The 144179-nt window shown below is 40.5% G+C and overlaps 1 protein-coding gene, 1 non-coding gene and 1 pseudogene across 6 annotated transcripts; 2 read left to right on the top strand and 1 right to left on the bottom strand.

The window, feature by feature from the left end:
• Positions 1-12359: 12359 nt before the first annotated feature.
• LOC148803133 (small nucleolar RNA R71) lies at positions 12360-12466 on the bottom strand. The gene has a single exon (XR_016081628.1). It is a non-coding gene; the product is annotated as a small nucleolar RNA R71 (small nucleolar RNA).
• A 43273-nt stretch (positions 12467-55739) lies between these two features.
• On the top strand, positions 55740-127078 carry TH1 (thiamine biosynthesis protein). Of its 5 annotated transcripts, none has more exons than XM_010248005.3 (10): positions 55744-56033; positions 56136-56468; positions 56605-56679; positions 62447-62587; positions 62668-62747; positions 81244-81378; positions 92309-92373; positions 92514-92641; positions 104825-105078; positions 126381-127078. In XM_010248005.3, exons 1-10 carry the CDS (start codon positions 55992-55994, stop codon positions 126910-126912), a joined length of 1785 nt encoding a protein of 594 aa, XP_010246307.1. In that variant the 5' UTR covers positions 55744-55991; the 3' UTR covers positions 126913-127078. The 5 variants fall into 5 exon arrangements, with proteins under 5 accessions (XP_088752584.1, XP_010246307.1, XP_010246309.1 ...); XM_010248006.3 differs by having other exon boundaries at positions 55760-56033; positions 62512-62587; positions 62672-62747; XM_088896458.1 differs by lacking the exon at positions 81244-81378 and having other exon boundaries at positions 55740-56033.
• Positions 108729-115375, top strand: LOC148803132 (uncharacterized; annotated as a pseudogene).
• Positions 127079-144179: the final 17101 nt, after the last annotated feature.

The following is a 144179-nucleotide window of genomic DNA, read 5'->3' as shown; positions in this document are numbered from 1 at the left end:
CCTTGGCAACCCCAAGAAGGCCTTGGAAACCCCAAGTGCAATGACATATTCCTTGGCAACCCCAAGTGCGATGACATATTCTCTGGAAACCCTAGGAAGGCCTTGGCAACCCCAACTGTGATGACATATCCCCTGGCAACCCCAAGAAGGCCTTGGCAGCCCCGAGTGCGATGACATATCCCCTGGCAACCCCAGGAAGGCCTTGGTAGCCCCGAGTGCGATAACATATCCCCTAGAAACCGTAATAGCGATGACATACCATGGCAGCCCAAGGTGCGATGACACACCCTGGCAACAGGGAGCCCTTGGCAATCCAAAGTATGATAACATATCCTAGCAATCCCAAATACTATTGTAGGTACATAGTGCTCGATCAGTCTCCAAGAGCACAATAAACACTAGATAGATACCATATTGGCGCTTGTAATTGGCATGTAGCCAATCTTTCCTATCTGATGAACCTATAGTGCATTGCAGGTCTGCGAAGAACCTATAGTGCATCACAGGTCTATGATGAACTCATGCTTCATCACACACCCGGCCTTGCAATAAATCCGTAATCACCGTGAGGTCCCGGTTCGTTAAGAATCGGGACTGAATCTTACCTACACACGTAACTTTGAAGTAATGAATGTAATAAGGCACCGCGTTGGTCTAATAAGATGTCATCTTCCAAACAGTGTGTCATTAATGCCACATCAATTAACTAAGGCACATAAGGGCAGTAGCATACGTGGGTTATGAGGATCTCTGAGTGAAAGGAAAGCCAATCCTCGGAAAGATTCCCATAGGGAGACATGGCAACACCCTAGCAATGCACCTTAATGATTGACAACAAATCTAATATTCTCTTTCCTAGTAGAAAACAGACACCTTTACCTCCTTCCTTTTAGGATCTTGGAAGCTTCCACCATAAATAGAGAATCCTTCTCATAACAAAGGTCACTCGCTCAATCCTTGATTACCCTTTGTTAGACAGTTGTATGCCCTTAGCTCCAACCAAAATGATGTACATTATGAATTTATTATAAATGCATAAAGTGCATATTTGATTCATGTTCCTATGGTGTGTTTCTGTGTAAAACCCTTAAATTGGACACTTATGAGACTCGTGTTAGTTTAGAATGTTCATAGCCATTGGATAAGTCTAGGGAGATTTATCCTGCCAAGGCTGACAATGGTGTGCTACCAATTATTGGGGTGGCCTGTCTTAGCCGCCAAGGTGAGACCCAAGGCATATGCAGTGTAGGATTAATTGAATCTTTGAATCGGACCAGATTTCCAGTATTGCCCTGGACCTTGGATATTGATGGGCAAAATTGGAAAGTTACACCTGACCCCTAGACTCGATTATGATACTGCACTAGGTGTTGGATTGGGCTGCCTTTGATATGCCAATCAGTGAGATCCTTAGCGGGGGTAAAAACCTGGGAATGTTGGGACAGTCCGAGAATTCATCTGAGTGGGTGATCATAGTGACAAGACCATCCCCTTTGTCAGACAAAGGTAATGATCGGGGGTGCACTCTCTCTGATGGAAACCAAGACTACCGGCAGCCGATTTCAATCGTTGAGATTTGTTTTGCAAAATATATTTTATATGAGATATAAAAGTATATATATTATGGTTTCCAAATGTTTGCAAAAGGTTTTAATTCCCGGGATCCATGTGAGTAGAGAGTGCAGCACTGTTCCTTGCAGCCGAGGGACAGGTCCTCTCTTGTCGGGCAATGTTTGATCATTATGTGCTGAGAGGTTAAGTGTAAGACAATTGAGGGTAATACCTGATGGGCTAATCTTGCATCTGCCCACAGTCCCTGGGTCTTACAAGGTGGCTAGGCCCAGGGACCACTTAGGGTAAGTGTTGGGCCCATAGAGCCCAAGTGATGGGTTTCAGGGGGTGCACTATCCATAACAGTGTATTCGGCCAGGCCTTGTAACAAAGGCTGGGCTGAATCCATGTGGCTGATGTGTAGATCAATGTTTGGGTCCCACGCGATACAAGGAAGCCCAACTAGGCAGCAGTTTGGAAGGCTAAGTGAGCACATAACCTTAATGGGCCTAAAGCCCATTTTGAATTGGGCTGATTCGATCAGTTAAATAAGGGACGAATTCTGGGATTGGATTAGCAGATAGGATAGGGTCTTAACCCTATCCACTCAAAGAGTCCAGATCTGAATGTGATTCAGATTTGAAAACCTCCTAATGAGATTAGGAGAAGGTTGATCTAATCTGCAAATAAGATAAGGATTTACCCTTATCACTTAAAGGGAATTCTGATCCAAATATGATTTGGATCAGCAACTCCTAATAGGATTAGGAGCTGATCCCATTAAGGTTATAAAAGGAGGAGGGGGCGGCAGCCTTTAAAATACACAAGTTCATCACCTGTCTTCAGAGCTAAAATCACAAAAGAGAGAATTCAGCACATCTGTGAAAATTCTCTCTTGCCGCCTCCTTCCTGCCGCCGCCTCACCTGTCAGTTCGATCTCTAGTTCAGTGGGAGAAGTCAAGATTGGATCTTGACATTAGTTCCTTGTGAAGGGACTGATAGGAAGTTGTGCTCACGTGCCATCCTGCTAATTCTTGCGAAGGATTAGGTTCTTTGGAAGAACACTATTGATTTTGCTCCATCCTGCACTGCGCCATCTTCAGTGGGAGCAATCTTTGGATCCTTCCTTGGGCGTGAACACTTTCGTTGGGAGATATTATTTCTCTGTATCAGGTATATCCCTCTCCTACTACTTTTGTTCAGATCTGGTTCAGTTTTTGGTTTAAGATTGATCCTTGAAAAATATGATTTTTCTAAAATAGGGAATACGATTCCCAATAGGATGGAGAGAAATTTTTGAAATTCGCCCATTCTATTCCACAAGATTTGGGTGTCCATACAATGGATATCTCATGCCTTCAGTGGTATCAGAGCTAGGTTCAAGTCTTGAACCGAATTGGACCAAATCTGAACCTGCGCAAATGGGCAGAAGGCGTTCTACTCGATTTGCGCAGATATGAGGTTTTTCTAGAAAATTTGTTTCCAGATAATGGGCGATTAATCTGAAATTAAATTTTATAAATCTAATTATTATTTAGAACTGCTCATTATGATTTTCTTGATTTATGGACTGTTTGTACACTTGGAGATCGAAATCTTGATTGGCGCAGGGAGCCTGGGATTTTGCAGTTTCTTGTTTATTTTATTACATTTGGTCTGTAAAATAATTTTTTTATATTTCTAGACTTAATGTATAGGCATTCGATCTAATGTAATTATAATAGAAATTTGGTTTTCTATTTATTTTTATTTTGGATCGAAGATGGCGGCGCAAGGAAGGAGATTTCGTAGATGGGAGAATCGCTATCTGCGATTTGCAGTTTATGAAACTGCAAACTGTGATCTAACCTCTGTTTTGTAGGATGGATTGTGCAAGCAGCCCTATTTGACTAATTCTTGAATTTTCTTTTATCAGTATTTAATTTCAGATTAATTTCTTGAATTAAATCTTTAATTAAAGATTAAACCCTAGACCCATTCGAACCAAAATTGGTCCAAACTGGTTGGACCAAATTTAGGGTTCGATCAAGGCTGAATGTCAGCCCTAATTCTCCCACTAATGGGCCTAAGGATTGATAATTAATTGAATATTTAATTCGGCCCAACCTGTAAAGGCCTAGTTTTAATTTGTTAAAACTGCTAAAAGCCCACTTCGTAGATAAAGCTATATGGACCAAATTGATCAACCCTAATTTCGGCCCATATACCTAGATAATATTAATGGTTAATATTATGGGCTTTAAAATGGGATTTATAGATATTAATTGATTGGATCAATTCTTCCCTGCATGTGATGTATGGATGTGCGATGTGCTACGTTCATGGACCATAAGTGCTTGGCCCATGCTGATTCGATAGTGGCTCTTGCGCACACCATGGCTGAATGCACATCATTGCCATGGTGTCTCTACTGGTCATTGGATGACCTCCCTCTATGGTGGGCCCCACACCTCCTGAAGAGGATACATGCAGAACCCTAGCCGATTTGGGCCCACCGGAATCTGACTTTATGAAAGTCAGTGGGAGCCACTTTGGTTTGACCTAAATCAAACTAGGGCGTAATCATTCGTTCCCTCCAACGAATATGAGTGTATGTGATAGGGAGATTCATATGATGAACTCTCTAAAGGCCTTCCATCATTAGCATGAGGATGGGTCCTTTAGTAATGAGGAAATGCACCAGAAAATGGGCTATCCATTTGTTGTTGGGCTTGTCCGAATGTTTCATAAGACGATAGGGGCGTCATAGACCGATGTGGGAGGGGCTTCACCAGAAAATGGGAACTCTCTCATGGTACCTTGGCGTTCACGAATATGATGGGTGAGCACTCACTGGACAAAAAGGTTTACCTGAAAATGGCTATGAACCTTGTCTGACAGAGGCCAAAGGGAAAACTCGTATGATGAGTGGATATGATCCTTCATAGAAAGGTGGTGGGGTTTTGCAGCTGAAACAGTTGGCTCCATGCACCCTATGTGGTTTCCCACATTTCCATAGACAAGTCGTTGTCTCTGTCACTGAGATGGGAGGGAAATCTCAGAGGTGAACAAATGGGAATGGAACATAGATTAAAAACCATATCTATGTAAAGAACATGAATCAAATTTGGTTGTGGACTAATATTTGTTGTTTTACCAGAAAATGGCAAACAGACAATTTGCAAAGCTTCTTGACGACAACAAGCTTAAGGGCCCAAACTATGCCGATTGGTACCATAACCTCATGCTGGTCCTAACATCTGAAAATTTGGATTAGGTAGTTAAAAATCCTGCCCCGGAGTGTCCGAGCGACAGGGCTTCTAAGGCCAGAAGGAGGGAATTCCAAAATTGGGAGGATAAAAACTCCCTAGCCTGCTGCTATGTCATTGCATCTCTTGACAATCCAATACAGAGGCAGTTCGATCAGATCGAACTAGCCAAGGACATATTGGATAGTTTGAAGACAATGTACGAAGAGCAAAATCGTTCTACTCGGCAGAAGGTCTTGAAACAGGCATGACCACTCAAATGTACAAAGGGCAACAAGTTCACAACCATTGTCTTCGGATGATGGGATATATCAACGAGCTTGAAGCCCTTGGATTCGGGCTAGATCTATGACTACGCTTGCTGAAGCTAGCAAATCGGGCAAAAAAAAGAGGAAGGCAAAGAAGCCTCAGAAGAAAGCTGCCAAACCCAAGAAGCAGAAGAAGGACAGAGCATCGGATGCGTGTCACTTCTGCAAACAGACCGGCCACTAGAAGAGGAATTGTCCTCAGTACCTGGAATCCAAAAAAGGTAATTTCGAATCTTGTGTCATAGAAACCAATTTATTAGTGGCTTCTGCGTCCTGGTGTATTGACTCTAGGGCTTCAACTCATGCGTGTAACTCACTGCAAGGGTTCAAGGTAAGCAGAAGGTTGAATGATGGTGAAGTGACGCTCTTCTTGGGGACTTCTGCAAGTGTTGCAGCTACGGCGATAGGAGTTGTAGAGTTATTTTTTAGAGAATAATCCATTGTACTTAAAGATTGTCTTTTTGTGCAAAATTTAAGAAGAAATTTGATTTCTGTCTCAAAACTGTGTGCGGATGGATATTTTGTCTTTTTCAGTAATACGATTACTATTAAAAGAAACAATAGATTCATCGCATACGGGGAACTGGAGAATGGTCTCTATGTTCTACATCCTTCTCTAGAAACTAACATAACTGAAACTATGTTGGCTGATATCCCCAAGAAAAGAGTGCGTGATACAGTTAAACCCACGTGTCTGTGGCATTACCGACTTGGCCATATCGGTATTGACCGAATCACAAGACTGGTAAAGGGTGGTCCTTTGGATTTTCTTGAAGGGATGAGAGATCCATCGTATGGACGCCCAAATCTTGCGGAATAAGGTGGGCGAATTTCAAAAAAATTCTCTCCCTTTCAACTGGGAATCGAATTCCCTATTTAGAAAATCATATTTTCAAGGATCAATCTTGAACCATAAACTGAACCAAATCTGAACAAAAGCAGTGGGAGAGAATTATACCTGATACGGAGAAGTAATGTTCTTCTCCAAGAACCTATTCCTTCGCAAGAAATAGTAGGATGGCACGTGAGCACAACTTCCTATCAGTCCTTTCACAAAGAACTGATATCAAGATCAAATCTTGACTTCTCCCTCAACTGGAGATCGAACTGGCAAGGTAGGTGGCAAGAAGGAGGCGGCAAGAAAGAATTCTGCAAGGTTGCTTAATTCTTTCTTCTGTGTTTTCAGCTCTGAAGAGGATGTGAGTATATCTCTTAAAGGCTGCCACCCCTTCCTTCTTTTGTAGCCCTAAAGGATCAGCTCCTAATCCAATTAGGAGTTGCTGATCCAAATCATAATTGGATCTGACATCCCTTTAGGTGATAAGGATAAACCCTTATCTTATCTGCAGATTAGATCAGCCTTTTCCTAATCTCATTAGGAGGTTTCTAGATCCGAATCACATTCAGATCTGGACTCTCTGAGTGGATAGGGTTAAGACCCTATCCTATCTGCTAATCCATCTCAGAATTCGCCCCATATTTAACTCATTAAATTAGCCCAGTTCAAAATGGGTTTAAGGCCCATTAAGGTTATGTGCTCACTTAGTCTTCCTATCTGCTGCCCAGTTGGGGTTCCTTGTATGGCGTGGGACCCAAGCATTGATCTACACATCAGCTACATGGGTTCGGCCCAGCCTTTGTTACAAGGCCTGGCTGAATACACTGTTATGGATAGTGCACCCCCTGAAACCCATCAAATGTGCTCTATGGGCCCAACACTTACCCTAAGTGGTCCCTGGGCCAAGCCACCTTGTAACACCCAGGGACTGTGGGCAGATGCAAGATTAGCCCATCAAGCATTATCCTCAATGGTCTTACACTCAACCTCTCAGCCCATAATGATCAAACACTGCCCAACAAGAGAGGATATCTCCCTTGGCTACAAGGAACAGTGTTGCACTCTCTGCTTATATGGATCCCGAGAATTAAAACCTTTTGCAAACATTTTAGAAACCATAATATATATATTTTTATATCTCATATAAAATATACTTTGCAAAACAAATCTCAATGATTGAAATCGGCTGTCGGCAGTCTTGGTTTCCATCAGTGAGAGTGCATCCCCGATCATTACCTTTGTCCGACAAAGGGGCTGATCCTGTCACTATGATCACCCACTCAGATGAATTCCCAAACTGTCCAAACATACCCAGGTTTTGACCCCCGCTAAGGATCTCACTGATTGGTACATCAAAGACAGCCCAATCCGACACCTAGTGCAGTATCATAATCGAGTCTAGGGGTCGGGTGTAACTTTCTAGTTTTGCCCATTAATCTCCAAGGTCCAGGGCAATATTGGAAATCTGGTCTAGTTCAAAGATTCAATTAATCCTGCACTGCATGTGCCTAGGGTCTCACCCTGGCAGCTGAGACAGGCCACCCCAACCGACTTGGTGGCACAACAGTGTCAGCCTTATCAGGATAGGTCTCCCCAGACTGACCCACTGGCTGTGAACATTCTAAACTAACACGAGTCTCACTAAGTGTCCAGTTTAAGGGTATTACATAAAAACATACCAAGGGAACATGAATCAAATATGTACTTTTATTCATTTACAATAAACTCATAATGTACATCATTCTGATTGAAGCTAAGGGCATAAAAAACTGTTTAACATTTCTAACTGTAGAAGATCTTCCCACTTGTGAGCCTTGCTTTCAGGGTAAGATGACAAAGAGGCCATTTAACGGTAAGCCTGAAAGATGTATAGGCACGCTTGACCTTATACATACTGATGTATGTAGTCCCCTGAGTGTTAGGACCCATAACCAGCACGTGTACTTTATTACATTTACCGATGATTATTCTCGGTATGGTTACGTGTACCTAATGAGTCATAAGTCTGAATCCTTTGAAAAGTTCAAAGAGTTCAGACAAGAGGTCGAGAAACAATTAGAGTTACCTACATCCTTTTGGAGATACGCATTAGAGACGGCGATATACATGCTGAACCGGGTTCCAACCAAATCAGTTCCGAAGACTCCCTATGAGCTTTGGATAGGAAAGAAACCAAGTGTACGACACTTGAAGGTTTGAGGTTATCCGGCACACGTTAAAAGAACGAGTCCGGACAAATTGGAATCCAAGACCAGCCATTGCCTATTTGTAGGCTACCCAAAAGGCTCTATAGGTTACCTATTCTATGACCCAAGTGAGCAGAAGGTGTTCTGCAGTCGAAATGCACAGTTCTTGGAAAGTGATTACATCCTGGACAATCATCGTTAGAAAATTGTTCTTGATGAGGAGAGTTCGGATGTAGTGGGAGGTGTACCACAAATTCCAGACGGTGACCAACCTAGAAGATCTACCCGGGTATCCAGGCAACCAGTCCGTTTTGGTTATGACCAGGATAGTTACCTAGTGGAAGCCATGACTAGTGAGGAGGATCCTATCCACTCAGAGAGTCCAGATCTGAATGTGATTCAGATATGAAAACCTCCTAATGAGATTAGGAGGAGGCTGATCTAATATACAGATAAGATAAGAGTTTACCCTTATCACTTAAAGGGAATTCTGATCCAAATATGATTTGGATCAGCAACTCCTAATAGGATTAGGTGCTAATCCCTTTAAGGTTATAAAAGGAGGAGGGGGCGGCAGCCTTTAAAATACACAAGTTCATCACATGTTTTCAGAGCTGAAATCACAGAAGAGAGAATTCAGCACATCTGTGAAAATTCTCTCTTGTCGCCTCCTTCCTACCGCCGCCTCACCTGTCAGTTCAATCTCCAGTTCAGTGGAAGAAGTCAAGATTAGATCTTGACATCAGTTCCTTGTGAAGGGACTATTAGGAAGTTGTGCTCACGTGCCATCCTGCTAATTCTTGCGAAGGATTAGGTTCTTTGGAAGAACACTGTTGATTCAGCTCCATCCTGCACTGCGCCATATTCAGTGGGAGTAGTCTTTGGATCCTTTCTTGGGCGTGAACACCTTCGTTGGGAGATATTATTTCTTCGTATCAGGTATATCCCTCTCCTACTACTTTTGTTCAGATCTGGTTCAGTTTATGGTTCAAGATTGATCCTTGAAAAATATGATTTTTCTAAAATAGGGAATACGATTCCCAGTAGGATGGAGAGAAATTTTTGAAATTTGCCCATTCTATTCCACAAGATTCGGGCATCCATATGATGGATATCTCATCCCTTCACCCTTATCATTGACTTTCCAGCTAACCCCATCACCATTCCCTCTTGCCCTAGCCTCCTGATTGATTCCTGGTCCTCGGCCTTTCTTTGTCTTCCAAAGAGACCATCTCCCTAGCCATCACCTTACCTATAGTAGAATCTCTGGTTCCGTCTTTGATCACAAAGAATGGTTGCCTGTATAATCAACCTCACACCCATCTCTGAAGAGCATGACAACCTCCACGAGAATACCAACCCAGGGGTGGAAAACCAATTTGAAATGGATCCAACCAATCAAGTTGACATCAAAATACTCTCGAACAAGGTGTATGAGTTTGAGGCCTGTTTTGAAGCTCGATTCGAAAAAATCGAGCAGATGCAAGAAGAAATGAGGAATGCCCTTTAGATCCTCCTCTAATGATCGGCCCAAGCTGAGCACTCTCCCTTCATCCCAGCCGCCGCTCCCGTTGGCATCCCTACCAGCTGTCACCCCTCCAATCCAATCCACGACATCCCGGAGCAGCCCAACAAAACCAACCCCACACCTGTGCAGATAGGCCAACAACCAATCAACCAACCTTGGACCTTCCCCCAAGCGGATCTGGTTGTAGAGACTCCACTCAGCCAAAACAAGTTGGGGGAGTATGTTCAAGGACTAGTGGTGGAAAGTTGCAACCGAGCACAAGATTCTACCATCTTGTAGAAAACCTACTATGACCGGATCCTATACAAACCTTACCCCACCGGATGCATCCCTCCGTAGTAGTGGCTACAATATGATGGCCAAAAAGGCAGCCCATAAGAGCACATAAGCATATTTGAAGACATCCTCAAATCCTTCGCTCTGGATGGGGATCTCAAAGTCTGGGAGTTTTCAAGGTCTTTGACTGGCACGGCGTACACCCGGTTTGATGAGAGTAGAATTTATCATATTTTTATCCCCAATTATTCTATCTTTTATACTAAATTAGCATCTAATTGGACTCATATCTCTTGTATTTTAGTCCAGGGTATGAAAGAAGGCATCAAGAGCAAAGAAAGACAAATCGGATGATTTTTCAAAGTTTTGACATCGTTCAGTGATCTGGGCCTAAGTCGCGTTTCTGAACTCCGAATGGGCTGATTCAAGATCCACTGGAAAGATAAGAGAAAAATCCACAACTTTCATGTTTTGGGCTTTCGCAGATTCAGCCTGCATCGAAGTCAATTCTGGGCCCGAAGTCGTGTCAAATTCACGGGAAGGCCCAATCCGCAGCTGAAGCCCAACTCGCAAAAAAGCCTGGCTGAAGCCCAATTCGCAGAGGAGGTCTATTACGAATCCAAGAACAAGAAACTAAGAAAAATCCTTCTAGATTTAAATTCTTGATGTAATTTTAGAGTGATAAAAGGATTGAATTCAAGAGATAAAGAGATAGGATTAGAATTAGGATAGGACTTTCTATTTCTTGTAAAGATCAACTTCAAGAGAAAGTAGGAGACCACCCCCTCCCCTTTAATCTATATAAAGGAGGGGGCGGACCAGCTTTAGGTATCACTTGATCACTGAATCATTCAATCATTCAACTTCTGATTTGAATCAAGAAGCAAGGAGCAATCAGTCAAGAAGGATTCAAGAAAGGTTCAAGAATTCAAGAAACTTCAAGAAGAGGAGATCTCAGCACCATGGGCGAATTCAAGAGTTCTTTCTTCCCCTTTGTTTGTTTTAATTCTTCCATCATGAACTGGTTTGTTTTTTTCTAGGGCTATGGAAAGCCTAACCATGTTAATGAATATATTTTTATCTTCTTGATTCATCCAAGATTGTGATTTCTATATAATCTATGAATTATTGTGCTTAATGCAATTAAGAGCTTGGCCACCTCTTAATTGATTTGGGTTATGTGAATGAATTGAGAGAGGAATTCACATAATTGATAGAATAATTCATAGTGTGAATTGAATGGTATATAGAGATATATATACATGATTCATCTAAATTTAATGGTTTTCTTGGACTTAATGCACTTCCATCTTGAGAGCTCTACTCGAGAGATCGAAGGGTTACCTGATGGGCGTAGGTTTAGTATATCTCGAGAGAGAATATTAAATAAATTTGTGAAAATCTCAGCTTATGGGAATAACAATTAGTCTTGGATAATTGGACCCAACAATATTCATTGCATTGGTTAGGTGGACCAAAAGTCCTAGCGATTCCATCATTTGCATATTCGATTAGTGATCACCCTTGTTTTTATTTTCTTTTTCCAGTTTTATTTTCAGTAGTTCTTGCTTCCTAAAATCTGAATTTCGATTGTCCAAATAATTAGGGAAGACTGTGATTCTAATACTTATTTTGTTAAATCCCCGTGGGAACGATATTATTATACTACTTGATAACTAGTGCACTTGCTAGAGTTATATATTCATAGCTATCAAGTTTTTGGCACCGTTGTCGGGGATTTAATCCTAAAATAATATTAGAATTTGTTAACCTTGATTAATTTGGACCTTTTATTTCTGTTTTTTTTATTATTCTATTTTCCTTTTACTTCTTTTTATTTCTGTTATTATTTTTATTTTTATTTGTTTGTTCGAATTTTTGTTGGTTCAGATTTACTAGTGCATGACACGCACTAGACAGGAAGGGTTAGCTGAATTCGATCCAGAAATTGAAAGAACCCTTCACTTGTTGCAAAGGGCCAACAAAGGAAAATCAAGAGAAGATGTTGTTATTTGCGAACCAGCCATAGAGATAGAAGGAGAGATGGCAGAAGAAAATCGCACCCTCTTAGATTATGCTTGTCCAAACATTGATGGGGCGACATCCAGCATTTGCAAGCCCACCATCCATGCAAACAATTTTGAAATAAAGCCTGCAATAATTCAAATGATCCAAACAAGCATTCAGTTTAGTGGGTTACCAAGTGATGACCCTAATGCACACATTGTTAACTTCCTTGAAATATGTAATACATTTAAACGCAATGGAGTTATTGATGATGCTATTAGGCTAAGATTATTTTCTTTTTCATTGCGTGATAGAGCTAAAGATTGGCTCAACTCACTCCCTGTAGGAAGCATCACCACTTGGAATGATTTAACCCAGAAATTTTTGGCTAAATATTTCCCACCCTCCAAAACAGCAAAATTAATTAATGATATTACTACTTTTGCTCAATTTGAGAGGGAGTCCCTATATGAAGCATGGGAAAGATTTAAAGAGATGCTTAGGAGGTGTCCTCACCATGGGATACCAATTTGGTGACAAATACAAACCTTTTATAATGGTATTACCCCCCCTAATCAGTCCATTATTGATGCAGCCGCAAGTGGTACAATCATGAGAAAAACTTCAGAGGAAGCATATGACTTAGTGGAGGAGATGGCAACAAACAGCTACCAGTGGAGCAATGATCGAACCAATCAGAGGGGAGTACACCACATTGATTCCTTTGCATCCTTATCTGCGCAAATAGCCAATTTAAATAAAAGACTGGATAATTTTAGTATTGCAGCCGTTAATACAACATCTAGCATCTCATGCGATTTATGTGGACAAATAGGACATGCCAATTCTGATTGTCAATTAAATAGTCCTTTTATTTCCCATGAGAATGCTAATTTTATCTCTCATGCTGGCAGGACAAATTATAACCCATATTCAAATACATACAACCCAGGGTGGAGGAGTCATCCCAACTTCTCTTGGAGAAACAATCATCAAAAGGCACCCATGGGATTCCAACCACAACCGCCCCCACAAGAAAAAAAGAGTAATTTGGAAGAGATGATTTCTAAGTTCATCAATGCTACTGAAACAAGATTCCAAAGCCATGAAGCATCGATTAAGAACTTAGAAGTTCAAATGGGGCAGGTTGTGAGCATGTTATCAGAGAGGAAAGAAGGACGGCTGCCCAGCAACACAGAAAAGAATCCTAGAGAGCATGTGAACGCCATAGCCTTAAGAAGCGGGAAGACATTCGGCGAAGCCCCAGAAAATGACAAGAAAGCTGAAATGGCCGATTTACAAAAGGAGAATGAGGGAAGCACCCCTAAACTGAATTTACATGAAATTAAACTTCCTATCCCCTACCCTGGAAGAGTCTTGAAGGCTAAATTAGATAGACAATTTGAGAAATTTTTTGAAGTGTTTAAAAAGATCCATATTAACCTTCCTCTTCTTGATGTATTGTCACAGATGCCGAGGTATGCCAAATTCCAGAAAGAGGTGATGTCTAATAAAAGAAAGTGGGAGGATGGTGAGATGGTAAAACTAAACAAAGAATGTTCAGCAATTCTTCAAAAGAAATTGCCCCCAAAGCTTAAGGATCTAGGGAATTTTCTATAACTTGGACTGCATGAACTAACATCTACAACTATTATCCTGTAATTAGCTGATAGAAGCATTAAATATCCTAGGGTAATAGTAGAAGATGTTTTGGTCAAAGTAGGCAATTTTATTATTCCTACCGATTTCATTGTGTTGGATATGGAGGAAGATAGGACAATGCCTCTGATTTTAGGGAGACCTTTTCTTGCTACTGGTGATGCTTTAATTGAAGTGCGAAAAGGTCTACATACCCTTAGAATCAATGGTGAAGAAGTGGTGTTCAATGTATTTAAAACCATGGAACATCCCAACACAATTGAACATGAAATTTATGCAATCGATAGCATTGATGTTGGTGCAGCTGAAATAGATACATCAAAATCATAAGACATGCTGAAAGTTGCACTTAACAATAGTCCTAATTAATTGCAACAAGCAGAGCAAAAGTTTGTACTGAAATCAGAATTGCGAAATTTGACTTCTGAGCCACATTCTTTTGAAATTACAATTCATAATGCATCTTTACCTCCATCTCACACAAAACCCCTCCCATCTATTGTGCAGGTCCACATTCCAGGTTTAAACCCACCTATGAAGGATGAAAGGGGGAAACATCGGAAGTTAAAAACCAAGTGGGGTGGACCCTTTAAAGGGGCTAAAGTATTCACTCATGGAGCGATTGAAATACATAATGATGATGGGAATATATTCAAGGTAAATGGACAGCGGTTGAAGCATTACATCGAAAGAGAACAACCCACCCACCATGGGTTCGTTCTCTCCTTGAAACCGCCGTGAAGGAAAGGTGAAAGTCAAGCTCACGACTTAAAACGAGCACTTGTGGGAGGAAACCCATTAAGTTCAGTTACTTGTTTGTTCAGTTTTTTTTCTTCTTTCTTATGTGTTTTTCTCTTTTTCGTATCTCACATCTACAGGATCTCAACGAGGCATTCAGGGAAGTCCTCTTAAATCTCTCTCCTTGTTCTTATCATGCATATTCAATACATTGAGGACAATGTATATCTTAAGTATGGGGGAGGAGTAAGGGGTTGATAAATTTTTTCGAATTCTAGCATGCTTTGATCATCACTTTTTAACCTTTCCTTTTGAAATTTCTGCTCCTTAGAGACTTGTTTTTGAATGATTGCAAACCACCTTGAATCATGTGCTTAGGTAGGATAGACAAGAAAGGATGCAGGCAAATCTAGCTGAAATTTTTGGCTATGGAAGGTATCTCAGTAGTTTGAATGATCAACGGGCAAGATGCAATACAGAGTTGACCCTTGTGAGCATTTGGTTTCTAACAAACAAACAGGGGTTGATTATTCTAGAACTTGTTTTGTTAGGCATGTTGAGACCACGATAAACCTCGTGTTTTCCTGAATTAGTTGACCAAACCCAGCATTCGATCAACACTTATCATTAACCGACTAGGTACGATAGTGTTCCATATCAATTAATGATAGCAATAACCTTTGTGAAAACAGTTAAACCAAAATAACAATAATTGATCTAGCTGCAGTTATCGAATCTTGTTCAGTTAATTTCCCTTAGGTTAAAACATACCCATACATTGGTCAAAGGTTGTCACGAACAATTGACCCATGTAGGATAATAACCTAATTGCTACTTGTATCACTATTCATGACAATTACGGATCATCGAACTATGGATAGCAGTAGGAAGATCAACATTAATTAATTTGTTAGACTAATTAACATTAACATCCATAAGAACATGCACAAGAATCAACGAATACTTAAATTAAAAGCAAGAATTTAAATTAAACACAGAACCTCACGATGACACAATTGAATCGAAAATCCCCCTTGAATCAGAAAAGAAAAGCTTAGCCGCTCATGGTTGTCGACTCCTTCTTGCTCTACTTTCCAGATGGCTGGACTGATCTTCTGAATTGATTGAATGCTTCAGTGATTGAGTGATGGAAGCTAGTCCCCCCCCCCTTTATATAGCTTTAGGAGGAGGGCTGTTTTCCAACTCCCATTAGGAGATTATCCTCAAAATTAGAAAGTCCTAATTAGATCTAATCCTATCCTATCCTATCTAGTAATCTTAACCTCTTATCTTCCTAGGATTACAATTGGAATTTAAATCTGATAGGACTCTTCATTCAGCTGTGAATTTTCTCCAATTCGGGCCCCATTTTGACCTCGATGCAGACCGAATATATCCAAACCCAAAACATGATAGTTGTGGAGTTCTCCCTTCTCTTTCTAGTGCATCTTGAATCATCTGAATCGGAGTCAGGAGTTGACAGTTATGCCCCGATTACTGAATGGTGCCAAAATTGTGCAAAATCATCCGATTAGCCTTGTTTTCCTCCATTTGCCTTCTTGCTTGCCCTGAATCGAAATACAAGAGTAATAAGTCCAATTAAGTGCTAATTTAATGTAAAAGAATGAATGTTTGGGGATAAAAATATGATACTTTTTATTCCCATCAAATCCCCCCACACTTAATCCTTGCCCGTCCTCGGGCAAGACAAAACTGAAGCAAAAACAATCTAACTACCTACTGATTTTTAAACCTCTCTCTCTCAACATGATGCTTGGCCTCTCGCATGCTTCAATCCAGACTTAATAATATTTTCATTTTCCACTTCCTTATCCTCTTTAACTTGTCAAAGAGTAATCTCAACTCACCATTCCTCATGAACCCAAGTTAAATCAACAGTCAAGAAAAACAAGCATTCCATCGTCTGAACATTCTTGGACTAAAATAGGCACTCATTGTTTTAACAATCAAATGCAGCCAGATTCAAATATCTCTCTTTGTTTTTGAGGTATCATTAGTTTTCAGGGTCAAAACAAGGTATGTAATCACCATAAGCTTGCTTATGTATCACATCTCCACCACTAAACATGAGTTCAATGCATCAAAAATTGAAATGGAGTGCTAGGGGTGAGTGCATTTTATGCTCCATCTCACCCCTTTCTTTTGTTTCTAAATGTGAGTGCATCTTATGCTCCATCTCACATTTGTCTTTCGCTTCTAAATGTGAGTGCATTTTATGCTCCACCTCACATTTGTCACAATTTTTTTTTTTTGCACAAGAATCGACATCACCATTTCCATTCCGATCCATGAACTCATTGACGTGGTCTCAACATGACTACAGAGCAAGTTCTAGAATAATCAAACTATGTTTGACAGGCTTTTGACAGGCCTTTAGGCATAAGGGTTACATTTGTAATCTTGCTTATTCCAAAATAATGAGGTGCCTTATGTAGTCAAAAAAATTCAGTTAGTCATGCTTGCATCCTGTCTTGTCTATTCAACCTAAGCACATAATTTATGATAGTTTGAAATTATTCAAAGATAAGTTTCTAGGGAGCAGAAACTTCAAAAAGCAAGGTTAAAAAGTGATGATCGAAGAATGCTAGAGTTACCCCAGAAATTATCAAATTCCCCTAATCCCCCCACACTTAAGGTATACATTGTCCCCAATGTATATGACTGTGCGTACGATAAAAAGATTTAAGGGAACTTCCCTGAATGCCTTGTTGAGATCCTTCCGATGTGAAATCAGCTGCTAAACACGACCATGTTCCTAAAATTGAAAATAATAAAAGTAACTGAACAAAAATAACTAAACACAATGGGTTGCCTCCCATAAGCGCAATTGTTTAACGTCGTTATGCTCGACGTCCTTCCTTGCTTTCTTAATTCGATGAATAATGAGGAAGATCCAACGATATGTCTTCTAAGAAGGAGATGATTGCATCCTCATGGAACAACTTTAATCTATGCCCATTCACTCTGAAAACCTTATTTGTATCAAGACTTTTGATCTCCACTGCACCATAAGGAACACATTAGTAACAACAAATGGACCCATCCACCTAGAACGCAACTTACCTGGCATGAGTTGGAGTCGAGAATTATATAATAACACCTTTTGACCAACCACAAACTGTTTCCTTAAGAGCAAATTATCATGGAACAACTTGGTCTTCTCTTTGTAGATTCTCGAATTCTCATATGCTTCTAACCGCAACTCCTCCAATTCTTGTATATGGAGCTTTCTTGCCTTGCCAGCTTCTTCTATGTCTATATTGCAACGTTTGATCACTCAATATGCCTTATGTTCGATTTCAACTGGTAAATGACACGATTTTCCAAAAACTAACCTATAGGGAGACATCCCTATTGGTGTTTTATATGCGGTCCGGTATGCCCAAAGTGCGTCATCTAGACGTAGGCTCCAATCCTTTTTGCCCGAGCTCACTGTCTTTTCTAAAATGGACTTGACTTCTCGATTGGAAACCTCAGCTTGTCCATTTGTCTGGGGGTGATAGGCAGTGGCGACTCGGTGATGCACATCATACTTTTTCAGCAAGGCTTCAATGGCTTTATTGCAGAAGTGGGTCCCTTGATCACTTATGATGGCTCGAGGAATACCAAACCTACTGAAAATGTTAGATTTGATAAAACCTACAATACACTTAGAATCATCAGTTTTGGTGGCTTTTGCTTCCACCCATTTTGAGACATAATCAACTGCCAGAAGTATGTAAACAAAACCACAAGAGGAAGGAAAGGGTCCCATAAAATCAATACCCCAAACATCAAAAATTTCACAAATAAGAATGGGGGTTTGGGGCATCTCATTTCTATGAGACAATGCACCTGTTCATTGGCATCTTTCACAATTTTTACAGAACAAGTATGCATCTTTAAATAAAGTTGCCCAATACAACCCACTATCTAAGATCTTCCTAGTAGTTCTTTTTGGCCCAAAATGACCGCCATAAGCATAATTATGACAAAAATTCAAAATCGACATATGTTCACTTTCAGGGACACATCTCCTAATCACTTGATCAGAGCAAAATTTCCACAAATAAGGTTCATCCCAAACATAATATTTTGCCTCATACCTGATTTTATCCTTCATCGACTTGCTAAGATAACTAGGCAAAATTCTAGTAACTAAGTAATTCACGATATCAGCATACCAAAGGACCATACCTTTTATTTGGAACAGTTGCTCATCAGGAAAAAGCTCAGAGATGGGTAAGGAGTCTTCATCTTTTACCAACTTGCTTAGATGGTCCGCCACCAAATTTTCAACTCCCCTTCGATCCTTGATTTTTAAATCAAGTTCTTGGAGCAAAAGTATCCACCGTATCAGCCCCGGCTTTGACTCCATTTTCACCAATAAGTATTTCAAAGCTGCATGATCAGAAAATACAATCACTTTAGAGCCAAGCAAATATGATCAAAATTTATCTAAAGCAAAAACAATTGCTAATAGCTCTTTTTCGGTGGTTGTGTAATTGCATTGTGCAGCATTCAGCGACCTCGAAGCATAGTAAATGACATGGCTCTTCCCATCAATCCATTGACCTAGAACAGCTCCTACCGCATAGTTTCTTGCATCGCTCATAATTTCAAAGGGCAAGTTCCATCCGGTGGTTGAATAACGGGTGCAATCGTCAGCAAATTCTTGAGTTTATCAAATGCTTCCTTACATTCATCCCCAAAGTTGAAAGGCACATCTTTTTGAAGCAATTTGGACAATGGCAGGGCAATTTTTGAAAAGTCCTTGACAAACCTACGATAAAAACCTGCATGTCCAAGAAAAGCTCACAAAGGTTGATTTAATTGTGAGCTTACCTTACCCTACAAATGTTAGGGACCTCTATGCCTCTTGTAGAGATAACATGTCCCAACACAATGCCTTCCTTTACCATAAAGTGGCATTTTTCATAATTCAAAACCAAATTAGTTTCAACACATCTATCCACAAAATTTTACTCAAATTATCTAAACAATCATCAAACGAATCACCATGGACAGTAAAATCATCCATGAACACTTCAATGCACTACTCAATAAAGTCAGAAAATATACTAATCATGCACCTTTGAAAAGTACCTGGAGCGTTGCACAGACCAAAAGGCATCCGTCTGTAAGCGAAAGTGCCGAATGGGCAAGTAAAAGTCGTTTTCTCTTGGTCTTCTTGAGCAATAACAATTTGATAATAACCTGAAAATCCATCAAGAAAACAAAAGAATGCCTTGTCGGCTAACCTTTCTAACATTTGATCTATGAAGGGCAAGGGGAAATGGTCTTTTCTAGTGGCTAAATTAAGTTTCCGAAAGTCAATCACCATACGCCAGCTATTTTGTACTCTCATTGGGACCAGTTCGTTATTTTGATTTCTTACCACAGTGATCCTAGTTTTCTTGGGTACAACATGTATTGGACTCACCCACTTACTATCCGAAATCGGATAGATTATCCATTCATCTAGTAACTTGAGCACTTCCTTCTTTACCACTTCTTTCATTGCCAGGTTGAGCTTCCTTTGTGATTCTCTGATTGGCTTGGCACCATCTTCTAAGAGAATTCAGTGCATGCAGATTGAGGAGCTGACCCCTTTTATATCGGCTAAGGTCCAAGCAATCGCCGCCTTGTGCTCTTTCAGAACCTCGATGAGCCGTGCCTCTTGATCATCCGTCAACCCTTTTGCAATGATTACTGGAAATGTTTCTTTGTCTCCCAAGTAGGCATACTTAAGGTGATCTGGCAAGGTCTTCAGCTCTAACTTCGGAGCCTGCAAAACAGAAGGCATGATGGAATGTTAGAATTTGTTACCTTTTGTTCTACTATCAGCTTTGAAGCTTCACAGGATGTATCTAATTCTTCCTCCATATCCAATTGTGCACCTAATTCGAGTTCCGCATTCATATCCTCTTCCCCAAAAATTTCCTACACAATTGAGTCAACAATGTCAACTAAACAAATCGAATGACATTCATTGCGGTACTTCATTGCTTCAAAAATATTAAATTTAAGAATCTCGCCGTCAAACTCGACGGAGAGGGTACCCTCATCCACATCTATTTTGGTTTTGGCCGTTTTCATAAATGGCCTGCCTAATAGAAGTGGGGCTGAACTTGTGATAGTATCTTCCTCCATCTTCAAGATGTAAAAGTCGGTTGGAAATATAAGGTCATTAACCTACACCAAAACATCCTCAACAATCCCTTCAGGGTAAGCGTTAAAACGGTCAACTAACTAAATAACAACCCCAGTTTCTTTCAATGGACCAAAATTCAAAGCACAATAAATTGAGTATGGAATGACATTGATGGATGCACCTAAATCTAGCATGGCACGCTCAATTCTTTTATTGCCAATCACGCAAGGTAAAGTAAACATACCTGGATCAGCATGCTTTTCCAGTAGGGTCCTCTTGATGACAGCTGACACGTTCTCCCCAACCTTTACCTTCTCATCTCCTCTCAGCTTCCTTTTGTTAGTGCACAACTCCTTCAGAAATTTTGCGTATTTGGGGATTTGTTTGATGGCATCTAACAAGGGAATATTTATTTCCACCTTCCTAAAGGTCTCCAAGATTTCTTGCTCGTACTCTTCTTTCTTAGATTTTTCCAACCTACTAGGAAATGGTGGCACAATGGCAATAGAAATCTTAGGTAGAGGGGGGTCGGGTTTTACCTTATGGGAGTTCTCATGTGATACTCGTTCCTCCTCTTCTTTCTGATCTTTATCCTCTTTCATTGGTGAAGTAGGCTGCAGCTGTAATTCCTTCCCACTTCTCAGCACCACTGCACTCGCATTCTCCTTGGGATTGACTACCGTCTGTGGTGGTAGCTTTCCAAAGTTCTATGCCTCTAACTTGCTAATAGAAGTAGCAAGTTGATTGATTTGGTTCCCTAAGTTCTGGATGCTGGCCCTTGTTTCCTGTTGGAATTGCTGAGTGTTAGTCGCAAGAGCCTTAACGATCTCATCTAAAGACATACCTGAACTTGAGGGTTGATTTTGAGCTTGGGTATGTGCTGGAATTGAAGGTTGTCTGTTGAAAGCTTGGGGCTAGAATCTTTGTGGTCCTCATTGATTTCCATAGCTCAGATTGGGATGATCCCTCCACCCAGGATAGTAATAGTTGGAATAGGGATCACACTTGCATTGAGGTTGGCCCAGAAATCCTCCTACGGCACTGACTTGCTACATCAAACCATCTTGTAATGATGGGCACATATCCGTAGGATGCCCAGGAATCGAGCATATGCCACAAACCCTTGCCATTGGTAGTTGCCCAATAGCCAATTGACAAACCAAAGCAGTTAGATCAGATATTTGACTTTCCAAATTAGAATGGCTTACCTCATTAACACCTCTGATAGCACCATCTGTTCTTGCTCCAAATTGTTGGGAATTTTCGGCCATGTTGGAAATCAATTCCTTAGCCTCTTCGGGTGTTTTATTGACCAAGGCTCCTCCACTAGCTGCATCTACCATACTTCTATCCATAGGTTGGAGTCCTTCATAGAAGTATTGGATTAATAGCTGTTCAGGTATTTGGTGGTGTGGGCAGCTAGCACAGAGTTGTTTAAACCTTTCCCAATACTCGTATAGTGTCCCACCACTAAACTGCCGAACCCCACAAATCTCCTTTCTAATATTTGCAGCTCATGATGTAGGGAAATATTTATCTAAAAACATCCTATTCATCTCATCCCATGTATGTATTGAACCAGGAGGAAGAATATATAACAAGTCCTTTGCTTTATCTCGTAAAGTAAAAGGAAAAGCTATAAGTTTTACTTGATCCTCAATCATGCCCCGTGGTTTCATGCTCGAATAGATGACATGGAACTCTTTAAGATGCTTATGAGGGTCCTCACCTGGAAAGCCATTAAAAACAGGAAGCAATTGAATCAAACCCGATTTAAGTTCAAAAGATACCTTGAGAGTGGGATAGATTATGCATAAAGGTTGTTGATTCATGATTGGCGCAGCCAACTCTCTTAGCGTTCTTTCTCTATCAGCCATCCTTTCTTCCTCTTCAAAAATGGGTCGATCACAAGTTGCCAAATCAATATCAAAATTCACCCTTGGAGGTGAACGGTCCTTCCTTTGTTTCGCCTCCTTTCCCAATCGACGGGTGGTTTTCTCAATTTCAGGGTTATATTCTAGTTCACCTTGGTGAGAAACATGAGTCATAAAACAAAGGAGGTTAACACAAACAAAAGGTACAAAGCTAAGAAATTAAAATAGCTCCTCGGCAACGGCACCAAAATTTTGATGGGTTGTCGAAGCCCTCAAAATTAATGCTAGTCCCACCCTACAATAAATTTGTAGTAACAGTGGTACCAGGTCGAATCCCACAGGGAGCTAGTAATTTCTTAGCCGAATACGCAATTTAAAGAGTGGGAAATTCGAATGATTAAATTTCTAAAATAACAATTAAAGCAAAATAGCAAATAACAATTAACAAAGAAAATTCAGTCTTACCGAATTCTGATCCAAGGGTTCGGATTGAGTCAATTGGTCATTGATCATAGGTAAACTTCAGCAGTCTTGCAATTCAAGTATTTAACCTTAAGATTTATTAGTATAGCCATAATAAACCTCGTGTTTTCCTGAATTAGTTGACTAAACCCAGCATTCGATCAACACATATCATTAACCGACTAGGTACGATAGTGTTCCATATCAATTAATGATAGCAATAACCTTTGTGAAAACAGTTAAACCAAAATAACAATAATTGATCTAGCTGCAGTTATCAAATCTTGTTCAGTTGATTCCCCTTAGGTTAAAACATACCCATACATTGGTCAAAGGTTGTCACGAACAATTGACCCATGTAGGATAATAACCTAATTGCTACTTGTATCACTATTCATGACAATTACGGATCATCGAACTATGGATAGAAGTAGGAAGATCAACATTAATTAATTTGTCAGACTAATTAACATTAACATCCATAAGAACATGCACAAGAATCAACGAATACTTGAATTAAAAGCAAGAATTTAAATTAAACATAGAACCTCACGATGACACAATTGAATCGAAAATCCCCCTTGAATCAGAAAAGAAAAGCTTAGCCGCTCATGGTTGTCGACTCCTTCTTGCTCTGCTTTCCAGATGGCTGGACCGATCTTCTGAATTGATTGAGTGCTTCAGTGATTGAGTGATGGAAGCTAGTCTCCCCCTTTATATAGCTTTAGGAGGAGGGTTGTTTTCCAACTCCCATTAGGAGATTATCCTCAAAATTAGAAAGTCCTAATTAGATCTAATCCTATCCTATCCTATCTAGTAATCTTTATCTCTTATCTTCCTAGGATTATAATTGGAATTTAAATCTGATAGGACTCTTCATTCTTGAATTCGAGTTGGACTTTTTTAATAACTTGGGCCGCTACAAGGCTTTCCTGCGAATTGGGCTTCAGCTACGAATTTTCTCCGACTTCGGGCCCGATTTTGACCTCGATGCAGACCGAATATGTCCAAACCCAAAACTTGAGAGTTGTGGAGTTCTCCCATCTCTTTCTAGTGCATCTTGAATCATCCTAATCGGAATCCGGAGTTGAGAGTTATGCCCCGATTACTTAACAGTGCCGAAACTGTGCAAAATCATCCAATTAGCCTTGTTTTCCTCCAGTTGCGTTCTTGCTTGCCCTGAATTGAAATACAAGAGTAATGAGTCCAATTAAGTGTTAATTTAATGTAAAATAGAGAATATTTGGGGATAAAAATATGATACTTTTTATTCTCATCAGGAATCCTATTCCTTGATTTAGAAAAGCTGCATTTTTCAAGGTTTTCTCTTGAAACAAACCGGACCAAATCCGAAACCAAGATTAGGGAGAGGAATACCTGATATGGAATCCACACAAGAAGCTCCTCCCAATGTATGTGTTCACGCCCAAAGAGGTTACCAAAACCCGCCTCCACTAAGGATGACACAGCTTGTGGTGAGGCACGATCAGCAAGGTGGTTCTTCAGCAAGAATCATGCAAGGGGCTGGTGAGCATGACTTTCAATTGTTTCTTCTAGTAAGAAACAATATCAAGAACTATTCTTGATCAGATCCAAAGATGAAAATCGAACTAGGTAGGGGCAGCAAGAACTAAAGGAGAATTCTGTAGATTGTTGAGTGTATTAAACTAGTGAATTTGCCCCCCTATTTGTAGCCTTCTTTGGATCAGCTTCATAATCCAATTACGAAAGAGTTTCTTGATCCAAATCTGATATTTGGATTTGGACTCTCAAATGGATAAGACTTGCCTTATCCTTTAGTTAATCCTAATTAGATTATAAACCGGAATATGCCCCATTTAATTAACTCACTTAAGCCCAGTTCGAAATGGGCTTTAGGCCCATTTAGTCACTTAGCTCACTTTCCCTTTAAATGCTCGCCAGTTTGGTTCTCATTGTATAGTGTGGGACCCAACCATTGATCTCCACAAAAGTCATATGGGTTCAGCCCAACATTGTTATAAGGCCTGGCCGAATTCACTGCTGAAGACAATGAACCCCTGAGTCCATCAACATGGGCTCTTAGCGTTGTGTCCGGAAGTGTATCGTTAACCACTTCAGAACACCAATTTTAATATTTATAATTTCTTTTCCGATTCTCAAACAATTACAAATGCAGTAAATGGTGAGAGCGGGTCGTATCCACAGAGAAGTGAGGGAAAATTGTTATTTACTTTGATCCGGGAAAGAAAACACAATTGGGAGTTGTAGAAATGTAGAAAATAACTAACTAAATTGGAATAAAATAGAATTCAAACATTTCTAAAAATTAAAAGTGCAAAAAAATAAATAAATGAAAGAAATGAAATAAAGAATCTGTAATCCGATCAGAGGTAGTAGTCTCCGGATCTCTCCTTTGACCCTCAAACTTCTCGAGCTAGGCCTTTCGTCTTACATGGCCAAATTCCATATCTACAGACAAGCAAACGAAAATTAAACTGAATGAAATAAAATTGCAGAAATAAAGAAATGGAACTGGAAATGAAAGAACGGAAATTAAAACTAAAGCTAATGGTTGGAATCCAAATCCAGAGGTGGCAATAGTGGCTTAGGCGAACTGCAAGCAGGAACCCCTCCTCTTGCTTGGGCGTCCTCCTCTTCCTTTACCCTTGAACTTCTCAAGATCAGCCTTCAGTCTTACCTGGGGGCAGAATCCAACCCTCTCTTAGGAGCCCTTGGGTCCCTTTATAGAGAAAGGTGGATACAACTAAGATTAGAGAGAATGAGGGGACTGGCAGTTGGGTTTTAGCAAAGATATGGGCGCCCTAAGGTTTCTAATGAAGGGTTAGGATGGTTCTGGGTTTATCCTAAGGCAAAGAAGAAAAAAAAGAGGGCGCCCAATATTATGTAGGGCTGAGATTTCAGCACCCAGAAATGGACGGTGCGGATTCAGGCGCCTAGGGTTGAAAGGTGGGGATTAAATGGAGTAGGTGGTGCCCTAGAGTGGATGGCTGAGATAGAGAATGGAATGGAGGGCTGAGATCTAGTGGTTAGAGGCTGAATGGTGAGGATTAGAAGTTAGGTGGCACCCTAGTGTTTAAAAGCTACAAAGAGAGTGCCCTAGAATGAATGGTGGAGATTAGAAGAGATAGAGGGTGGAGATTAAATAGCTAAGGGCGGATAGGGTTTGCTAAGGATGAAAAGAATGGGTTAAAAGGCACCCTAGGATTTGATAAGGAGAGGGGAGCATGCTAATACAGTAGGAGGGGCGCCATTCTGGGTTTAGCAAATAGGAGATGCCCTCTTGTTCTTAGTTTTTCATAAAATATCCCCTCTCTCAATTGGACTTCACACCAGCTTCCCAAAAACTACAATTCAGCCATGAAACCTAACAGTTATGCATAGAATTTGCATAGAGACCCTCAGAGGTCACAACATTGAAATTAACTAGGAAAATGACACAATTTGACTACTCTAAGGCCAAAAATACCCTTGAAATGATGCCCTCAAGGCATCAAAATGCTGAGTTATCACACCCCCCAACTTAACTATTGCTAGTCCCTTACCAATGCAATCTTAAAATTACACTAAGCATATACATCATTCCCATTGCAAGATTATCCCTGACAAAATTAGCCAAGTATCTTGATTCTAGAATTCTCAAACTTTGTATAGATCAGTATTGGCCTTAAGAGGTAAAACTGTCCTACTTTGAATATCGCAGAAACTTGGCTTAAAAATCTTATTTACCCTTCCATTTGTAGATTGTCTTGATAAGTTGAGATTGATTTTTGAAATTAGGTGGGTATTCTTCTTACCATTTTTGACAATGGATTTCTACCCCTAAACTTGATATACACACTTATTTTTATTGTTACCTTCCACCATTTTACACGAACCTCGACACTTGCCTTAGGTGAAAAGACCTAGTTAGTAAGTGTTAGGTAAGTGTCTTCGGCATTCCCTTTTCCGTTTAACGCGAATCTTGACACTTGACTTGGGTGTAGAGACCCGGTTACTAAGTCTAGGGTGTCCATTGACCTTTTATTCTTTTTTTTTTTTTGCAAACACTGTTCAATGTAGTCCACTATTTCTAAAATTTGAAGAATTTTTGTGTTTGATTTCTAAATCTCTCTTCATATCTTGGCAAGGCAAACTTGGGAGTATTTTCCAATTTCTAAATGGTTTCGACAATATTCAAATAAGACAAATTTTCACTCCTATCACTTGCTACCAATTTCTACAAAATTCAATATTCTTTTATTAGTTTCCACAACTTTTTCTGTTTGGGAATCTCTTTTAATGGAAAGAAATTTTAAATTTTCCAGTGAAATTTTAATTCTACATATTTAAAGGTTTACTTCTCAATTTTTTTACAAAAAATTTTCTCTCTTTTCTCACCCCCTTAAATGCCATTGTCCCCAATGGCATGACTAGATTGATGCAAAAAGGACTTGGGCCAAAGGAAACAATTAATAGGTTTTCCTGAGGGTTCAAGGTCTACCAACTAGTCTCGAATCAAGAAAATAACAACTCTAATCCTAACAGCAGAAACACTAAAAATTACGTTGGGTTGCCTTCCAACCAGCACTAAGTTTACCCTCTTCAGCCAGACACATTCATTCATTTCTTCCATCCAGACTCTCAGACTCACTTTATTCTTTATACAAATAGAGCTCAGATTGGGCTAACCAAGGGGTAGACAAGCTATCCAAAAGATTGTCCACTATATCCACATTGCACTCATTTTCCCCTAGGTTTGGATACTTAGAGGCACTAAAAACATTCAGTTGGATTTTCTTCTCCTCGAATGAAATGTCTATTTTTCCCAATTTACATTTAATTTTGGCATTGGCCAATGCTAGAAACAGTCGTCCTAGGATTATCGGCTTATGGTTCAGTTCCTCGGTTGGGGTCATGTCTAGGACAATAAAGTCTACAGGGAAATAACAATTCTCTATCCTAACAAAGATGTCCTCAATAACACCTCTAGGAGTCTTGACCAACTGATTAGCGAGTTGCAGAATTACCAGGGTAGGCTTTAACTTGTCGATCCTAAACCTTTCATAGATGATGGACGGAAGCAGATTGACACTAGCCCCAAGATCCAATAGGTCCAAATCAAAAGTGATTCCAGAGATGACACAGCTTATGAGAGGAGCACCCGGGTCTTTCATCTTCTAGGGTAGTTGGTTTAGGAGGACCACATTAACATCCGTCAAGAGTAGCACTTTTTGTGGAGCCGACCATGGCTCCCTCTTTTGAGTGCATAGCTCTTTTAGAAACTTGGCGTAGGCTAGGACATGTTGAATTGCATCGAGGAGAGGGATGTTAATATGGACCTATTTGAAGAGTTCCTTGATTTCCTCATTGTGAATCTCTTTCTTTTTCCACAACAGCCTGGCTTTGAGTGCGGTTGGAAAGGGGACCACAGGTTGGTTCACAAAAGGTTCTTCTTCTAAAGTTTTCTTTCCTACTTTTCTCCTCCCCTCCCCCCAACTTAGTGTCTTCCTACTCCTTTTCTTCTTCTTCAATTTTCTTCTTCTCATACAAGTCTTCTAAAATTCTTCCACTCCTTAGGGTTGTAACAACTTTAGCATTTTCAAACTGGAGGTGCTTAGGAGGTGGTTGAATTTGTGGAGGAAAACCTGGTGGTTGATTCCTAGGGTTTGCAACCGGTTGACTTGGTAACTGCCCCACTTCTCTCCTCGCATTTGTTTTGGCCAACTGTCCTATTTGGATTTCTAACCTAGCAATGGACTGCTGTTGATTTAGGATCAGCTGCTGAAGTTGCATGAATTGATCATCTACTAAACGGGATTGCGGAGGTTGTGGGTAACCCTAATACGATTGGGCCGGTTGGTTCTTAGGGTATACCTACTGGAATTGACTTTGTACTCTTGGCCTATGAAACTGCTGGGCCATAGAGTTACACGGATGATGATATTACTGGGACTGTGGATTGAGTTGATGTGTCCTCCAAGAAAAGTTAGGGTGATTTCTCCACCCAGGGTTGTAAGTATTTGAATATGGATCATTGTTGGTCCTTGAGAAACTCTGGGCTGCCTGAACTTGTTCTTGGATAAAGGACGGAAACTGGGTTTCCGTGGGACAGTCATCAACCTGGTGGGCCGGGCTGGCACAAATGGAGCACACTTTGGGATAGGGTGTAGATGAACCTGCGATAGAAACTTGCATGTCCAAGAAAGGAACGAACTTCCCTAACATTTGTAGGGTAGGGTAAGCTTACAATTAAATCAATCTTGGCCTTGTCGACCTCTATTCCCCTAGCTGAAATAACATGTCCTAGCACAATGCCTTCCTTTACCATAAAGTGGCATTTTTCATAATTCAAGACAAGATTTGTCTCTACACATCGATTCAGAATTTTACTTAAATTAATTAAGCAATCATCAAACGAATCACCATAAACAGTAAAATCATCCATGAACACTTCAATGCACTTCTCAATAAAATCAGAAAATATACTTATCATGCATCTTTGAAAAGTGTCTGGAGCGTTACACAAACCAAAGGGCATTCGTCTGTAAGCAAAAGTACCAAAGGGGCAAGTGAAGGTTCTTTTCTCTTGGTCCTCCTAGGCAATAACAATCTGATTTTATCATGAGAATCCATTGAGAAAACAAAAGAAGGCCTTACCTGCTAATCTTTCTAACATCTGATCGATGAAGGGTAAGGGAAAGTGGTCCTTTCGAGTGGCCAAATTGAGTTTTCGAAAATCAATTACCATACGCCAGCCACTTTGTACCCTCATTGGGATTAGTTCATTATTTTGATTTTTTACCACAGTTATCCCAATTTTCTTGGGTACAACATGTATAGGACTTACCCATTTACTATCTGAAATTGGGTAAATTATCCCTTCATCTAACAGCTTAAGTACCTCTTTCATCACTACCTCTTTAATTACCGGGTTGAGTTTTCTTTGTGGTTCTCTAACTGGTTTGGCGCCATCCTCCAAAAGGATCCTATGCATGCAAATTGAGGGGCTGACCCCCTTTATGTCAGCTAAGGTCCAACCAATCGCCACCTTATGTTCCTTTAGGACTTTGATGAGCCGCTCCTCTTGTTCTTCGGTCAACCCTTTCGCAATGATCACGGGTAGTGTTTCTTTTTCACCCAAGTATGCATACTTGAGATGATCAGGTAAAGTCTTTAGTTCCAACTCCGGAGCCTGCAAAATAGAAGGCAACAATTTCTTATGAGAAAATGTCGATGGAATATCAGAATTGCTTACCTTTTGTTTCAGCATCGGTTCCGGACTGTCATAGGATGCATCGGACTCCTCCTCCCTGTCCAATTGTGCACTGAATTCTAGTTCATCATCCATGTCCTCCTCTCTAAAAACTTCCTGCACAATAGAATCAATGGTATCAATAGAGCAGATCGAATGGCATCCACTTGGATATTTTATAGCTTCAAAAATGTTAAATTTGACAATCTCTCTATCGAACTCGACGGAGAGGGTACCCTCGTCCACATCTATTTTGGTCTTGGCCGTTTTCATGAATGGCCTGCCTAATAGAAGTGGGGCTGAACTTGTGATCGTGTCCTCCTCCATCTTCAAGATGTAAAAATCGGCTGGAAAAATTAAATCATTAACCTGCACCAACACATCCTCAACAATCCCATCTGGGTAGGCATTAGAACGATCAGCTAGCTGAATAACAACCCTAGTTTCCTTTAAGGGACCTAATCTCAACGCACAGTAAATCGAGTATGGCATGACATTGATAGATGCATTTAAATCTAGCATGGCACGCTCGATTCGTTTATTTCCAATCACACAAGGTAAGGTGAACATACCTGGATCAGCACGTTTTTCTGGCAAGGTCCTCTTGATGACAGCTGAAACGTTTTCTCCAACCCTTACCTTCTCATCGATTCACAGCCTCCTCTTGTTAGTGCACAATTCTTTTAGAAACTTTGCATATTTTGGGATTTGTTTTATAGCATCTAACAAAGGGATATTGATCTCCACCTTCCTGAAGGTTTCTAATACTTCTTGCTCATATTCCCCTTTCTTGGACTTTTCCAACCTACTAGGAAAAGGTGGTATAACAGCATTAGTAACCTTAGGGAGAGGGGGGTCGGATATTACTTCAATGGGGCCTTCGTTTGAACCTTGTCTCTTTTATCTGCCTTTGTAGGTGAGATAGGTTGGGGCTGCAACTCCTTCCCGCTTCTCAACACTACTGCACTTGCATTTTCCTTGGGGTTGACTACCATCTGTGATGGTAGTTTCCCGGAGTTCTGCGCCTCCAACTTGCTAATGGAAGTAGCAAGTTAGCTGATTTGGTTTCCCAAATTCTGGATGTTGGCTCTTGTTTCCTGCTGAAATTGCTGAGTGTTAGTAGCTAGAGCCTTAACTATTTCATCTAACGACATACCTGAATTTGAGGGTTGGCCTTGCACTGTGATAGGTGCTGAAAATTGGGGCTGTCGATTGAAAACTTGGGGCTGATATCTCTGCTGTCCACCTGGGTTTCTATAGCTTAGATTTGGATGATCCCTCCACCCTGGATTGTAGTAATTGGAGAAGGGATCAAATTTGCGTTGAGGCTGGCCCGGAAATCCTCCTACGGCAATAACTTGCTACATCGGTCCATCTTGTAGTGATGGCCACATATCCGTAGGATGTCCAAGGATCGAACAGACACCACACACCATAGTTGTTTGTAATTGTCCTGTAGCCAGTTGTCTAACCAAAGCAGTTAAATCTGAAATTTGATTTTCTAAGTTAACATGACTTACCTCATTAACACGCCTAGTAGTGCCATCTGTTCTTGCGCCGAACTGTTGTGAATTTTCGGCCATGTTGGAAATTAATTCCATGGCCGCTTCGGGTGTTTTATTTACCAAGGCTCCTCCACTAGCTGCATCTACCATACTTCTATCCATGGATTGGAGCCCTTCATAGAAATATTGGATCAAAAGTTGTTCGGGTATTTGGTGGTGTAGACAGCTAGCAACAAGTTGTTTAAATATTTCCCAATATTCATATAGCGTCTCACCATCGACTTGCCAAACTCCACAAATTTTTTTCCTAATGTTTATAGCTTGGGATGCAGGAAAATATTTATCTAAAAATATTCTGTTCATCTCATCCCATGTACGGACCAAACCGGGAGGAAGAATATATAACCAATCCTTTGCTTTATCTTGTAAAGTAAATGAAAAAACTATAAGTTTTACCTGGTCCTCGATCATACCCTGTGGTTTCATGCTCGAACAGACAACATGGAATTCCTTTAGATGTTTATGAGGGTCCTCACCTGGAAAACCATGAAAGATAGGAAGTAATTGAATTAAACCAGATTTGAGTTCGAAGGCTACCTCATGAGTGGGATATGTTATGCATAGGGGTTGTTGGTTCATGATCGGTGCAGCCAACTCCCTTAGTGTTCTCTCTCTATCAGCCATCCTTTCTTCCTCTTCGAAGAGGGGTTGATCACAAGTTGGTAGATCAAAATCTGAATTCACCCTTTTAGGTGAACGGTCCTTCCTTTGCTTCGCCTCCTTCCTTAAACGACGGATAGTCTTCTCAATTTTGGGGTTGTATTCTAGTTCACCTCTTTGAGAAGCATGAATCATAAAACAAAGAAGGTTAACACAAATAGAAGGTAACAAGCTAAGAAATTAAAGTAGCTCCCCGGCAATGGCGCCAAAATTTTGACGGGTTGTCGACGCCCTCAAAATTAGTGCTAGTCCCACAATAAATTTTTTTTGCAGTAAAAGTAGTACTAGGTCGAATCCCACAGGTAGCTAAATAATTTCTTAGCCGAATGAATAATATAACTGAGTGGGAAAATTAAATAACTAAAATTAAAAGAACAAGAAAGTAATAGCAATATCAAAACAAGAGAAAACAGTCTTACCGAATTCTGGTTCATGGGTTCGGGTTAGTCAATTGGCCATCGATCATGGGTAGACCTTGGCAGTCTTTCAACTCAAGCATTTAACCTTAGATTTATTAGGATAGCCATAATAAACCTTGTGTTTTCCTAAATCAGCTGACCAAACCCAGCATTCGATCAACACTTATCACTAATCAACTGGGTACGATAGCGCTCCATATTAACTAGTGATAGCATTAGGCTTTGTGAAAACAGTTAAACCAAAATAACAATAATTGAGATAGCTGCAATTATCGAATCTTGTTTCATTGATTCCCTTTAGGTTAAAACATGTCAGTACATTGGTCAAAAGTAGTCACGAACAATTGACCTAGAAAGATATTAACCTAATTGCTACTTGTACCACTATTCGTGACAATTACGGATCACCGAACTATGGATAGCAGTAGGAAAATCAACATTAATTAATTTGTCAGACTAATTAACATTAACATCCAATGAGAATATGCACAAGAACCAATGAATACTTGAATTAAAAGCAAGAAAATAAATTAAATACAGAACCTCACAATGACACAATCGAATCTCCCCCCTTGAACCAAAATAGAAAAGCTTAGCTGCTCATGATTTGCGAAACCTCCATGCTTTGCTTCTCAGTAGGCCGAACTAATCTTCTTGGTAGCTTGATGCTTGCTTGATGATTTCTTGAATTGTTGAGTGATGCTCAAAGCTGGTCCGCCCCCCCCCCCCCCCCCCCCCCCCCTTTATATAGCTTTAGGAGGAGGGGCTCTCTCCAACTCCTTCTAGGAGATTAACCTCAAATTAGAAAGTCCTAATCTGTTTTGAACTAATCCTATTCTATCTCTTATCTAGTGATCTAATTCAATCTTCTTATCTTGATAGAATTACATTCAAGAATTTAAATCTAATAAGACTCTCTTTCTGGAGGTTTCATTCGAAACTGAGGCTCTTGGCTCTTGATTTCGAGTTGGGCTGCTTTAAGAACTTGGGCTGCTACAAGGCTCTTCTATGAGTTGGGCTTCAGCTGTGAAATGGGCATGGCTGCAAACTTGCTCTGACTTTGGGCCCCGTTTCGTATTCGATGCGGACCGAATCTGTCAAAACCCAAAACATAAAAGTTATGGGCCTTTCTTTCATCTTTCTGATGCCTCTCGATTTGTCCAATTCGGAGTCCGGAATTGAGAGTTATGTGCAGATTACTGACTATTGCCGAAACTGTGCAAAATCCTCCGAATTGCCCTGTTTTCTTCCAATTGCCATCTTTCTTGCCCTGAATCAAAATACAAGAGTAATGAGTCCATTTAAGTGCTAAATTGATGTAAAAGATTGAACATTAGGGGATAAAAATATGGTACTTTTTAGTCTCATCAAGGATGAAGGGTTATATTGGGTTGGAGTGAAGTACTCCTTCAACTTTCTGGGTTGGGCATTGTTGATTCCAGCCATTTGGATGCGTTGTTGGTGATGGAAGTATATCTATATTTCGGGTATGGGTTTTACAGTTTCTCTCCTTAAAGATCTCCTTCCCAACATACAACTCAGAAGTCTCTTTTTCTTTTTGTTGAATTTTGAAATTTAAATTTTGAATTTAATTTCAAATTTGGATTTTGAAATTAAAATTCTAAAATTTAAACTCAAGTTTTGAAATTCTCTCTTTTTTTATGTTTTTATTTTATTTTTTTTATTTTCTCTTTTTTTTTGAAATTTGAAATTTAAATTCAAATTCAAATTTTAATTTTTTTAATTTTTTTAATTTTTAAAAAAAATGCAAGCGAATCAACCACATGACCTAGGGCCGACCTAGGGTTTCCTAAACTAATGGTTCAACCAATGTGAATCCTCTTAGGTTCACTTGGAATTACACCACTTCCTTTGGTTATCCAAGTAAGAGCTGGGGATGTGGGAGGCTCCCCTTGCTCTCGTAAGGACCTAATTAAGTAACCACAAAACCCCTTAGGCGTAGCCGTTTAACCTCTTTCCTTAGACACCAACCGCCGGTTATGGAAAGTAATCACAAGTTTCTTTAAGATTTAGCACACTTTTGAACCAAATGTGAGGCTCCCTAAAGGATCTTGCTATCCAAATTTTAAATTAGGGTTTAGGGTGGACCGCACGTGAAAGGATGGTGGTTTTTGGGCCAAGGAAGGGGGATGAAATCCCCACCTTATCTTATTTAAGCTGGATTGCCCTTAAATGGATTAATGAAAAAGAAACAAAATAAACAAAAAAAATGCCACTAATTACAATGCATGAACAATTATTTCAAATATGCAATTCAACAATTAAACATAAAATAATAAAGCAAACTAATTAAGCAAAAGGAACAATTAAAATAATAAAAAGAAACCCTAACACATTCACAACTAACAATGATAATTTCAGCAAAAAAAAATCCTAAATGATGCATGCTCTAGCATATCAAACCCTAAATGTTGGAATGCAAATGCAAAACTTTTTAAAATATTAATTAATTTTTTTTATTTTTATTATATATATGTATATTTTGAAAATCGAAATTTGAAATTTAAATTCAAATTCAAATTCAGATTCGAATTAAAATATAAATAAAAATTCAAACTTGTAATTTAAACTCAAATTCAAAAATTTGAACAATTTCCTATTTAACCGTTAATTATTCAATTAAATAACTAATTAAAGGGGAACTAAATAAAGTAACAAATAATTATTGAAAATAGAAAATAAAAAATTAATTATGCTAAAAATAAATTAACAACTACCAAAATAAATTTTAACAAGAAAAAAAATAGCTACTCAAAAGATGAAACCGAAGATACAAAAAAAGAAAGATTATGCAGCAATAAAAAAATAAAATAAAATAACTGAACAATTTTTTTTATTTGAAAAAAAAAAGCAAACAGACCTAATAAAACAGAAATTCGAACACAAAATTAAAATAAAGAAAAAAAAATAGATCTAGAAACAAAATGAAAGAAAAATAATACTAAAAAAATATAAATCGGATCTAAAAACAATTAATTAAAAATTCAAAAATCACTATCGTACCAAAAAAAGAGTTCGAAGTAAAAATAAAAAAAAAAATCAAAAATAAAATGGGACGACTACACCTATGCATGTCGTTAACCACTTTGGAACTAATTTTAATATTGATAAATTTTTTTCCAATTCTCAAACAATCACAAATAGTGAATGGTGTGAACAGGTCGTATCCATAGGGAAGCGAGGGAAAAATCGTTATTTACTTAGATTCGGGAAAGAAAACACAATAGGGAGTTGCAGAAAATAGAAATTAATTAATTAAACTGGAATAAAATAGAATTCGAACATTGTTGAAAATTAAAAGTGTAGAAAAAAAAATAAATGAAAGAAACGAAATAAAGAATATGTAATACGACCAGAGGTAGCAGTCTCCGTATCTCTCCTTTAACCCTCGAACTTCTCGAGCTAGGCCTTCCGCCTTACCTGGCCGAATTCTAGATCTGCAGACAAGTAAACAAAAATTAAACTGAATGAAAGAAAATTGTAGAAAGAAAGAAACGGAACTAGAAATGAAACAACGGAAATTAAAACTAAAGCTAATGGTTGGGATCCGAATCTAGAGGTGGCCGTAGTGACTTAGGCGAACTGCAAGCAGGAACCCCTCCTCTTGTCTAGGCATCCTCCTCTTCCTTTACCCTTGAATATCTCAAGATCAGCCTTCTGTCTTACTTGGGAGCAAAATCTAACCCTTTCTCAAGAGCCCTTCGGTTCTTTTTATAGAGAAGGGTGGATACAACTGGGATTAGAGAGAATGAGGGGGCAGTAGCTGGGTTTTAGCAAAGATATGGGCACCCTAGGGTTTCTAATGAAGGGTTAGGATGGTTCTAGGTTGATCCCAAGGCTGAGAAGAAAAGAAGAGGGTGCCTAATATTATGAAGGGCTGAGATTTGGGCACCCAGAAATGAATGGTGAGGATTCAGGCGCCTAAGGTTGAAAGGTGGGGATTAAAAGGAGTGGATGGTGCCCTAGAGTGGATGGTTGAGGTAGATGATGGAACGGAGGGCTGAGATCTAGTGGTTAGGAGCTGAATGGTGAGGATTAGAAGTTAGGTGGCACCTAAGTGTTTAAAAGGTGCCCTAGGGTTTGCTAAGGAGAGGGGAGCATGCTAATACAGTAAGAGGGACGTCATTCTGTGTTTAGCAGATCGGAGACGCCCTCCTGTTCTCAATTTTTCACAAAAACACCCCTTCTCTCAGCTGGACTTCACACCAGCTTCCCAAAAACTGCAATTCATCCATGAAACCTTCCCAATTTTGCACATAATTTGCACAGAGATCCTCAAAGGTCACAACATTGAAATTAACTGGGAAAATGACACAATTTGACAACTCTAAGGCCAAATACCTCTGAAATGATGCCCTTAAGGCATTAAAATGTAGAGTTATCACTTAGCAGGCCCAACATTTACACTAAATGGTCCATGGGTCCAGCCACCTTATGAAGGCCCAAGGACTATGGACTTATGTGAGATTAGCCCATCAGGTTTATTATCCTTAAATAGTCTTACACTTAACCTCTTAGCCCATTATGATCAAACATTGCCCGACAAGAGAGGACCTCCCCCTCAGCTGCAAGGTACAGTTTTGCACTCTCTACTCCATTTTGCCCATCTATCTCTAAGGTCCAGGGCAATACTGGAATTTGGTCCGGTTCAGGGTTTCAAGAAAACCCACACTGCATGTGCCTCAGGTCTCACCCTGGCAGCTGAGACAAGCCATCCCAACCCACTTAGTGGCACATCAGTATTAGCCTTGGCAGGATAAATCTCCCCAAATCTATCCAATGGCTATGAAGATTCTAAACTAACGCGAGTCTCATAAGTGTCTAGTTTAAGGGTATTACATAGAAACACACCAATATAACTTGAATCAAATATGTACTTTATTCATTTACAATAAATGTCATAATGTACATCAACCTGATTGGAGCTAAGGGCATACACTATCTAATAGGAAGTAATTATGATAATGAATAAGTTAGTCAAAGATAGAGTGGTAAATCTGCCACCACCACCAGCAAGAGTAGACCCAAAGAAGGATAGGTGCAGCGGAGGGTGGTGCAACATTCATCAGTCACTGCACCATGATTTGATGAACTATTTTTCATTGAGAAGATTATTCATACAAAAGGTAAATTTGGACTAGTTTGTGAAAAGGGACCCAGTGCGAGTGGAAACTGAGCCCCTCCCAGCCCATACCCAAGGGGGGAAGTGTCAATGTAGGAGTAGCAAGCCAGTACTAGTCTGACGCGCTGATGGAGGGACTTGAGCAAAGCCAGGAGCTCCAGCAGTTCTTCAATAAACAGGGGCAAACACATCGATAAGAAAATTGGTTGTCAGAGCATTGGCAGAAGTCCTAAGGCACCCACTAAAGCCCTATCAGCCTGATCGCAGTAGTGTAGAGTTTACAGTAGAGGACATGTTAGCTGTCGACCCCCATCACAACTAGCCCTTGTATGTTTCAGCTAGAGTGGGGGAATTTGAGATGAGAAGGTCAATGATCGACCCTGGAAGTTCTGTTAACCTGATCTCCATCTATAAATTGAAACTAATGAACATACAAAAGGAAACCATCAAAGGATTACCGATGGAGGTAACACTTCAATGGAAACGCATCTGTCCCAGAAGGATCCGTTGAGCTGAAAGTAGTGATCGGGCCATTCTCTATCACACAAGAATTTCAGGTAATCTCGGGGAAGACCACTTACCATGGCTTAATGGAACGACCTCTGATACATGGCCTGGATCTCGTTCCCTCAACATATCACCAATGCATCAAAGCCAAATACAAGGGACATGTGATTAGAATCCCCGCTACCAGAGTTCCCTTCGACAAGCCAGAGGAAGGGGAGACAAGGATAGCAAAGGTAAAAAGGATGAAGCTACTAGACTTCGCACAAAGCAAGCCTCCGACAGTTACAGAAAAGAAAAAGAGAACCAGATGCATACGGGTGACCAAAAACAACGGGAAGAGCTATTAGACCATCATCGCAGACTACGATGATGATGAACCACCAACAAGTAAGAAAGCCATTCCCGAGAACTACTTCATCGGATCATTTCCGCAAAATGATGTTGTCGTAATTTCCTCATTGAACAATAAATTGCAGCCCAAACATGAATTAAAGAAGCTAGAAAAAGTCACCCTAGAATATTGCTATGAACTTCAAACACCTCTCAAGTGCTTGACGGATTCCATCGACATAGTGGAAGAACCCTTAAAGGAAATAAACCTGGCAGTAGAAGGAACAAAGAAGAAACCGCTAAACATATCAACCAAGTTAGGACCCAAAGATAAAGAAAAGGTCATCGCACTGCTGAAAGAATTTCAAGACGTCTTTGCTTGGTCGTACGACTAGATGCTAGGCCTAGACCTAGACCTTGTTAAGCATTCACCATGCATAGATCCCAAGTTCAGGTCAATAAAGCAGCCGCAAAGGATTTTTAGACCAGAAGTGACTTTGAAGATTAAAGAAGTCGAGCGGCTCTTGAAAGTAGGGTTCATCAAACCCATAGCACACCCTCGGTGGCTGGCCAACATAGTGCCCGTGAAGAAGAAGAGTGGGCAGCTCAGGTGCTGTGTCGATTTTAGAGGCCTAAATAAGGCCTGCCCCAAGGATGAGTTTCCCCTACCTAACATGGAGGTGTCGATAGACTCGACAGTAGGAAACAAACTCTCCTCCTTCCTAGATGCTTATAGTAGGTACAACCAAATTTTCATGGACACTGTAGATACACCCCATACAGCCTTTAGGACACCAATAGGGAACTTCCACTACAAGATTATGCTTTTTGTCTTGAAGAATGCCAGGGCCACATATCAGAGGGCCATGGCAAGTGTCTTTTGTGATATGTTACATAAAGAAATCGAGTGTTATGTGGACAATATAGTGGTCAAAGCAAGGAGGTGGGAATACCACCCCGTGGTGCGGACGAAAGTGTTCAGTCGGTGCAAAAAGACCTTGGCACTCCCAAGTGTGATGAAACAACATGGCGAATCAAGGAAGGTTGTAGCAACCCGAGAAAGACTCTAGCAACCCCGAATATAATGAAACGTTCCACGGTAACACCAGGAATGGTAGTATACAACACAAAACTTAGTATTGCCAAATGCGATGACAACAACCCAACGACAATAGGCACACCCGAAATTGCGATGAGAAATTTTTATAAAAATAAAAATTTATATATAATTTCTTTATTTGATATTTAAAAAATTAAGAATTATATTATTTTATTATATATATTATTTTCTATATATGTATATATATTTTCCAGTCTTGTGAGCCTCACGAGCCGAGCTCTATTAGGCTTGAGCTCAACTCGTTTCTTAATCGAGCCTATGAATTGGGCTCAAGCTCAACTTGAAGCTCGGTTGAAACTGAGCCGAACCGAGCTCGAGTAGCTCGTAAAGAGCTTGACTCATTGCCACCCCTAATGGCAACACTAGTGGAAGAGGAGTGACATCATATAACCAGCCTCCTCTCTGCTAGGGAGGTCCATTTAGCAGTCCACGAATTGAAGAAGTCTAGCACTAGGGAGTAACCGATCAAACAAAGGGTTCTCTAGTATAAAATTCACCTAGGCTGAATAGTTCACTGGCAATCTGGAAGCATCCGTCTTTGGTTCATGACACCTAAAGGGGATACTGGCATAGGAGGCCAAAAACCCCTCTCACCATTAGCCATTTTTGCAGACTCATACTCCGATAGTAACTCATTCGTGTCAACATTCCTGAAAAAATCCCAAAAAGGGTACTTGGACTGAAAGAACTTATTTTTCCCATGGGGAGCCATTACTGACAAAATAGAGGTATCGAAGAAAATAAAGGAGAAGAGGAAACAGAAAGAGAAAATGAATGCACACAATGGCAATAACATCACCAAAACAAGAAGGCAAAGGCAAACACAACAAGGGGTCGAACGACATCCTCTTATAGAAGCATGACACCGGCTTGGCAGCCCAAACAACATCATGGTCGACTAAATGGAATGATTATAAGTCACCCATCATCGCTCAACTGAAAAGATTGGCTACTACAATTACACCATTGCCCTTAAAAAAGGGCGGGACACCCGATAGTAGACCTGGCAATTGGGTTGGTGGGTCGGGTTCGGGTTGGGTCAAGACACTTCAGGTTGATTTCGGGTCGGGTTATCAAATTCTAGACCCTAACCCTAAATATTCATGTTAGGGTTGACCCATGGGTCAATTTGGGCCGTATATAAAATAAAAAACTTGAACATTTAACAATTTAGGCTCAGTTTGGAAGCAATACAAATGCAAATATGTATAGCGTAAATACATACAAAATAATACAAAATATAAGGTTTTGCACACTACATATTTGCATGTGTACTCCTTCCAAACTCAACCTTAAAGAGTAAACAATAAAGAGTAAAGACTAAATAGAAAAAATTAAAAAGTGGAAACTTCTAACAATGCATAAATAGTCCCAATTAGACTTGACAATCAGGTCAACGAGTTGACCCATGACCCAACCTAGTTTTTTCTAGGCCGAATCAGGTCGGGTCATTCTCACATTCAGGTAGCTAAATATGAGACCCTAAGCTTGTTTTTTTGGGTTGGGTTGGGTTAGGTTTGCAGGTTGGGTCAACTTTTTGCCAGGTCTACCCGACAGGGTATTTTAAATCAATGCCACACCACCAAGCTGCCAACTCAATTAGATAACCTCCAATCTAGAACCACAAATGACCCATTGCACATAAATGCAAATCCATAGTTATACATGAAGCATGATGAAGATCATGCCACACATATAACTGCCAACCACACTGCCATCGCACAACATAAGAAGAGGAAGAGACATGCCACTCCCTAATGAAACCTTCCAGAAACCAAAGCACTGCGAGTTGGGCATTATCACTAACACATAGGGGGGATAAAAACCTAGCCCAAACAACCAAAATACCTAAAATGTTCCCCAATAGAAAATGCACTGCCAAAAGACAAGGGGCTGAAAATCAAACCATAGCCAAAACTGTCTTTGACAAAGCACTTCTTATTAAGAAACAGGGGGGATAAAAAATAAAATTATAGCCAGTTAGGAACTATCTTTTGAAAAACTACTTCCTATCGAGAAGCAGGGGGGCTGAGACTTCGCCAAATAGTCAAAACACCAAAATGCTCCTCGATAGAAAGCACCCTGTCAAAAGACAAGGGATGTGTGTACCAAAGCAAGTGACCCCTACTTAATCATCATAACCAATACCAAATCTTAAAAATGGAAACCAACAACCAAGCGAAAGGCGGACTCGAAACAACCGCCCTCATACGCCGCCCAAATAGCACCAAGATATATCAAAGACAAGAATGCTTATTGATAAGCTCATACTTACCAATAAGCAGGGGGGCTAATAATCTATCCAAATTAAAATATATATATATATATGCATACAATTCGCCATGCACCTTAGCTAGGAATAAGAACAATTAGTCGACCCAACCAAGCGAGTGTACACTCCAATCCAAGAAACCTAGTTACTGGAAACCATAAGGAGCCACAAAAATAAGAAACCTTGGTACCCACGGTTCTCCACACCAATTCACAAAAACAAATCCCCCACCCTATTATAAACCTCCAAAGCGAATCTAACGACACAAATGCTTATCAACAAGCTCCCACTTACCAATAAGAAGGAGAGCAAATTTTAGGTACATGTTGATCACCACAACCGCAATAGCATAGAAGGTGCAAAACCAATGCTATAGAGATACCCATGATGAGTTCACAACCTAACACAAATTTGTGATAAGCTCAAAGCCTACATAGACCTACAATGAGCTCAAAGCCTATATGAGGCTTGCGATGTGCTCAAAGTCACCATGGACCTGCAAAAGACTATAAGTTGTGGTATCGAAGATGGACCCGAAGTCACTAGGGATCTACGATAAGCACAAAGCCATCACAAGCCTGCAACAAGCTCAAAGCCATTGCAAACCTACGATGAGCTTAGAGCCATCACGAACCTACAATGAGCTCACAGCTATCGCAAATCAGCGACGAGCAAAGAAACACGATGACTAGCTGATGTCACTCACAACAAGATGCCCAATAGTATAAGAAGAGATACGCAAAACTAGTGCTGACATCATCCATGCCACGTCAGTCTAAGAGTCCGCAAAAGGAAGTAGCACACGTGGATTATGAGAATCCTCGGATGAAAGGAAACCTGGTCCTAGAGAGATATCATAAGACATGTGGCAAAACCTTAGTAGTGTCCCCCTGACAACTGACACCAAATCAAAGACTCCCTTTCTAAGTGGGAATCAAACTCTTTTGGCTCATTCCTTTCAGGACCTCGGGATCTCTCCCTATAAAGGGAGACATAAATCATAACAAACACATACATTTTGTCAATCAGAGCCCTTAGCCTACCCTTTGCCCCCTGCCTTCCTTCATCTTTCAAGGAGACCACTGCACGTAGCCTTACCACATCACTCACACTGTGCTCAAACCTTAAGCCCAAATTTCAGGGTTGGGCTTGGGTTGACCATAAGCCTGGCCCAACCTACCTGACTTACACCCTTAGACATCATAAGGTTCTTGATTGGATCCTTTCAATTGAAAGTTACTTTGATAGTTACAACATTGTGCCAATTGATTTTCAACACTTGGAAGTGGGTGAGGTAATCAGTGTCAATCATACACATGTAACTAGAAGGAGCCAACTTAATTTGGTGAAAGTTGATATCAGGGTTAAATCAACCTTCTCTAAGGATTAGGAGAGAATTAATGTTAGTAATTTGTCATCTAGAAATCCAAAAAGAGTGATGAATGTAGACGAATTTAGGAGGTCTAAGATGGTGTTAGATGAAAGGGTAAAACAATGGGAAAGGGACATGACCGAAAAAATTAATGAGGAACTACTTGTTGAAATGTTTGTGAGACTAGAGGAGCTTCTTGTGTTATGGATGATGATGTTGTTGTTGCTATTGCTTATGGAAATTGGGCACAAGTCACAAAAAAGAAGCAACCAAGGTACAACTTCTTCCGCTTGTTTATAATGAGTGGTTTATTTTTGGAATATTTGAGGGATGGAAATGATCCCTTGATTGAAAAATCACTATAAATTGCATAGAATAGGTTTAGTAGTTGTAGTTAAGCCTATGGTTGATGAAAATATATTACTTGTGATTGCTAGAAGATTGAATATGGTTGTTTTCTTGGTCAATTTTAGTAGGAAAATTAGTTTGTTTTGGAATATTTATTTCTCTATCTAGCTTGTTGAATACAATGCAAAGGTATTATTTGTCTAGGTTTACACCCCCTTAGGTGATCATTTCGTTCTCTCTGTGGTCAATGCAAAATGTGACAAATTTGATAAATGGGAGTTGTTAAATAGATTTATTAGTCTAGCTTTAGTGGTAATGAGCCATGGTTGCTTGTTGGAAATTTCAATGTGATTACTAATAGCTCAAAGAAGATTGTGTTGGAAGGGTTAGGATCCATTATAGGGATGGTAGAAACATGCTACATGGCGGGGCAAAATTTCAAAAATTTCCAAATCCTTTTGGGAATCGAATTCCCTATGTTTTGAAAAACAGCATTTTTCAGGATTGGTCTTGCAAATCCCAAGGTGGAAATTCATGCCCAAATCAGTCCTAAAACCAACCTCCACTGAAGATGGCATAGTGTGTAGGTGAAGCTGATTTAGCAACATAGTTTTCAGCAAAACTGCAACCAAACTGCTTGGATCGAACTAGGGAAGGTGAGCCTAAAGCTCCTCTGAAATTTTCTTGCCAAAATCAAAAGAAAACTGATCTCTATCAGTCCTTAAAAGCCTAGGTCGTTATTGGGTTTTTTGGAAGACAAAAGAGTAGAAGAGAGAACAAGAAAGAGTGGTGTTCTAGTCTGGTTCACCCTCTTCTTCTTTTATCTTTTTATGAAGCACTTCTCCTAATCAAATTAGGAGATTATCCAAATCTAATTTGGATATGCACTCTATTAAGAGATAAGCCTTATCCTCTTAAGAGGATGGGTGCATCATACCCATTTCCAAACATAGATTCGACCCAGAGCACATGACAACTTCATGTGATAGCTTATTTAATCTTATTAATTATGGGCCATAGGCCCATTTGCTTCAAAAGATCACAATTGAAGATGTTTCTTGGCCAATTTTGGCCTGATTTGTATAGTGTGGGACCCCAAAATGACCTCACATAAGTCCACATGGGTTTGGCCCAGTCTCTGTGAAAAAGATTGGTTGAATTCACTATTAAACGCAATAAACCCATGAGCACATCACTATGGGTTAAATATGGGCCCAACATTTACACTTAAATGATCATTGAATTCATTCATCCTATGAATACCTAAGGATAATGGACTTAAGTAAGATAAAACCATCAGGTAATCATCCCTTAATGGTCTCTTACACTTAACCTCTCGGCCCATAATATTCACAACACTACCTAACAAGGAAGGACCTCTCCCATGGCTACAAGGTGTAGTGTCACTCTATCTGTTTGGATGGATCTTGGGAATTAAAACATTTTGCAAATATTTTTCATAAAACATAATATATATATACTTTGTGTCACTCTATCCAACGGCTGTGAAGATTCTAAACTCACACGAGTCTCATAAGTGTCCAGTTTAAGGGTATTACACAGAAACACACCATAATAACAGGAATCAAATATGTACTTTATTCATTTACATTAAATGTCATAATGTACATCATTCTGATTGGAGCTAAGGGCATACACTGTCTAACAGCTCCCACTTGCACTTAGGTCCAATCTGGGTACAAACCAGAGTCCCAGACTTTCCACGTGTTTCTCAAACACTTTCTATGTCAGTGGCTTAGTCAATGGGTCTGCCACATTCTTCGCTGATGCTACCTTTTAACACCAAACTCCCGTAGACCCAGTGTTGTCACACAACAGTAGAATGGGTGATGTGCTGAATTCCAAATTTCAGAATGAACACCTTCATTCATTAGGCAACCTCAACTACGGCAATGTGTTTGGCTTGGGTTGTGGACTATTATTCTTACTACTTAGGACCCCTATTTGTTATTTTTCTAGCAAATAGCACACGATCCTATCATGAAAACGTATCTAGATGTAGACTTTCTATCATCTGGATCTGACTAGAAGTCAGCATCAGTATACCCCTGGATCTGTAGTGAACTACTATCGAATACCAGAAAAAACTCTTTTGTCCTTCGAAGGTACTTGAGTATGTTTTTCACAGCAGTCCAATGCTCCTACCCTAGGTTTGACTGGAATCTACTTACCACACTCACTACTTGAGCGATGTCAAGACAAGTGCACAGCATGGTATACATGATGCTCTCTACGGCTAAGGCATAGGGAACGTCCTTCATGCCCTCAATCTCTTCGGGAGTCTTGGGAGACATTCCCTGGAGAGAGTGACTCCATGCCTGAAAGGAACATTTCCTTTCTTGGAGTTCTCCATGCTATATCTCTTGACTATCTTGTCAATGTAAGAAGATTGGGATAATCCTATTATCCTCTTCGATCTATCTCTATAGAGCCGAACACCCAGTATGTAGGAGGCTTCTCCAAGATCTTTCATGGAGAATTATTGTGAAAGCCATACTTTCACCGTAGTCAACATTCCTACATCATTCCCAATGAGTAGAATGTCATCTACATACAGAACCAGGAACGTAACCTTATCCCCACTGAGGTTCCTGTAAACACAGGGCTCATCCGGATTTTTCTCAAAGTCAAACCTTTTGACGGTGGAGTCAAACCGGATGTTCCAACTCCTAGAAATTTGCTTAAGTCCATATATGGATCGGTTTGATTTACATACCTTGTGTTCTTGACCCGCAGGTATAAAACCTTGCGGTTGCTGCAAATAGATATCTTCACTAAGATCTCCATTCAGGAACGCAGTTTTGACATCCATTTGCCAATTCTCCTAATCATGGTACGCTGCTACAGCTAACAGGATCCTAATGGATTTAAGCATGGCCACCAGCGAAAATGTTTCCTCATAATCGATTCCTTCTTTCTAAGTGTACCTTTTCGCCACAAGACGAGCCTTGTAGGTCTCAACCTTACCATTGGGGCCCTCTTCCTCTTATAGATCCATTTGCAACCAATTGCTTTTACCCCAGGGGGCAGATTTACCAGAGTCCAGACTCCATTGGTCTCCATTGATTCCATCTCAGCTCTTATGGCATCTACCCACTTTAAGGAATCTATGTCCAACATAGCTTCCGTATATGTCACGGGATGCTCCTCACTAGTCGTGGCTTCCACCAAGTAATTATCTTGGTCATAGCCGAAACGAACTGGAGGCCTGGAAACCCAGTTAGATCTTCTAGGTTGGTCATTACCTGGAGCTTGTGGGACATCTCCCACTACCCCAGAGCTCTCCTCATCAATAACAACTTCTTGACGATGATTGTTCAGGATGTAATCATCTTCCAAGAAATGGGCATTTCGACTACAGAACACTTTCTATTCTCTTGGGTCATAAAATAGGTAACCTACAAAGCCATTGGGGTAGCCTACGAATAGGCAACGACTGATCTTGGATTCCAATTTGTCCACACTCATTCTTTTAACATGTGCCGGACAATTCCAAATCTTCAAGTGTCTTACACTTGGTTTCTTACCGGTCCAAAGCTCATAGGGAGACTTCAGAACTGAATTGGTTGGAACCTGATTCAGCACGTATATCGCAGTCTCTAATGCGTAACCCCAAAAGGATGTAGGTAACTCTGAGTGTACGAGAAATGATCAGACCATATCCAATAAAGTCTGGTTCCTCCTCTCTGACACACCGTTTAGCTGTGGTGTAGCAGGAGGAGCTAGTTATGATACTATCCCATTGTCCTTTAAGTAGTCCCTAAATTTGTTAGAGAGATACTCGCCACCTCGATCCGATCGAAGGGTCTTAATTTCTCTCCCTAACTACTTCTCGACCTCTTGTCTAAACTCTTTAAACTTTTCAAAGGATTTAGACTTGTGTCTCATTAGGTACACGTAACCATACCGTGAGTAATCATCGGTAAATGTTATAAAATAAACATGTTGGTTACATGTCCTAACACTCATGGGACCACATACATCAGTATGTATAAGGTCAAGCGTGCCTGTACATCTTTTAGGCTTACCGTTAAATGGTCATTTCGTCATCTTACTCTGAAGACAAGGTTCATAGGTTGGAAGATCTTCTACAGTTAGAAAATCCAAAGGACCATCCTTTACCAACCTTGAGATACGATCTATGTTAATATGGCTAAGTCGGTAATGCCACAGACACGTGGGATTAACTGTATCACGGGTTCTTTTCTTGAGGATGTCACCAGATGTAGTTTCGGTTATGTTTGTTTCCAAAAAAGGATGGAGAACATAGAGACCATTCTCAAGTTCTCCGTATGTGAATAATTTGTTATTTCTTTTGATAGTAATCATATTACTAAAGAGAACAGAATATCCATTCGCACACAATTTTGAAACAGAAATCAGATTTCTTCTCAAATTTGGTACACAAAGACAATCTTTAAGTATAATAATTCCTTCTCTGAAAATTAACTCTACAGATCCTATGGTTGTAGTTGCAACACTTGCAGAAGTCCCCAAGTAAAGAGTCACCTCTCCATCACTCAGTCTTCTGCTTGTCCTGAACCCTTGCAGTGAGTTACACGCATGAGTCGAAGCCCCGGAGTCAATACACTAGGAAGCAGAAGTTACCAACAAATTGGTTTCTATGAAAAAGGATTCGAAATTACCTTGTTTCATGGAATCCAGGTACTGAGGACAATTCCTCTTCCAGTGGTCGGCCTACTTGCAGAAGTGACAAGCATCCTCTTCCAGTGGTCGGCGTACAACATATTGTTGAATTCCTGGATGCTAACATTTAGCTTGTTCATGTTATAATTCATGATGAACTGATTGAAGGAAGGAGGCAAAGAATTTAGGATGGCATCCACCTTAGTGACATGGTCAAGCCCGAATCCAAGAGCCTCAAGTTCATTGATATATCCCATCATCTTAAGACAATGGTCATGAACCTGTTGGTTCTTGGATATTTGCGTGGTCATGAACTATTTCAAGACCATCTGTCGAGTAGAACAATTTTGCTCTTCGTACATCATCCTCAGACTGTCCAGGATATCCTTGGACAATTCAATCTGATCGAACTGTCGTTGTATTAGATAGTCTAAGGATGCTATGATGTAGCAACGGGCAAGGGAATTTTTCTCTTCCCATTCTTGATAGTCCCTCCTACGGGCCTCAGAAGCCCTATCTTTCGGACGTTCCAGAGCAGGGTTTTTAGCTACTTTGTCCAATTTTTCTGATGTCAGAACCAGCATAAGGTTTCGGTACCAGTCAGCGTAGTTTGGGCCTTTAAGTTTGTTGTCATCCAATAATTTTCCAAATTGTCCATTTGCCATTTCTGATAAAAAGCAAATATTAGTCCACAAGCTTATTTGATTCATGTTATCTACATAGATATGGCTTTTAATCTATGTTTCATTCCCATTTGTTCATCTCTGAGATTTCCCTCCCGTCTCAGTGACGGAGACGACGAATTATGTCTCTGGAAATGTGGGAAATCACATAGGGTGCATGGAGCCAACTGTTTCAGCTACATAACCCCACCACCTTTCTATGAAGGATCATATCCACTCATCTTATGAGCTTTCCCTTTGGCCTCTGTCAGACAAGGTTCATTGCCATTTTAGGTTAAACCTTTCTATCAAGTGAGTGATCACCCATCATATTCGTGATCGCCAAGGTACCGTGAGAGAGTCTTCCATTTTAGGATAGGCCCCTCCCACATCGGTCTATGACGCCCCTATCATCTTATGAAACATTCCAATATATCCAGCAGCAAATGGATAGCCCAATTTACTGGTGCGCTTCCTCATTACTGAATGACCCATCTTCATGCTAATGATGGAAGGCCTTTAGAGAGTTCATCATATGATTCTCCCTATCACATGCACTCATATTTCAGCGGAGGGAACAAAAAATACGCCCTAGTTTAATTTAGGTCAAACCAAAGTGGCTCCCATTGGCTTTCATAAAGCCAGATTTAGATGGGCCCTAAACAGCTAGGGATCCTCACGGTTCCTCTTAGGGAGGAAGCTGATGTGGGGCCCACCATGAAGGGAGATCATCCAATGATCTTAAGGACACCATGGCAATGAAGACGACACAGCGTAGGGTGGAGCAGAATCAACCGGATGGCTCTTCAGCAAGAACCTGATTCTTCACCAAAAATCTGATGGAGGGCAAGTGAGCACGACTTCATATCACCTTTTCTGCCAAAAGGTAATATCAAGAACCCTTTCTTGATCACTCCTAAAGGTGGAGATTGAACTGGTAATGGCGGCAATAGCAGGAGAAGGCAAGAGCAGAATATGGCGTTACTCCACCTATATGCTATCCTCTCTCTTATATCGGTAAAACTGAATGATGATATGGGGTTCGCCCTTCTCCTCTATTTATAGCCTTAAAGAGAGGTTCTCCAAATCCCATTAGGAGTTTTCTAATCCAAATCTTGCATTTGGATATGGACACTCTTTAATAAATAAGGATAAACCCTTATCTTATCTATATATTTGGATCAACCCTCCTAATCCAATTAGGAGTTTCCTGATCCAAATCTTTATTTGGATCTGGACTCTTTGAGTGGATAGGGACAATCCCTTATCCTATCTGTTGATCTAAATCCTAGAACCGCCCCTCTTTAATTAATCTAATTAAGCCAGTTCGAATTGCGCTTTAGGCCCATTAAGTCCATGTGCTCACTTATCCTTCAAATTGCTACCCAGTTGGATATCCTTGTATGGTGTGGGACCCAAATATTGATCTACACATCAGCCACATGGGTTCAGCCCAGCCTCTGTTACAAGGCCTGGCCGAATTCACTATAGAAGACAGTGAACCCATGAGTCCATCACCATGGGCTCTTAATGGGCCCAACATTTACACTAAATGGTCCTTGGGTCAAACCACCTTATAAAAACCCAAGGACTGTGGGCAGATACAAGATTAGCCCATCAGGTATTACCCTCAATGGTCTTACACTTAACTTCTCAGCCCATAATGGTCAAACACTGCCCGACAAGAGAGGACCTCTCCCTCAGCTACAAGCTACAGTGCTGCACTCTCTACTCACATGGATCCCGGGAATTAAAACCTTTTGCAAACATTTTGAAACCATAATATATATATATGTATATCTCTATATAAATATATTTTGCAAAACAAATTTCAACGGTTGAAATCGAATGCCGGCAGCTTTGGTTTCCAATAGAGAGAGTGCATCCCCGATCGTTCACTTTGTCCGACAAAGGGGCCGATCCTATCACTATGATCACCCACTCAGATGAATTCTCGGACTGTCTCAACATACCCAAGTTTTGACCCCCTCTAAGGATCTCACTGATTAGCATATCAAAGACAGCCCAATCCTACACCTAGTGCAGTATCATAATCGAGTCTAGGGGTTAGGTGTAACATTCCAATTTTGCCCATCTATCTCCAAGGTCCAGGGCAATACTGGAATTCTGGTCCGGTTCAGGGTTTCAAGAAAACCCACACTGCATGTATTTCAGGTCTCACCCTGTCAGCTGAGACAAGCCACCCCAACCAACTTGGCGGCACATCAGTGTCAGCCTTGGCAGGATAAATCTCCCCAGATCTATCCAACGGCTGTGAAGATTCTAAACTAACACGAGTCTCATAAGTGTCCAGTTTAAGGGTATTACACAGAAACACACCATAATAACATGAATCAAATATGTATTTTATTCATTTACATTAAATGTCATAATGTACATTGTTCTGATTGGAGCTAAGGGCATACATTTTCCTCCTCTGGAACTTTTTTAGTAAGTAAATCGTCAAAATTATCAAATGCATTAAAATCAAACTAAGTCAAATTACCATATTCATGTTTCACAAATCAGAATAAAATCATCGAATATCAAATTAACCAAATCAAAGTCAACCAATTGAATTAAGTCATAAAATAATCAAATCAATTCATCAAATATAAAAATGCAGATTGCCAAGTTTATCAAATCGGTTTTGTCAGTCTTTAAATCAAATCAAATTAGTGTCACTCGTCAAATATTGAAAATTAAGATTGTCAAAACCAAATTGGGGTTGCCTTTTTTTATCAAAGAGAGAATTTACTAAGAATTAAAGCAATGCATTGAGTATCAAAAATTCAAACTGTCATTAATAAGCTTGAGATAAAATAGACACCAAAATCTAGTTTAAAAAGGCCTCAAATCAAGTGTTAGAAGTCAAAAATTACAAATAAGAAACAAGGAAACAGCATAATCAAATTACCAAAGGCTAAAACATTATCTTGATTAAGAGCGTACCAGTCGTATATCTCCTTCATCCAAGTTTTATTTGACCAATCGACCCCCACCACCATGTTTAGGGACCCAAAAAAATCATGTATGTCAAATTTCATAGCCTAATTCATCCATTTGATTATTAAATTAGATAGATTCTATTTTGATGCATTAGATTAAATCACCACATCTTCTGTCCCAACCTGAGACCTTAAGAGGGTGGGGGCTGACATCAGCCCCTTACTTGACTTATTAAAACACCTTGACCAATGAAATTAAGCCAAATAGACTTAAAAGGCACAAAACCCAAATAAACCCCATTTAAAATTAAGAAAAGACAAAATAACATTTATAAGTAAGTAAAATTTACATTTTTTGCCACTAGCAATCCCAAATACATGACTACAATGTTTGTCACACCCCAAGCTCCATTTGGACACATGAAACACATAGAAAACCATCCAAATTCGAGGTAAAATGTTGCACAAGAAGGAAAGATCAACTGCAGATTTTTTTCTTCTCAAAATCTTTCCCCTTTTTAATGAAAGAGCCTTGTTAAAGCCTAGACTTTGTAGCAGGATGAGATTCAAACCTATTTTCTCTGATTTCTCTATAAATAGAGACCCAACTCAAGGTTGAAAGAGGGGGAGAGACCAAAAAGAGCATCCTCTAGCCTCTATAGTGCCCTTATTCCCCTCAAATCCCAAAGCATTTGAAGTTCAAACTTCAAATCTTCCCCTTTGTCCTCAACTTCAAGATTTGAAACTAGAAACCCTCTCCCTAGCTTCATAGCTCATTCAAGCTTCATTTGAACTCGTTCTAGCTATTGGAAAACTCCTATCAAGGTTGTACCTGAGAGGTAAGCCACTAATTCTACGTTTTAAACTTGATTTCGTAATCTCTGTTTTTTCAATTCAGTTTTGGACGACTTGAAGTCCTAAAACCATAGGGAACTTGCATTCCCAGTTTCCATTACCTATGACCTGATAACATTACCTCAAATCAGTTTTGGGAGTGCCAAATTACAAGAATTCCTAGCAATGGTTTTTATTGATTTTCATTAGAATTCAAGCCTAAACTGGGTTGCTATAGCATCTTGGAAAAAGGGGAGCCTAACACCTTCCAATCCTTGGAACCTAAAAGCTCTCAGTAAAGTGCCTTTCTTGGTAGACAACAGAGTCACTATCAAGGCAGTAAAATCAAATTTTTGAATATGAAGTTGAGGGCCCATTTCCTTTAAAAAATGGGTGGTGACTCCTTTTGTTTATGCTAGCTATGATCTTCCCGTAGGTCACAGTTGGTGACTCATCGCACCTTAGTCAGCCAAAGTCAACCAAATCACAACTCTTTTCAGCCTCATTGCACTCCAGTCAACGAAATCACAACTTTTTTCAGCCTCAACCTCACATCATTTAACCAAACCGCAACTCTTTTCAGCCTCATTGCACCTTAGTTAGCCAAACTGCAACTTTTTCAGCCTCATCGCACCTTAGTCAACCAAATCACAACTCTTTTGAGCCTCACCGCCCCTCAATTAGCCAAACTGCAACTTTTTTTCAGCCTCATCGCACCTCAGTTAACCAAATTGCAACTCTTTCCAACCTCATCACACCTTAGTCAACCGAATCACAACTCTTTCAAACCTCATTGCAACTCAGCCAACCGAATCATAACTTTTTTTAGCCTTATTGCACCTTAGCCAACCAAATTGCAACTCTTTTCAGCCTCATCACACCTCAGCTAGCCAAATCATAACCTTTTTTATCCTTATTGCACCTCAGTCAACCAAATTGCAACATTTTTTATCCTCATCGCACCTTAGTCAAACAAATCGCAACTTTTTTCAACCTCATCGCACCTCATTCAACCAATTCGCAACTTTTTTTAGCCTCGTCGCACCTCAATCAATCAAATCATAACTCCTTTCATCCGCATCGCACCTTAGGTAGCCAAATCGTAACTTTTTTCAACCTTGCCATGCCTTAGTTAGCCAATCACAACTTTTTTCAGCCTCATCACACCTCAGTTAGCTAAATCACAACTCTTTTCAGCTTTATCGCACCTCAGTTAGCCAAATTACAACTCTTTTCACCATCATCGCACCTCAGTTAGATAAACTCCAACTCTTTTCAGCCTCATTGCATCTTAGTCAACCAAATCACAACTCTTTTCATCCTCATTGCATCTTAGTCAACCAAATCACAACTCTTTTCAGCCTCACCAAACCTCAATCAACGAAATTGCAACTCTTTTTAGCCTCATCGCATCTTAGTTAGCCAAATCGTAACTCTTTTCAGACTCATTGCAACTCTTTCTAGCATCATCGCACCTCAGTTAGCAAAATTGCAACTCTTTCCAACCTCATCGCACCTCAATCAACCAAATCACAACTTTTTTCAGCTTTATCGTAATTCAGCCAACCAAATTGCAACTCTTTTCAGCCTCATCGCACCTCAGTTAGCCAAAGCACAACCTTTTCCATCCTCATTGCACCTCAATCAACCAAATTGCAACTTTTTTCAGCCTCATCGCACTTTAGTTAGCCAAATCGCAACTCTTTTTAGCCTCATCACATGTCAGTTAGCCAAGTCACAACTCTTTTCAGCCTCATCGCACCTCAATTAGCCAAATTGTAACTCTTTTCAATAGTAGGGGGGGGGGGGTAAGTTGGTCAACTAGGTAATTGACCATGATCCCCACATTCATTCATTGATATATTGGGTCTAGACATGTTCATGGGCTGGGCTTGGGCTTGGCCTAAAGCTTGAGCCTGATACAATGTAAAATTAAGCCCAAAGCCCGGCCTGTGGTTGGGTCCCATGGTAAGCGTTTATTCTAGAGAGTATTGGTTACCTAGGTATTAGTTACCTTAGAGGGTGCGTAAACAACTTACCTACATTAAAATAACACTCCCTCTCTCCCACCTTTCCCTTTACCTGAGTAACTTGTATCACACAAGAGCATTTAGAACCTATCTTATCCAAGCAAGTTTCACCTAGGAACAAAATATAGGCTGATGTGTTGGTTCAAGATGTACCAGGTTAGACCTCGAAACACCCACTATAGGGGCATATTGCATATTTGGGGGTGTCACCAATACGACACACATCGACCAATATGCCATGACACGTTTCAAAGGTTGGGAAACACTTTGCTCGAATAAAATCACATACCTAATTAAGTGAAAATGAACAAGGCCTTGATAAAAATTTTAGAGTATTAACAATTTTGCTTGACAAAAGGGTGCATATCACAAATTTCCAAGTCATTGGAAAAAAAAACCCACGCATCACACAGGTCTCGATTAGTGTACGATGAAGGAGAGGAACATAGGAGGCTATGTAAAAGTATGTATTTGGTTTCGTGGGCATTTATGGATGGAGTGTTTCTTAAATAAATATTTAATTGAAAAACACTACTTTAAACATTTATTGTTTTTGTTATTTGGTAGGGTGTTTCAAGTAACGTTTCATAAACTATCTTCCACCTCAGCTTACAATGTTCGGAGTAAGCATTTCATTTCAATAAACTTTAGGGTATTGGGGAAACTTGAATTTAAAGTTTCCCCAAACGCCTCATGCACATTGAAGCCAAATGGTTTTAAAGGCCACTGCCTAAGTGGCACTGAAGTGTTGGCATAACCCTATTAGTCAAGTCGGATTTTCTGTCCACAACTCTCACACTCTAACCGGCTTGAATTGCAGCCACACATCGCCTTCTTTGTTTTGTGAGATGTGGGGCTGCAATGTACCGCGTGGGCAAAATGCGGGAGAGAAAGTGAGTAGGAAATCTGGATTCTGCCTACCGCAAGTGCCTTTGGCACTCTAATACTCTCTTGGCCTCCTTGTGGCTGTCCTCAACCGTCAAGGCGTCAACAGTTCACCGAGAAGAACGAGGGAAAAAAGAAGAGGGAAGGAAAAAGCTCACTCTTTTCATGGGTTGCCTGGGGACAATATCCTATACCTTCTTTTTACTGGTGCTTCTCTCTCTTCTTTTCTTTGAAATTCTGAATTCGTTTTTACAGTACTTCTCTGGTATACAAATTTGAGTTCACTCTCTTTTTGTCCTCTCTTGTCAGAGCTATTCGTCTAGAAATCCTATTCGTAGTGGCCCAGAAGGCTTTCAGTTTTCGAGAGCTTTGAAATCTTCTTCACGAAGTATGTATCGGGGATTGTCACTCAGAACTTCTATGGGTGAAGAAACTGCAGCTTCCATGGCAAGGCAGGACGAAAGGCCTTCAAGGGGAATTGAGTGCTCTGTACGGAAAGTTCCACATGTCTTGACCGTCGCCGGCTCCGACTCTGGAGCTGGTGCTGGAATTCAAGCTGATCTCAAGGCATGTGGGGCGCTTGGAGTGTATTGCTCCACTGTCATTACTGCGGTCACCGCGCAGAACACAGTCGGAGTTCAGGTTCAATTCTAATTTTGCTCTTGAAATGTATAAACAATACTGTAGAGTGGAAACATAAGAATTTGGGATTATACTTGAATTGCATTTGGTTTTACTATTTTCTTTTGTAACATCTTCTTTTGCTGTTAAATTTTAGGGAGTTCATCATGTGCCCGAGGAATTTGTAGGAGAACAGTTGAAATCGGTCCTATCTGATATGCATGTTGATGTGGTAAGTCATGATTACCACCAAAAGCTTTTGATGGTTGCGTGGATATTAATTTAACTTCTTCTTTCCAATTGCCAACTGGATTTTTTTTTACACTTGCATCACATTTATATATGTACAATTTCATTTTCCTTTTGAAGAGTCAAGGTTTAAGTTCTATCACGTGCAAAGCACGTGCACACTTACTAGTAACTATAAAGAGAAACAAGCATTAGCTTCACTGAGAAAGATTTTGTCCAAGTTAGCAGAGATGTTGAAGAAGATGTAAGGAATGACATCAAGTTTGTGTGAAATAGAACATGTGAATTGATAATATTCAGGTTCAGGGAAGTGCTGTTGGGGGGATGTGAAGAGCAAAATTATGAGACTTTGGAAGGCTTGGATGTTCAGGCAATTAAATGTTGCTGTTGATAATACAAGTCATGATGCCTTGTATTAGATAAAAAGATGTTTTTGATTTGAAATCTAGGGTGGGAGAATATAATGAGGTCCAATTGGAAGGTTAGGGGCGTAGTTTGGCTGAAGAGGGGGCAAATCAGGGTATTGTCATTGGGAGCAATCAACCTTGGGATTTCATGCTCACATATGAAAAGTTTGTGGTGAAGGATAAGGGTGTTTAATGTCTTTGGACAGATAAGGGTTTTAGGATTCATCAGTGAGTCCATATTTACTAGTCTATGTAAAACATTAGCAATCTTTACAAAAGGACAAGACTTAAGGACAATGTTCATGCTTTTGATCCTTCATTTAGGTGGATGTGTAAAGATCAAGAAGATGTGTTTCCTATTGTTCCTTTGACTGGTTGTGTGGGTGATATTCTTATGGATATGCAGAGTTAAAGCATATGCCTTGAGGTAGGGGGCATTGATTGTTGTGGGTATGTGTGGTAAGGATCATCTAGCATCAATTAGTGTTCACAGAAATTTTATTTACTGAGGATTATGTTCATAGTTCTGTTGTGAAAGGTGCTATTCAGAATTAGAAAGGGTCATTTACTTAGAGACCTCCTGTAGTTTTGTTAGAGGAGGAAAGGGGGGAAAGAAAGATGGAAACAAAAGGTAGAATTGGAGGAGATCTATGGCTTTTTACCAAGAATGTTGGGACTTCCTAAAATCAGAGCTTCTGGAAATCTTTTGAAGAATTTCTCCTTAAAGGGGAGATTTCCTTTGGAGCTAATGCTACTTTCATCTCATTGATGCCTAAGAAGAAGGAGGCAAAGTATCCAAAGGACTTTAGGCCTATAAGTTTGATTGGCAGCCTTTATAAGATTATCTCAAGGGTTCTGTCTGAAAGGCTTAAGTAGGTTTTACCCTCAATGATCTCATCGTTTCAAGGGACTTCTGTGGAAGGCTGACAGTATGTGGACCAAATCCTAGTGGCTAAAGAGTGTGTTGTTGAGAAAAGAAAGAGTAGAGAGAAGGGTTTGGTGTGTAAACTGGATCTCTAAAAGGCCTATGATCTGGTGGATTGGAGGTTTTTGATAAAAATCCTAGAGAGGCTTGGGTTTGGAGCATGGTGGAGGTTATGGATTGAAGGTCATGTTAGCTCAGTTCACTATTCAATTCTTATTAATGGGGTAGCAAAAGGTTTCTTCCTTGCTAAGAGAGGAATAAGCCAAGGGAACCCTTTATCCCCCTCATAGTTTTCAAGGTGCCAAGGCGAGCCTAGGCGATAGGGCGGGGGGGTGCCTTGTTGCCTAGTCACCTGCGGGTGCCCAGGCAATGGATTTTTCTTTTTTTTCTTTTTATGTAAAATACATAGATCCTAGGATAGTTCTCTAGGTACCATAACCATATTTCCTTTATAATTATTCATAAGAAAAGTATAAAGTTCATGTTAAAGTATAGAAAATCAACATATTCATGAGAAGAAAAGAAAGAGGGAAAAGAAAATTCAAAAAATATAGGGGCTGAACCCTTATTTTTTTTATAGGAAAAGAAGAAGAAGAAGAAGAAGAAGAAGAAGGAAACTAGTATATTCCTTACTTATTGGTTCAAGTTTTGAAGTCTTTGAGGGTTCGGTACAACATTTAGCAATGTTTGTGTTGATTAAACCCTAAAAATAGGAAAATAATAAAAAGAAATTAGTATATAAACACACAAAATGAATATTTTAGTTTAATAATGTCTATTTTATAATTATAATCTCAAAAAATAAAGAATAAAAAAATCTATATATATATATTACAATTGGACGCTTCATGTTAGCATGTCTCTCCTTTGAGAGAAGGTATTTATCTATTTTCTCCATTTTTTGCATTTTTTATTATTTTCTTTTGTTTTAAAAATATAAAACAGTAATCATTGCTTATCTTGATTAGATTAATAAAGCTGCACACTATTAGAGAGAGACCTTTGGGTTTTCCAAGGCCTCTTATTTTAATGCATGTTATTATTACATTTAAGAGAGAGAGAGAGAGAGAGAGAGAGAGTAGTAATAATAATAATATAAATCAAGGTTTTTAAAACCAAACCGGACAACGAACTGATCAGAGGTCCGGTTCTCGGGTTGAACAGTCCGATCGTTTGAACTAAATAGATGACTTGTTTTGACAAAAAATAAAAAAATAAAAAAAATTAAAAAATGGTCAAAACCGTTGGACGGTTCAAATGGTTTGATCGCCCGAGTCAGCGGTTTGCTGACCAAATCAATAGTTTTTGGCGAAATAACGGTTTTGGGGTAAAACGGAACCGGTTACTTGACCGGTACCCGGTTTTTCCAGTCCGGTCCGGTTTTGAAAACCACGATATAAATCAAATAATATAAATAGGTTGAGGTTAAACAACCAAAAAACTATTAATTTAAAAATGTGTTTTAATTCCACTTAAAAATCCAACTTAATAAATGCTAATAAAAATAAGAAATTTAAATACAAAAATATTAAATGATAGTTTTAATAATATTATTAGATAATTTATGAGTTGAGACCTTAATAAACGCTAACAAAAAATATTAATTGGTAATTTTAAAATACCAATAATTAATTAAAAATCCAAAAAATTCTAAAAAACCTAAACATAATTAAAATACTAAAAATAATTAAAAAATATTGAAAATTAACAATATTTTATATTATTAAGAGTGTTTAGTAAAAATAATTAAAAAGTACAGTTAATAGTATTTTATTATTAAAAAATACCAAAAACTATTAAAAAATACTCAAGCCAAAAATTATTGAAAAATATTGAAAATTAACAATATTTTTACTGAAAGCAAATGCAAATTAATTTTGTAGTGACTAATATGCAAAATGATGAAAATACTGAAAATTATTGAAAAATACTCATGCAAAAATTACTGAATAATAATGAAAAAACCCCAAAAATTAATTAAAAATCTGAAAATTCTGAAAAAAACCTAAAGCTTAATTAAAATACTAAAAATAATTAATTGTATTTTATTGCAAAAAATACTGAATAATAATGCAAAAAAAGTAGTTTAATTATTAATAGTAATATAATTAACAATAATTATTTTTAAACTGTAATTAACAGAAATTATAATTTAAGCTATAAATAGTAGAAAATTACATTTAATTACTAAAAAAGTTATATTTAATTACAAAGCCTGAAAAATAACGGGTCAGGCCGGGCTAGGCCATCAAACTACCTGGCCCATGAATAGGTCTAATTGTATATATAAACAATTGTATACATAAAAAATCATATGAAATAAAAATTTAAACATCTTTTTCATTTATTTTTTTAAAAATGGGCCTCTTATAGCTTAGCCCGGTCCACGGCCTGGCTTGGTCCAAGGCTTGGCCCAACACGACCCGATTTACACCTCTACTTGAACCCGCCCAATATTGGGGACGGGGCGGGAAAATTTGAGGATTCCTCATCCTTGATGAGGAGTGGGGTGCCTTGCCCCTGAACTCGCTAGACATTGAGGAGTGGTTGCCTTGCCTTGAACCCGCCTGACACTCGGGACGGGGCAGGGATGGGGTAGAGTGTCTTAACTATGGGGCAGGGATAGGGATGGGGTGCCCCGCCCTGAACCCACCCTGTTGTCATTCCTATATAATTGTTAATTATTAGTGAAATTAATAAAAATGTTAGCTTTTGTAATTATTTTTATTTATTTAAAGTTAATCAAAATTTCATTTAAAAATAACAAAAATAATAGCAATTATTAAAATTACTATAAATTATTAATAAAGCTAAATTTATTAAAAAATATTTATTCATATTAAACTAATAAGAATTATTTCTTTGTAAATCAACATTAAATGAAAATACAATTATTAAAATTTTAGATATTAACAATAACTTTGAATACTTTTAGTCAATTAACAATAAATTTTGATTATTAATATTGATTAATAGTAAATAAAATTATTAAATCTTTCAGATTTTCCCGTGCATCGCACGGGTCTCCGCTAGTATTTTATAACAGAAAGTACAAAACTGCTTGGTGATTAGGCGAAGTGAGCCTCAAATGGCACCTTGTCACCGATGCCTTGACAACTATGATCCCTCTTCCTTTTCTCTCTAGTGGCTGAGGTCTTAAGCAGAACAATTGTGGTTGCAGATGTATAGGGACTGCTTAGGAGTTAGAAGATTGGTAGAAATCAAGTAGTTATTATCCCATTTTCAATTTTATGATGACACAATTCTGTTTTGTGAGGATGTAGACATAGAAATAGTGAGAAATTTGAAGTTTCTGCTTGATATCTTTGTTGGCATCTCAAATTTGAGGATCAATTGGAAGAATCCTTCAAGTTTGAGCTAGGGGACCATCTCATCATTGTGGCCTCTCCAGTCTTCATCTGTAGATTTGAAGCACTAACTTCTAAGACATCCTCCAACAAGTCTATCACTGCTTTATAGTCTTCAAAAGGGATGAACGATACTGGGCCTTTTACCTTCTGGTTTTTGAGCGTATCAGCTGCTACAACCCTCCAATTTTCTGGTTTCTCTTTTACTTCAACCACCAGCTTCTTTTCCCACTTGGTCTTCCCTGTGTTGAAACCAGCTTATCACTGCCCAGATCATTCACCAAAAAATATTTCCCAGAATCTGCTCCCTTCTCAGGACAAGTTTCGCTTGTTTCTCCAATTGCCTGTTTTACCTCATCTTTCAAAAAGTCCTGTAAAATAATTTTGATCTCCCTCCAACTTGAGCCATTTCTTCCTTCAGGAATGCACACCAGCTGCTTCTTCCCTTTTCCCAAATATTCAAGTAAAGCCAAGAAACTACCTTTAGTGTTCCATCTTCTTTCATCAAAGTACCTTTGTTCTTTTTCTTCTTTAGAGCTCTTCCACTCTCTGTTTCTTGATTGAAGTGCTCCCTCCACAAATACTTAAAACCACTCAACCACAGCATAACCATGGCTTTCCTTATTTCTCTGATCTTCAACATGATTTTCCCTTTTACTTTGTGCCTCCCAAAGAGTAGAGTTTTAGCCTTTTAGAAATCTTCTCCATGTTGTTGTCTGCACGAACTCCATCCTTCTCTGCTCTAATACTCACTTCTCATGCTTATTTCTAAAGGTGTGGTTATGCAGGCTGCCCTGTTAATAGATAATAATGGTTAATAGATAATAAATAAAAGCAGAAAAAGTGGTGAATCCTTTTTCTGTTATCCTGTTAAGGGGTTTTTCCTTCAACATTTTTCTGCACAAAGTTTAATATTTTATCAAAGTTATTCACAGTTTCTCCAATCTCAATCTATTGCATACAGTTGTACTGACTTGATAGTATTATGTAAATATTTTTATAAGGTTATTTTTTTTTTGCACATAAAATTCATGATTTTTGTTCCTTCAGTTGAACATAGGGAATATGTTACTCCTTGGTGCAGTTTTGAACTGCTGTGTTCTGGAAATGCTCAGGTTAAAACAGGAATGCTTCCTACTATTGAGGTTGTCAATGTTTTATGTCAAAAACTCAAGGAATTTCCAGTTCAAGGTATGCAATATATGTTGAAGGGAGATCAATTTCTTTGTAATTCTAGTGCCTTTTCAATTTCTAAGGTTAAACCTTTGAAGGCAGCTTTGGTGGTTGATCCGGTCATGGTGTCTACAAGTGGTGATGTATTGGCTGCTCCTTCCATACTTTCTGTATTTCGGTATGTTAAGCTATTTCACACGGAGGTTTACAAGTTCATTTCTTGCTGTCTATAATGTTCTGTAGGTGGCTATTAAGGTGGCTATTAAGGGCATCTGCTGATGATTAGGTGGCTATTAAGGGCATCATCTAATTTGAAATCTTAATAATAAGTCAACGATAGAGGGGCATGAGTGAAAACCAAGACAGATTCTCTATCCTATTTTATCTTCTTTTCATTGTTTTTTTTTCTTAACTTATATAAAGGGTAGCCCAGTGCACGAGGCTCCCACCAATGAGGGGTCTGGGGAGGGACATATGTATGTTAGACAGTTTTGTATGCCCTTAGCTTCAATAAAAAATGATGTACTTTATGAATTTATTGTAAATGAATAAAAGTACATATTTGGTTCATGTTCCCTTGGTATGTTTCTGTGTAATACCCTTAAACTGGACACTTAATGAGACTCGTGTTAGTTTAGAATGTTCACAGCCAGTGGATCGGTTTGGGGAGACCTATCCTGACAAGGCTGACACTTTAGTGCCACCAAGTCGGTTGGGGTGGCTTGTCTCAACTACCAGGGTGAGACCCTAGGCACATACAGTGTAGGATTAATAGAACCTTTGAACCGGACCAGATTTCCAGTATTGCCCTGGACCTTGGAGATAGATGGGCAAAACTGGAAAGTTACACCTAACCCCTAGACTCGATTATGATACTACACTAGATGTCGGATTGGACTGTCTTTGATGTACCAATCAGTGAGATCCTTAGCAAGGGTCAAAACCTGGGTATGTTGGGACAATCCGAGAATTCATCTGAGTGGGTGATCATAGTGAAAGGATCAACCCCTTTGTCAGACAAAGGTAATGATCGGGGATGCACTCTCTCTAATGGAAACAAAGACTGCCGGCAGCCGATTTCAACCGTTGACATTTGTTTTTGCAAAGTATATTTTATATGATATATAAAAGTATATATTATGGTTTCTAAAATGTTTGCAAAAGGTTTTAATTCCCGGGATCCATATAAGTAGAGAGTGCAACACTGTTCCTTGCAGCCGAGGGAGAGGTCCTCTCTTGTCGGGCAGTGTATGATCATTATGGGCTGAGAGGTTAAGTGTAAGACCATTGAGGATAATACCTGGTGGGCTAAACTTGCATCTGCTCACAGTCCTTGGGTGTTACAAGGTGGCTTGGCCCAGGGACCACTTAGGGTAAGTGTTGGGTCCATAGAGCCCATAAGATGGGATTCAGGGGGTGTACTGTCCATAACAGTGTATTCGGCCAGGCCTTGTAACAAAGGCTGCGCTGAACCCATGTGGCTGATGTGTAGATCAATGTTTGGGTCCCACGCCATACAAGGAAGTCCAATTGGGCAGCAGTTTGGAAGGCTAATTGAGTACATAACCTTAAATGGGCTTTAAGCCCATTTCGAACTAGGCTGATTTGATCAGTCAATTAAAAGGGGGCGAATTCTGAAGTGGATCAGCTGATGGGATTGGGCTTAGACCCTATCCACTTAGAGAGTCCAAGATCTAAATAAGATTTAGATCTGGAAACCTCATAATTATATTAGGAGATGGCTGATCTGATTTGCAGATAAGATAAGGATTATCCCTTATCACTTAAAGGGACTTCTAACCCAAATATGATTTGGATTAGCAACTCCTAATCTGATTAGGAGCTGATCCCTTTAAGATTATGAAAGAAGAAAGGGGAGAAATATAGTTTTGTGTTTTTTGATGTTCAATTCTCTTCAGAGCTAAAAATCACAGAAAGAGAGATTTTCTGCACCCTGCGAATTCTCTCCTGCCGCCTCCTTCCTGCCGTCGCCATTGCCTTTAGTTCGATCTCCAGTTCTTGGGAAAAATCAAGATCTGATCTTCATTCCAATCTTTTGGGAAAAGATTGGTTGGAGCTGTACCCACAAGCCATCCAGTTGATTCTTGCGAAGGGTCAAGTTCTTTCGGAAGAACGTTGCTGATTCTGCTCCATCCTTCACTGCGCCATCTTCAGTGGGAGCAGATTTTGGATCCTTCCTTGGGCGTGAACACCTCCATTGGGAGATATTGATTCTCTGTATTAGGTATATCCTCCCTCCTACTTCTTTTGGTTCAGATCTGATTTGGTTCTTGATTCAAGGTTGATCATTGAAAATATGTTTTCTGAAATAGGGAATTCGATTCCCTACAAAGATGGAAGAAAAATTTTTTGAAATTCGCCCTATCTATTCCGCAAGATTTGGGCGTCCATGTGATGGATATCCCATCCCTTCAGTGGTATCAGAGCCATGGTTCAATTCTTGAATCAAATTAATTCAGATCTGAACCTGCGCAAATGGGCAGAAGGTGTTCTACCCGATTTGCGCAGATATGGGTTGTGGGAAATTTATTCCCAAAATTATTGGGCGAATAATATGAAATTAATTTTATATAAATCTGATTATTGTTTAGAATAGTTCTTTATGATTTTCTTGATTTATGGGCTGTTCGTACGAGAAGAGATCGAATTCTTGGTTTGCGCAGGGAACCTACAAGATTTGCAGTTTCTTGATTTATTCATTACATTTGGTCTGTAAATAAATTTTTTTTTAGACTTAATGTATTAGATATTCGATCTGATGTAATTATAATAGAAATTAGGTTTTCTATTTAATTCAATTTTGGATCGAAGATGACAGCACAAGGAAGGAGATTTCGCAGATGGGACATTCGCTACCTGCGATTTGCAGTTTATGAAACTGCATTCTGTGATCTGACCTCTGTTTTGCAGGATGGATTGTACAAACAACCCTGGATTAACTGATTCTTGTTTTCTTTTATCAGTTCTTTAATTTCAGATTATTTTCTTGAACTAAAGATTTAATTAAAGATCAAACCCTAGACCCATTCGAACCAAGATTGGTTCAAATTATTTGGACCGAATCTAGGGTTTATTCAAGGCTGAAAGTCAGCCCTAATTTTCCCACAAATGGGCCTAAGGATTGATGTTTAATTAAATGGTTAACTCGGCCCAACCTATAAGGCCCAGTTTTAAACTGTTAAAACTGCCAAAAGCCCACTTCAAAGGAACAAGCTATATGGGCCGAACTGGGTAACCCTGATTCAGCCCATATACCTAGATGAGATATTACAGATAATTAATTGATTGGATCAATTCCTCCCTGCATGTGATGTATGGATGTGTGTGATGTGCTACGTTCATGGACCATAAGTGCTTGGCCCATGCAGATTCGATAGTGGCTCTTGCGCACACCATGGCTGAATGCACATCATTGCCATGGTGTCCCTACTGGTCATTTGATGACCTCCCTCAATGGTGGGCCCCACACCTCCTGAAGGGGTTACGTGCGGAACTCTAGCCGATTTAGGCCCACCGAAAATCTGGCTTTGTGAAAGTCAGTGGGAGCCACTCTGGTTTGACCTAAAATAAACTAGGGCGTAATTCTTGTTCCCTCCATTAAATATGAGTGCATGTGATAGGGAGATTCATATGATGAACCCTCCAAAGGCCTTCCATCATTAGCATGAGGATGGGTCCTTCAATAATGAGGAAATGCACCAGAAAATGGGCTATCCATTTGCTGTTGGGCTTGTCTAAGTGTTTCATAAGATGATAGGGGCGTCATAGACCGATATGGGAGGGGCTTCACCAGAAAATGGGAACTCTCTCACGGTACCTTGGCGTTCACGAATATGATGGGTAAGCACTCACTGGATAGAAAGGTTTACCTGAAAACGGCTCTGAACCTTGTCTGGCAGAGGCCAAAGGGAAAACTCATATGATGAGTGGATGTGATCCTTCACAGAAAGGTGGTGGGGTTTTGTAGCTGAAACAGTTGGCTCCATGCACCCTATGTGGTTTCTCACATTTCTTGAGACAAGTCGTTGTCTCCGTCCCTGAGCAGGAGGGAAAACTCAGAGAAAAAAAAATGGGAATGGAACATAGATTTAAATCCATATCTATGACTTGAACATGAATCAAATAAGGTTGTGGACTGATATTTGTTGTTTTCTCAAAAAATGGCAAACGGACAATTTGCAAAGCTTCTTGACGACAACAAGCTTAAGGGCCCAAACTATGCCGACTAGTACCGTAACCTAATGCTGGTTTTAACATTTGAAAAACTGGACAAGGTAGTCAAGTCTCCTGCCCCGGAACGTCCGGGTGATAGGGCTTTTGAAGCCCGTAGGAGAGAATTCCAAGAATGGGAGGATAAAAACTCCCTAGCCCGCTGCTATGTTGTTTCTTCTTTGGACAACTCAATACAGAGGCAGTTCGATCAGATCGAACTCGCTAAGGACATATTGGACAGTCTGAAAACAATGTATGAAGAGCAGAACCGTTCTACTCGGCAGAAGGTCTTGAAAATGTTCATGATCGCTCAGATGTCCAAGGGGCAGAAAGTTCACGACCATTGTCTTCGGATGATGGGTTACATTAACGAGCTGGAAGCCCTTGGATCCGGGCTAGACCTTGGAACTCAAGTAGATGCCATTCTGAACTCTTTGCCCTCTTCCTTCAATGGGTTCATATTAAACTACAATATGAACAAGCTGAATGTCAGCGTCCAAGAGCTGAGCAATATGTTGCAAAGGGCCGAGGACTTACTTAAGAAGGATGAGCCTGTGGTGATGCTTGTTGAAGCTAACAAAACGGGCAAGAAAAAGAGGAAGGCAAAGAAGCCTCAGAAGAAGACTACCAAGCCCAAGAAGCAGAAGAAGGACAGGACAGCAGATGCATGTCACTTCTGCAAACAAACTGGCCATTGGAAGAGGAACTGTCCTCAGTACCTGAAATCCAAGAAAGGTAATTTCGAATCTTGTGTCATAGAACCAACTTATTGGTGACTTCTGCGTCCTGGTGTATTGACTCTGGGCTTCAACTCATGCGTGTAACTCACTGTAGGGGTTCAAGGTAAGCAGAAGGCTGAATGATGGAGAAGTGATGCTCTACTTGGGGACTTCTGCAAGCGTTGCAGCTACGGCAATAGGCACTGTAGAATTAAAATTTAGAGAAGGAAATATTGTACTTAAAGATTGTCTTTTTGTGCAAAATCTAAGAAGAAATTTGATTTCTGTCTCAAAACTATGTGCGGATGGATATTCTGTCTTTTTCAGTAATACGATTACTATTAAAAGAAACAATAAGTTCATCGCATATGGGGAACTGGAGAACGGTCTCTATGTTCTACATCCTTCTCTAGAAACAAACATAGTCGAAACTACGTCGGCTGAAATCCCCAAGAAAAGAGCACGTGATACAGTTAATCCCACGTGCCTGTGGCATTACCGACTTGGCCATATTGGTATTGACCGAATCCCAAGACTGGTAAAGGATGGTCCTTTGGATTTTCTAACTGTAGAAGATCTTCCCACTTGTGAGCCTTGCCTTTAGGGTAAGATGACAAAGAGGTCATTTAACGGTAAGCCTGAAAGATGTATAGGCACGCTTGACCTTATACATACTGATGTATGTGGTCCCCTGAGTGTTAGGACCCGTAACTAACACGTGTATTTCATTACATTCACCGATGATTTTTCACGATATGGTTACGTATACCTAATGAGACACAAGTCTGAATCTTTTGAAAAGTTCAAAGAGTTTAGGCAAGAGGTCGAGAAACAGTTAGGGAGAGAAATTAAGGCCCTTCGATCAGATCGAGGTGGCGAGTATCTCTCTGACGAATTCATGGACTACTTAAAAGACAATGGGATAGTATCACAGTTGGCTCCTCCTGTTACACCACAACTTAACGGTGTTTCAGAGAGGAGGAATAGGACCTTATTGGATATGGTCCGGTCACTTCTCACCCATTCAGAGTTACCCACATCCTTTTGGGGATACGCATTAGAGACCGCGTTATACGTGCTGAACCGGGGTTCTAACCAAATCGGTTCCTAAGACTCCTTATGAGCTTTGGACCGGAAAGAAACCAAGTGTACGACACTTGAAAATTTGGGGTTGTCCGGCTCACGTTAAAAGAACGAATCGGGACAAATTGGAATCCAAGACCAGCCGTTGCCTATTCGTAGGCTACCCAAAGGGCTCAGTGGGCTACCTATTCTATGATCTAAGTGAGCAGAAGGTGTTCTGCAGTCGGAATGCACTATTCTTGGAAAATGACTACATCCTGGACAATCTGCGTCAGGAAATTGTTCTTGATGAGGAGAGCTCAGATGCAGTGGGAGGTGTCTCACAAGTTCCAAGTAGTGACCAACCTAGAAGATCTACCCGGATGTTTAGACCACCGGTCCGTTTTGGTTACGATCAGGATAGTTACCTGGTCGAAACCTTGACTAGTGAAGAGGATCCTGTAACATATACGGAAGTTATGTTGGCCATAGACTCCCTTAAATGGGTAGATGCCATGAGAGTTGAGATGGACTCAATGGAGACCAATGGAGTCTGGACTCTAGTGGATCCGCCCTCCGGGGTAAAAGCAATTGGTTGCAAATGGATCTACAAGAGGAAGAAGGGCCCCGATGGCAGGGTTGAGACCTACAAATCTCGTCTGGTGGCAAAAGGATACACTCAGAAAGAAGGCATCGATTACGAGGAAACCTTTTCGCCCGTGGCTATGCTTAAATCCATTAGGATCCTGCTAGCTGTAGCAGCTTTCTATGACTATGAGTTTTAGCAGATGGATGTCAAAACTGCGTTCCTGAATGGAGATCTTACTGAAGATATCTATATGCAGCAACTGCAAGGTTTTGTAGCTGCGGGTTAGGAACACATGGTCTGTAAGTTGAATAGATCTATATATGGATTGAAGCAAGCTTCTACAAGTTGGAACATCCGATTTGACTCTACGGTCAAAAGGTTTGATTTTGAGCAAAACCCGGATGAACCATGTGTTTACAGAAGGACCAGTGGTGACAAAGTTACGTTTCTGGTTCTGTACGTAGATGACATTCTACTCATTGGGAATGATGTAGGAATGTTAACTACGATAAAAGTATGGATATCACAACAATTCTCCATGAAAGACCTTGGAGAAGCCTCCTATATACTGGGTCTTCGACTCTATAGAGATAGATCGAGGCGGATAATAGGATTATCCCAATCTGCTTATATTGACAAAATAGTCAAGAGATATAGCATGGAAAACTCCAAGAAAGGAAATGTTCCTTTCAGGCATGGAGTCAATCTCTCCAAGAAGATGTCTCCAAAGACCTCTGAGGAGATCGAGAGCATGAAAGACGTTCCCTATGCCTCAGCCGTAGGGAGCATCATGTATGCCATGCTACTCGTCCTGACATCGCCCAGGCAGTGAGTGTAGTAAGCAGATTCCAGGCCAACCCAGGGCAGGAGCATTGGACTGCTGTGAAATGCATACTAAAGTACCTTCGAAGGACAAAAGAGTTTTGTTTGGTATTCGATAGTAGTTCACTACAGATCCAAGGGTTTACAGATGCGGATTTCCAGTCGGATCCGGATGATAGAAAGTCTACATCTGGATATGTTTTCACGATAGGATCGTGTGCTGTTTGCTGCTTGGAAAAGCAGCAAACAGGGGTCCACAGGAGACTCCACAACCGAGGCCGAATACATTGCCGCAAGTGAGGCTGCCAAAGAAGCCGTGTGGATGAAGAAGTTCGTTCATGAGTTGGGAGTAGTTCCGTCCAGCACATCACCCATTCCATTGTTGTGTGACAACAATGGAGCCATTGATCAGGCTAAGGAGCCACGAGCCCACTCGAAGTCGAAGCACATTGAGAGGAAGTACCACGTACTGCGGGAGATTGTTGGTAAAGGGGACATCCTGATTCAGAAGGTAGCGTCAGCAGAAAATGTAGCAGACCCATTGATGAAGCCACTATCACAGAAAGTGTTTGAGAAACACGTGGAAAGCATGGGACTCCGGCTAGTACCTGATTGGACCTAAGTGCATGTGGGAGCTGTTAGACAGTTTTGTATGCCCTTAGCTTCAATCAAGAATGATGTACTTTATGAATTTATTGTAAATGAATAAAAGTACATATTTGATTCATGTTCCCTTGGTATGTTTTTGTATAATACCCTTAAACTGGACACTTAATGAGACTCGTGTTAGTTTAGAATGTTCACAGCCAGTGGATCGGTTTGGGGAGACCTATCCTGACAAGGCTGACACTTTAGTGCCACCAAGTCGGTTGGGGTGGCCTGTCTCAACTACCAGGGTGAGACCCTAGGCACATACAGTGTAGGATTAATAGAACCTTTGAACCGGACCATATTTCCAGTATTGCCCTGGACCTTGGAGATAGATGGGCAAAACTAGAAAGTTACACCTAACCCCTAGACTCGATTATGATACTACACTAGATGTCAGATTGGGCTGTCTTTGATGTACCAATCAGTGAGATCCTTAGCAAGGGTCAAAACCTGGGTATGTTGGAACAATCCGAGAATTCATCTGAGTGGGTGATCATAGTGAAAGGATCAGCCCCTTTGTCGGACAAAGGTAATGATCGGGGATGCACTCTCTCTAATGGAAACCAAGACTGCCGGCAGCCGATTTCAACCGTTGAGATTTGTTTTTGCAAAGTATATTTTATATGATATATAAAAGTATATATTATGGTTTCTAAAATGTTTGCAAAAGGTTTTAATTCCCGGGATCCATATAAGTAGAGAGTGCAACACTGTTCCTTGCAGCCGAGGGAGAGGTCCTCTCTTGTCGGGCAGTGTATGATCATTATGGGCTGAGAGGTTAAGTGTAAGACCATTGAGGATAATACCTGGTGGGTTAATCTTGCATCTGCCTACAGTCCCTGGGTGTTACAAGGTGGCTTGGCCCAGGGACCACTTAGGGTAAGTGTTGGGCCCATAGAGCCCATGAGATGGGATTCAGGGGGTGCACTGTCCATAACAGTGTATTCGGCCAGGCCTTGTAACAAAGGCTGCGCTGAACCCATGTGGCTGATGTGTAGATCAATGTTTGGGTCCCACGCCATACAAGGAAGCCCAACTGGGCAGTAGTTTGGAAGGCTAATTGAGTACATAACCTTAAATGGGCTTTAAGCCCATTTCGAACTAGGCTGATTTGATCAGTCAATTAAAAGGGGATGAATTCTGAAGTGGATCAGCTGATGGGATTGGGCTTAGACCCTATCCACTTAGAGAGTCCAAGATCTAAATGAGATTTAGATCTGGAAACCTCCTAATTATATTAGGAGATGGCTGATCTGATTTGCAGATAAGATAAGGATTATCCCTTATCACTTAAAGGGACTTCTAACCCAAATATGATTTGAATTAGCAACTCCTAATCTGATTAGGAGTTGATCTCTTTAAGATTATGAAAGAAGAAAGGGGCGAATATAGTTTTGTTATTTTTGATGTTCAATTCTCTTCAGAGCTAAAAATCACAGAAAGAGAGATTTTCTGCACCCTGCGAATTCTCTCCTGCCGCCTCCTTCCTGCCGTCGCCATTGCCTTTAGTTCGATCTCCAGTTCTTGGGAAAAATCAAGATCTGATCTTCATTCCAATCTTTTGGGAAAAGATTGGTTGGAGCTGTACCCACAAGCCATCCAGTTGATTCTTGCGAAGGGTCAAGTTCTTTCGGAAGAACGTTGCTGATTCTGCTCCATCCTTCACTGCGCCATCTTCAGTGGGAGCAGATTTTGGATCCTTCCTTGGGCGTGAACACCTCCATTGGGAGATATTGATTCTCTGTATCAGGTATATCCTCCCTCCTACTTCTTTTGGTTCAGATCTGATTTGGTTCTTGATTCAAGATTGATCATTGAAAATATGTTTTCTGAAATAGGTAATTCGATTCCCTGCAAAGATGGGAGAAATTTTTTTTGAAATTCGCCCTATCTATTCCGCAAGATTTGGGCGTCCATGTGATGGATATCCCATCCCTTCAATGTACGCAGCCTTACCCTGCACATACAAGGAGGCTGTTTCCAAAATATTTTTTCTACTTGGTATCAGGACAACATTAGCGATCCAAAATGTTTCCTTTTAATTAGAGTTGCGACTTGAGTGGGCCCAACCTGAGCCTGACCCATCCCAACTTGAGCTTTTTATGGTTTGGGCATGAGTTTTCAAGCTTTGGGCTGGCAATGCTAGAAAACAAGGGCTTGACCTAAACTTAGGTTGGGCTTGGGTTGAAGCCTGGGGTAGCTTGATCCCGCCCTGACCCAACTAGAGTATGCTCGAATAAATACACAACATTATGCATTTTATTTATATAAAAACATCTTTTTTCTAATTATATATCATCATCATCATCCATGCCTTATCAAAGATGGATACAGAAAAGGCAACAGGTGACTCAAACTGAAGGGGAGGAGAGAAGGGTCAATTCTACTCCTAAATTGGCTTTTGTGACTGAAGTGAAAAGGTGATCTATGGAAGGGCTGGCATTGCTAAAATTGTCAATAGGGAGGTAGAGGTAAATAAATTGTTTGGCCTATTTTTCTAGGTTAGAGAGGAATTTGCTGGAAGAACTAGGGAACAAGGGGTGGGAAGAACATTGTATGAGAGGTCTACAAGAGAAGAGAGAAAGGTTTGGGGTGAAGGTGATGAGTGGGGTGGTGTTTGAGGGGGAAGAGTAAGAAGAGGTTAGGTGTGCCTAGGTGTAGGGATCTTGAGATTAACGGAAAGAAAGGACCGAAGTCTACACTCAATCTTCCAGCCTTCACCTTCTCAAAACAAAAGAAGTCGCCAACATTGCTCTCTCCCTGACCATTAGAGCTGCTGCCAATGACTGTTTCCCCTATTTCTCCTGACTTTTCTCCTTCCTCGACTTCCACAGCGACTTTGTCACCTCCCTCCCCAACTTCTTCATCTCCCACTTCCGACCCCTCCCCATTTTTGACAGAGGTGATCTCTTCAAAAACCACCAGATCTGTTGATCCCAAACTGTGCCTTGATTCTTGAGATGCCGCATCCTCCACTCTGGTTCAAGCGTGACACAGACTACTGCTGTATTTCTTTTAGTCTAAGAGCATAAGTCTGCACCTCCAACTGAAGAAGAAGACTGGCGACTATTCTTCTCCACCCCTGTTCAGCTAACTATCCTCTTATTGCCATTTTTATCGAACTCGGCGATCACTCAGACCCACCTTTCCCCCTCTTTCTCAATCAATCCACTCCTTCCCGAAGTCCTGCTTCTTTTAAATTTTGGCATGATACCTAAGCTATTTCTTTTGTATCTTCTAAACTTCCTTAGCCGTTTGACCTTCCCCTTATCAAAACACTCGGTCCCCAAGTTCTTCTCTTGGCCTTCCACATGTCCTTCAATAACTGTCCCCTCTCCACCAACTTCCTTATTCACTAAGGCAAGTGGGCTATGTCAATCATCTTTATCCGAAGTCGAGTGGGTACCACAACCATTTCTTGGGGTCCTACTCTCATCATTTTTCAGTGTGCCCCACATTTGCTGAATCATGCTTATAGCCATTAATTTATCCTTTAATGCCAATACTGCCCTTGTCTTCAACATCCGTCCCTCCCTCTTTAGCCTTCCTGTTCGTCTTCCTTACCAATGCCATAGAAGGCAGTGGACCTCTTACTACTTAGCTCCCTCCACCGAGACAAGTTATTGATCCATCTTAGTGGGTATGAACCTTCAATCACCAACCTTAGATTGAAGTTCTCCCCAGCATAACGAAGGGATAACGATGTGGACACAAAACGAACCTCTACAACTTTGACTAAAATACAAGCAACAACAAAGTTTCTCCAAGAACTTATTATTGAATCCATGAACCTAAACCTTCCACACACATCTCCCATGGCTTTAAAAGTTTGGAAACACCATTCGTGCAGAGGAATCCCATATGTGCTCAACCACACCAAGATTGAGGGGCCTATGTCTCTAATTGCTCCTACCAATGGGCACCATCTCCTAATCCTAAGCTCTGGGGAGCATGTTCTTGAGACAAAAGTTCTCTTGCTTCTTCTACATTGCCGAAAATAAAAGGGAAAGATCTAGCATTCAGTTTTCTAACATGAAAAGAGCTTTTAGGATGCCATTCTACCCCCGCCCATCTCCCCACAGCTTCTATGTGCGGATCGGAATTAGCAAAACACCCCACCAAACATCTTTCCAACAGTTTGAGGCAATTGTTGATATCTCCCGAAGAATCCACAACCACCTCCTTTTTTTGGAGAATAAAATGAAAAATCATTAAAAAAAGATAAAGTATAGCAGGAGGTGATAAGATATCACTAGAAGCAAGAAACACCCTCAAAAAACCCAAAAAAGATCCCAAAAAACCACACCTTGCAAATAAAAAGATTACCCAAACAACTCCGAAAAAAGATCATGGGACAAACCCAATACAAAAATCCCCAAAAAGACTAGAAACTATTGGAAGGGTTTAGAATCCATCATATGGATGGCTGGGCGACATTTCAAAAAAATTTCTAACCCTTACGGGAACCGGTTTCCCGGTAATTTGAAAACTGAATTTTTCGGATCGATCTTGCACTGAACCGGACCAGATTTGAAACCAAACAAAGAGGGAGATGTATAATCGACTCCTTCTTTCTGAGTATACCCTTTTGCTACAATCCGAACTTTATAGGTCTCAACTTTTCCATCAAGGCCCTTCTTCCTCTTGTAGATCCATTTGCAACTGATTGCTTTCACCCCAGGGGGCGGGTCTACGAGAGTCCAGACTCCATTGGTTTTCATCGAGTCCATTGAGTCCATCCAACATACCATATATGTCACAGGATCTTCCTCACTGTTCGTAGTTTCCATCAAGTAACTTTCTTGATCATAGCCGTAACGTACTAGAGGTCTAGAAACCTGGGTAGATCTTCTAAGCTGGATATTATTATCTGGAATCTATGGATTATCTCCCACTACTCCTGAGCTCTCTTCATCAAGAACAACTTCTTGATGATGATTGTTTAGGATGTAGTCCTCCTCCAAGAAGTAGGCATTTCGACTAACAACAATTTTTGTTCTCGTGGGTCATTGAACAGATACCCTATGGAGTCCTTGGGGTAGCTTACAAATAGGCAACAACTAGTTTTGGATTCCAATTTGTCCGCACTTGTCTTTTTGACGTTGCTGGACAACCCCATATTTTCAAGTGTCTCAGATTTAGTTTCCTACTGGTCCATAGCTCAAAAGGAGTCTTAGGAATCGACTTAGTTGGAACACGGTTCAACACGTAAATTGCAGTCTCCAATGCATGCCCCCAAAAGGATATGGGTAACTCTGAATGGACGAGGAATGATTGGATCTTATCTAATAGAGTCCGATTTCTTCTCTTTGACACTGTTTAATTGTGGTGTAGAAAGAGGAGACAACTGTGATATAATCCCATTGTCCTTTAAGTAGTCTTTGAATTTGTCGGAAAGATATTCACCTCCTTGATCTGGTCGAAGAGTTCTGATCTCCGCAACTATTTCTCGGCTTCTTGCTTAAACTCCTTGAACTTTTCAAAGGATTTAGACTTATGTCTCATTAGATACACATAATCATACTGAGAACAATTATCGGTGGAAGTTATAAAATAACAGTGTTAGTCTCGTGTCTTAACCTTTATGGGACCACATGCATTAGTATAAATGAGGTCAAGTGTGCTCATACTTCTTTCAGGCTTACCTGTAAATGGCCTTTTTGCCATCTTGCCTTGGAGGCAAGGCTTATAAGTTGGTATAAGTTGGTAGATCTTCCATTAGTGAGAAAATCTAGAGGACCATCCTTCACCAATCTTGTGATATGTTCTATATTAATATGATCAAGTCGGTAATGCTACAGGCACGTGTGATTAATTGTATCGCTTCTTTTATTGGGGATGCGTTCCGATACGGTTTTAGTCACATTTGTTTGTAGAGAAGGATGGAGAACATAAAGACCATTCTCAAGTTCTCTGTAATTTAAGAATTTGTTATTCAATTTAATTGCAATCTTATTACTAAATAAAATAGAATAACCATCCTTACATAACATGGAAACTAAAATCAAATTTCTTCTAAGTAAAGGCACATAAAGACAATCTTTTAATGTCACAATTCCTTCTTTAAAAATTAAATCTACTATTTTGATAGTAGTAGCTACAACAGTTGCACTCATCCCCAAGTAAAGCACAACCTCGTCATCAATCAACCTTCTTTCCTTGAACCCCTGCAAAATGCATGAATTGAAGCACAGAGTCAATACACCAGGATGCAGAAGTGACCAACATATTGGTCTCTATGACAAGAGATTCGAAATTACCTTCTTTGTTCTTGCGGGATTCTAGATACTGAGGACAATTCCTCTTCTAGTGCCCAGTCTGCTTGCAGAAGTGACATTCATCAGATGACTTCTCTCTTCTACTTTTTCGTTTTGCCTCCCTTTTTCTGAAGGTTTCTTCTCACCCTTCCATTTCTTCCTGCCAGATCTGCCACATTCAACAAGCATGGCTACCGGCTTATCCTTCTTAATCGGTTCTTCAATTCTTTGCAACATATTGCCAAGCTCCTACAAGCTAACTTTTAGCTTGTTCATGTTGTACTTCATGACAAACTGATTGAAGGACGAGGGTAAAGAATTTAAGACGGTATCAATTTTGGTGTTATCATCAAGTTGGGAGCCAAGAGCCTCTAATTCATTTATATAACCTATCATCCGCATGACATGGTTGTGAACTGGTTGGCTCTTGGTCATCCTCGTGGTCATCAACAACTTGAGGACCCTTTGTCTTGCAGAACGATTATGTTCCTCATACATGGTTTTTAGACTACCCAGGATATCTTTGTAGATAACAATTTTGTCAAATTGCTTTTGGATAGAATTATCCAAGGAGGCAATGACATAACACCGGGCAAGAGAATTTTTCTCTTCCCATTCCTGATATTCCCTCATTGTCTTAGAAGCCCTATCACCCGGATGTTCCGGTGCTAGGTTTTTAGCAACCTTGTTCAATTTCTTGGACGTGAGGACTAGGTTTAGGTTCCGAAATCAGTCTGCATAATTGGGTCATTTCAATTTGTTGTTGTCTAATAATTTAGCGAACTGTCCGTGTGCCATTTCTGATAAAAGGCATGATTAATTAGTCCACGAGGACCACGACATTAATATTGTTTCATGTTATCTTTCATAAAATGGACTTTTATCTTTGTTCCATCTCCATTTGTTCATCTCTGAGATTTCGCTCCTATCTCAGTGACGAGGACATAGTTCATGTCCCTAGAAATGTGGGAAATCACATAAGTGCATGGGCCCACCAACTGTTTTAGCTGCATAACCCCATCACTTTCTATGAAGGATGGCATATTCACCCATCTAATGAGCTTTCCCTTTGGCCTCCATCAGACAAGGTTCATTGCCACTTTTGGTTAAACCTTTTTAATTGATAAGCGTAGACCCATCATATCGGGAGCCCCAAGGTACCATGGAAGAGTTCCATTTTAGGATAGGTCCCTTCCACTATTCTATTACGCCCCTATCATCTCATGAAGCAATCCCACCGACTGTCTCAATGAAATGGATAACCCAATTTTATGGTGCATCTCCATCCACCAATTCAACCCATTTTCATGCTAATGATGGAAGGCCTTTAGACATGTCATCTTATGACATTTCCTATCTCATTGCACTTATATTACTCATGAGGGAACATGTATATCAGTCCTTAGGTCAGATTTAGGTCATACCTAGTGGCTCCTACTGACTTTCATAAAGCCAGATTTGAATGGGGCCATAATGGGCTAGGGTTCCCATGAGGTTCCTCTTGGGGAGGAAGCTATTGATGGGGCCCATTAGAAAAGGAGATCATGCAATGATCCATGGGCATCATGACAATGATGTAGCCATGATGATTGTGGAGAGCCACATAAGTCAATACATGGGTCAAGCACTCATGGCCCATGAACGAATCACATCCATTCAGCACATCACATACACATACGTAATTGATCCATATCAATTTAAAACTTGTGAAACCCAGATCCATTTAGATTAACACATGATCAGATCAATGGACCAAATTATCTAATAAATTTATCTTGATTAATGGGCTAAATTGCAAAAAGCAGTTCGATCCATATAGTAGTCAATGCTGAAATGGGCTAGTCTTGCTTTAATCTAACATAAAAGGTTTTTTCAAATATGGGCCGAATTGGTCCATGCAATGAGCCATCAAACCCCTGGCCTAGATTGATTTTGGGTCACTTAAACAGTGATCCTAGGGGCTATGATCAGACCCCAAAGAATCATAGGTTCGGCCCAACAAGATTGGACCAAAACTAGGTCAGATCAACCTAGGGTTTGGTGTCCAAAACATGCATCAATTCACATAAGTAATGATATGAAATTCTCAGTTATGATTCACAATCATATCATCAAATAAATAGCAGATAATTAGAAATAATTGGCTAGGGTTGATAGTGTGATGGTCTAAATCCAATCCGGACAAAAAGCTGCATCCCTGCAAAACTGCAATCTATAGATCGATCTCCATCTGCAATCTCTATCTTTTCTGCAAGTTTCGGCGATTTCTACGAAGTAAAAAAATAGAAAACCCTAATTTCTATTGCTTACATCAGAAAAACCTAATACATTCTTTCTAGAAAAGAAAAATAATTAATTATAGACTAAATAATCAAATTAATAAATTTGGTGTGCACAGATCTTGCCACCCTCAAGAGTTTGATCTCCATCACACTTTCAGCCCAAGAATTCAAGAATCCATAATAGAACAATTCTATAATATATCAGAATATATATAAAAAAAAATTTCAGATCATTGACCCACTTTGAGAAATTCTCAGAGGTTTCTGCTAACTGCTCGAATCGGCTAGACTAGTTCTTGCCGATTTGAGTTTGGGTTCAAATCCGGTTTGGTTCAGTCCAAGAGCTGAACCTAGTACTCTGATACCACTGTTGAAAGGGTTTAGAATCCATCATATGGATGGCCGAATCGTGCTAGATGGCTGGGTGAAATTTCAAAAATTTTTCTATCCCTTACGGGAACTGATTTCCTGGTGAATTTGAAAACTAAATTTTCCAGATCGATCTTGCACTAAATTGGACCAGATTTGAAACCAAACAAAGAGGGAGATGTATACCTGATACGGATTCCACATATGCAGATCCCAAAGTGGAAGTTCACGCCAAATCAGTCCTAAAATCAGCCTCCACTGAAGATGGCGTAGTGTGTAGGTGAAGCCAGTTCAGCAACATTGTTTTTAGCAAAACTGTGATCCAACTTGCTTGAACCGAATGAGGTAAGTGAGCCTGATTTTCTTTTGAGTTTTTCTTGCAAAAACAAAGAAGAAAACTGGTCTAAATAAGTTCTTGAAAGCCTAGGTCGTGATTGGGTTTCTTGGAAGACAAAAGAGAAGAAGAGAGAACAAGAGAGAGTGGTGTTCTAGTCTGGTTCACCCTCTTTTTCTTTTATCTTCTTATGGGGCACTCTTCTAATCAAATTAGGAGATTATAAAAATCTAATTTAGATCTGGACTCTATTAAGAGATAAGCCTTATCCTCTTAAGAGAATGGGTTCTCTATACCCATTTCCAAACCCAGATTTGACCCAAAGCAGTTGTCATGTGACAACTTACTTAATCTTATTAATTATGGGTTTTCGGCCCATTTATTTCAAAGGCTTACGACCCAAGATGTTGCATGGCCAACTTAGGCCTGATTTGTATGGCATGGGACCCCACAATGACCTCACATAAGTCCACATGGGTTCAGCCTAGCCTTAGTGAATGGGCTTGGCCGAGTTCACTGCTAAACCCAGTGAACTCTGGAACACAACCCTTGCATAGTAAATTCATAATTTTCTATTTTTAGTAATTTCTCATATCTTTACATTAAATTAGTTTTTAGTATGATTAGGAAAGTCTTAATAGAGTTGCTTAGGAGTTAAAAGTCCTTATTGGAGTACCCCTATAGGTTACCTATTGATTTTTCTTAGTTTTTTAGGCAAAAAAAGTTGATTTGGATCAGTTTCCCAGTTCTACGTCAAGATTATTCTAGGATAGTTGTTGCTGATACAGAAATTGAAGTTGGAAAGACAATGTGTATGCCTTTTTCTTTTTTTGCTGGCAGAGTCTACTAGGAAAGTGCTTTTGGAGTTGGAAAAAAGACATGGATCTATATGGATAGTTCCTTATGCGAATTATTTAGATTTAAGACGGTGTGTCATAGTGGTCTCCAAATTGATTGTAATTAGGAATTAGGGGTCAGAAGAGATAGGTTTTGTTTTGATGGGAGGGAGATGGTTGTGTTGAATGGCATGGAGGTGCTATTTGTCAGGTTTGCAGTCAATATTGAGATTGGTGGAGGTAAAGAAATTAGTTTATGCAGGTGTTGATAATTGATGGTTGGAGTATGCTTGCTTTTGGGAAGCAAAGGTGGGTGGAAGCAGGGAGGTGGGATTTGCTTAAGGAGGCCTTTTTGTTATGTGGAAGGATCTTGTTTGGAATTTTATTGATCAATTATGCTGTATATGGTGGTGATATCTTATCATTCATTTTTGCACTATCCTTCTATCTTTTAATAAAATTCTCCACTAGCTTTCACAGGTTCTCATGCAACTAAGTTTTCCTGAATGATGGACTGTAGGGAGGAACTTCTTCCAATGGCTGATATTGTGACCCCAAATTTGAAGGAAGCATCTGCTTTGTTAGGTGGTGTGCAGTTGGAAACAGTCTCTGACATGTATTCTGCTGCAAAATCAATACAAAGTCTGGGCCCAAGGTTAGCTTCTTGGACACAGTTTCAAAAAATTAGTTTCTAAAAGCAGTGTTCATTTTGTGAAGCAATTGAGCTTTTATTTTACAACTTATATAGGAAGGTGTTGAAGCCATCATTATAATAAGGTTTTGCTTATCTTTTAACAGTTCTTTGCAGGTTCATATGGTATATTATAGATCGTGATCTCTTCATATGGTAGCTAATAGAGGCCTATGTTCAAGGACAAATTATCCTTTGTTCGTTTCAGATCCTCATGTTTTTTGTTCCTACTAGCAGAAATTGCATGTCAAATATAAATTGTTCCTGTCATATATAAAGAGTCCTGTTTCTCTCCTAGCCACATTTATATACTAGTAAAACTGCACGTGTTGCTTGTGATTATTCCCAAAAACAAATATAATAATAACAATAACAACGACAAGTGCAATACCGATAGCAATAACAATAATAATAACAACATTCTGAATGGTCATGGTAACACCTGTTCATGTTCACATGAACATTTATGTTGACAGTTTGGCTATTGTATTTTATTCTTATTTGGACCTTTTTATTTCTTATACTTGGTCTAAGTGGGTTTGTAGATCAGTTTTTGAATACTATGACCTCAATAAGATTATATGAGATTAATTACTTGGAGCAAGGTTTTAAAAGGCTAAAGGCATAGTTGAGGCGTAATGGCCCAAAAAGGTGAGGCATAAGCCTCAAAGTTTAAGAAAAAAAATGAATTAAAATTTGTAAATTGATGAAGATAACATATAATATACTAAATTAAAATGATAGAAGGTACACATATCCATAAACTAGAAGTTTATAGGCAATAAGTTTTGGCATTTAAGCATTAACTAAAATAATAACTAATCAACTAACAATTATAAACATTTTATATTTCTTGTATAAAAATAATTTAGAAGTGTTTGCTGGAAAGAAGCTGCCGAAGGAGAAGAGAAGAAGAAGAAGAAGGAGAGTTGAGAATGGCAGCAATAATCTCTCAGCCGGCCCTACTCTATTATTAATAAGTGTATTACATAATGTTACACAAATAGACTAGAATGCCCCTGATTAGTGATGGGACGCCTAGACAAATAAAAAACATTAAATAAGATTAGGCCCAATAACTAAGGTCCAATAACAAAAGACTAAAGACCCAACAGAGATAAATAAACATATTAAGACAGCCGAACCAACACTCCCCCTCAATCTAAGCATGGATGTCAATCATGTTTAGCTTGCCAAGTAAGTCCAAGAATTTTACTATAGCTAGCCCTTTAGTTAAAACATCTGCGATCTGCATCTCGGAGGGAGTATAAGGAATGCATAGTTCTCCTGAGACTATTCTTTCTCTGACAAAGTGGCGGTTTATCTCAATATGTTTCGTTCTATCATGTTGCATTGGGTTATTTGCAATGTTGATGGCAGTCTTGTTGTCACAGTACAACCTGAGAGGGCACTTGATCTTTATTCCAAGTTCACCAAGAAGGATCTTAAGCCACAGAAGTTCAGCAACACCATGAGCCATAGCTCGATATTCAGCCTCTGCACTTGATCTAGCAGCCACATTTTGTTTTGTACTCCTTCATGTAACTAGATTTCCTCCAAAAAGGTGCAGTACCCGGAAGTGGACTTCCTGTCCCCAACAAAGCCAACCCAATCTGCATCAGTATATGCTTCAACTTCAATCTTATTGTTTTTTCTGAACAAAATCCCTTTCCCCGGGCAAGACTTCAAATATCTGAGAATCCTTTCCACAGCTTTCATGTGAGGGACTTTAGGAGTGTGCATGAACTGACTGACAACATGTACAGCATAAGCAATGTCAGGGCGAGTGAGGGACAGATAGATCAACTTCCCCACCAGCTTTTGGTATCTTTCCTTATCAAGGTAGTCCTCTCCTATTGATTCCTGTAGGCCATGGTTCTGTTCTATTGGAGTATTTGTTGGCCCACACCCCATCATGCCTGTCTCTTGTAGAAGATCAAGGACATATTTCCGCTGACATATGTAGATGCCTTCTTTTGATCTAGCAACTTCAATCCCAAGGAAGTATCTCAGCTGACCTAGGTCTTTGATCTCAAATTCAGCAGCCAAGAACTCTTTTAGTCTTTTAATCTCTTCCTGATCATCCCTTGTAATCACCATGTCATCCACATATACAATAAGTGTTGTAAGTTTTCCATTTTTCTTCCTTATGAACAAGGTATGATCTGCCCCACTTTGAGTATAACCACCTTTCTTCATGGCCTCGCAAAGCTTCTCAAACCAAGCTCGAGGAGACTGCTTAAGACCATATAGTGCTTTTCTTAGTCTGCACACCTTCCTGCCAAACCCATAACCTGGTGGAGGATCCATGAATACCTCTTCATGTAGGTCGCCATTTAGGAAGGCATTCTTCACGTCCATCTGATGTATCTCCAATGAGAAATTTGCAGCTAATGACAATAGAACTCGGATTGTGTTGAGGTTTGCTACTGGAGCAAAGGTTTCTTTGTAGTCAATCCCTTCTTTTTGAGTAAACTCTTTTGCTACAAGTCTGGCCTTGTACCTTTCAATGGACCCGTCCTCCCTATGCTTTACAGTGAACACCCACTTGCATCCAACAGTGCTTTTCCCTTCCGGTAGATCCACTAATTCCCAAGTCCTTGCTTTCATTAAGGCTTTCATTTTTTCGTCCATAGCCTCTTTCCATCTTGGGTTGGATACTGCCTCTGAATACTTAGTAGGAACATGCACAGAAGAGAGAGCAGACACAAAAGAACAATAACGGGGAGACAAATGTGAGTAAGACACAAAATCAACAATGGGGTGTCGGATAGTACAAGAACGGGTAGGCTTACGAAGGGCAATAGGAAGATCCAAGTCAGAGGGATGTGTGATAGGATTACCTAGGGCTGCTGAGACAGGTTGATCCGAGTCCAATTGGTTGCTGTCATGAGTTGGAGGACCCTTTTTCCTTCTGTTGTAGGTGATTCTTATATCTTTCCATTGCCTTCTGGAGTCTTCAGTAACATCTGCAACATCACTAGTAGTAGCTGGTGCAATGAGAGCCTCATTAGATTCACCCGGGATACCACAACTAGGAGGATCAGGAGGAGATGGTGGAAGGTCCGAGGAAGAAAGAGGCACAAAGAAGGAGGGAACAGAAGAATCCTCTTCCATCCCGCTAGTCTCCCCCTGAAGAGGATTCTGGGAAGAATGAAAATAGGATTGAGACTAAAAAAAACCACATCCTTTGTGACATATTTTTTCTTGGTGACTGGATCATAACACTTGTAACCCTTCTATGTAGGAGAGTACCCCAAAAAGATTCATTTCGTAGCCCTAGGATCTAGTTTGGTCTTCTTTGGATCCTTTACATGTATAAAGCATACACAACCGAAGACTCTCGGTGGAAGAGAAAAGTCTGGAAGATGAGGGCAAAGGACAGAGAAAGGAGTTTTCATCCCCAATACCTTGGATGGCATTCGATTTATCAGATATGATGCAGTAAGGACTACTTGAGACCAATAGTTTTGGGGAACCTTGTGCTGAAATAGTAAGGCTCGAGCAGTCTTCAATAGGTGTCTATTCTTGCGCTCAGCAACCCCATTCTGTTGGGGGGTACTAGCACAAGATGATTGATGGATCATTCCAGCATCCTCCATAAACAGATTCAAGGACCTTTCAAAGTATTCAACTGCATTATCATACCTGAATTGTTTAATTTTCTTGCCAAATTGTGTTTCAACCATTTTGTAAAACGCCATGGTTACCCGTGACACTTCATCGCGTCCTTTTAACAAGTAGATCCATGTGCATCGAGAGTAGTGATCAATAAAACTGATAAAGTACTGAAAGCCATCAACAGAAATAATGGGTGAAGGGCCCCAAACATCAGAGTGGACTAAATCAAAAGAAGCTTGAATTTCATTACTAGAAATTGGATAAACAGTTCTACATTGTTTTGATAACTGACAGACTTCACAAACTAAATTTTGACTTGAAACACCTTTGAATAATTCCGGAAACAACACTTCTAATGATGAAAAAGGTAAATGACCTAGCCTAGCATGCCACAGATGTAACCTAGCTATTGACTCCACATTGGATTGACTACTAGTAGCAGATGTTTGTAAGGCCGAACTGATGTCTGCATCAAGGTAGTAGAGGCCTCCACACTCATGACTGCTCCCAATCGTTCTCTTCGTCAATCTGTCCTGAAAGACAATGAGTAGGAAAAAAAGTTATGCTACAATTCAAATTCTTGGTAAGCTTTGAAACTGATAAGAGATTTGAAGAAAGATTGGGAACATGCAGGACAGATTTGAGTGAGAGGCCCTTGCTTAGGTCAATCACCCCTTTCCCAGAGATGGTAGAGTGGGAACCATCAGCAGCCCTCATCTTATCTTGGCCAGACAGTAAATGATAGGAAGAAAATAGAGAAGACATATGTGTCATGTGGTCAGTTGCACCGGAATCAATAATCCAAGAAGCAGGATCAATAGAACTAGTTGCACTAAAAGCAGAGGCAGTACCTGATCTGGCAAGGGAGGTGGAAGCAAGAGAATTGGTTCTTAGATGGGCTACTGGCCGGCTAAGTACCTCTACCTCATCGGCAGTGAAACCCAAGGACCCGTGTCCGGGGGAATTAGCAATCTGTCCCATGGAAGAGGAAGTAACTGTGGATGAGTGTTTTGAGCCATCACCACTATGACTGGAAACCAGGTTCCCACTTGCAGCTTGACCCTTCTGATGCTTCTTATCTTTCTTCAAAGCAGTTGGTTTCAGATGTGGATAGAGAACCCAACAAGTCTCTTTCACATGCCTTTCTCCTTCACAATGGGTGCACTTCAAATGTCTCTTGTCCGAGTACTTATTCCCCTTTTGATTTGTAGAAATTAGGGCCGAATGTTCCACAGACTGTTCAGCTGGCTTAGTTTGAATATCAAGTTGCATCTCTTTTCTCCTAACCTCTTCATTCCTCACGAGGTAGTAGACATGATGTAAGTCTGACATTTCATCCCTTCCCAGAATTTGGGACCTTATGCTCTCACATATTGGATCTAGGCTAGCCAAAAATTTAAATGCTCTGCCCTCTTCAATTTGTTTGTCATGCCTTTCCTTGTCTCTGCCATTCTCCCAATCAAGAATGAGGTGATGATCTAGCTCTTCCCATAGTCCTTCTAAGGTAGCAAAATATGTTGCAACAGTCATATCCCCTTGCCTCAAGGCAGCATTGTCTTGATTCAATCTATAAATTCTGGCATTATTTTTTCTCTGCCCACAAGTTTTAGACACTTTCTCCCATATCTTGGCAGCAATGGAGAAATGTTGAACAGTCCTAGCTACCCTTGGAGTCATTGAAGCAAGTAGCCAGGACATAACTGTAGCATTCTCCTTACGCCAAACTGCATAATCAACACTACCCACTTCAGGTTCCTTCTTCTACTCATCCAAATAACCAGTGAGTTCCTGGGATGTGATGAAGAGCATGGCTGAAACAGACCATTCTCTGAAGTTATACTCATCCAACAACACATTAGTAATCTGCAGGCTGTGCAGACATCTCTAGAAGACACTTCCCCGGATATAGAAGACATCTTCTCCTACTTGCAAAGATCAAAACTGTAAACACAATATATAGAGAACTGTTTCAGACTTACGGAACTTGCTGCACTGCAAACTCTGTCCATAGAACCCGTAACAGAGTTGAAACCACGAGCACCACACTGCTGCACTGTGCTCTAATTACTGCTGTCGCAGACTGTAATCAGTCCAGACTTCTGCTGTGCTCTAATCACTGCTGTCACAGCCTGTAATCTCTGCCACGACCAGTTCTAGGACTGCCGAGATCAGTCCTCCCACCTAGATCTGTTCCACACAGATTTCTCTTAGCCGAATGGCTACAATCTGCTGTACTGAGTCTATTAGGGCATCAGCTTCTGGGACTAACTCCCCTTGGGCCCTACAACCAAGGGAAACCCTAGATGTAGGTCCTGCTGTGTTCTACGACCAACTCTAGGGTTTCTTTGCAGCAACCAAGATAGAAAAGAGGAAGAAAGAGAGTTGGATACGAGTAGAAGATGAAGTGGCGGCTGTAACCAGGTGAAAGATTAGAGCTCTGATACCATGTTTGCTGGAAAGAAGCTGCTGAAGGAGAAGAGAAGAAGAAGAAGAAGAAGGAGAGTTGAGAATGGCGGCTATAATCTCTCAGCTGGCCCTATTCTATTATTAATAAGTGTATTACATAATGTTACACAAATAGACTAGAATGCCCCTGATTAGTGATGGGACACCTAGACAAATAAAAAACACTAAATAAGCCAATAACTAAGGCCCAATAACAAAAGACTAAAGACCCAACTGAGATAAATAAACATATTAAGACAACCGAACCAACAAGAAGAAAGGAAACAACTTAGTTGATTTGATCTATTATTATTATTATTATTATTAAAAATCAATTAGGAGAAGAAATGAGAAAAATAACAAACTTGGGACATTACATTTAGAATAACAAGAAAAACCTCTCTTGATTTATCCAAATTCCAAAAGAAACTAAGAACTTGATTAGTCCTTTTTGCATTGAAATCTCTTAAAACACTAAGAAAAACTAATAGAATTTGATTTCCCTTATTGTTTTTCATTTTTTACTTTTTTATTTGGCCCATAATTGTTGAAGTGTTTTTTTTACATGTTTTAAATTATAAAAATACATATTATTTTGCTTTAAATCACTAATTGATCATTGATAGAGGCAAAATCTGTACGCCTTACTTCAAGGCGTACGCCTCAAGGCTTAAGCCTTTTAAAACAATGACTGGAGTGATCTTAGTCTAGTATCTATGTTTGCAGTAAGGGAAAATTAGAGTTTCTTACAAGCAGTAGTAAGAGGCCAGAGAAGACAGACCCTACTTGTGTGAAGTTGACGTGACAAAATTATATGGTTGTTGGATGGTTTGTGAATTCTATGCAATCACACATCAGTAAGCATCATATATGGATGGATTCAGCCAAAGAAGTATGGGTTAATTTGGCTGAAATGTATTCTTAGAAGATGAATGTAGCAAGAGCTTACAAATTGAAGAATGATGTGAATAATCTATGACAGGGGAGTCACTGACACTGTATTATTCTATGCTGAAATCTTTACGGTAGGAGATAGACTTGCTTAAAACTTTAGTGTGGGAAAGTAGTATGGATGCACAATTGTCCTTGCTTAACGAGGTTTGGATTTTGAGGGTTTGACTTTGTGTGGATGGTTTGGCCTATTTGGGAAAGTAGTATGGATGCAAAATTGTCCTTTGGGTGTTTTTTCCTTTTCATTCAGGTGGTTGCTTATCACCTTTCCTTGCATCCTATTTTGTTTAAATATATTTTTTATTTATCTAAAAAACAGAATTTCCTTGCTTAAGACGGGAGTCACTGACAGTATCTTTTATTCTTTCTTGTCTATTTATCCTATTTCTTATTTGTTTTAGAGAAGGGCACAATTGTCCTTTCTCTTTTGGGCGTGTAGAGGGTTAGATACGTCCATTGAATTCATCGTCTCTTTCGAATTGTCTTTGTCATGGTATCGAAGCAGGTTTGAATCTGGATCTGCTAAAGACTCTTCTTTATCTGCTATTTGATTTGATTAAAGTGCATTAAAGGATTACTCATTTGTTCTGTTTCCCGTGGAAGATGAAGTACCAGATTGGGGATTTGTCTCCGATCTCACTTCTACCTGTTCAGATAGCTTTTGAAATCTCGGATCTGGTGTTGCCCAAACCTTCTCTCTTTCCCAATACCACTGGTTTGGTGTTTGGTTCATTGCTGGTAGGGTTTCTAACTTCATCTTCTTGGAATCAACCCTAGACTTTCCATTTTTGGACTACCACTTGATCTACTTTTTTGGAAGCTTTTCCTTTATGAAATCTGATTATTCGACATTAAATTAGATTAGTTTTAGGTGATTTAAAGCTGGTTCTATCCTTTCTACTTGTTACAACACTTGTTCTTGGTGTTACTTCTATTGAAATGGCCCCAGACAAGATGGAACTGTTATTAGTCAAGTTTGATGGAAGCAACAATGCTCTATCTAAGTTCCACATCTAGTTCTATGTTGAGGGCCAAGGTCTTTGGGTTATGTGGATGGTTTGGTGGCCAAGCCTTATAAGTCTGACAACAAGGGTTGAAATAGTGGAAGATAGATTATGCAAGAATAGCATCATGGATTCTTGGCTCGAATGAGATTGACATAGCCATTCTGATGATTGGTTTTAAGACTATAGTGGAAATTTTTAAATACATGGAGAAGGTCTATCAACAGTCCAACCTATCTTGACAATATCAAATTGAAATGGGAATCTTTTCCTACACCCAAGGGGAAAAGATCCAATAGTACTATGATGGTTTTGTCATTTTGTGGACTGAGTATGAATTATTGCACAGGGGCAGACTTTTTTGTCAGCTTGTTGTGTCAAGAGTATGGAGGAGCACTTTGACAAAAGAAAGATCGTGCATTTTCTAATGCACTTGAGGCCTGAATATGAAGTGATTTGATCAAATATTCTGAGTGGGGATACTCTCCCAAGTCTGGATATTATATTGGGGGAACTTCTTATGGAAGAAATGAAGCTACTTGCTCAGTCTACCTTCCATGGGAAGCATGATTCTGGGGCTAAAGCTGTCTTTTTTGCAAACAAACTGAAACTAAAGAAGGATCTTTCTAAGGTCTAATGTTATGAGTGCAAAGAATATGGTCATGTTGTTTCACATTGTTGGAAGAAGAACACTTGTGCCTATTGCAAGCAGCATGGACCTATAATATCTGAATGCCCCACTAGGCCATCTAAAGGAAACACTTCAGGTATAAGAAAAATCAACATCGAGCTTATCAGACATCCATGGACAATTCAGATGGTGGTACTGTTCCTTCTCCTCCAGTGCCTACTTCATTCAAAAATGAGCCCTATGGAGTTATTTTTGAGGAAAAGATGTGGCAACTGGTGTCTTCAGCCATTTCTTCAGCTTTCTCTGCTATTGGTATTTTTGGTGAGTCTTCCCTCTATTGTTCTCCTAGTCATCTTTGGGTAATTGATTCTCTTGCCTCTAATCATATGACAGGGGCATACTCTAGTTAGTATTTTAAACCTAAATTCTTGAATAAGCATATCATTATGGTCAATAGTGAAAAACATTAAATTCTTGCTTATTAATGACTTGACTTTTTATACTTCTTCATCTTCATAGTTTTGTCTCCCAAAGACCTTTCTTGTTCGAAAACTTGTTACTAATTTAATTTCTATTGGTCAATTGGTAGAGGATGGTAACATAGTTTCTTTCTTTTAGATGGATGTTTGATTCAGGACCGATGAACTACGATGGTGAGGGGGGAAGGGGCGTAGGTTAGGACGGTTATTCACTTTGGAGTTTGAGAAATCACAGATTTCACCTACTTCTTCATGTTTACTTTCTACTACTCCTACTACTGACTTGTCTGTAGAAATGAGTGGCATCTTGGCACAAACACCTCTATTTTGTTCTGGTTGTTGGTCTTCTACATCTACTTCTTTTGCTCATATTAATAAATATTGTATTTCATCTGATTTGAGTAAAGGCATATTTTTGTAGAGAGATTGGGCCAAATGGGCCATAGTTTTATTTATTTTTTTAGTAGCTTTTTTTCTGCTATAGTGGGCCTTCTTTATGGGCCTTAATACTTACTCTTTTTATATTTTTTTAAGTCAACTGCCCCACTAGGGGCACTAGTGTAACTTTACACACTTAATGTTTCAGAGCATATTTAAATTGAAATGAGGGACAGAGAGAGAGAGAGAGAGAGGATTGAACACTTCTCTTCCTCTTCCCTTTCTTCCATTCTCTTCTCTTCTTTCTAAATCTTCTTCTGAGCTTCTCTTTCTTCCTCATTTTCTTTCTCCATATTCTATTTGCAGAATTATTGCTGGTGTGATTTGCAACTTCGTATCAGAGCAGGCTCCCATCTTATTCAATTTCTTAGGCCCATACAAAATGTGTATGGAGAACTATTTGGCTGATTGATTGGAAGCTTTTACAGCCCAGTTTGGGAGGGTTTTTGGAGAGGAATTTACCCTTAGTTTGAGGTCCAAGACAGGTTCTTGGAGATTTTTCTGAAAACCCTAGATAACTAGAGAAATTGAGTTAAGGGTTCTAGAAAAACTTAAAAGCTAGCACTTGGGGCTTGAAAGGAAGTACTTTGATCCTCTTTGGGAGGTTTTTTGGGGAGGAATTTTCCCATAGTATATTCTCATGTTCAGGGGGTGGAAAGTAGGAGGGATGATATGGTTAGTTAAATACTCATTCTGCTTTAGTAACAATCAAACATAAGCCAACTAGTTATAAGTGAAAATCTATGGAGAAAAGAGATGATTTGGTTTGTGATTGTTGTAAGGTTGGTTGGAAGACTTGCTTGCTTGATTATTTCATGTCCAGGCATTACCTTTACTGTGAATGTGGTTAGCCAGTTCTTGGATTCTCTCAAAGTACCTCATTTAGAAGTAGTTTTCAGGATGTTGAGATGTCTTAAGGGCTCTCCAGGTTCTATGCTCCTGATTTCCCAATAGATTCTATGCTCCCCTTTTCCATATTTTGGAGCAAATGCATGTAGAGAACTAGCAAGTTTTTTGGGGATATGCTTTTGTTGGCTCCAAAGGATTCCAAAGAGCCTTAAATTTTCTGTCAATTGGCTTTTGAATTTAGTGACCTAAAGGGCATTGTTATAAGTCTTTGTCAGGACGAAATTTCTATGTTGCCCTGTTTTTAGGCTTGTTGCTTGAAGTGATGAGCTCCATTTATGCACGTTCTGATGATGGGTTTTTGGGTGGGGGGTATAGTATCCAACTTTCTTCCCAAGAGCAAAGATACAAACATATGATTACAATATAATCATTTAAAATGGTCATTCTGCTACTAATGGCATTGATTTCTCTTTCAGAAACGTACTTGTCAAGGGTGGTGATCTCCCAGCTTCAAAGGATGCTGTTGATATATTCTTTGATGGTATGCTTCATACAAAATCTTTGGAATTCTTGATCATCTGTATTTTCCTCATCCTCATTTTTTTAGAAATTAACTATTAATACTTGTAAGTCGTACTGGTTGAGGATAATCCGGTATAGCTATTTGACATGTTTATGCAGGAGAGCATTTCCATGAGCTACGTGCATCACGCATAAAAACTTGTAATACTCATGGAACTGGTTGCACTTTGGCATCATGCATAGCCGCTGAGTTAGCTAAAGGTTCTTCAATGCTACCAGCTGTTAAGGTAAAGCATTGTCATCTGATGTCCTCAGTTTCATATATAGTTTCAAAAACACCATTGATCTGGTCATAATATTTGACTGGAAGTTATCTTTACAGTGTAGCTTTGTTTTAATATTTAGGTCCTTTGCAGCAGATTTCAACAATAGAGAAGGAATAAAATGACTTGCTAAAGTTGCCATTATGTGTTGAATTTTTATTTTATTGGTTGGGTAGTTTAATCTTTTAAGATAATTGGAAGAGGCAACTAAAAGAATAATCAAATTTCTTTGGTACAATGCATAAAATCCTATTTATTGCAGTCTCCTAAGCTGAGTTCCTGTAATAAGTTCAGTTGTTGGTTTGTTGCCATCACTGGCTGCCGAAGAGAGAAAGGCGAATCCAGTGACGGTTGAGGTGAAAGAGTTTGGTAAGCTATTGGAGAGAATATAATTTCTACATAGGTGTTTAATAGGATGTTTTATCCATCAGATCCTGAGATTTGCGAGCTTCAAAGGTGGGCACCGTAAATAGGGTTGTATTTTAATCTTATTTTATTCTTGTTTTGTATTGGTGGGTTTCTTTGTATTTTGGTAGGATGTATCTTATAATCTGCCCACATAATAAAGGTAATTTCAGTAATTGTACAAAGCTTTTGCTCTATTCAATATAATTCATTTTGATGTGGGGGTGCCCTATTACTATTGTGGTTGAAAATGGCTGCCTGTATTTTATCAACTTCATTGATGATTACTCTTCGTAAACATGGAATTATATGTACTGTTCTATTGATGTTCTATGGTGTGTACTCACTTTCATGTGGAGGTTCAAATATTTCATTCTGAAAATGCAACAAAATATCTTAGGAGTTTCTTCGATTGGTTTTTGCTGAGCATGACACTCTTCATTAGAGTTATTGCCCCATAACATTTTGGGGTTGTCGAGCAGGACATATTTTGGAGGTGGCACATAGTTTGATGCTCCATATGCATGTCCTGAAGAAGTATTGGACTGATGTAATTCTCACTGCAGCATATCTTAATAACCATATACAATCTTGCGTACCAGAGTACAAGGCTCCACATCATCTTTTGTTTCCCAAGTCTCCATTGTATTCAATTTCTCTTTGCACCTTCGGGGTGCAGCTGTTTTGGTCATAATTTTTTTCCTTTGTGGGAAATTGGATCCTAGATCCATTCCTTGTGTCTCTCTTGGGAATCCATCTACTTAAAATGGTATAAGCACAGTAGCAATCTGCTGAATTAAAAAAATATGAAAGAAAGTAGTTTCTTGAAGAGAGAAGGAAGAGAGAAGGAGAAGAAGAGAAGAGGAGAAGTTGAAAGAAAAGAGAGCAATAATCTGGCCGCCCCCTTCATTTATTATTTATACTAAAATAATAGAATATTACAAAGACAACTATGCCCTTATAGGGCAGAAAAACATAAAACAACATATATAACACTCAAAAAACATAATAAAATTTGGACTCACATAACTACTGTGGTCCCCACCTCCTATCTAACAACTAACATAAAACATCTATTCAGAAAAACATCATAAAATTAATTAATCTTCAACACTCCCCCTCAAGTTGGGAGTAAATGTCACACATTCCCAACTTGCGTAGATCATGTTCAAGCTTGTTCCTTGCCACCCCTTTAGTGAGAACATCAACCAACTGCAACTCTCAAGAAATAAGGCAAACACACTTCTCCAGTTGTTACCTTTTCTCTTATAAAGTGTCTATCAACTTCAATGTGTTTTGTCTTATCATGCTGAATTGGATTGTGGGCAATATTGATTGCAGCCTGATTGTCACAGTATAACATCATAGGTTCCTCTACTTTCACCCCAATCTCACTCAAAAGAGATCTAACCCAAAGAAGTTCTGAGATACCATGAGCCATGGATCTATACTCAGCCTCTGCACTTGACCTTGCCACAACCGCTTGCTTCTTACTCTTCCAGGAGATCAAGTTTCCACCTACAAAGGTACACACTCCTGATATAGACCTCCTGTCATCTAAGCATCCTACCCAATCTGCATCCGTATAGGATTCTAGCTTCAGATTCTCATGATTTGAGAAAAAAATGCCTCTACCAGGGTGCTTTTTCAGATATGCAAGTATTCTCTCAATAGCTTCTCAGTGCTGAACCCGAGGTGCATGCATGTACTGATTCACAACACTGATAGCATAAGAAATATTTGGTCGTGTCATACACAAATACAACAGTCGGCCCACCATTCTTTGATATCTCCCCACATCCTTTACCAATTCACCCATCCACACCATTAATTCTATGATGTGGATCAATAGGAGTGTCTGTTGGTCTGGTCCCCAGCTTTCCAGTCTCTCGCAGCAGGTCAAGTACATACTTTCTCTATGAAATGAAGATCTCATGCTTGGATCTTGCAACTTCAATCCCTAAGAAGTATTTGAGCTCACCAAGATCTTTGATCTCAAATTCTTTCTGCAATGATTTTTTGAGATCATCAATCTCCTCCAGATCATTTCCTGTCACCATTATATCATCCACATACACAATCAGAATTGACACCAAAGCATCTCTCCTCTTCACAAAGAGGGTGTGATCAGACTGTGTCTGTATGTATCCAAAACGGATGAGTGCCCCTCTGAACCTGTCAAACCAAGCCCTAGGTGAGTGTTTCAGTCCATACAGAGATTTTCTGAGTCTGCACACCTTTCCTTTACCAACATTTTCATAAAAGCCTGCTAGAATGTCCATATATACCTCCTCCTGTAAGTTACCATTGAGGAAAGCATTTTTGACATCAAGCTAGAACAAGGGCCATGAATAGGTGGCTGCTAGAGATAAAAGAATACGAACTGAACTCATCTTAGCTATTGGTGCAAAGGTTTCCAGATAATCAACACCATTGGTCTAAGTATACCCTTTTGCTACCAACCTTGCCTTGTACCTCCCTATCTTGCCATCGGCCTTATACTTCACTATGAATACCCATCGACATCCGACTGTCTCCTTGTCTGGGGGGAGATCAACTATTTTCCAAGTTTGGTTTTTGACCAAAGCATCCATTTCATCTTGCATGGCTGTTTTCCACTCAGGTTCGGAGAGAGTCTCAGTAACATTCCTGGGTATAGACACAAAATCCAAGGAAGAAGAAAAAGCATGGTAGGAGGGTGATAAGGCATTGTAGGAAAGATGGTGTGAAATGCAGTGGGTTGTACACTTTCTCTTCCCCTTACGAAATGCAATGGGAAGATCAAGGTCAGTGGGATCAACTGCAACATTGGTGTTAGGGACAGAAACATTATCATCAGAAAACATAACAGGCTCAAGAGGAATACTTGGAACTGTATCTGCCGAATCTGGAGTTTCAGAAGGACTAACAGAGAGTGGTGTGGGTCGAGGATGTGTGGAGTCAACCATCATCTGCCGGCGCTGATATTGTTGTGAGGCTACCAGTAGTGGCTCAGGTAATTAAACTGTGGGTGCAGGTGGTAGTTGAACTGATGTAGATGCTGGCTGAACTGATGGAGGTACCACAAAAACAGGAAGAGGAACAGATTGTGAGTTCTCCTCCCCAAAACTCTCCCCCTGAGGAGAACCAATCGAGAAGAATAATGTGGATTCTAAAAAGGTAACATCCATAGTGACAAATCTGCTCCTCGACACTGGGTCATAACAGCAATACCCCTTTTGGTTCTGAGCATACCCAAGAAAAACACATTTCTTGGCCTTAGGATCCAATTTCTTGCGATGAGGGCCAAGAATGTGAACAAAAAGAAACACAACCAAAAACCCTCAGAGGTATATGAAATATCTCTCCATCTGGAAAAAGGAGGCTAAATGGCACCTTAAACCCCAAAGTCCGTGAAGGAACACGGTTAATCACATGTACGGCTGTAAGAACTGCATCTCCCCAGAACTGCACCGGAACTGAAGCACACACCATAGACTCCTTGTCACCTCCACAATGTGTCTGTTTTTCCTCTCAGCAACTCCATTCTGTTGCGGTGTATATGCACAACTGCTTTGATGAACTATACCATGTTTTAAGAGATACGTGGTTAGGTCCTTCTCAAAGTACTCTCTGGCATTATCCGATCTAAAAACCTTAGTTCTCACTCCAAATTGTGTGAGAACCATCTGGTGGAGTTGTCGTACCAAGTTAGGAACCTCATCACGTGATCTCATCAAATATATCCAAGAATATCATGTATAATTATCCACAAACAAGAGAAAGTAACGGAATCCTCCCATGGAAGGGATTTGATATGGCCCCCATACATCAGTGTGAACAATATTAAAAGCAGAAGTGCTTATTTTATTACTTGGTTTAAAAGACTGTCTACAATTGCTTTCCTAACTGACAACTCTCACACTCCAAAGTAGATAATTGAACAGACTCAAACAATTTTGGGAAAAGACATTTCAAAGAACTAAAAGAAAGATGTCCCAAGCGATTGTGCTAAAGCATAATCTGGTTTACTGACTCTGACCCACTACTACTACTGCTGCTAACATGATGGCCCTGATGTCTCAGAATCTCATCCAGAAGGTAGACTCGATTCACCTCACGACCACTCCCAATCATCTTCTTTGACTCAAGATCCTGCAAAACACAATTACCAGGAAGAAAGGTCACAGAACAATTCAAATTTTTTGTCAAAGAACTAATAGACAGTAGGTTGGTATGAAGTCTAGGGACATGTAAAACAGATGACAGAGTTATATCATTGGTCATTCTATTTGTCCCTTTCCCAGCAATGGGCATTTGTGAACCATCTGCTGTAGAGACTCTGTCTCTACCAGAGCACAACTGATAGGAACTGAAAATGGTAGGGGCATTAGTCATATGCTCAGATGCTCCTGAGTCTATAATCCAGGGAGGTCCCTCCTTACCTGAAGTGGATGAAGGATTCACAGTTGCATATGAACTACCTGTATGTGCGAAGGAAGTGGTGTAGTTGGCTCTTGCATTCTGCTGTCCATCTGGAAGGCTAGAGCTGGGTGAACCTTTCTTACTCATAAGCTGTCCAAACCTCTCCAATTCTGTTCTCACTGCTGCTACTGCAATGGATTCCCAATCAGTTTGGGAGAGAGGGGCTGAAGAGTCTCTTGTAGTGGCTACATTTGCATTTCCCTTCTTGTTTCTTATCCGAGTAGGCATAAGATTTGGATGAAGCTTCCAACAAGTGTCCCTGGTATGCTTAGGCTTCTTGCAATAATCACACACCAAGTCCTTATCTTCCCCTCTAGGCTCACTACTCCCCCTGTCTCCATTCGGCTTAGGTTTTGTTGTACCAACCATAGCTGGCTGGTCAATCCCAGGCTGTCTCAGCATTACATTCCTCCTACTCTCCTCTCCAGAGACAAAAGCATAGGCCTGAGAGAGTGTCACACCCTCCCTAGAAATAATTTGCTGCCTAGCAATGTCAAATTCAGGGTTCAGCCCTGCCAAGAACTCAAAAACCCTATTCCTCTCTACCAGTTTGTGATAAGTTGCTGCATCATTTACACTTTCCCATACCACAGTTTCTAAGTGATCTATTTCCTGCCATAGGGTTTTCACCATGGAGAAATACACAGCAAGAGGTTTTTCTTTCTATTTCATACTTATCACCTGATTTCTTAACTACTAGGCTCTGGCTTCATTTTGCTTATGAGAGTAGGTTTCAGTCACTACATCCCAAATCTCCTTAGCAGTATTAGCCCATAGGAATTTTTTTGCAATATGAGGTAACATAGAATTACACAGCCAAGACATTACCATGTAATTCTCTTGCACCCATTGGGAAGAGTCTGTATCGGGTTTCTTCTCCTCCCCAGTGAGATACCCTAATTTTCCACGGGCACCAATTGCCATCTTAGCTGATTGTGCTCACTCCAAATAATTTGTACCATCAAGTTTTATTGTAGTAATGATCCCAAACCCAAAAATATCACTACTACCTCCAACACCCAGTCCCATAGTACCGGTAGATTTCATCTCGGTATTCCAACTCTCCATTTTACTTCAAACAGTTCAACAGTAAGAAAAAAAATAGATTGGAGACCTTCAAAAAATAATTTAATACCACATACACAGAAACCAACCCTTCAGGAAGAAGAAAACCCTAGTTGGAGGGAAATCTCTCTCCTCCCCACGCCTCCCAACAGAGAGAAAAGTGAATCGATCACTCCGGGAGGCCTAGAAAATTTCAGAAACCAAACCGCCCTCTTCAGAAAATTAAAAGATAACTAACAATACCTGGGCACCCAAGATCAGATCAAAAACAAAGAGTCCCAACTTTTCTAGTACTCTTCCCCGTACTTCAGTTCTTCCTGATTTTGATGTCGAACAGTAGATCACCTTCCTGATGTCTAGATCCCACCAAAAACTCCAAGAACTGGGCAATCTATAGCAGATCGATCAGCGCTTTACTACTTCATGCAGTCAGATGATCTAGGGCTGCATGAGAATGCTTCAAGAAACCCTAGCCGATGCTTTGATACCAAGTAGAAATCTGCTGAATTAAAAAAATCTGAAAGAAAGTAGTTTCTTGTAGAGAGAAGGAAGAGAGAAGGAGAAGAAGAGAAGAAGAGAAGTTGAAAGAAAAGAGAGCAATAATCTGGACGCCCCCTTCACTTATTATTTATACTAAAATAAAAGAACAGTACAAAGACAACTATGCCCTTATAGGGCGGAAAAACATAAAACAACATATATATTACTCAAAAAACATAATAAAATTTGGACTCACATAACTACTGTGGTCCCCACCTCCTATCAAACAACTAGCATAAAACATCTACTCAGAAAAAACATCATAAAATTAATTAATCTTCAACAAGCACTATGATCTAGTTTCTCAGAAATATTATATCTCAATGGATGTATCCTTTTTTTGAGTTTTATCCCTTCTTTCCTGCCTCTCCTCTGGGAGAAAAATGTAGCACTTATAATGAGAGGTAGGTATAATTTCATTGCCTATTCCTGCGTCTACTTCATCTCCCTCATCTGCTACTTCTATTGCTCAGTTTCATGTTTACTCTTTATAAGTTCAACTTTCATTTGGAGTACAAGTACCATAAGCAATTGATTTATGCTATCCCATCAAGCACAAGTGAGGAAAAATCTGATACACAATTCTCAACCAAGTAACCCAAATGAACTTGATTTGCCTATTGCCATCCATAAAAGTGGTTGTTCTTGTACTGAATACCCCATTGCTTATTTCACCACTTGTAATAATTTGTCTCCATTATCATGCTTATATTTCCATCATATGTAGTGTTTCTCTTCCCAAAAAATATTGCATAGGCCAAACAATTATTTGAGTGGAGTGGAACATTGGCATGTTAGAAGAACTTAGAGCCTTATGCGAGAATCACATGAAGGAATTAGTTGATCTTCTTGAGGGAAAGAAACCAATTTGCAAATGGGTATTCGTTCAAGCATAGAGTACATTGGTCTATAGAGAGGTACAAAGCTAGACTTGTTGCAAAAGGCTTCTCTCAAATATATGGGTTGGATGGTAATGACACTTTTGTACTAGTTGCTAAGATGAACTCAATATGAGTTATGTTATCTCTTGCAGCGAATTTTGGTTGGCAGATAATCAGTTAGATATAAAGAATGCTTTTTTAAATGGGGATATTTAAGTATACATGGGCCAACCACTAGGGTTCTAGCTTGAGGACAGTGAAGTGGTGTGTTTCTTGTAGAAGTTATAGTATGGACTAAAATAATCCCTTAGAGCATGCTTTAAGGTGGTGCAACCACTAGGGTTGCAGTGGTTATTGTCTATGGTGATAACATTATTATTACTGGGAATTTGAGGCTTGAAAATCATAATGTAAAAGAGTTCTTGGTATCATACTTTAAAAGATCTATGCCTCTTAAAATACTTTTTTAGGAATTGATGTTTCTAGGACCATGGGAATCTTTATATCCTAGCAAAAGTGCATCCTAGATCTACATAAGAATGTAGAAAATCTAGGTTCCATTACCAGCTGACAGACTTATGGATTTTAGTCTAAAGCTAGTTAAGGGTAGTGGGGAAAGACTTCGTTATGTCCAGGCTTGATATTGCTTATATTTTCCAAGTTCTCATTCAATACATGCATGCATTTTCCTACAATTGCACATCTTTCTACCATAAACCATGTTCTCAAATATTTGAAGAAGCATCTAAGGAGAGGATTGGTTTTCACCATGCATGTGTGGAGGTTTATATGGACTTAGATTAAGTTGGTTCTTGTGATAATAGGTCTACTACCAGATTTTGCACATTCATTGGAGGTAGCTCAGTGACATGGAAAAGTAAGAAATAGGTGGTTGTGGCCAAATCTAGTTTTAAAGCTAAGTCTAGAGCTGTTGTCTGTCACACACTATTAAATGATCACCTGAAGACTGTCAATGAGCTTTAATCCATGAAGCACAAAAAGACAAAAGTCCAAAGGGGCTACAAAGGAATAATTCATATAATGACAATAGTGGCAATTTTGTAAATAACCTAAAGATTATTTCATGGTGACACTTCACCATAGCAAGTGGTAGCATATGAGCTAGGAGATGTAACTTTAAGGGAACTGATTATAAACAGGTCCCCCTTCCCTCATTTGGCAAACACATTTTTAGTGTAACACAAGTAACCTTTTCAAACTCAAGTGTCTTACCTATTTTATGCCTTAGTTGTTTCCTTTGCACTTGGAGCTCACCAAAGTAAGTTTTCCTTGGTGGGTTAGGCTGACTTCATTTGTGGGATGAGTGGAATGTCGCATGATGTAGGCTTTAGAGTAGTCAGGTTGTAACAAGTGGTATCAGAGCATCTTTGCTTTGGTTTGTGGTAAGTACTAAATAGCTTTTGTAGGGGACATTCTATCAGAGGTAGTCAGCATGGCTAAGGGATGTGGCAAGAGGGATTGTGAGGGTGTATCCAAGGATAGAGGATACATGCCCATGGAGTTGTTACTGTCCTAAATGAAGTGCTTGGCTTGACACACTACATCAGTCTTAAGGCTTTTGGTGTATTTGTCAAGAACACAACATTTCGTATCAGAGCCTACCACCATGTCACAAGTTCGAATCACAGAGAGGGCTACCTGGGAGAAGGGCTACCTAGAGTAGAGTGAAAGCTGTCATGGAAAGGGCTACCTGGAATAGAGTGAAAGTTGCCAAAAGGAAAGGGCTACTTGCTGCTAGAGTGAGAGCTGTCATGAAGAGGGTTACCTACCACTAGAGTGAGAGCTTCCTTGAGTGAAGCCGCTGAGATGTCAGCTATGGAAGCGTGGTGGTATGTTACGGTCCTAATTGATTAAAGTGCTTGGCTTGACGTGTTCCATCAATCTTAAGGCTTCTGGCGTATTGGTCAAACACACAATAAAGGTTCTGGTTATTTGGGAAGCTAGGTTTGCCAAGCTTGAGTTGGGCCTGACTGATATGCATGACTGCCCAAGGGAGATGGGCACTCAGGTGGACAACCTTGAGTATGAACTAGAAAATCTCAGGGAGAGTCTGTAGGGTGCACTTAGCAATGCTATGCATGACGAGCGACAGCAAGGAGGGGGCTTTGAAGCCAAGTTGCTATGGGACTTGGCCACCATCCAAGCTCAAGTGGAGGAGCTACAAGGGGACATCGCCATATGCATTATGCAAGAGGACCATGGCATAGGATGAGATTGGCAGGCATAGGGGCATCACCAAGGTGAGGGCACCCAAGCCACCCAAGTATGATGGATCAAGAGACAACTTTTGGCACTTGGAGCAAGACTTAGAGGCTATGGGTGTCATAGACAAGTAGGCCAAGGTGAGGCTGGCCACAAAATACCTCATTGACACCATCATGCTCTAGTGGAGAAGGTGGCTCAATGACATGGAGAAAGGGGTGTGCTCTATCAAATCTTGGGCGAGTTCAAGAGAGATCAAAAGCTAATTCTACACTGAGAATGTGTAATATTTGGCAAGATGGAGTCTGAAGCAGTTGCAGAACACAAGTACACTATGAGACTAGAAAGACCTATTCTTTAACTTTATGGATGGGTTCCTACATTTGGATGAGCTTGAGCTCTAAAGGCATGGGGTCTAATACCTGGTTATTGCCATGGCTAAGGCAAAAAAAAAAAAAAGTAGAAACTAAAAAGGATGGCTCTTCCAAGATTAGGGCCCCAAGAGTTGGCCATAACAGAGGTGGGGGAGAGCACTCAACAAGCCATAATGATGATAGGGTCAAGACTGTAGAACATGAAGATAGCAAGATTATGGAGGGAAAGGTTTCCCCTGCCAAGGCAAAGCCCAAAGTAAACAAGGGTAAGGCTAAGGTAAGAGGAACATGCTTCATATGTGATATTGCTTACTTTGTGGGAGTTCTCATTTAATACATGCATACATTGTCCTAAAATTTTGCACGTCTTCCTTCCATAATTCATGTTCTCAAATATTTGAAGAAGCATCCAGGGATAGACTTTGTTTTCTCCAAGCATGGGCATCTACATGTAGAGGTTTATATAGATACAGATTGAGTTGGTTCTTGTGATAATAGGTCTACTACCACTACCAGTTTTTGCACATTTATTGGAGATAACTTGGTGACATGGAAAAGTAAGAAGTAGGTGGTTGTGGCGAAATCTAGTGCTAAAGCTAGTATAAACCTATGTGTCACACATTGCTAAATGGTTGCCTAAAGAGATCAATGAACTTTATTCCATGAAGCACAAAAATACAAAAGCCATAGGGGGCACAAAGGACAATTTCATATAAGTACAATGGTGGTGACTTTGTAAATAACATAAAAATTATTTCATGGTAGCATGGGCATCTACATGTAGAGGTTTATATAGGTTCAGATTGAGTTGGTTCTTGTGATAATAGGTCTACTACCACTACCAGTTTTTGCACATTTATTGGAGATAACTTGGTGACATGGAAAAGTAAGAAGTAGGTGGATGTGGCAAAATCTAGTGCTAAAGCTAGTATAAACCTATGTGTCACACATTGCTAAATGGTTGCCTAAAGAGATCAATGAACTTTATTCCATGAAGCACAAAAATACAAAAGCCATAGGGGGCACAAAAGGACAAATTCATATAAGTACAATGGTGGTGATTTTGTAAATAACATAAAAATTATTTCATGGTGATACCTTACCATAGCATGAGGTGGCATATGTGTCACCAAAACAAGGAATGGGTGACATTTAAGTAGATTAAGTGCCATTAGAAGGAAAATAGGTGGCACATAAGAGATAGGTGGCATACTTAGAAAAAGACTAGTGTACCATAGATGAGTAATGTGCATAGCCCATGTTTATGGTGATGGAACCACCATAAATAGGTCCCCCTTCCTCATTTTCAAAACGTGTACAAACGTTGTAGCCTTGTAAAGTCTTTGTTTATTGCAATACAAGTAACCTTTTCCAATTTATGTGTCTTGCCTACTTTATGCCTTAGTTGTTTCCTTTGCACTTGAGCTCACCAATCTAAGTGTTGCTGGGCAGGTCCATATGCTTGAGAGTAGTCTACTAGAAGTATGCCTACCCTACACTATAGTGAAATGTCTAGCAACTTGGGAATGTATGATATTTACAGCTCAGCTTGAGGGGGAGTGTTAATTTATTCTTAATCTTGTGCATTGGGGTACTTAAGTCTTTGTACTTAACATTATGTTTCACCCTATTTAAATAAGAATGTGGGGCACTGCCCATTTACCTATCGGCTCTCCAACAATTGTCTCTCGTATTCTTTCTTCTCCGAACTCTCTTTTATGTCAGATTATACCTAGGTACTTTTTTTTTTGTTTTTTGTTTTGTGATGTCTAACATATACCACTGTCTGACACAACATGTAGCTAATATGACACCAATTACTGCATGAACACTTATATACTTAATACTATTAATGCTTTAATACATGCAAATGATACATTTTAACATATTATTTTATAAAAGGTATGTATATCTTAGAGTGTTTATATTTTGCAAGATATATTTATTGTGAAAATGATATTTATCTTTAAAAATTATGTATTCATGTATGATATAAGCATAATGAATGGGGTGCCTGTGCCCATATCTCCTTCTGGGTTCCTATGAAATTATGTATTCATCCTTGTCCATGTTGACATCCAAGCCCAGGTATCATGAAGTACTATTATTCAGGTAGTGATTGAAGATGCTGGGTTTGTGTACTCAGGAAAGTTGGGTTTATCAGCATTTTAATCCTTGTTTATCTGATTTAGCAGGTAGCTAAACGCTTTGTTGAGGTTGCCCTTGATTATAGCAAAGATATTATCATTGGAAATGGGTTCCAAGGACCTTTTGATCACCTATTCAAGCTAAGTAGAGTGTGCAATTCATGCAAGGGGCAAAGGTTCAAACCAAGTGACCTGTTCTTATATGCTGTTACAGATTCAGGGATGAATAAGAAGTGGGGTCATTCAATTACAGATGTTGTTAAAGCTGCCATAGAAGGAGGTGCCACAATTGTCCAGTTAAGGTCAGTATTTATCAACACAAGAGTCAACTAATGGATTTACTTCATAAATTATATACAATAAACCAGTATATGTTCTCATGCTTTTTTGAGTCTTCTGATTAATTAATTTTATAAGTGGAACAATTGTTGTAGTTCTAGTCAGATTTGTTATAATTCATTTGAAATTTAAAATCACTCACCGGGATAAAGTTCATTAAAAATATGGCATCTCCTGCATAGTTTTCAATGCGTCTAGGCGATTCTGGGTGACACTAGGGAACCTAGTTGCCTAGGCGATAAAAAATTTATAATATAAAAAAACAAAATCTTGGCTAGCTTCCTAGTTTTATATACCATTCAGCATGTGTATTAATTGAAAAAATAGCAATTCTCTTTATTAAGAACATTAAATTTCCTCTAAAAACGTGGCAAATCATCACATCTAAAAGTTAAAAATCTTTTGCATATGTTATTTTCATTATTTTCAAAAATAATACTACTATAATAAGGATTTACTAGAGAAATTTCATATCAATTAGCAGCTAAAGAAGGCTATTAATTTTATATAATAAATATTTAAGATGGAAAGTAAAATTGAAAAAACACAGGATGGAGTTTCTGTTTTATTTAATTAGAGAGAGAGAGAGAGAATAGAAAAAAAAAGAAACAGAACCTCTCTATAATTCTATTCTTTCTTTCCTCTCTTTTTCTCTCGTCAGAACCGTTTGATCTTTTAAATTTCAATGGTAAAACATTAAGAGATTTTACCCCTCCCTTCCCATTGTATTTTTCTCTCTTCTCTCATCTTTTCTTCTTAATAAAAGTTTCTGTTATTGATAATATATATATATATATATAATAAAATGTATTAACACATACATTAATAAGATACAGCAATATAAATGATATTATAAAAGGCGCCCGCTTTGTCATTTTTGTTGCCTGGGTGGGTGCTTAGTCACCTAGGCTGGCATCTACTCACCTAGGCAGGTGCCTAGTCACCTAGAAGGGCGCCTAGTTCCTAAAAGTCAAGGTGTTTGGGCAAGGCGCCTCCTTGACAACCATGATCTCCTGTATTTTTTTATTTTTTTTGCTTTGGATATTATCAGTATTTTTCTGTTAACCAGATAGTAAAAGTGGCATTATAAAAAATTAAAATTAATATAAAATACCTCAAACATGTTTGCTTTGTCACCCAAATATGGCTAGGCAAGTTATCAGGTTACATAATTTATGCTAAAACTTGAAATCCTGAAAAGTTCAAAACCCTTGTATGGGTTTCCAGGAATCTTAGCATGTTTGGTTTTCTTTTCTTTGTATATAGATTTTCACACCATTGATTTCAACAATGTAACACTTCACGTGGTCAATTTGTATTTATTTAAAATATGTAGAGATGGTAGAGATAGTAGAGATACTAGGACCTGATTGTATTTGATCACAAGGAAGTTGGGAAGCCCACCAAGCAATCTTTCAATACTTGTAAGGCCAACTCCATTCAAATTCTCCCACCTTATTTAATGTTCTCTCCAACAGTCCAACTCAGAGAGGAAGAAGGAAAACAAATAGAAGTAAAATGAAAATTGAATCTGAATTGTTATAGACCATTGAGATGTTTGCAGTTTTTCTGGCTTCAATTCCCATGCTCTGGGTCATGGAAGCTTTGCAGCCTTGCAAATTTACAGCTCTCTGAGGTTTTATTGTCGATCAAATTGGAGATGTAGGTTACATTGCTTTCTCTGTGATACAAATGATTACTAGGTTGAATCCAAGCGGAAATAACTTGATGCTGTTGAATAATGCTAGTTCTGGGCTTTCATTCTCGCTGCAAGAAGTGATGACAGTGAAGAGCCTCCTATGGTCCATTCTGGGTTTCTTCATATCTTCCATTCTTTGAAAATCAGATGTCTATGCTAATGGAGAAAAGCAAATTGTTGATAGTTACAGGCCACTCAGAGGAACAACGGCCTCTCTTGCAGGTCTCTCCCCTCTTCCTTTTCAGTCCTCTGTATCACTTTTGGTTCTCCATTATTGGATAATGAGTTGATAAGAAACAACCCTTAGAGAAAGATGGGGAGGCAAATTTTGTCATGTTTTGTAGAATGATGTTGCCCCAAGGTTAATTTTTGCTCCCCTGAGCTCTGTAGCTACACATAACATATGGCCACATTGCAGATAGATTGTCCAACGAAGAGAAAACAGAATTTTATCATTACATACTGAATAATACTGCAGCTGCTGTGGCACAAAAAGATGGCTCAAAGAGATGTTCATATTGGAAATACAACATCTGTTTATATTAAAAATGCAACATTTGTTATCCATGTCATGGCACTTCTCCAAAACATGACATTGGAGGAGCTGTTTGTATTGAAATACCGCATTTGATGTTGTTAATGTCAACTGTGTAGGGGTATTATGGTCTTTATATTTATGTTTAAAGCTGCTGATGAGTAATGTTTTGTTAGTGGTTGTGTCCCATACTTAAGTAGGGGCAAAGGAGTCTTTTGTCTTTTGAGTAGAAACATATATCTTAAATCTGACTGACTAGAGAGGTGATTAATCTCTCTTGTTCGAACTAGAATTATTCTACTCTCTTCTCCTTCTCCTTCTTCTTCTTCTTCTTCTTCTTCTTCTTCTTCTAGTCTTTCTATTACTTCTTCAACCCTCATTCTAACAGAATTCTAGTGCAGATTAGGTTTATAATATGGTATCAGAGCTACTCTGACGAAATCGAATCTGCCCAGAATTCTGATTTTCTCACATCCGGCCTAGGGTTTTTTAATTTTTTTCTTCATCATCAGTTGGAGATAGGGAAAGGGGCTGAAAAGGAGTGATCACCCTCTTCCCTTGGAGGTTTCTATGCCTCCGGTCAGCAAGTTTGTGGGTGTTTGCAGTGATTCGTAGGAAGCCCCCCTAATCGATGGAGAGAAGAGGGCTGATTCGAGTGATGCAGTGGAGTGTCAGTGCAGCTTGATTTTCTGGTGATTAGGTCAGTGATTTTGTGCAGTTTTTCAGTGTGAGTCAAATGGTTGGTGAGTTCCAAGTAGTGTGGTGAAAATTCAGGTTGTTGTGTGTTAGGGTTTTGTGCAGATTTCAGTGTGAATCGAAGGGTGAATGAGTTTCGAGTAGTGTGGTGAGTATTCAGGTAATCGTGTAGTAGGGTTGTGGTGTGGAGAGTGAAGAATTCAGCAACAAGTGGTGCTGAGTGCAGTGTGGTATAGTGTGCAGTGTGGTGAGAAGTGAATTAGGAAGATTTTTGACAACAGTTAAAACAAAACTAGTGTGATGGTTCTGACCTACTACCTGAATGTTCAGATGACTTCTATCAAATTGAATGGAGAAAACTATTGCCTTGGGCGAAATCTGTAGAAGTCTTTCTTAAAGCAAAGAAGAAAGTGAAGCATATAAGGGAAGAAAAACCCTCTACTGAGTCTCATGAGTATGGTGATTGGGAACAAGAAGATGCACAGATTATAACCTGGTTATGGAATAGTATGGAACCTAAGATTAGTATGAATTTCATGTTTTTGGATACAACCAAGGAAGTTTGGGACCATGCTAAGAAGTTGTATTCGGGACAAAACAACACAACTAGAGTGTATTAGCTTTATCAAGAATACTTTAATTTGCGACAAGGTAACCAGAGTCTTGAGGAGTACTATGCCTGCATGGGAAACCTTCGCAATGAGCTGAGTGTGTATCATCCCCTCCCCTCTAATGTTAAAATTCAGCAACAGCAGAGAGAACAATTAGATGCGACCAGATTTTTGGTAGGACTGAAATCTGAATACAAACTAGTAAGGGCACAAATACTAGGGGGATCAGCTCTTCCATCCTTAGAAGAGGTGTTTGCTCGGCTTCGGAGGATTTTTATTGGATCTATAGAGAATTCTATTATCTCTGATAGGTCGGTCTTTGCAGTATCAAGAGGTCGTGGTGTTAGAGGTGGAGCTTGGGGAGCTCTTTTTGGCCGTAGTGGTAGCAGTGGACCGGTGTATGGTCGTAGTGGTGGTGGTGGACCTATGTATAGTCGTGGTGGTGGACATATTCGAGGTCGAGATTCAGGGGGAGTTCGTGGTAGAGGACATAGTTTTGATCCAAGAAGATGTACGACTGTGGTATGATTGGGCATACCATCAATTATTGTTATGATTTGCATGGTCCACCTTCAACTTGGGAAAATCATGCGGTGACTAGTGATAGTAGTTCCAGACTGGAGAACCATCCAGCTGATCAGATACCCTCTATATGTACAAATGTTCTCGGGAAGGAGATGATGAGTGTTCCACGTGATGAGTATGAGAGGTTTGTTCAGGCCACATCTAAATAGAATACAACCACTCTTGCACACTCAGGTATGGCTTGTCTGGCATCTAAACCCAACCCTTGGATTATTGACTCTAGAGTCTCCAATCACATGACTGGAACTCTAGGTGTGTTTTCCTCCCTCTCTCAGTGCCTAACATCACACTCTGTTACCCTTGCTAATGGTTCCACATCTTCCATTTGTGGTGTTGGTAATGTTAACATAGACCCTTTATCTTTATCCTCAGTTTTGTATGTTCCCAAGTTTCCTTTTAACCTTGTCTGTTAGTAAGTTGACCAAGTCTCTTAATTTCTTTATCACTTTTTACCCTTGTGTTTTTCAGGATCTCAAGACGGGGATGAAGATTGGTGGAGGGCATGAAGCTGATGGACTGTATTACCTTGATGGAAGTGCATTGACAGCTCTTCAGACATTTCTTACTCCTCTCCAATGGCACTGCCGATTTGGTCATCCATCACTTAAAGTTTTGAAATCTCTTGTTCCATCATTGAGTCATCTTTCTGTTTTGGATTGTGAATCATGCCAGTTGGGGAAACATCATTGTGTTCCCTTTAGTCCTAGGGTTGATAATCGTATGTCGAATCCTTTTTCTTTAGTTCATTCAGATGTTTGGGGTCAAAATAAAATAATGTCATACAATGGTTATAGATACTTTGTTATTTTTGTTGATGATTATTTAAGAATGACGTGGCTTTACCTAATGAAAGAAATGAGTAAATTGTTTATCATTTTCCAAAAATTTTATGCTGAAATTTGCAACCAATTTGGTGTAGACATTAAGATTCTCCATTCCGTTAAATGCCGTGAATACTTTTATACACCATTTTAGGAGTATTTGGAACAACATGGCATTATCCATCAAACTTCATGTACCTACACCCCACAACAAAATGGGGCAGCTGAGAGAAAGAACCGTCACGTTTTGGAAACTACTCGATTCCTTATGCACCATATGAATGTACCAAACCTTTTTGGAGTAATGCTGTGCTTACATCTTGCTTTTTGATTAACCGGATGCCCACCTCCATCCTTGAAGGTCATTCTCCTTTCACCACTTTGTTTCCTACCTTGTCTCCATTTCCCCTTTCTCCTCGGGCTTTTGGGTGTGCCTGTTTTGTTCATAATCTAGGACCGGGAAGGGACAATTTAGATGCACGATCCATTAAGTGTATCTTCCTTGGCTATTCCCGAACCTAGAAAGGGTATAAGTGTTATAATCCTAACTCCCGACGTTCCTTTGTGTGCACTGATGTTACTTTCTTTGAGTCCACTCTATTTTTCGCGGTGTCAGGTGATGTTTCTTCTTCCTCACCACCTCCTCCTCTTCCATTTTCAGTTGCGGATCCCATTCCACTTGTTCCGGCTGTGACCAAGTCTTTGCCTCTGGTGCCACTTGTTAGACAGTTGTATGCCCTTAGCTCCAATCAGAATGATGTACATTATGAATTTATTGTAAATGAATAAAATACATATTTGATTCATGTTCCTATGGTGTGTTTTTGTGTTATACCCTTAAACTGGACACTTATGAGACTCGTGTTAGTTTAGAATGTTCACAGCCGTTGGATAAGTCTGGGGAGATTTATCCTGCCAAGGCTGACACTGGTGTGCTGCCAAATGTTGGGGTGGCCTATCTCAGCCGCCAGGGTGAGACCCAAGGCACATGCAGTGTAGGATTAATTGAATCTTTGAACCGGACCAGATTTCCAGTTCTGCCCTGGACCTTGGAGATTGATGGGCAAAACTGGAAAGTTACACCTGACCCCTAGACTCGATTATGATACTACACTAGGTGTCGGATTAGGCTGTCTTTGATATGCCAATCAGTGAGATCCTTGGCGGGGGTCAAAACCTGGGTATGTTGGGACAGTCCGAGAATTCATCTGAGTGGGTGATCATAGTGACGGGATCAACCCCTTTGTCGAACAAAGGTAATGATCGGGGATGCACTCTCTTTGATGGAAACCAAGACTGCCGGCAGCCGATTTCAATCGTTGAGATTTGTTTTGCAAAATATATTTTATATGAGATATAAAAGTATATATATATATATTATGGTTTCCAAACATTTGCAAAAGGTTTTAATTCCCGGGATCCATGTGAGTAGAGAGTGCAGCACTGTTCCTTGCAGCCGAGGGAGAGGTCCTCTCTTGTCGGGCAGTGTTTGATCATTATGGGCTGAGAGGTTAAGTGTAAGACCATTGAGGGTAATACCTGATGGGCTAATCTTGCATCTGCCCACAGTCCCTGTGTGTTATGAGGTGGCTTGGCCCAGGGACCACTTAGGGTAAATGTTGGGCCCATAGAGCCCATGTGATGGGTTTCAGGGGGTGCACTGTCCATAACAGTGTATTCGGCCAGGCCTTGTAACAAAGGTTGGGCTGAACCCTTGTGGCTGATGTGTAGATCAATGTTTGGGTCCCACGCCATACAAGGAAGCCCAACTGGGCAGCAGTTTGGAAGGCTAAGTGAGCACATAACCTTAATGGGCCTAAAGCCCATTTCGAACTGGGTTGATTTGATCAGTTAAATAAGGGGCGAATTCTGGGATTGGATTAGCAGATAGGATAGGGTCTTAACCCTATCCACTCAGAGAGTCCAGATCTGAATGTGATTTAGATATGGAAACCTCCTAATGAGATTAGGAGAAGGCTGATCTAATTTGCAGATAAGATAAGGGTTTACCCTTATCACTTAAAGGGAATTCTGATCCAAATATGATTTGGATCAGCAACTCCTAATAGGATTAGGAGCTGATCCCTTTAAGGTTATAAAAGGAGGAGGGGGCAGTAGCCTTTTGACACACAAGTTCATCACCTGTCTTCAGAGCTGAAATCACAGAAGAGAGAATTCAGCACATCTGCGAAAATTCTCTCTTGCTGCCTCCTTCCTGCCGCTGCCTCACCTATCAGATCGATCTCCAGTTTTGTGGGAGAAGTCAAGATTGGATCTTGACATCAGTTCCTTGTGAAGGGACTGATAGGAAGCTGTGCTCACGTGCCATCCTGCTAATTCTTGCGAAGGATTAGGTTCTTTGGAAGAACACTGTTGATTCTGCTCCATCCTGCATTGTGCCATCTTCAGTGGGAGCAATCTTTGGATCCTTCCTTGGGCGTGAACACCTTCGTTGGTTGATATTATTTCTCCGTATCAGGTATATCCCTCTCCTACTGCCTTTGTTTAGATCTGGTTCAGTTTATGGTTCAAGATTGATCCTTGAAAAATATGATTTTTCTAAAATAGGGAATACGATTCCCAATAGGATAGAGAGAAATTTTTTTGAAATTCGCCCATTCTATTCCGCAAGATTCGGGCGTCCATGCGATGGATATCTCATCCCTTCACCACTTCCTGTTGAACGGCCACCTATTTTTCAAGTGTATACACATCGACAACATGTACCAGCTCCTCCTCTGGCTCCATCACCGTCGACAGATATGGTAGTTGTTCCCACACCAACTCCAACCCCAGTTTTTGAACTTGATCTTCCCATTGCTTTGTGGAAAGGTAAACACAGTTGCACTCTTCATCCAATTTCTAATTATGTTTCTATCACTCACCTTTTTGCTTCCCATTACTAGTTTATCTCCTTGTGATCCTCTATTGATGTTCCCACGGATGTCTAGGAAGCCCTTGCCTCTCTAGGGTGGTGCCATGCAATGAAAGAAGAACTCTTTGCCTTAACTAATAATCATACGTGGGACCTCACCACACTTCCTCCTAGTAAGCAGGCTATCTGTTGTAAGTGGGTATACACTGTTAAGTGTTTACCTGATGGTAGTGTAGAGCGGTTAAAAGCTAGACTGGTTGCCAAAGGGTATTCCCAAACATATGGTATTGACTACACGGGGACCTTCTCACCTGTTGCTAAGATTGGTTCCGTTCGTGTTGTGATATCTCTAACTGCTATGTATGATTGGCCTCTCTTTCAGCTTGACATCAAGAATGCTTTCTTACATGGTGACCTACTTGAGGAAGTCTATATGGAGCAACCACCGGGGTTTGTTGCTTAGGGGGAGGATGGAAAGGTGTGCAGACTAAGGAAGGCCATTTATGGACTTAAATAGTCTCCCCATGCGTGGTTTGGTAGGTCCAGTGAGGTGGTAAAGAAGTTTGGTATGAAACAGTGTCAGGTTGATCATTCAGTCTTCAGTCATGACTTGCAAGCTGGAAAGATCTAATTAGTGGTATATGTAGATGATATTGTCATTACCAGGAGTGACAGATTGGGAATTGATAGGTTGAAGATCTTTCTGCAGTAACACTTCCAAAGAAAGGACCTTGGTAAACTAAAATACTTCTTGGGGATAGAAGTAGCAAGGTCTAAGCATGGTATTAATTTGTGTCAGAGGAAATATGTTCTTAATTTGTTGGAAGAAACATGGTTGTTAGGTGCCAAACCAGTTGAAACACTTGTGGAATCAAATACTAAGTTGAGTAGTGATATGGGTGAAGAGTTTAAAGATCCTGGAAGGTATAGGCAGTTGGTGGGTAAACTAAACTACCTAACCATTACCCGACTAGATATTTCATTTGCAGTTAGTGTGTTGAGTTAGTTCATGCAGAAACCTCGGGTTCCACATTGGGATGCAGTTCTAAGGATTGTAAGGTATGGGGCTCCTGGTCGTGGCTTGATATATAAAAGTGGAGGAAAACTTGAAATAGAGGGATATACTGATGCTGATTGGGCTGGCTCTATATCTGACGGGAGATCCACTACAGGCTATTGTACTTTTCTTGGGGGTAGTAATCTGGTGACATGAAAATGTAAGAAACAGACAGTTGTGGCAAGAAGCAGTGCATTAGCAGAATATAGAGCTATGGCACATACTACTTGTGAATTAGTGTGGCTAAGAAATCTTCTACAGGAGATGGGATATTCTATTGACACTCCAATGAAGTTCTATTGTGATAACCAAGCTGCAGTCCACAACTCTTCTAATCCGGTGTTTCATGAGAGAACAAAGCATATAGAAGTTGACTGTCACTTTGTGAGAGAGAAGGTGCTGAGTAGAGTGATAGATATTGCACATGTTTTCTTGATGATGAATCGATAGATACTGCACAATTAACACAGGAAATCAATGGGCAGACCTGTTCACCAAAGGGTTGAGTCGGGGGAGAGTGGACTGCATATGTAACAAGCTGGGACTATATGATATATACTCACCAGATTGAGGATGAGTGTTAATGTCGACTGTGTAGGGGTATTTTGGTCTTTATATTTATGCTTAAAGCTTCTGATGTGTAATGTTTTGTTAGTGGTTGTGTCCCATACTTAAGTAGGGACAAAAGAGTCTTTTGTCTTTTGAATAGAAACATATAAATTAAATCTGGCCGACTAGAGAGGTGATTAATCTCTCTTGTTCGAACCAGAATTATTCTCCTCTCTTCTCCTTCTTCTTCTTCTTCTTCTTCTTCTTCTTCTAGTCTTTCTATTACTTCTTTAACCCTCATTCTAACAGAATTCTAGTGCAGATTAGGTTTATAATAGATGTCTACAATAGGTTAGGCAAATTCTTGCATAGATGTTTGTATCAAGTATGGTGATGTTGCAATAGAAGTCTCACAATTTCTTCTGAGAAGAAGCTTACACATGGGGATTCTTCCTGAGTTAGGCTATGAAGCTTGGATTTCAATGGCAATTGAGGTCTCAAGAATAGCATCCCAGGATGCAGTTGCAAATCCTGACAGGGACTGCCTAAAGATGGTGAAGTAGATGGGTCATGGGTTGTAGACCAAACCTAAAATAGTGCTAGCCTAATTAGTCTAGCCAAGTAAACGCCTTATAGAGCCCAAATTGAGTGGTACAACGACACTTGTGACAATCCTAAGGATCAAATGGGCTACTATGGCTCCTTCAAGCTCAAGAGAACACCTAGAAAAGACTCTTAGGCTGACATGAACAGGTTTAAGCTTGTTGTGTTCTGGTATAATGTAATTCACATACTAGAGACTAATCAGCTCCCCCATGATTTTCTCAAGTGAGTGAGGCGGTGTTCTCTATGGATAGGTCAGAGGCACTAGGCCTAGATGTCTTTACTATGACATTTTATCAGGATTGCTGGGAGATACTGAAAGAGGACCTAATGCTGGTGTTTGATGAATTTCATTTCAAAGGAGTGATTTCTTCAAAAAAAAAAAAAGAGGAATGATTAACCTAGGGTTGAATTCCACCTTCATAACCTTGGTTCCCAAGAAAGGAAGCAAACCATCTGAGGGACTATAAACCAATCAGCCTAGTAAATAACCAAGGAGCCTTTGTGAGGGGGAAGTGGGGGGGGGGGGGGGGTGGCAGATAACAGATCAAATACTTACAACAAATGAGAGTGTTGAGAATTTCAAGAGATCAAAGGAAAAAAGGGGTGGTTTGCAAATTGGATTTGGAAAAGGCCTATGATTTGGTAGATTAGTCCTTCTTGCTAGAGGTGATGATCAACTTTGGGTTTAGAGACAATTGGTGCAGGTGGGTGATGGGTTGCATTAGGACTTGCCATTACTCTATCTTAGTTATAGTGGTGGGTTTCTTTCCGACATTGAGAGGGATTAGACAAGGGGACCCCCTTTCTCTTTTTTTGTTTACCTTGGTTGTAGAAGTGTTGGGGAGGCTGTTTCTAGAGCAAATTCCATGGATTTAATCAGGGGTTGGAGAGTTAGAAGGGAGACCATACCACTTTCACACTTGCAGTTTGCAGATGATACAATACTATTTTGTGAAGAAGGGGATCTTAATTGGATTAGGAATTTGAAGCTCACTATACAACTTTTTTTTTTTTCTGATCAATAACTGTGAAATGTATTCATTAAATTTAAGAAGAATTACAAAGGGGGTTAAACAATCTTAGCTCCCTAAAACAGTCTATGAGCAGCAAATACAATTAGAATAAAGCCCAAAACAAAGAGTTTCTATTAACCCCTTGCCTGGCTAAACCATCTGCCAGTGAGTTTGCACTTCTCTTAACCCATTTGTACTAAATTTCAACATCCTTAGCCAGCCACTTAAATTCTTGTTTTTCATTGTTGTACTTCCATATCCTTGAGTTATCTTCTTTTAACTAGTTCACCAGCACTTCAGAATCTTCTTCAGTAATCAGCTTTCTAATTTGCATCTCCTTGGCTCTTCGAACCCCTTCAATGGCTGCAAGAATCTGAGCCCTTAAAGAATCCCCTTCCCCAATTGATCCTGAAAACATAGCTAACAGATTTCCATGTTCATCAATTATTGCTCCCCTATTCCAGATGGACCCGGATTTCCCATACTGCTGCCATCAAAATTTAGTTTAAGAAAGGCATTAGACAGCGGACTCCAGCAAGAGAGTGATGTCTTCTTAGTTGAGGCTAATTCTGCAATTTCCTTCCAGTTTTTTACCATCTCATCTACTGAGAAGTCTGCAAACAAGGCCAAAGTTTTCAGCCAATGTATCACCCTAATATGGATTATCTCCAATATTACTTCCAAGGTTCTCTCCTTTCTGAAAATATCCTTGAGTTCCTCTTCTCCCAAACAGTCCAGCATACTGCAGCCCTTATACATCTCCACATAGCCTTGGCTCTTTTTGTTGGCCACTCGGCATGAACTTGAATAAACTTTGCACATTCAAAGGGGGGCCCACCTGCACCCAAACAAAGAAGTACACCATTCCCAAATACTTTTAGTAAATCGACAGGAAATCAGTAAATGGTATTCAGACTCACCATCGGCTTTGCAGAGAGTACACCAATGAGGACACAAACAGCTGTTGGGCCTTTTTCTTTGAAGTAGATCACATGTATTAACTCTTTCCAGAAAGGCTTCCCAACAAAAACTCCCAACCTTAGGGGGTATAGGAAGACACCACTCCTCTTTAACAGGGAAGGACAGACCCAAAGGAGGTTGAACTAGAGCTTTAAAAAGGAAGCACATGTGAAAGAACCGGAATGGGTGAGAGACCAAATTCTGCTGTTTGTCTTTGTAGGCTCTAAAAAAACTCCTTCAAGAATAGACAGCAAGGATAAGACATAATCAAATTCTGTGTCCCTAATTTCCCTTCTAAAGCCCAAGTTCCAGTTGAATCCAGAAGTTGAGTTAGAAGGAACAAGGAAGGAGGAGACTGGCTGGTTTTTAAGAGTGGAAAGAGTGAAAAGATTCGGAAATTGATCTTTTAAAGGAGAATCCCCAATCCAGATATGTTCCCAAAAATTGATGAGATTACCTAAGTGCAGGTCATACCTGATCCATGGAGAGAACAAAGGCAAAATAGCTTGAATAGCTTTCCAAGGTGCTGCTCTTGTAGTCCTTGCCACAATCCCAGAGTCCCATCCATTGTCTGCTACCCCATGAATGCTGCCCACTATCTTCACCCGCAACTTATCCTTCTCCAAAGAAAATCTCCACAACCACTTCCCTAGTAGTGCCAAATTCCTACTCCTTATATTCCCAATACCCAAACCTCCCTCCCTCCCTTTTGCTCCTACAAGCCATCTCCCACCTAACCTTATGATCCTTTTTTCTCCTTCCCCGGCTCCCAAAGGAAATCTCTCATTTGTTTTTCAAACCTACTAGTTACCTTAGCTGGAATCTTAAAGGCTAATAAAAAGTAGACAGGAAGGTTAGCTAGAGTGGACCTAATTAAAGTGATCCTCCCACCAAGAGACAAATGGTTCTTCTTCCAAGTTGCAAGTCTCTTTTCAAACCTCTCCACAACCGGACTCCAAAACTCATCTTTCCTAGGGTTATCTTCCAATGGAAAACCAAGGTAATTAAGGGGCCAATTAGAGACTGCACACTCCAACATCTCCCTCTCCCCCATATTTACTCCCACTAGACAGCTCTTCTCAAAATTCACCTTGAGGTTTGACATTTGCTCAAAGAGTTGTATAGTGAGCTTTAGGTTTCTTATCCTATTTAGGTCCCCTCCTTCACAAAAAAGTATTGTGTCACTTGCAAACTGCAAATGAGTGAGTGACACATTCTCCCTTCCAACTCTCCATCCTCTTATTAAGTCCCTGGAGTCTGCTATAGAAATTAATTTCCCCAAAACCTCTACAACCATCATGAATAAGAATGGGGAAAGAGGATCTCCTTATCTTATCCCTCTCAAAGCTGGAAAGAAATCCACCACTGTCCCATTTATCAAAATGGAATAATGGCATTTCCTGATGCATCCCATCACCCACTTACACCACTTGTCTCCAAACCCAAAATTGACCATCACCTCCAACAAAAAAGACCAATCCACCATGTCATAAGCTTTTTTCAAGTCAAGTTTGCAAACCACCCCTTTTCACAAAAGCTCCTTGGTTGTCTGCTATGATTGTTGGGAGAACTTTTTTAATTCTAATTGACAGCACCTTAGTGATGATCTTGTAAAGGCTATTTACCAAGCTGATCGACCTATAGTCCCTTGCGTGATTTGCATTCCTTTTCTTGGGAACCAAGGCAATGAATGTGGAATTTAGCCCCAGGTTTATCACTCATCGAGAATGAAATTCATCAAACACTATCCTTAGGTCATCTTTTAAAATCTCCCAACAATCCTGATAAAAAGCCATCGTAAAACCATCAGGGCCTAGTGCCTTTGATCTGTCCATAGAGAACACTGCTTCCTTTATTTCTTCCAAATCAAATTTCCTTTCTAGCCATTCATTTTCCTCCAACTTCAATGTAGGCCATTCCAATCCTTCAATCCAAACCCTATTGTTTAGGGGTTTTCTGAAGATTGACCTAAAGTGATTTGCAAAAGCCCCTGCAATTTCATTTTGATTGGCAATTGTTGTCCCTTCAATCTCCAAACTTGAGATATAATTCTTTCTCCTCCTCCCATTTGCCATTGCATGAAAAAACTTGGTGTTTCTATCTCCCTCTTTCAACCACTTACACCTTGACTTTTGTCTCCAACTTATTTCCTCCTGCAGAAGACAATCCTCTAATTGTTTACGCAGATTCCATCTTTGCTCTTTATCCTTTTCTGTAAAACATCCCCTCCCTTCCTTACTATCCAATGCCTCAATTTGTGCAGTCACCATTTGTTTCCTTTCCTCTAGTCTCCCAAACTCTAACAGATTCCACTCCTTGATTCTACCCTTCAGATGTTGGAGTCTTTTATGAAACCTCATTCCACTCCATTTCACTGTTGGGTTACTCCATTTCCTTAAGTCCATAGACATCCACAAATTGAATAAATTTTCTCATGCCCATGGTTGACCTCTGCCTAGTACTATTAGTTTCTTCCAAGAATCTGATTACATTGAAGTTACCTCCTAAACACCAAGGCCCTTCCCACAAACCACTTATTTCAGCTAGTTCTTCCCAAAGTTGCCTTCTCTCTCTATAGTCATTCGATCCATAGACATTGGTTAACACCCATTCAAACCCATCCTCCACCTGTCTAAACTTCAGGGAAACTGAAAACTGGCCTATCAGCTCCTCCTTACCCTCCAATACTTCTTTTTTCCACATTGTCACTACGCCCCCTGCCGATCTCAATAAGGGCAGAAATGCCCAATTGATCCCCCTACCTCTCCAAACACTTCTTACCCACTTGATGTCAAAATCTGCTCTTTTAGTCTCTTGCAAGAGAACTACATCCGGGTCTATTTTCTTAATGGCCTCTTTTATTACTGCTCTCTTCCTAGCATTTCCTAGCCCTCTGACATTCCAACTTAAGATCTTCATTCCGCTGTATTCTTGACCCCTTATTCCTCTTACCCTCACTTATTCCCTTTCCTCCTGTCCCTTTTAACACCAAGACTACTAGCTCCTTCCACATCCTTCATCAGTCTTTCCACTTCACTTAATTTTTTTCCTTTTAGCCTTAGTTTCTTCTCCATTTTTTTGTAGAAACATTTTTAAACCATTTGGATCTTTCACTTTACATCCCAACTTCTGCACAAAAGCTGCCACTGAATCCTCACTATTCAACTCTCTCTTTTGACTTTTTATTCCTCCCTCCTTGTTCTGTTTCCTCACCTTTATCCCCATTCTCCTTAATTTCTTCTATTCTAATTCCTTCTGGCCCTTCCTTCTGTTTTTGCTCTCAACTATTTCCTTTAAGAGGCATTCAAGAATTTCCATAATTCTTTTATTTCCTCTTGCTTCTTCCTCATTTCCTATCTCACCCTCCTGACCCTCCCTGTCTTCACTGCTATCTCTTGCCCCTTCCCCATCTTCACAGGTAGCAGCCTTTGGACCTGGATCTGTATTTGGCACGTAGGATAAAGAGCAAACATTAGTATTACAAACCGAAAAGACACAGTTGCCTGGGCTGGGTTGGGGAAGAATGGGATTTCCAAAATTAGAAGCAGAGCCTGTCAGACCCTGAGGTTGAAAATGAGGTTCTTCTAACTCCTTGGTTCGGTACTGGTAAGAAAGCCTTTCCGTCTCCTCTGTTAAACAGCGATCACTTCTCTCACCCTCCTGTTTGTTCCTCTCTTTTGTACCTCTGTTTTGCTTTTGGAAAATCTGGGATACTTCATTACCCAGTTCCTGAACGACCAAAAGATTGGGGTAAGCGTCTTCTGAGAATGAGATAGGCTTATCACTGACAGCATTAGGGAAATTTTCCACTCTGTTTTGAGTGTTTAGCTCTTTACTGGCACGAGAAAGAGGTTCCCCAGCTTGCACCTCTTGAAACAGAGATTCCAAGTTAAGAGTTGCAGCGATCTCTTCTTCTGCAACCTTACCAAACTCAGCACTGCCTATACTCGACTTGCTTTCTAGATCTTCCTCCATGTCTGCATCTTCGGTAGTCTACCCAGCCTTTGTCAAAGCCCTCCTTCTCCACATTGAAATCTTTGGCGTACCTGGGATTTGGCCGATCTGGTGAAGATCTCCCGGCCCTAGGATCGTTCGATGCTGTGCAAGAAACCTACTGTAAGGAGCTCGAGTTCCGTACAGACCTTCTAGAGGAAGTAGTGCCTTCTCTGCTAGCCTTCTTCGAGGAGGAAGAAAATAGATGGTTACTATTGTCTATTTTCTCCCGCTGCAAACCCCGAGTCACGTGCGCACTTAGACAAGCATGTGGATTAGGGTTCCGCCCAAAAGTTGAACCGGTCTAACCTCCTACTAGTTCAGATGCTCCAACTCACGGCCCAGGTATTTTTTTAACCATGTCAACAAACAAAGGGCGGCCTTTTGAGGTTACACCTAATTCAAAATTATTTAAATTTTTTTCCTTAATTAACTTGTGTGACTTTTGGGCTTCCCCCATTAACTTTTCAGTTTCCACTTTAAGCTGACCACTAGTTTCGAACTCCGTCTCCACCTGTAAGCCTCTAGTAACCCAGCCTTCCACGTCAGCATCGTCTTCAACCTTGGAGCTTTGTCCCCAAAGCTCTGCCTCCAGCTCCGAAACCAGACATATTTTATACCAGCTTCCATCCGCAAGAACCTCTATTGTTCTTGGAATCGAATCAAGCTTCACCCAACGATCCTCATGTCAGCAGCTCGAAAGTTTTGTAGCTGACAATCCTCCATTTCCCCTCCCAAGAGCCTCACAATATTTCCCACATTTACTTCGTTCCAAAGATGAAATGGAAGACCCACCAGTTTGAACATGAAGCTTCTACCAGGCTGTTCCATCTCATTACATAATGGCTTCCACTTTTGCACTTGGACCATGCCTTCACATTTGAAAGCAGTAAAGCCCCTGTTTACCTCATCATTGATTCTTAAAATTGCCTTCCTTGCTGAAAAAGGTTTCAACGCAATCTCAGCCTCCAAGTTCAGATTAATCACAATTGAATCTAAAACCTTCCTCCAGTCTTTTATCTCCTTGTTAACTGATATCACCAAGCTACGTTCCCAGTCACCTTGTTCAGCTTCTAGCCACAACTTCAAACCAGTATTGGAACCAGATATAACCTCTCCAACATTGTAATATTTCTGCTCAAGTGCTGCTCCGAATATTTCAGAGTTGTGGAACTTTGTTCTCTCCCCTGCTTCACATGCCTGTCTACAGAGACGAGAAAATGTTGTAGCTCCCTTATGAAAGCCTTCCAACCTTATGTCTTCTTCCCTTCTGGTAAGCAGACCATCTGTTTCCTGGCACCGAAGTATTATGAAATCGTAATAAACCATCCTTTTCCATTGCGCCTCAGCTCCACTTCGAACCTCTTTCTTTCCATTTCTAACACATTCCTCCAACCAGCTGTTCTAACCGATTGTATTACACCATCAATATAACCTTTCAACCATAAAGCCGCCTCTTCAAATAGTAATATCATCGCCTTCCTGTCTTCCCTAATTTTTAGCATATTCTTGCCTCTGAGTCTTCCACTCTCCAGTAATAGTTTCTTTGCTTCAATGTTTAAAATCGATTTCCAACTATTCACCATCTGGAAACCTTCTTCGGATCTTTTCTCCATCACCGCCTCTTCGAATAGCTCCTCACTATACAACTCTTTGAGCAAATGTCAAATCTTAAAGTGAATTTCGAGAAATGTTGTATAGTAGGAGTGAATCTAGGGGAGGGGAGATACTTGAGTGCATAGGCATTTGGAGTGTGCAGTGTCTAAATGGCCTTTAAACTACCTTGGTTTGTCTTTGTGAGATAATCCTCAAAAAGGAGAGTTCTAGGTTCCAATTGTGGAGAGGTTTGAAAAGAGACTTGCCTTGTGGTAGAAAAATTATCTTTATCTTTAGGAGAGAATCACTCTAATTACGTCTGCCTTAACTAACCTGCTTGTTTACTTTTTGTTAGTTTTTAAGATTTTGGCAGGGGTGGCCAATAGGCTGGAAAAACTAATGAGGGATTTCCTTTGGGAGTAGGGGAGGAGAAAAAGGACCATAGGGTTGGGTGGGAGGTGGTGTGTAGGAGTAAGAAGAATGGAGGCCTTCGCATTGGGAACATAAGGAAGAGAAACTTGGCCTAATTAGGGAAATGCCTGTAGAGATTTTCATTGGAAAAAAGAAAAGTCATGGGCTAAGATAGTGGGTAGTATTCATGGGCTTGTAGAGAATGGATGGGACTCATTGATTTTGGCAAGGACTACAAGGGCGTCTCCTTGGAAAGCAATCCAAGCTATTTTGCCTTTGTTTTCTCCCTAGATTAGGTATGATTTGCACTCAGGCAATCTCATTAAGTTTTGGGCAAGGTTCAAAGTATTGATACGATACGAGTTTCAGCCATATTGTATCAACACTTAGAAACGGCCGAAACTTTATTTTTTTTTTTAGTTTTTTTTTTTTAAGTTTGGTTTTTTGGAAAGCTTATAACCTGTTTTTTATTATTAAAAAAATTGGGGGTCTGAAACACCTGGAAACAGGCGTTTTGGACCGTATCGTTTTCAAAAGATACGATATGATACACCCGATACGGGGCGTATCGTATCGATACTTTGAACCATGGTTTTGGGAACATGTTTGGGTTGGTGATTCTCCTTTAAAAGACCAATTTCCGACTCTCTTTTCAATCTCTACCTTTAAGAATGAATTGGTATCCACTTTCCTTGTACCCTCTAACTTGACCTCTAGGTTTGGTTGGAACTTGGGTTCGAGAAGAGATATCAGGGACACCGAGTTGGACAATACTTTAAGTTTATTATCCATCCTTGGTGGGGTTTTCCTAGAGACAATAACGGTAGACTATAGAATTTGGACCCTCTCTCCCTCGGGTTCCTTTACGTGTGCTTCATTCTTTAAAGCCCTAACACAATCAATTGTTCCTCTTGGGTTGTCTTTCCCCGTTAAAGAGGTGTGGTGTCAACCTATCCCTCCAAAGGTTGGGAATTTTTTTTGGGAAACCTTTTTGGAAAGAGTTAACAAGGAGATTTGCTTCAAAGAAAAGCGCCCAATAGATGTTTGTCTCCTCACTAGTGTGTCCTCTATAAAGATGCTGGTGAGTCTGGTTATCACTTACTAATTTCCTATCAATTTGCAAGCTTTATTTGGGAATGGTTTATTTCTTTGTTTGGGTGCAGGTGGACTTCCCCAACGAATGTGCAAAACTTGTTTACTTCCACTCCTTCCAATTGGCCAATAAAAAGGGCAAAGATTATGTGGAGATGTGTCAAGGCTGCAATATGCTGGACTATTTGGGAAAAAAAATTCAAGGATTTTCTTAGAAAAGGAGAGAAGTTTGGAAGTAGTGTTAGAGGTGATTCATAAAAGGGTAATACATTGGTTGAAAACTTTAGATATGTTTGCAGATTTCTCAGTAGCTGATTTGCTTAGAAAGTGGAAGGAAATTGCAAACTCATCTTCAGTTAGGAAGTCTCAAGTTCCTGTTGGAACCCTTCACCTCCCGGTTTTACTAAACTGAATTTTGATGGCAGCAGCATGGGCAATCCAGGGCCCTCCGGAATAGGGGGAGTTATAAGGGATGAAAAAGGGAATCTGACAGCCATGTTCTCTGGCCTAATCGGGGTGGGAAATTCTTCGAGGGCTGAAATACTTGCAGCTCTAGAAGGGGGTACAAATGGATAAAGACATGAATATTAACAAACTGATCATAAAAGGAGACTGAGATTGTAATGAGCTGGTTAAAAGAAGACAACCCTAGGCTTTGGAACTACAACAATGAAAAGAGGAAATTTAAATGGCTGACTAAGGACATTGAAGTTTGATGCACATGGGTAAAGAGAAGTGCAAATTCATTTGTAGATAGGTTAGCTAGGCAAGGGGTGAAATGAAACTCTATCTTTTAGGCTCAATTGTAATTGCTCTTATATTCTTAGGTGTATGTTAGCTTATTTGGGGAGTTAAGATATTTTAGCTCCCCTCCTCTCTAATCTTTTTTCTTAGGTATTGTTTGATTCTCCTTAAAACAAGTACTTATCCGAATAATTACTTGTTTTAAGTGATGGGACCACACAATAAGTGGAAAATAAAACTTATTCTTGATAGGTAAAAAAGCCAGGTATAAGTGCTTATTTCAAAAATAAGCAACTCCTGGCAAGCTTTTTTTAAGTGCTTAATTAATCAATAAGTGTTTTATCAAAAATTTTGGGACGAACCAGCCCCTAAAAAAATTCAATATTCCCAGACTACCCCCGCGTAACCATTGGAGCTACCGCCCCTAGAACCACGCCCCAAGGCCTTTTTGTAACATCACCTATAATATTATTTCTACTTCGGTAATTTTCTATCTTATCCTTCTAACTTATTAATTCATTGTTAGGTCTATTTCAAACTTTATATTTATTTTTAAACTGCCTCTATTTTTTATATGGGTTCCTATTCTATCCTTTTTTTTTCTTATTCATATCCCAATTTTAACCAATGATTTAAATTTTTTGTCTAAGATACCCCTATTATTTGCATAATTTCTTATTCTATCCTTAATAATGCAAATGCACCTGCCACACCACTAGTTCTTTAAAAGGAAGTTTTACTCTCACGGACCACCTTTTACACATAAGGGAGATCTTTAGGCTGTGTTTGGTTGCAATGCAAATAAATTTCCACTGATGCAAAACCATGGCAGTGCAAATGATATGAGTGTAAATTCTGACCTATTTTTGTTTCAAATTTTATCTTATTTTGTTTGATTGCAGTATAACTGAAGTAAATTAAAACATGAAGCAGAATAAAGTAAAATCCAAAACAAAATTAAATAAGAATTTGCATTTTTTTTACATTTGCACTCCCATGCATTTGTACTGGTGCAAATAAATTTGCACTGCAAGCAAGCACAGCCTTAGGTGAAGAGAAAGCTTCAAAGACCTCTAGGAACAAAAGTCATGCAGACGTTCTTAAAATGATTCAATATAAATTACTTGACAGGTTATTGAAATTCCAATCTCTAGTGTGCAAAAAGATGAAAAAAAATGATTCAATCAAGAATTAGGGTTATTAAAATGCAAACTACATGTTGTGTCCAGTCTTAAGCTCATTAATTCCTGAGACGTTTTCAATCACTTAATCTTCAGCTGTTCCAGTTGTTGAACCCATATTTTGGAACAATATGAATTATGTAGAAATATCTCCAGGATATTTTTTTAATATTTTTCGTAATATCTCTAGAATATTTGTGTGAACTTGAACATATATAATTTTTTTTATTATTATTTACAGAGAAAAGGTTGCTGAAACAAGGGATTTTTTCAAGACAGCCGAGGAATGTTTAGAAATGTGTCGTTCCTATGGTGTGCCTCTACTGATAAATGATCGAGTAGATGTTGCCCTTGCTATTGATGCTGATGGCGTGCATATTGGCCAATCTGACATGCCAGCACGTGTTGCTCGCATACTTCTAGGGCCAGAGAAGATTATTGGGGTCTCATGCAAGACCCCAGAGCAAGCAGAACAAGCATGGCTTGATGGTGCTGATTATATTGGCTGTGGTGGAGTCTTTCCAACAACCACAAAAGAAAACAACCTCACTATTGGTTTAGAAGGGTTGAAAACTGTGTGTTTGGCTTCTAAGTTACCTGTGGTTGCCATCGGTGGCATTGGTGTTGGAAATGCTCATTCTGTTATGAAAATTGGCATTCCTAGTTTAAAAGGTGTAGCTGTTGTGTCAGCTTTGTTTGATCGTGAATGTGTTACCACTGCTACAAAGATGCTACATTCAGTACTAATGGATGTTGTTTCAACACCAAATTGAATAAGAGAGAAGTCTATAATGAATATATCAGGTAGAACGGGGATTTTCGAGGGAACTTTTTAACAACCAAAGTGGATTATGGAATATGGTAATTCCTTGAACTAGAACGGGGATAATCTTTGAACAGTTTGACTTTATTGAAACAGAATGCATTATGGTTTCTCAATGTCATGATTTTGTCGGATGCATGGAAGCTAAATTTTGGGAGTGCTTATTTGGGTCATTAAGCTTTTATTGGTACTTGGAAAATAAGCCCAAAATAAGTGCTTATTTTAAAAATAAGGGCTTTTTTAAGCTCAAATTCAGTTTTTTTTTTAAGTGTTCGTACAATAAGCATTTATTCAATTTTTTCTTCTAAAATTATCCCTAGTTGAATTTGAAAATACTACTTAAAAAATTATCCTTAGTCGAATTTTATAAAATTACTTTTACAAAAGGGCTTTTATAAAATTACTTTTATGAAAGTATTTTTTTTATAATAGCACATTTAAGAAAGTACTTTTATGAAACCACTTTTACGAAAGTACTTTTATAAAAGTATATTTACGAAAGTACTTTTATGGAAGCATTTTTACAAAAGTACTTTTATAAAACTATTTTTACAAAAGCACTTTTATGAAAACACTTTTACGAAAGTACTTTTATGAATGTACTTTTACGAAAGTACTTTTATGTAGGGGTGGCAATGATGAGCTGTTTGGGCTCGACTCGTGAAAAGCTTTGCTTGGTTTGGTTTCAATTGAGTTCAAGCCTAATTCATTGGCTCGATTATTAAACAAGTCAAGATCGAGCATACTAGAGCTCGACTCATGAGGCTCACTCGAATATATATATATATATATATATAATATAACAAAAATATTTTTATATATAACTTTTTATTTTTATAAAATATTTTTTCTTAAAAACGAGTTCGAGCTTATGAATTTTTTACTCAAGTCGAGCTCGAGCTTATGAATTTTTTACTCGAGCCAAGCTCGAGCTCAAGGTTCTAGCTCGAATTGAGCTCGAGCTCAAGCTCGAGCCTTGTAGAACAGTCTCTTATTTTAAAATGTAGTTAATAAGATTAAAATCCATGACCTCTTATTTTCATATGTTAATTACCACTAATCCAACTCTTTGTTTATGTTAATTAATGACACTTTAATGCATATGTTACATTATTGTGCACCTATTTTAAATAAAATCTATACTATTGTAGAAAAGTATTTATTATAAAAAAAAATACTATTATAGAAAGCACAAATGAGGGTGTAAAACTTTTCTTAACTAAAATGCCCATATTTATGTATTTACCCAATTTAGGGGAATCTTTGATCAGCTCCCCCTCAGAAATCAAAACTTAAGGACGTACGAAAATCCGAATCAATACCACCTCCACCTAATAAATGTAAAATTTATTTTGGCTCCCCCGCCACGTCATCAAAATTAAAGTTTCGATCCCATTATACGGCTCATCCCAACGGTAACTTTCGGTGTTCTTCCTCATTCGAATCGAACGCAACAGCGTCTCCGTCGTCTTCTTGCTCACCCCATTTCTCAGAGGCAAAACATATTCCATCATCTTCCCATTTGAATTGAACCAGCAACGTCTTCTTCTTCCTTGAAGCTAAGCATCTTCCATCATCTTCTCATTCAAACCGAACCAGCAGCGTCTTCTTCTTCCTTGAAGCTAAACATCTCCCATCGTCTTCTCATTTGAACCGAACCAGCAGCGCCTTCTTCCTCGAAGCTACCAACGGTAACTTTCAGTCTTCTTCCTCATTCGAACCGAATGCAGCAGTTTTAGTCTTCTTCCTCATCCGAACCGAACGCAGAAGTTCCAGTCTTCTTCCTCATTCGAACCAAACGCAGCAGTTTTAGTCTTCTTCCTCATCCGAACTGAACGCAACAATTTCAGTCTTCTTCCTCATTCGAACTGAACACAACATCTTACTCACCGAAGCTAAATTTCGAAGCTACCGCAACGTCTTCTTCTTCCTCATTCAAACCAATAGCTGTACAACATCTTACTCACCGAAGCTAAATTTTGAAGGTCAAGCATTTTACTGCAACATCTTCTTTGTCATTCGCACCAAGACCGCCTATGTTTCCAGTACAATGCTTGTGTATCCGGTTCATTTTGGTTTGGCTATCGATGCATTTACTTTGTTACATTTTTTTCCTTAATTGGTTGTCGTAAGGACATCTGTAAGTGAATATTTAAATGTTGCTTAGTTTAGTTCTAATGAAAATTAAGTGTTTAATGCTGATTATGATATGAATGTTATTACGGTGGGTTATTGAACATTTGTAGGTATGAATAGCCAACGGAGTGTCGGAAATGAATGTCTGAGTAGTTTGCAAAATGATACTAAGTATTGCTATTGTAAACGAAAATGCATCCTCCGAATTAACAACTCGGAATAACTCACAGAAGTTATTTTATAGTTGTTGTTGCCGCATGGATTGGCCGGGGGCAATAAGATAAATTCACTCTCTAGATTCCGAATATAGGCCGAAGATTTCAGGGCCTCGGAAGAGGTGAGCCGAAGCCGAGGACCGTGGGCCGAAGCGAGGTATTCCTTTTGGGAGGGCCAACCCGCATCATTTGATGGCGTCAACCACAGCTGGGGGGATCCTTGCTGCCTCCGTACGGAACCAACCACATAATGGTCAGACATACCCGCCATGGCCCGCCGCTTGACCTCGTACGGCTCTCATCTGGTGCGTCCATCTTCACCTACCTCCAGCCCGCTCAAGTATAAATATGAGGTAACTCCCCCTTTGAGGGGATCCGGAATAGGGAATTCTAACATAGCTCACTCATTTACTCCCCGCACCTACCTTGCTCCCTTAGCATTTATTCTGGGAGATCCGGTGCACCCGAGGACTGTCACCAAGACCTTGTCTACTCCCTCTCCTACTTTACACCTCGTACTAACTTGAGCGTCGGAGCCTCTGCCTCGGGTCTCCACCTGAGGCCTCTAACATTCCCTGTCTTACAGTATCCCCGGTCTCCAGGAACCTCGTCACCGAAGGACAACCTACAGTCCTCGGCTTCTACGGTCCTCGGAAGGAATACCTCGCTTCGGCCCACGGTCCTCGGCTTCGGCTCACCTCTTTCAAGGCCTCGAAGTCTTCAGCCTACTTTCGGAATCTAGAAAGTGAATTTACCTCGTTGCCCCTGGCCAATCTGTGTGGCAACACCTGTCAATTAAAATCTGAAGTAATATTTTTAGTGGGATGATATTATTTGTTAGCATCGATATAAGGCATGTATATTGCTAATGACATGTGTTGCACTTGTAGGACTAGGTGTTTGATAGCCCAACAACTGAAAGTGATTCTATTGGTGGTTGCAAACTTTTTGAGTGGGCAATTCCTCGAGGTTGGTCCGATGAGGTTACATTGGGAAATCGTCATGGTGATGTTCTGGAGCGCCTTGAAAAAGTGGAGAGAGTAGTTGATGTTTGCATAAGGCAGATTGAGTCTATGAAATCAGTCCATGAGTTAGCTGCTGAAGGGATGGCTACAATTAAGCAACTTGTTTTTGTTCTTTTTGTTATTATTCTCCTGACGTTGGTGTTTTGGAAATAGTTCATCATTTATGGTGAATAAGTAGGTTTAGTGTTTTTAATATTGCGTTAAAAGACTCCCCCCTTATGTTTCCATGTTGGTGAACTATTTTTGTATCTTATTGTAGTTATTTTGACTTTTTAAATATTAGTATATAAACATAAATGGCTTAGAAGATATTTTTTTTCGGACTAAGAAGTACATCTTAATTCATCGAAGATACCTTCTGGGAAGAGGTAGAGAAGCTCAGGTTCACTGGGAAGTCTGATGGATCGGCCTTCGGGCGATTCTACCAATTCCCAGAAGCTGTCCCAGAGGGGGACACGGGGGTCGACGGGTGATAGAACCACCTCCACGGTGTGGGGAGAGGTCCCTTGGACATACCCAGATGAGGCGGAGATGCCCTACAACAACGGGGAAGGCTGATAGTGGAAAATGGTGCTTTAGCATAACCACCGTTTCCCACCGTCGGCCCGGGTCATCGGGCTGATGGGTGACCGGAAGGTGTCGAGATGCTCATTGGTTGAGTGGCAGTAGAAGGGAGTGGGTCTGGTGGCTATCGCACCCCTCTGCACCTGTCGGATCGGCCTCCTGTTAATTCTCCCAATTCCCAGAAGCGGTCCCGGAGGGGGGCGTAGGGGTAATTAGGCAGCTGAACCACCTCCTCGGGGTGGGGAGAGGTCCCCTACAAGTACCCAGATGAGGAGATGCCCTGGGCCAATGAGAAAGGCCGACGGTGGGAAACATTGCTTTCGTAGAACCACTGTTTCCCACCGTCAGCCCGGGCCATTGGGTCGATGGGCGATTGGAAGGTTTCGGGATGCTTGTTGGGTTAGTGGTAGTAGGGGGAGTGGGCTTGGTGGCCATCGCAGCCATCCAAACCCGCCAGATCGGCCTTCAGGCGATTTCGGCAATTTCCATAAGTGCTCCTGAAGGGGGGGCGCGGGGGTAGTCGGGTGGCGGAACAACCTCCTCGTGGTGGAGAGAGGTCCCCTGGATGTACCCAAATGAGGCGGAGATGCCCCAGGCCAACGGGGAAGGTCGATGGTGAGAAATAGTGCTTTTGTAGAACCATTGTTCCCACCGTCGGCCTGGGCCATTGAACCGATGGGTGATTGGAAGGTTTTAGGATGCTCGTTGGATTAGTGGCAGTAGGGGGGAGTGGGTTTGCTGGCCATCGCACCCCTCTGCTGTTAGATAGTGTATGCCCTTAGCTCCAATCAGAATGATGTACATTATGACATTTAATGTAAATGAATAAAGTACATATTTGATTTATGTTATTATGGTGTGTATCTGTGTAATACCCTTAAACTGGACACTTATGAGACTCGTGTTAGTTTAGAATCTTCACAGTCGTTGGATGGATCTGGGGAGATTTATCCTGCCAAAGCTGAAACTGATGTGCCGCCAAGTTGGTTGGGGTGGCTTGTCTCAGCTGCCAGGGTGAGACCTGAGGTATATGTAGTGTGGGTTTTCTTGAAACCCTGAACTGGACCAGAATTCTAGTATTGCCCTGGACCTTGGAGATAGATGGGCAAAACTGGAATGTTACACCTGACCCCTAGACTCGATTATGATACTACACTAGGTTTCTGATTGGGCTATCTTTGATGTGCCAATCAGTGAGATCCTTAGAGGGGGTCAAAACCTAGGTATGTTGGGACAATCCGAGAATTCATCTGAGTGGGTGATCATAGTGATAGGATCAACCTCTTTGTCGGACAAAGTGAAAGATCGGGGATGCTCTCTCTGATGGAAACCAAAACTGTCGGCAGTCGATTTCAACCGTTGAATTTTGTTTTTGCAAGATATATTTATATAGATATATACATATATATATTATGGTTTCAAAGTGTTTGCAGAAGGTTTTAATTCCCAGGATCCATGTGATTAGAGAGTGCAGCACTGTACCTTGCAGCCGGGGGAGAGGTCCTCTCTTATTGGGCAATGTTTGATCATTATGGGCTGAGAGGTTAAGTGTAAGACCATTGAGGGTAATACCTGATGGGCTAATCTTGCATCTGCCCACAGTCCTTGGGTTTTTATAAGGTAGCTTGACCCAGGGTCCATTTAGTGTAAATGTTGGGCCCATTAAGAGCTCATGGTGATGGACTCAGGGGTTCATTGTCTCCTATAGTGAATTCAGTCAGGCCTTGTAACATAGGCTGGGATGTACCCATGTGGCTGATGTGTAGATCAATGTTTAGGTCCCACGCCATACAAGGATATCCAACTAGGCAGCAGTTTGGAGGGTAAGTGAGCAGATGGATTTAATGGGCCTAAAGCCCAATTCGAACTGGCTTAATGAGATTAATTAAAAAGGGGCGGTTCTGGGATTTAGATCAGCAGATAGGATAAGGGATTGTCCCTCCTAATTAGATTAGGAGGGTTGATCTTTATCTGCAGATAAGATAAGGGATTATCCTTATCTCTTAAAGAGAGTCCAGACCCAAATATAAGAGTTGGATTAGGAAACTCCTAATGGGATTAGGAGAACCTCTCTTTAAGGCTATAAATAGAAGAGCAGGGCAAACCTCCATATCATCCAACAGTCTACTAATTTAAGAGAGAAGACAACAAACATTTTGACTGCATCTGTCTTCTACTCTTGCTCTCTCCTGCTCTTGCCGCCATACCAAATCGATCTCCACCTGTGGGATCGATCAAGAAGGGTTCTTGATATTACCTTTTGGCAAAAAAGGTAATCTGAAGTCGTGCTCACTAGCCCTCCATCAGATTCTTGCTGAAGAATTAGGTTCTTGCTAAAGAGCCATTCTGCTGATTCTGCTTCATCCTGTACCGTGTCATCTTCGGTGGAAGCAGTCTTTGGATCTTTCCTTGGGCATGAACACCTTCATTGGAGGTTATTACTACTTCGTATCAGGTATACCCCTCTACTCCTTTTTGGTTTCAGATCTGGTTTGGTTTAGGTTCAAAATTGATCATTGAAAATGCAGTTTTCTAAAATAGGGAATGTGATTCCCACATGGGAGAGAGAGAAATTTTTGAAATTTTGCCCTACCGTCCTGCAGGGTTCGGCCATCCATATGATGGATCTCCCATCCCTTCAGTGGTATCAGAGGTAGGTTCAAATCTTGAACCAAAATTAACTAGATTTGGAACTGCGCAAATGGGCAGAAGGCGTTCTACCCGATTTGTGCAGATTAGTGATTTTTGGGAAATTTGTTCCCAGATTTTGGGTGATTGATCTAAAATTAAATATTTACAAATCTGAATTATATTTAGAATTGTTCTGCATATTTTTCTTGATTTTTGGGTTGTTCGTACGGTGGAGATTGAAATCTATAATGGCACAAGAAATCTGCGCATCTGCTGTTCTTTTTCATTCTTGGTCTGTAAGTAATTTCTTTTAATTTTTTTAGACAGAATGTATAAGAATTCAATTATGATGTAATATTAATAGAAATTAGGTTTTCTATTTTATTCCATTCAAAGTTGAAGCAGAAAGCGCAAGGAGGAGAATTTCGCAGATTAGGGTTCGGCCATCTGCGATTTGTAGTTTTTGAAACTGCATGTTGCAATCTAACTTTTGTTTTGTAGGGTAGCAGTCCTACGAACAGCCCTCTTACTGATTCTTGAATGTCTTATTTCATTAATTTAATTTCAGATCATGTTCTTGAATTAAATCTTGAATGAAAAATCAAACCCTAGACCCATTCGAACCAGATTGGACAAAGCTGGTTGGACCGAATTTGTGGTTCGATGGGAGCTGTTCTCAGCCCTAATTTTTCACTCATGGGTCCAGGAGTTGATGGTTAAGTGCAAGATGCAATTCAGCCCACACCTGTAAAACCCAGTTTAAATGTGTTAAAACTTCTTTAGCCCATTTACTGCATAAAAGCTATATAGGCTGAACTACTCTTTGCTATTCAGCCCATATGCCTAGATAATATTAATCACTAATATTATGAATTATTATGGGCTTTAATTATGGGTTTTACAATTATTAATTGATTGGATCAATTCTGTTTTTCCTGCATGTGATGTATGGATGTGTGATGTGCAATGTTCGTGGGCCATAAGTACTTGGCCCATGCTGATACGATAGTGGCTCTTGCACACACCATGGCTAAAGGCACATCATTGCCATGGTTTCCTCAAGATCATTGGATGATCTCCCTTCATGGTGGGCCCCACTCCAGCTTCCTCCCCAAGAGGAACCGTAAGGAACCCTAGCTGTTAGGGCCCATCGAAATCTGGCTTTATGAAAGTCAGTGGGAGCCACTTTGGTTTGACCTAAATTAAATTAGGGCATAATATTTCGTTCCCTCCACTAAAATATGAGTGCATGTGATAGGAAGATTCATATGATGAACTCTCTAAAGGCCTTCTATCATTTGCATGAAGATGAGTCCTTCAGTAAGGAGGAAATGCAACATAAAATTGGGTTATCCATTTGCTGCTAAATTTGTTGGAATGTTTCATAAGATGATAGGGGCGTCATAGACCGATGTGGGAGGGGCCTATCCTAAAATGGAAGACTCTCTCACAGTACATTGGGGTTCACAAACATGATGGGTGAGCACTCACTAGACAAAAAGGTTTAACCTAAAATGGCAATGAACCTTGTCTAACAGAGGCCAAAGGGAAAGCTCATAAGATGAGTGGATATGATCCTTCACAGAAAGGTGGTGGGGTTATGCAGCTGAAACAGTTGGCTCCATGCACCCTATGTGATTTCCCACATTTTCAGAACACAATTCGTAGTCTCTGTCACTGAGATGGGAGGGAAATCTCATAGATGAAAAAATGGAAATAGAACATAGATTAAAAGCCATATCTATGTAGATAACATGAATCAAATAAGGTTGTGGACTAATATTTGCTTTGCCCTTTATCAGAAATGGCAAACATACAATTCGCAAAATTTTTGGACGACAACAAACTTAAGAGACCAAACTACGCTGACTGGTACCGTAACCTTATGCTGGTCCTGACATTTGAAAAATTGGACAAGGTAGCTATAAACCTTGCTCCGGAACGTCCGGGTGATAGGGCTTCTGAGGCCCATAGGAGGGACTATCAAGAATGGAAAGAGAAAAATTCCCTTGCCTGCTGCTACATCATAGCATCCTTAGACAATCCGATATAGAAACAGTTCGACCAGAACGAATTGTCCAAGGATATCTTAGATAGTCTGAGGACGATGTATGAGGAGCAGGATCATTCTACTCGTCAGAAGGTCTTGAAACAGTTCATGACCGCGCACATGTCCAAGAACCAACAAGTTCATGACCTTTGTCTTAAGATGATGGAATACATCAATGAATTTGAGGCTCTTGGATTCGGGCTTGATCATGTCACCAAGGTTGACGCCATCTAAATTCTTTGCCTCCTTCCTTCAATCAGTTCATCATGAACTACAACATGAATAAGCTAAATGTTAGCATCCAGCAAGTTCATGACCCCGCAGATGTCCAAGAACCAACAAGTTCATGACCATTGTCTTAAGATGATGGGATACATCAATGAATTTGAGGCTCTTGGATCCGGGCTTGATCATGTCACCAAGGTTGACGCCATTCTAAATTCTTTGTCTCCTTCCTTCAATCAGTTCATCATGAACTACAACATGAATAAGCTAAATGTTAGCATCCAAGAACTTAGCAATATGTTGCAGATGGCCAACGAATTGATAAAGAAGGATGAGCCCATTGCCATGCTTGTTGAAGCCGACAAATTGGGCAAGAAGAAGAGAAAGGCAAAGAAAAAGCCTCAGAAGAAAGCTACCAAGTTCAAAAGGCAGAGGAAGGACAAAGCATCAGATGCTTATCACTTCTGCAAACAGGTCGGCCACTGGAAGAGGAACTGTCCTCAGTACCTAGAGACCAAGAAACAAGGTAATTTCGAATCCTTTTCCATAGAAACCAATTTGTTGGTAACTTCTACTTCCTAGTGTATTGACTCCGAGGCTTCAACTCATGCATGTAACTCACTGCAGGGGTTCAAGACAAGCAGAAGACTGAGTGATAGAGAGGTGACTCTTTACTTGGAGACTTCTGCAAGTGTTGCAGCTACAGCTATAGAAACTATAGAGTTAATTTTCAGAGAAGGAATTATTGTACTGAAAGATTGTCTTTATGTACCCACTTTGAAAAGAAATTTGATTTCTGTTTCAAAACTGTGTGCGGATGGATATTTTGTTCTCTCTAGTAATATGATTACTATCAAAAGAAATAACAAATTTCTCGCATATGAAAAACTTGAGAATGGTCTCTATGTTCTCCATCCTTCTTTGTAAATTAACATAACCAAAACTACATCGGATAATATCCCCAAGAAAAGAACCTGTGATACAGATAATTCCACATGCCTATGGCATTACTGACTTGGCCATATCAACATAGGTCGTATCACAAGGTTGGTAAAGGATGGTCCTTCGAATTTTCTAACTATAGAAGATCTTCCAACCTGTGAACCTTGCCTTCAGGGTAAGATGACGAAACAACCATTTAACGGTAAGCCTGAAAGATGTACAAGCACACTTGACCTTATACATACTGATGTATGTGGTCCCATGAGTGTTAGGACACGTAACCAGCATGTTTATTTCATAACATTTACCGATGATTACTCACGGTATGGTTACGTGTACCTAATGAAACACATGTTTGAATTTTTGAAAAGTTTAAAGAATTTAGACAAGAGGTCGAGAAACAGTTAGGGAGAGAAATTAAGACCCTTCGATCAAATCGAGGTGGCGAGTATCTCTCTGATGAATTTAGGGACTATTTAAAGGTTAATGGGATAGTATCACAACTAGCTCCTCCTGCTACGCCACAATTAAACGGTGTGTCAAGGAGGAGGAATCGGACTTTATTGGATATGGTCCAATCACTTCTCGTACACTCAGAATTACCCACATCCTTTTGGGGTTACGCATTAGAGATTGCAGTATAATGCTGAACCGGGTTCCAATCAAATCAGTTTCAAAGACTTCTATAAGCTTTGGACCGGTAAGAAACCAAGTGTGAGACACTAGAAGATTTGGGGTTGTCCGGCACATGTTAAAAGAACGAGTGCTGACAAATTGAAAAACCAAGACCAGTCGTTGCCTATTCATAGGCTGCCCCAAAGGCTCTGTGGGTTACTTATTCTATGACCTAGGAGAATAGAAGGTGTTCTATAGTCGAAATACCCATTTCTTGGAAGATGATTACATCCTGAACAATCATCGTCAACAAGTTGTTCTTGATGAGGAGATCTTAGGGGTAGTGGGAGATGTCCCACAAGCTCCAGTTAATGACCAGCGTAGAAGATCTACCCGGGTTTCTAGGCCTCCAATTTGTTTCGGCTATGACCAGGATAGTTACTTGGTGTAAGCTACGACCAGTGAGGAGGATCTCGTGACTTATACGAAAGTTATGTTGGACATAGATTCCTTGAAATGGGTAGATGACATGAGAGCTGAGATGGACTCAATGGAGACCAATGGAGTCTAGACTCTTGTAGATTAGGATTGGCCTCCGGGCGATTATGGCAATTCCCAAAAGTGGTCACAGAGGGGGGGCACAAGGGTAGTCAAGCGGCGGAATCACCTCCTTAGGATGGGGAGACGACCCCTACCAATACCCAGATGAGGAGGAGATGCCCCGGGCCAACGGGGAAGGCAAGGCCGATGGTGAGAAACGGTACTTTTACAGAACCACCGTTTCCCATCGTCGACCTGGGCCATCAGGCCGATGGGCGATTAGAAGGTTTTGGGATGCTTGTTGGGTTAGTGGCAGTAAGGGGAGTGGGTTTGGTGGCCACTGCAGCCCTCCGCACCTGTCGGATCGGCCTTCAGGCGACTTTGGAAATTCCCAGAAGTGCTCCTGAAGGGGGGCACAGGGGTAGTTGGGCGGCAGAACCACCTCCTTGGGGTGGGGAGAGGTCCCCTAGACGTACCCAGATGAGGTGGAGATGTCTCGGGCCAATGGAGAAGGTCGATGGTGGGAAACAATGCTTTTGTAGAACCATCGTTTCCCACCATCGGCCTGTGTCATTAGGCCGATGGGCGATTGGAAGGTTTCAGGATACTCGTTGGATTAGTGCTAGTAGGGGGGAGTGGGTTTGGTGGCCATCGCACCCCTCCACACCTGTCGGATTGGCCTCTGGGCGATTATGGCAATTCCCAGAAGCGGTCCCGGAGGGGGAGCGCAGGGGTAGTCAGGCGGCGGAATCACCTCCTCAGGGTGGGGAGACGACCCCTACAAGTACCCAGATGAGGAGGAGATGCCCTGGGCCAACGGTGGGAAACGGTGCTTTTGTAGAACCACTGTTTCCCACCATCGGATCAGGTCATCGGGTCGATGGGCGATCGGAAGGTTTCGAAATGCTCGTTGGGCTAGTGGCAATAGGGAGGAGTGTTTGGTGGCCATCGCACCCTTCCGCACCCGCCAAATCAGCCTTTGGGCGATTCTGGCAATTCCCAAAAGCGGTCCTGGAGGGGAGTCGCAGAGGTAGTCAGGCGGTGGAATCGCATGCACAGGATGGGGAGACGTCCCCTGGATGTACCCAAAAGAGGGGAAGATGCCCCAGGCCAATAGGGAAGGCCGACGGTGGGAAGCGTTGCTTTTGTAGAACCATCGTTTCCCACCGTCGGCTCGGGCCGTCGGGCCAATGAGCGATTGGAAGAATTCGGGATGTTCGTTGGATTACTAGTAGTAGGGGGTAGTGGGTTTGGTAGCCATTGCACCCCTCCGCACCCGCCGAATTGGCCTTTGGGAGATTTTGGCAATTTCCAAAAACAGTTCCGGAGGGGGGGCATGGTAGTAGTCGGGTGACAGAACCACATGCAGAGGGAAGGGAGAGGTCCCACAGATATACCCAGATGAGGCAAAGATGGCTCAGGCCAACGGGGAAGGCCGACAGTGGGAAACGGTGCTTTTGCAAAACCACCGTTTCCCACCGTCGGCTTGGGCCATCGGGTCAATGGGCGATCGAAAGGTTTCGGGGTACTTGTTGGGTTAGTGGTAGTAGGGAGAAGCGGGTTTGGTGGCCATTGCACCCCTCCGCACCCGCCGGATCAGCCTCTGGGCGATTATTGCAATTCCCAGAAGTGGTTCTAGAGGGGAGGCGCGGGGGTAGTCGGGCGGTGGAACCACATGCACAGGGAGGGGAGAGGTCCCCTGGATGTACCTAGATGAGGCGGAGACGGCCCGGGCCATCGGGCCGAGGGGCGATCGGAAGGTTTCGAGATTCTCGTTAGGCTAGTCGGAGTAGGGAGGAGTGTGTTTGGTGGTCATTGCACCCTTTCGCACCCACCAGATCGTTCTCTAAGCGATTTTGGCAATTCCTAGAAGTGGTACTGGAGGGGGGCACGGGAGTAGTTAGGCGAAGGAATCACATGCACAGGGTGGGGAGAGGTCCCCTGGACGTACCCAAATCAGGCGAAGATGCCCCAGGCCAATGGGGAAGGCCGACGATGGAAAATGGTGTTTCTGCTGAACCACCATTTCCCACCGTCGGCTCGGGCGATCGGAAGAATTCGGGATGCTCATTGGGTTACTAGCAGTAGGGGTAGTGGGTTTGGTGGCCATCGCACCCCTCTGCACCTACCGAATTGGCCTCCGGGCGATTCTGGAAATTTCCAAAAGCGATCTAAGAGGGGTGGCATGGAAGTTGTCGGGCGGCAGAACCACACGCACAGGGAGGGGAGAGGTCCCCTAGACATACCCAGGTGAGGTGAAGATGGCCCAGGCCAATGGGGAAGGCAGATGGTGGGAATCAGAGCTTTTGCAGAACCACCGTTTCCCATCGTCAGCTTGGGCCATCCGACCGATGGGCGATTGGATGGTTTCGGGGTACTTGTTGGGTTAGTGGCAGTAGGAGGGAGTGGGTTTGGTGGCCATCGCACCCCTTCGCACCTGCCGGATCGGCCTCCGAGCGATTATTGCAATTCCCAGAAGCGGTCTTGGAGGTGGGCGCAGGGGTAGTTGGGTGGTGGAACAACATGCACAGGAAGGGGAGAGGTCCCCTAGACGTACCCAGATGAGGCGGAGATGGCCTGGGCCAATGAGGAAAGCCGAATGTAGGAAAAAGTGCCTTTGTAGAACCACCGTTTCCCACGGCTCAGGCCATCGGGCCGATGGGCGATCGGAAGGTTTTGGGATGGTTGTTGGGTTAGTGGCACCAGGGGGTAGTGGGTTTGGCCATCGCACACCTCCGCACCCACTGGATCAGCCTCCGGGCGATTCTGGCAATTCCCAGAAGTTGTCCCGGGGGTGAACGGGGGTAGACGGGCAATGGAACTACCTCCACGGGGTGGGAATAGGTCCCCTAGGCGTACCCAGATGAGGCGGGCATGCCCTGGGTCAAGTATCAAAATTGCGACTAAGTATCAACGATGCAACTACCAACATTAAAATTTCTATATAGGTACTAAACATAAGGATGGGGTGGACTGGGGAAGGGACCATACAACTATTGACATTACAAATTGTTGCTCGATACACTGCTTTTGACCTGTGCTCTCATCTCTGTGACTTTGCATCCAAGCTCCAAATTCTACAAGCACAAAGCCAAATTCTCCTGCACCAAAGCATCCATGTCTCTCTATAGGATCCGGCTCTACCTAAGAGTGTTGCAGTATTCTGGGTATGTGTTATCCACCACACGGATATGGTGTCTTCTCTGAGATGACGAATTCCTTTATCAGCCGCTGTTTGTATGCTAGTTTCTGGCAATGGACGTAGTTTGCCGGTAAATGATACCTCGTGACCATGCAAGTTGAAGGCCATAGTTGCTTGGTAGAGGTCATTTCCGGAACTCATGATCCACTCAGCATCTCGTGCATTCAATTCGCGAAGGATCAAATTGAGCAACTCCCTCTATGGAAGAATGACAGTGGTAACATTATTTTGCTCCATCGTGGACCTGGAAAACTAAGTACAATTTTGTTAGAATGTCAAGTGTGTTAACCAAACAGGCATTTTCCACTCCATTTATAGATGTTTTAAGAGACTGGGCTATCTGTCGATGGGTCACCGCATTGACTGATTGACATGCATTGGATGTCAACCGGTCATTGACATCGGATTGCCCCTTGGTGATTTGGCTGCAACTCGTGCCACCATATCCTTTACACTTGAGTGTCCATCGGTCATTGACTTGCACCGCAATCCCATTGATTCTATGCCAGCCTTAGACCCCGTGCATGGGCAGCCAAGTCAAGGGTCAAGCAATGCATAGGTCTGGCCTATAACTCCGGCCTATGACGATGTCTGTCGACGGGTCACCCATTGACTGATTGACATGCATCATACTACAGTGCTCCTAGTTTGCAACGGATTGTCCCTTGGTCATTGGGCTACATCTCGTACCACAATATCCTTTACACTTGAGTGTCCATCGGTATTAACCTCTGCATGGGTGGCCAAGTCATGGATCAATCACTAAATAGGTCTGGCCTATACCTCTAGCCTATTGTGATGTCTGTCGACGGGTCACCCACTGACCGATTGACATGCATCACGCTATAGTGCTCCTGCTTTGTAACGGATTGCCCCTTGGTCATTGGGCTGCAACTCGTACCGCCATATCCTTTACACTCGACTATCCATTAGTTATTGACCTGAATGGGTGGCCAAGTCATGGGTCAATCACTAAATAGGTCTGGCCTATACCTCCAGCCTATGGTGATGTTTGTCGACGGGTCACCCACTAATCGGTTGACATGCATCATGCTGTAGTACTCCTGCTTTGCAATGGATTGCCCCTTGGTCATTGGGCTGCAACTCGTATCGCCATATCCTTTACACTCGAATGTCCATCGGTCATTGATCTGCATGGGCGGCCAAGTCATGGGTCATTCACTAAATAGGTCTGGCCTATACCTCTAGCCTATGGTGATGTTTGTCGACGGCTCACCCACTGACTGATTGACATGCACCACGCTATAGTGCTCCTGCTTTGCATTAGATTGTCCCTTAGTCGTTGAGCTGCAACTCGTACTGCCATATCCTTTACACTCGAGTGTCCATCGGTCATTGACCTGCATGGGCGGCCAAGTCATGGGTCAATCACTAAATAGTTTGGCCTATACCTCCATTCTAGGGTGATGTCTGTTGATGGGTCACCCATTGACCAATTGACATGCATTACGCTACAGTGCTCAAAATACCCCCTACTCCTCCTATTTAAACCCTACCCCCACCAGAAGCAGTTATCTCATAAGCACCAACCCCCACCACCAAGGTTGTTGGCAGTCCACCTATCATTCGTCTAATACACGGTATTTTAATCGTTCTTCTTATAGACATTTTCTCCCCCCATTTTCTATTTGCACTAGTAGTTATGACTGATGATCTATATCTTTTTTTGCATGTATGTCTTCAGTTCACAAACACATATGGACTTCAGGGCAGATAATTCAATCTTATGCATTTGTAGCTTCAACGGCAAATCAGTTGGCATCACTGCAAACGAGACCACAGAATTTGATTCATTCGTGCTGGACATATGTAGTAGTTTTGGGATCAACCCACGTGACACAAAGATATATTACACGATCCAATGCAAGGAGAAATGCAGCCTCAAACTTCGTAACCAAAATGAATACAAACACATATTCGGTTCAACACCAAAACTTTGGACATTAGAGTCTCATTGAATGAACCAACGAGGGATGTGGGCTACTGGAATGATTGTGGAGAACCTGGCTTCAACGACAATGACCAAAGCATGCATATGCGTGTTGGCTCAAATGGTATGTCTGATAGCGGTATGTGAGACACTTGAAGATTTGGGATTGTCCGGCACATGTTAAAAGAACGAGTGCTGACAAATTGAAATCCAAGACCAGTCATTGCCTATTCATAGGCTACCCCAAAGGATCTGTGGGTTACTTATTCTATGACCCAGGAGAACAGAAGGTGTTTTTTAGTCGAAATGCCCATTTCTTTTGAAGATGATTACATCCTGAACAATCATTGTCAAGAAGTTGTTCTTGATGAGGAGAGCTCAGGGGTAGTGGGAGATGTCTCACAAGCTCCAGTTAATGATCAACCTAGAAGATCTACCCGGGTTTCCAAGCCTCCAATTCGTTTCGGCTATGACCAAGATAGTTACTTGTTGTAAGCTACGACCAGTGAGGAGGATCCCGTGACTTATATGGAAGTTATGTTGGACATAGATTCCTTGAAGTGAGTAGATGCCATGAGAGCTGAGATGGACTCAATGGAGACCAATGGAGTCTGGACTCTTGCAGATTAGGATTGGCCTTTGGGCGATTATGGCAATTCCCAAAAGTGGTCCCAGAGGGGGGGCACAAGGATAGTTAAGCAGCAGAATCACCTCCTCAGGATGGGGAGACGACCCCTACCAATACCCAGATGAGGAGAAGATGCCTCGGGCCAACGGGGAAGGCCGACGGTGGGAAACGGTGCTTTTATAGAACCACTGTTTCCCATCGTCGACCTGGGCCATCAGGTCGATGGGCGATTAGAAGGTTTTGGGATGCTTGTTGGGTTAGTGGCAGTAAAGGGAGTGGGTTTGGTGGCCATCGCAGCCCTCCGCACCCGCCGGATCGGCCTTCAGGCGACTTTGGCAATTCCCAGAAGTGCTCCCAAAGGGGGACACAGGGGTAGTTGGGCGGTAGAACCACCTCCTCGGGGTGGGGAGAGGTCCCCTGGATGTACCCAAATGAGGTGGAGATGCCTCGGGCCAATGGGGAAGGTTGATGGTGGGAAACAATGCTTTTGTAG

Source organism: Nelumbo nucifera, chromosome 1 (assembly GCF_055504915.1).
Source record: "Nelumbo nucifera cultivar China Antique chromosome 1, China Antique-T2T, whole genome shotgun sequence".
NCBI lineage: Eukaryota > Viridiplantae > Streptophyta > Magnoliopsida > Proteales > Nelumbonaceae > Nelumbo > Nelumbo nucifera.
The sequence above is the reverse complement of the archived record's forward strand: the minus strand, read 5'-3'. Positions and strand labels throughout refer to the sequence as shown.

Coding starts and splice junctions, on each gene's coding strand:
- TH1 (XM_010248005.3), top strand. CDS start 55,992: ATGGGTTGCCTGGGGACAATATCCTATACCTTCTTTTTACTG. Junction 56,469..56,604: donor AGAACACAGTCGGAGTTCAG/GTTCAATTCTAA, acceptor GTTAAATTTTAG/GGAGTTCATCATGTGCCCGA. Junction 105,079..126,380: donor GCCACAATTGTCCAGTTAAG/GTCAGTATTTAT, acceptor TATTATTTACAG/AGAAAAGGTTGCTGAAACAA.